This window comes from Thamnophis sirtalis, unplaced genomic scaffold (assembly GCF_051295495.1).
Source record: "Thamnophis sirtalis isolate CommonGarterSnake01/CBP01778 unplaced genomic scaffold, rThaSir2_p1.2 scaffold_4, whole genome shotgun sequence".
Lineage (NCBI taxonomy): Eukaryota > Metazoa > Chordata > Lepidosauria > Squamata > Natricidae > Thamnophis > Thamnophis sirtalis.
Window position 1 is genome coordinate 4,337,887 of NW_028261384.1, and position 128,304 is coordinate 4,466,190.

General features: G+C 43.6%; 4 protein-coding genes across 9 annotated transcripts in view; 2 read left to right on the forward strand and 2 right to left on the reverse strand.

Annotated features, from left to right (window-relative positions):
• Window positions 1–19,499: 19,499 nt before the first annotated feature.
• SEC22C (SEC22 homolog C, vesicle trafficking protein) lies at window positions 19,500–35,672 on the reverse strand. 2 transcript variants are annotated; one of them, XM_087711812.1, is made up of 7 exons: window positions 35,589–35,672; window positions 30,488–30,697; window positions 27,546–27,709; window positions 24,966–25,145; window positions 24,052–24,170; window positions 22,987–23,052; window positions 19,500–19,841 (listed from the first exon to the last, which is right to left on the reverse strand). In XM_087711812.1, exons 2-7 carry the CDS (start codon window positions 30,667–30,669, stop codon window positions 19,641–19,643), a joined length of 912 nt encoding a protein of 303 aa, XP_087567938.1. In that variant the 5' UTR covers window positions 30,670–30,697; window positions 35,589–35,672; the 3' UTR covers window positions 19,500–19,640. The 2 variants fall into 2 exon arrangements, with proteins under 2 accessions (XP_087567938.1, XP_087567939.1); XM_087711813.1 differs by having other exon boundaries at window positions 35,494–35,631.
• Window positions 35,673–44,347: 8,675 nt separating this feature from the next.
• On the forward strand, window positions 44,348–88,539 carry NKTR (natural killer cell triggering receptor). 5 transcript variants are annotated; one of them, XM_087712389.1, is made up of 17 exons: window positions 44,348–44,489; window positions 46,281–46,374; window positions 48,747–48,821; window positions 51,345–51,452; window positions 53,630–53,674; window positions 55,760–55,847; window positions 65,318–65,347; window positions 66,715–66,860; window positions 68,444–68,654; window positions 70,522–70,719; window positions 74,132–74,216; window positions 75,363–75,508; window positions 79,233–82,091; window positions 82,696–82,791; window positions 84,198–84,257; window positions 85,322–85,420; window positions 87,063–88,539. In XM_087712389.1, exons 2-17 carry the CDS (start codon window positions 46,317–46,319, stop codon window positions 87,139–87,141), a joined length of 4,383 nt encoding a protein of 1,460 aa, XP_087568515.1. In that variant the 5' UTR covers window positions 44,348–44,489; window positions 46,281–46,316; the 3' UTR covers window positions 87,142–88,539. The 5 variants fall into 5 exon arrangements, with proteins under 5 accessions (XP_087568515.1, XP_013917336.2, XP_087568516.1 ...); XM_014061861.2 differs by having other exon boundaries at window positions 85,325–85,420; XM_087712390.1 differs by lacking the exons at window positions 44,348–44,489; window positions 46,281–46,374; window positions 48,747–48,821 and having other exon boundaries at window positions 51,352–51,452; window positions 53,630–54,003.
• Window positions 88,540–90,791: 2,252 nt separating this feature from the next.
• Window positions 90,792–119,196, forward strand: ZBTB47 (zinc finger and BTB domain containing 47). Its single transcript, XM_087712393.1, has 6 exons — window positions 90,792–91,016; window positions 100,622–102,082; window positions 106,792–106,939; window positions 114,002–114,117; window positions 115,007–115,151; window positions 116,524–119,196. Exons 1-6 carry the CDS (start codon window positions 91,014–91,016, stop codon window positions 116,928–116,930), a joined length of 2,280 nt encoding a protein of 759 aa, XP_087568519.1. The 5' UTR covers window positions 90,792–91,013; the 3' UTR covers window positions 116,931–119,196.
• A 3,818-nt stretch (window positions 119,197–123,014) lies between these two features.
• KLHL40 (kelch like family member 40) overlaps window positions 123,015–128,304 on the reverse strand; it is a 9,763-nt gene continuing 4,473 nt past the window's right edge. Inside the window, exons 3-6 of the mRNA XM_087712395.1 lie at window positions 127,591–127,698; window positions 125,228–125,413; window positions 124,049–124,195; window positions 123,015–123,286 (exon numbers count right to left, since the gene is read on the reverse strand). Coding sequence (XP_087568521.1) covers window positions 123,175–123,286; window positions 124,049–124,195; window positions 125,228–125,413; window positions 127,591–127,698 — 553 coding nt within the window. The 3' untranslated portion in view covers window positions 123,015–123,174. The remainder of the gene's footprint in view (window positions 123,287–124,048; window positions 124,196–125,227; window positions 125,414–127,590; window positions 127,699–128,304) is intronic.

Genomic DNA, 128,304 nt, shown 5'->3' on the forward strand with positions numbered 1-128,304 from the left:
TAGCTATTAAGAGTGAGTCTGTTTCCTGCCTAAAAAACATGTTTCTCCATTTCTGATCCAGGGAAAATATAATATTCTGCCGTTTTAATATTTCCCAGGCTATTTCGTTCTTCTAGGAGAGGGGTGGGTTTTAACTTCTTAAAGTGTGGATTCCAGGTGGACGAGCTGTATGTATTCGAGAATTGGTCTGGCAAAGGTTTTCTATGCCCCAGTTAGCAGTGCAATGTTACCAGAGAAGCTTAGCAAAATTAGGTCAACAACCCTTAATGTCTTTTTGGCAATGCTGTTGTAGTGAGTTCTGGCGCTTAGATCCTTTGAGATGAGTACTCCAAGGTCTTTGACAGAATGAGGGTCATCTACGAGGTCGTATCCGCCCAGCTTGTATTTGCCGTTGTCATTTCTGTTTTCCAATGTGTAAGACAGAGCATTTGTTAGTTGAGATTTAGAGTTGCCCATTTGTTCGACCATTCTGTCACATAATCAAAGTCGTTTTGGTAGGGAAGCAAAGTTGTTCGTTTGTTTAATTCAAGTTCTCTATCTATAGGGGGGAAAAAATATGTTGGCTAACTCTTGAGTTTTTTCCCCCGTGCCCAGTTCTTAAAATTTCCGTGCAGCTACAGATAGTTCTCGACTTATAACCATTCATTTGGGGGACCGTTCAAAGTTACAACAGCACTGGGGAAAAAAAAAGAACATAATTGATCTATGTTAAGAGTGCTTCAAAGCACTTTTTAGAGTCGGATTTCAAAAGTTTACACAGCTGCAGAAGGGATTTTATTTATTTATTACTTTTTTTAAAAAAAAGGATTTGCAAGCCGTGTTTGAGCCAAAAATCTGGAAACAACTAATAAGACAGCATTAAAACACGGAGCAAACTGAGAGTCTTTTTTTTTCTCCCTATGTTTACTTACCACAATATTTATATAATGCTGACTCTATAAAGATTGCAGGCAGTTGGTGGATCTCTTCCTCTAATTATTCCATGTAGAATTAACATAGTGATAAACCAAATTGGAAAAGCATAGAAAACTACCTGATAACCCAGAGTTGCCCAGGCATTTATTTATCCTAATCCATACATTTGTCCTCAAAAATAATCCCGCGCCAAACGTCATTTCTAATGTTGGATTTTCCCCCTTACCAGAGGGAGCCCCCTTGTGTGTGGGGGGGGTTTAACTGTGAAGCCGTTACCATGGCAACCCCACTGCGCTGTACAGTAGAAGCCATTTTAAAGCAGTACGGTAGAATATGTTTTAAGGCACAACAGGCTGTATCTTACAGTACAATATAATAGCAGAGTTGGAAGGGACCTTGGAGGTCTTCCAGCCCAACCCCCTGACTAGGCAGGAAACCCTACACCACTTCAGACAAATGGTTATCCAACATCTTCTTAAAGACTTCCAGTGTCTTAACGAAAAACAGATCCAGAAGGGTGTTAGGGGTTTCTTATCCCCCACAGTATTTTTCTCCAGAGATTAAGTCATCTGTGTACCAAGTTTGGTTGAAATTGCTCAAGGCGTTCCAGAGTTATGTTGGAACATAGACAGACACAGCCATTTATATATAGCAATAGCAATAGCAGTTAGACTTATATACCGCTTCATAGGGCTTTCAGCCCTCTCTAAGCGGTTTACAGAGTCAGCACATCGCCCCCACAGTCTGGGTCCTCATTTCACCCACCTCAGAAGGATGGAAGGCTGAGTCAACCTTGAGCCGGCGAGATTAGAACCGCTGAACTGCAGATAACAGTCAGCTGAAGTGGCCTGCAGTGCTGCACCCTAACCACTGCACCACCTCGGCTCTATATATATAGATGATCAATCATTCTTCTGACAGGTATCCATCAATCCACCAACATTCTTCCAAATTCAAAGGCTTTGCAAAGAGCTCAATTTCACAGGTTATTCTTGATTTACAACCGTTTAATGACTGTTACTGAACAGGACTGGAAAAAAATAGACTGATGACTGTTTTTCACACTTACGACGGATGTAGCATCCCCATGGTTATGTGAATAAAATTCAGACGCCTGCCACTTTACTCATATTTATGACGGTTCAAGTATCCCTGGGTTGTACGATCCCCTTTTGCGAACCGTCTGACAGTCAGTAGGGAAGTTGGATTCATTTAATGGCCGTGTTACAAATTTAACAACTGGAGGGGTTCACTTAACAGTTGGGCAAGGATGGTCGTAAAATGGGACAAAGCACACGTCACAAATGCCTTGCTTACCAACAGAAATTTTGGGCTCGGTCGTGGTCATTAAGCCGAGGACTAAGTGTAGTTTTTGAACATCTGAATTGGTGGAAATAAGAGGTTTTTGTCTAATGTGATTTTTCCCTCCCACTATCTGTCCGTGGGTTTTTGGGGGACTCGAGACATTAGATATATACACATATTAGTAATTTTGGCATTCAGTGAGGTTTGAGGGACTTTTATAAAAAAACAAAACCATTATTCACTTTAAAAATCTCCAGGGCTTCCTTTCTTTCAGGAAATACAATAAACCTTACATAGTTAAAAAAAAAAAAAGGAACAATTTTCTTCTGGATTTAAGGGAAGAAGCCGGCATCACGATGAATATTAGGAAGAATAAAATGGACAAAGATATGCAAAGATATCCAGGCTGCCCTTGGGAGGAATTTTAATATCAAGTTTTCTTTTTTTTTTAATAAAACTTCCTTTCCAAGAGCCAAGGTGGCGCAGTGGTTAAATGCAGCACTGCAGGCTACTGCTAGATCAGCAGTTCAGCGGTTCAAATCCCACCGGCTCAGGGTTGACTCAGCCTTCCATCCTTCCGAGGTGGGTAAAATGAGGACCCAGATTGTTGGGGGCAATATGCTGACTCTCTGTAAACCGCTTAGAGAGGGCTGAAAGCCCTATGAAGCAGTATATAAGTCTACTGCTATTGCTATTGCTTTCCGACACAAAAGAAAACACAGTGGATGGGGCAACGTGCTTCAAACGGTGGCCGATTTAAGACAAGTGTTTGCATGCTGTCTTCAACAACTCCAGAATTAGCAAAAACAGGCAGTCCTCAACTTACGAACCCAATGGAGCCAAATTTCGGTTGCTAAGCGGGAGTTAAGCTGTTAAGTGAGTTTTGCCCCGTTTTAAGACCTTTATGGCCACAGTTGTTAAGTGAATTCAGCGCAGTTGTTAAAAGACAGTTGTTAAATGAATCTGGTTTCCCCATTGACACTGTCAATCAGAAGGTCACAAAAGTGGATCATGTGACACACACACATACACACACACACACACACACACATACACACACACACACACGGACATTGCAATTGTCGTAAATATGAGTTAGTTGCCACCAGGCATCTGAATTTTTACCACGTGGCCATGGGAATGCTGCAATGGTTGTAAGTGTGAAAAACAGCCATAAATCAACATTTTTAGGGCTGTTGTAACGTCAAATGGCCATTAAATGAACCGTTTGTAATGCCTGCAGAAGGCAATGCGTTTTCACAGCAGAAAAAGATGCATTTAGAATGGAATGAAATAGAATAGAAAACATGGAATGGAATGGAATGGAATGGAATAGAAAACATGGAATGGAATAGAATGAAATAGAATAGAATAGAAAACATGGAATGGAATGGAATAGAAAACATGGAATGGAATAGAATGAAATAGAATAGAATAGAAAACATGGAATGGAATAGAATAGAAAACATGGAATGGAATGGAATGGAATGGAATAGAAAACATGGAATGGAATGGAATAGAATAGAAAACATGGAATGGAATGGAATAGAAAACATCGAATGGAATGGAATAGAATGAAATAGAATAGAATAGAAAACATGGAATGGAATAGAATAGAAAACATGGAATGGAATAGAATAGAATAGAAAACATGGAATGGAATGGAATAGAATAGAAAACATGGAATGGAATGGAATAGAAAACATGAAATGGAATAGAATGAAATAGAATAGAATAGAAAACATGGAATGGAATGGAATAGAATAGAATTAATGGAATGGAATAGAATGGAATAGAATAGAAAACATGGAATGGAATGGAATAGAATAGAATTAATGGAATGGAATAGAATGGAATAGAATAGAATTAATGGAATGGAATCATCTGTGAAAAAAAATTCAGGTGCTCAGGCATGAAAATATGCCGCTCAAACACTATACTTTTCTGCTCACACTGAAAAAAAATTAGAGGGAACATTGATGGAATGGAATAGAATAGAATAGAATAGAATAGAATAGAATAGAATAGAATAGAATAGAATAGAATAGAATAGAACAGAACAGAACAGAACAGAACAGAACAGAACAGAACAGAAAATATGGAATGGAATGGAAGAGAGTAGAATGGAATGGAATGGAATAGAATAGAACAGAATAAAATAGAATAGAATAGAATAACAATTGGAAGGGACCTTGGAGGTCATCTAGTCCAACCCCCTGCACTGACAGGAAAACCTATGCTATTTCAGACAAATAGGTGTACAATGTATTCTTAAAAGCCTCCAGTGTTGGGGCTTTCACAACTTCTGGAGGCAAGTTGTTCTACTGTTCAATTGTCCTCACTGTCAGGAAATTCCTCCTTAATTCTAAGTTGCTTCTCTCCCTGATAAGTTTCCACCCACTGTTTCTTGTTCTACCCTCAGGTGCACATTTTGAAGCTGAACATTCATCCAGAAATTTTAACATTGTGGGTTTGAAGCGTCCTTCCTTCCTTCCTTCCTTCCTTCCTTCCTTCCTTCCTTCCTTCCTTCCTTCCTTCCTTCCTTCCTTCCTTGATTTATGGAAGGCTCATCTGTCTGTTGGGGATATTGAGGGATAGTTATTTTCCCCTGAGATATCTTACAGGCACATTCCCTTTTATTTATTTATTTTTCTTTCTAGCAATGGCCTAGATTTTGCTGACAAAATCCAGGCTCCTGGAATGAAGGAGGAGGGGTGTCCTCAGTCATCGAACAGAAAAGACAAGAGGCATGTTGGCATGTCTTAATCAAATTGCTGAAGCTGCAATAAGGAGAATGCTTTCCAACTTGTTATTGATTGCAGCTTAAGAATACTTGGCCTCCTATCATAAAGTACAAATTGGTTTGCCTGATAGACAACAAGAATTCAGAGAGCGGGGAGGAAAAGAGAGAAAGAGATGGTTTCTGGAAGATTTGCGTGGACTGATAAATTCAAAGGAAGAAAAACTGGAGGGACGGAGGAAGATGAGGAAAGAGGAAGAATAGAGAGAGTTATGAGGAGGAGAGGAGGAAGGAAACAAAGGGAGGAATGTCCAAATCTCACTTTACGTCTGCTTTATCAGTGTTTCCTGTTTGAACAGCAGGTTGGACTAGAAGACCTCCGGGGTCCCTTCCAACCCTTGTTAATCTGCTAATCAGATTGTTGTCTGTGCGTCCACCAACAAAATCAGGTTCATTTCAGGGCGAATGCAAATAAAGGCCCTGCCATTTAAGCTGCCTTTCTGTTCCTTGGTGCGAGAATGTTCTCCCAGGGAGAGGAGCCCGTAGACAAAGCTCTCCGTCCCTCAATTATTCAGAAGTTTCCACCCGATGAACATTGGAACATGGAAAGGCGGGGAGATGTTGTGCAAAATCCCATTACCCTGACATGGATTTCAACCTGGTTTTTGTTTTGCTTTTTTCAGACTCACCCAGTTTCCTTCTCCAAAGGTAGAAAAGTAGCCAGAACACTCTTTTCAAAGTTATACTGCTGGTCCTCGACTTATAACCGGTTGACATTATGGTGGGCCCCTCCTCAAAGTGCTTATGACCCCCTGAAAGACACCTGGCCTTATTTACAACCGTTTGCAGAATCCCGTGGTCAGACGGATGTGTAATACGTCATTTTTTGCAGAAAACCGTCATTTCCTTCTGGTTTGGGGGAAAATCAGCCCATAGTTGGTTTTCTCGGGGGTGCGGGGGAAAAGTGGTAAAGCCAGATCTGCCACATGGCTGTCTCAACATACACCCATAAAGTGACTGATGGGCTAAGAAGATTTCACATCTCCTTCTTGTCCTGTTCTCAGTTGTCTTAGTTCGGTTCTAAGATAGCTCTTAATAATATTTTAACTCTGTGTTCTTTTTAATCTTCTAATTGTTTTACTTGTTGTATAACTTGTAAGTTACACAGAATTGCTTTGTAGGAAGAAGCAAAAAAAAGGAAGGAAGGAAGGAAGGAAGGAAGGAAGGAAGGGAGGGAGGGAGGGAGAAGGAAGGGAGAAGAAAGGAGAGAGGAAAGGAAGGAAATAAAAGAGAGTGGGAGAGAGGAAGGGATGGAGGAAAGTGGAGAGGGAGAGAGAGAAAAAAGAAAAAGGAGAGAGGAAAAGAAAGGAGAGAGGGAAGGAATGGAGAGGGAGGGAAAGAGAAAGAGAGAAAGGAAGTAAAAGAAAGAGGGAGGGAGGGAGGAAGGAAGGGAGAAGGAAGGAAGGGAGAAGGAAGGAAGGAAGGAAGGAAGGAAGGAAGGAAGGAAGGAAGGAAGGAGGAAATAAAAAAGAGTGGGAGAGAGGGAGGGATGGAGGAAAGAGGAGAGGGAGAGAGAGAAAAAAGAAAAAAGGAGGGAGAGAAAGAAAAGAAGGAAGGAAGGAGGGAGGGAAGGAATGGAGACAGAGAAAGAGAAAGACGAAGGAAGAACAAGAAAGAGAGAGGGAGGGAGGAAGGAAGGAAGAAGGAAGGAAGGAGGGAGGAAATAAAAAAGAGTGGGAGAGAGGGAGGGATGGAGGAAAGAGGAGAGGGAGGGAGAGAAAAAAGAAAAAAGGAGGGAGGGAAAGAAAGGAAGGAAGGAGGGAGGGAAGGAATGGAGAGGGAGAGAGAGAAAGAGAAAGAGAAAGGAAGGAAGAAAAAGAAAGAGAGGGATGGATGGATGGATGGAGGGAGGGAGGGAGGGAGGAGGGAAGGAAGGAAGGAAGGAAGGAAGGAAGGAAGGAAGGAAGGAAGGAAGGAAGGAAGGAAGGAAGGAAGGAAGGAAGGAAGGAAGGAAGGAAGGAAGGAAGGAAGGAAGGAAGGGAAGGAGCAGATTCTATGATGGTTATAAGTCAAGGTCTACTTCTGTTAAAAAACTAAGCCAGATCAAGCAATTCATTCCGAAATAAAGCCAGTGTTCAGTAACTCACTCATGCCCCCTAGTGGCTGAAAGGAAAGGGATTTTCGTGTTTCATTCCAAAGCACAAAAAGGGGAATTTTGTTTAAGATGTTCTGGTGAATATGAACATCCGTCTGCTTTTCTTTCATAGGATGGCTTCACACCCTAGAGTGAACTATGAGCTACATGGAGTCCTTGGGTTATGACTGCAATGGAGCCCAAAGTTTATGTTTCTAAGCAAGGCAGTCCATTAAGAGAGTCGTGCCTCATTTTACAACTTTTTGCTGCAGTTGTTATGTGAATCATGCAATTAAGTGAGTCATGTGGTTGTTAAGTGAATCAGGCTTCCCCCATTGAATGTGCTTGTCAGAAGGTTGGAAAAGGGGATCACATGACCCTGGGACACTGCAACCATCATAAGTGTGAATCAGTTGCCAAGCGTCTGAATTTTGATCAGGGGGAATGCTTGTATTAAAAAAAAACACGCTTTTTTCAGTGCTGTTGTGGCTACCAACGGTCACTAAACAAAGCCACATTCACTTAACCACGTTACTAAATTAACAACTATAACAAGACAAGTCATCAAATCTCATTTTGCTTGCTGTTTTTTATTCATTTATTTATATTCATTAATTTTTTATGCTGCTCGCCAGCTCCTCAAGCTTAACTTTCCTCCATCGATTTTAACAAGTATTTAGGAAAATGTGGTCTCTGAATAAAATTCCACCCAGATCCGACACAGCAGATATCAAAGCGAAAAGAGGTATATAAAACATCACTCACAAATACATATCAAAATTTTAATCTTTTACACTTCTTATTGATTCCTCCTTGTAGATAAAAAAGCAATTCACCACCACCACCCCAGGCATTAGAAGCCAAGTCTTTTGCAATGCAAAGTAGAAGTGGGCGAAGAGAATCAGAAACACACCAAAGGCGCTTTGGTTTAAAAAAATAAAAATAAAATCTTTAAAAAGTGTTTTAAAATCCTTTGATCGCTTCAAAGGTGGACCCATTTTGGAATTTTAACATTTGTTGGCTTTCGCGCAGAAAGGAGAAAAATCAGAGCTTGGCACCAACAGAGATACGTTGTTTTTTTTAAAGGCACGGCATGGGATAAAAGCCATCCTCATGGTCACGTGATCGAAATTCGTACCCTTAGCAACGGATTCATATTTATGACGGTGGCAGTGTTTCCCCGTTTGCAACCTTCTGGTCAGCAGCCAATGTGCAGGCCAGGTTCCCTTTAACAACTTTTGAGCTGAATTGTGGTCATTAAGTCGAGGTCACAAAATTAAAAGGGCCCTTTGTCAAGATATTTAGGGCGGGCTCAACTAATTAGCCACGCCCCCTTTCAAAGTGGGCATGCCTGAAAGGTCCACCATGTCCCTGCACTTGGAAAGTTAGCAGATCAGGGGACAACTTGCAAGATTTTGCAAGTAAGATGACCAGAAAATTATAGATGTAAGTCAATGCCTCCCGAACCTTTTCCTTCCATTACCTACAGCCCTCTTGTAAAGGATCGATCATCCCTTCGTTCAGCATGTTGTTCTTTGTTAAAAAAAAAATTATTAACAAACATGTAAAATACACACACACATTTTGATGTGCACCACATTTACACAATACAATACGAACAGGAGCTTTCTGTTCTTTCTAATAGCAATTATCCATCGATACCGCTCACCTTATATTATTTCCCCTTCTATTGTATTTCATTTGGATTTCACCATTCTTAACCCTCTTATCTTACTCATAACTATTTATTTTTCGAGTTTTTTGAGCCAAGGTGGCGCAGTGGTTAAATGCAGCACTGCAGGCTACTGCTAGATCAGCAGTTCAGCGGTTCAAATCTCACCGGCTCAGGGTTGACTCAGCCTTCCATCCTTCCGAGGTGGGTAAAATGAGGACCCAGATTGTTGGGGGCAATATGCTGACTCTCTGTAAACCACTTAGAGAGGGCTGAAAGCCCTATGAAGCGGTATATAAGTCCACTGCTATTTGTTATATTCCTTCATTGATCCTTGTTTCTTTCCTCCATCCACCCATACCATTTATCCCATATCTGGTAGAATTCTGATTCTTCTTTTCCCTGGATTTCTTTAGTTAGTTTGTCCATTTCAGCACAATCCACATAACCTTTCTTATTGTTTCATCTTTGCTTGGAATTAATTGCAGCCCTCTTTTCTTTTGGGTCTAGGGCCTGCCACACTTTCTATTATTCTACTATGCCTTTTTCTATGGTGGGAAAATTGGAGGGGGGATTGTATGGAGTTAGATGATAGGTAGCCATAACAACATCCTTTCTAGAAAGCCAAGGTCATCCTGTGTCTCTGCACCTCTCCACCAGGCCAGAACTGGATGGGTGGAAGCTGCCAGCGTGGCAGTGGGAGATTGGACCATGGGATGGACTTGTGGGTGTGGGGGCAAGAGCATGAATTTTCAATTGAGTGGGTAAACCAGGAAGCTTTCAGATTCGGGTTTTCCCAGATGTGCCAACATGGCTCTCTTCATAAATTGGAGCTTTGAGGAATCCTTTCCCTCGGACTCTGATTTACTTTTGGTTGCTATTTATAACCCTGACATACCGTTGTAACTTTGAACAGTTTGTGAATGAATGGCCATAATTTGATAAAAAAACAGCGAGTCCTTGACGACCAGAGTTCAGCTCAACGTTTCCAAGTTGTTAAGCAACGCCGTGGTTTAGTGAGTTTTGCCTCGCTTTACGACCTTTCCTTCCACGGTTATTAACTGAACCCCTGCAGCTGTTAACCGTGGCTAAGTGAATCTGGCTCCACCACCACACACACTGATTTTGCTCGACAGGTCGCAAGAGTGGGTCATGTGACCTCAGGACGCTGCAACTGTCATAAATACGAGTCAGTTGCCAAGCGTCTGAATTCTGATCACAGGGATGCTCGGAGCGGCCCAAACTGTGAAAAAATGGTCATATTTTTTTCAGCACCATTGTAACTCTAAATGGTCACTAAAAGAATGGTTGTAAGTTGAAGACTCCCTGGATTTCACTGAAGGGTAGATTCTACCTCTGTGATGGGACTATCTGTACCAGGACATCCAAGAAGGTAGCATTGGCCACTGTGGTGACCAGAGACGGTGAGAACTAGTAGTGAACAAGAAACGCATCGAGCCAACATCTGTTAACATTTGACCTGCTCAAGTCTTGTCTGCAAAGGTCCTTGGTGCTCTCGGAGCTTGATTGCTTTCTTATAGACGTTTCATGACCCAACTAGCTAATGTCATCAGTGCTAGAAGAGAGGGGGATTTGAGAGGAGAGGGAAGGAGGAATGTGGGGTCCTTGGTGCTCTCTGAGCTTGGTTGTTTTCTTGCAGACGTTTCTGGACCCAACTAGCTAACATCATCAGTGCTAGACTGATTTGGGAGAAGGGGGAGAGGAGGAGGACTATGAGGTCCTCTGTGATCTTTGACTTGGTCGTTTTCTTGCAGACGTTTCACGACCCAGCTAGGTAACATCATCAATCTTGTGTTCCTTGCCATGACGTCTAGAATTCAACTCAACGGATGGCCAGTTTACGGCACACCCTTATAAATTACCTGTTGCTTGGAATAAAAATCCATCCCGCTCAGTCAAACTGGAAAAAGTAACTATCCGAAGAACATACAAGATTCAACTCTTCTTCTTCTTATTATTATTATTATTATACAATTGTATCACAGCGGCCAGTTGTTTCGCCGGATTTGGCATTGGTTCCTAGTCGGGCCCCACCCAGAGGCCTAGGATGTCGTAACGTATTTTCGCAATATGCGTGCAGATCCAAGCAGTGCGGCTTTTTGCATTTGACTGATGGTGATTTTGTCAATTTTTAACTGTTTTAAATGTAATTCCAGTGCTTTTGGAATAGCACCCAGTGTGCCAATTACCACTGGAATTACCACTGCTGGTTTGTGCCATAGTCGTTGAATTTCGATTTTTAAGTCCTGGTATTTTGCGATTTTTTCATGTTCCTTCTCGGCGACCCTGCTATCACCTGGTATTGCGATGTCTATGATTGTGACCTTATTTTTCTCAACCAGTGTGATGTCTGGTGTATTATGCGCCAGTATTTTGTCGGTTTGTATACGGAAATCCCACAAGATCTTGACCATCTGATTTTTGGTGACTTTTTCAGGCTGATGTTCCCACCAGTTTTTTGCTGTTTTGATATTATAATTTTTGCACAAATTCCAATGGATCATTTGTGCTACTGAATTGTGCCGCAATTTATAATCAGTCTGCGCGATTTTTTTACAGCAGCTGAGTATGTGATCAACAGTTTCGTCAGCTTCTTTGCAAAGTCTGCATTTGGCATCATCAGAGGATTTTTCGATTTTGGCCTTAATGGCATTTGTGCGGATAGCTTGTTCTTGCGCAGCCAGGATTAGTGACTCTGTTTCTTTCTTTAATGTACCTGTTTTTAACCATAACCAAGTTTGTTCACTGTCCACTTTATCTTTTATTTTTTCCAGAAATTGACCATGCAGTGCTTTGTTCTGCCAACTCTCCATTCTTGATTTTATCACATCTTTTCTGTATTCTTGTTTCGTCTGTTGGGCCTTCAGTAGATTTTTGTTCTTTACTTCGATTAATAGATGTTCTTGACTTTCTTTTAAATAATCAGCCAGTGCATGTTTTTCTTCTTCAACTGTTTGCTTCACTTGTAATAATCCTCTGCCACCTGATTTTCGGGGCAGGTACAGTCTATCAGTATCACCACGTGGATGTAAACTGTAGTGCATTGTCATTAGTTTCCTGGTTTTTCGGTCCAAAAGGTCCAAATCAGCTTGTGTCCAGTTAACTATACCAGCTGTGTATCTTATAACTGGTATTGCCCAGGTATTTATGGCCTTGATTGTATTTCCACCATTCAATTTAGATTTCAAAATTTTCCTAACTCTGTTGGTGTACTCTCGCCTGACAATAATTTTTACTTCTCCATGCTTGATGTTATCCAACTGCAGAATGCCTAAGTATTTGTAGGCTTCATTTTCTTTGCATTTAATTAATTGGCCATTGGGCATTTCAATTCCCTCACATGCAGTGATTTTGCCCCTTTTTATGGATACAGTGGCGCATTTTTCCATGCCAAACTGCATTGAAATATCGGTGCTGAATACTCGGACTGTGTTTGTCAATGATTGGATTTCTATTTCTGACTTTCCATAGAGTTTCAAATCATCCATATATAGTAAATGTGAAATTTTTTCAGCTTCTTTGGCTGTTTGGTAGCCTAATTTCATTTTTTTAAAGATTATTGATAGTGGGATCATTGCGATGATGAAGAGAAGAGGTGAAAGTGAATCACCCTGGAAAATTCCTCGCTTGATATTAACTATTCCGTAGATCTCATTCCCTACTGCCAACTCAGTTCTCCATTGTTTCATCGCCTTTTCAGTAAAGGATGTAATATTTTTGCTAATGCCAGTTGTTTCTAAGCATTTTATGATCCAACTATGTGGCAGTGAGTCAAATGCCTTTTTGTAATCAAACCAGACCATATTCAAGTTCGTTTTTCTGTTCTTACAATTTTCTAATATCATTTTATCAATTAGAAGCTGATCTTTGGTGCCCCTGCTCCTTCTTTTGTTGCCTTTTTGCTCTACTGGCAAGATGTTGTTTGTTTCCAAATAATCCATCATGTTATCTGCAATAATGCCTGTGAGTAATTTGAAGGTTGTTGGCAAGCATGTTATTGGTCTGTAGTTTTCAGGTGTTGTTCCTTTAGTTGCATCTTTCTGAATCAAGTATGTTTTTCCAGTTGTCAACCATTCATCAATTTGGCCCTTTTGTAAAATTTCATTCAGTTGCCTGGCCAATATTGCATGTAAACTGGTCAGATATTTGAGCCAGAAACCATGTAATTGGTCCTTTCCAGGTGATGTCCAATTCTTTACCTTTTTAACTCGATTTTTGACCATCTCAGTTGTTATTTCTAATACTTGCATTTGCTTGTTGCCAATGCTTTTCTCAAAGTCATGTATCCACTTTGCTTCCTTGTTGTAGTCCTTTGCATTTTCCCACAATTCTTTCCAGAATTCAACTGTGGCCTGTTTTTCTGGTTTTTCACTTTTGGTGTCACCATTTACATTAAGACTCTGATAAAAACATCGTTGGTCTGATCGAAATTGCTGATTTTGTTTATATTGGATGATTCGTGCCTCATATCTTTCAATTTTTCTAGCTGTTGCTGTTATCTGCTGTTTTACAATCTCTACAGCTTCATTGATGTTTCTTGTATCCAATCTATATCGTCTGATTAGCCGATCTATGATTTTGTTGTTTTTAAGCCGTTGCTCATGCATGTTCTTTAAGTTACTAGCATCTGCCCTTAATTTTTTGATTTTTTGTTCTAGACGGATTTTCCACTTTGGCTTTGATGCTTTTTCTGTTGTGTGACTAGGTACTTTAATTTTAATGCCTAGTTCATTAGTGACTATTACAGCTGCGCTGTACATTAACTGGTTTGTTTCCAAGATGGATCCCGGTTCAATTGTTGAAAACACTGCATTAACCATTTTCATGATAGGGGCCAAAATTTTCTTAGGCACAGTTTTTAGTGATGGTAAACGTTGCCTTTCCTCATTAAGCAGAAAATGCTCCATGATCTTATCCTTCAATTCTTTTTGTTTTTGAGTTAGTTCATCAGTTGGTTCAGTGATAACTGGTTCTAGTGGTGGTGATATTATTTCCTCCCCAAGAGCTTCTTCTGGGAGTTCTACTATAATGTCTTTAGTTGTGTCTTGAGTATCAGTTATTTCCGCTTGTGATATTGTTTTTTGGGTTTTGCAATTTGCCTGAATTTCCTCATGTTCAACTTCACTAAACACTTTATTCCATATAATAAATCGCCTTTGATCTGCTAGTCGTTGTTCACTAACATTTGAATCTGGATATTGTTGTTTCCATAATTCATACATTCGCTTTAAATAGCCTCTTTTTTCTGGCTCTTCAGTGCTTTTGGAATAGCACCCAGTGTGCCAATTACCACTGGAATTACCACTGCTGGTTTGTGCCATAGTCGTTGAATTTCGATTTTTAAGTCCTGGTATCTTGCAATTTTTTCAAGTTCCTTCTCGGCGACCCTGCTATCACCTGGTATTGCGATGTCTATGATTGTGACCTTATTTTTCTCAACCAGTGTGATGTCTGGTGTATTATGCACCAGTATTTTGTCGGTTTGTATACGGAAATCCCACAAGATCTTGACCATCTGATTTTCGGTGACTTTTTCAGGCTGATGTTCCCACCAGTTTGTTGCTGTTTTAATATTATAATTTTTGCACAAATTCCAATGGATCATTTGTGCTACTGAATTGTGCCGCAATTTATAATCAATCTGCGTGATTTTTTTACAGCAGCTGAGTATGTGATCAACAGTTTCATCAGCTTCTTTGCAAAGTCTGCATTTGGCATCATCAGAGGATTTTTCAATTTTGGCCTTAATGGCATTTGTGCGGATAGCTTGTTCTTGCGCAGCCAGGATTAGTGACTGTTTCTTTCTTTAATGTACCTGTTGTTAACCATAACCAAGTTTGTTCACTGTCCACTTTATCTTTTATTTTTTCCAGAAATTGGCCATGCAGTGCTTTGTTCTGCCAACTCTCCATTCTTGATTTTATCACATCTTTTCTGTATTCTTGTTTCGTCTGTTGGGCCTTCAGTAGATTTTTGTTCTTTACTTCGATTAATAGATGTTCTTGACTTTCTTTTAAATAATCAGCCAGTGCATGTTTTTCTTCTTCAACTGTTTGCTTCACTTGTAATAATCCTCTGCCACCTGATTTTCGGGGCAGGTAGAGTCTATCAGTATCACCACGTGGATGTAAACTGTAGTGCATTGTCATTAGTTTCCTGGTTTTTCGGTCCAAAATGTCCAAATCAGCTTGTGTCCAGTTAACTATACCAGCTGTGTATCTTATAACTGGTATTGCCCAGGTATTTATGGCCTTGATTGTATTTCCACCATTCAATTTAGATTTCAAAATTTTCTTAACTCTGTTGGTGTACTCTCGCCTGACAATAGTTTTTACTTCTCCATGCTTGATGTTATCCAACTGCAGAATGCCTAAGTATTTGTAGGCTTCATTTTCTTTGCATTTAATTAATTGGCCATTGGGCATTTCAATTCCCTCACATGCAGTGATTTTGCCCCTTTTTATGGATACAGTGGCGCATTTTTCCATGCCAAACTGCATTGAAATATCGGTGCTGAATACTTGGACTGTGTTTGTCAATGATTGGATTTCTATTTCTGACTTTCCATAGAGTTTCAAATCATCCATATATAGTAAATGCGAAATTTTTTCAGCTTCTTTGGCTGAATTATTATTACACAATTGTATCACAGCGGCCAGTTGTTTCGCCGGATTTGGCATTGGTTACTAGTTGGGCCCCACCCAGGGGCCTAGGATGTCGTAACGTATTTTCGTAATATGCGTGCAGATCCAAGCAGTGCGGCTTTTTGCATTTGACTGATGGTGATTTTGTCAATTTTTAACTGTTTTAAACGTAATTCCAGTGCTTTTGGAATAGCACCCATTGTGCCAATTACCACTGGAATTATCACTGCTGGTTTGTGCCATAGTCGTTGAATTTCGATTTTTAAGTCCTGGTATATTGCGATTTTTTCATGTTCCTTCTCGGCGACCCTGCTATCACCTGCTATTGCGATGTCTATGATTGTGACCTTATTTTTCTCAACCAATGTGATGTCTGGTGTATTATGCGCCAGTATTTTGTCTGGTGCATAATACACTATTATTATATTATTATTATTATTATTGTTGTTGTTGTACAATTGTATCACAGCGGCCAGTTGTTTCGCCGGATTTGGCATTGGTTACTAGTCGGGCCCCACCCAGGGGCCTAGGACGTCATTTATTATTATTATTATTATTATTATTATTATTATTATTATTATTATTATTATTGTACAATTGTATCACAGCGGCCAGTTGTTTCGCCGGATTTGGCATTGGTTACTGGTCGGGCCCCACCCAGGGGCCTAGGACATAACGTATTTTCGTAATATGCGTGCAGATCCAAGCAGTGCGGCTTTTTGCATTTGACTGATGGTGATTTTGTCAATTTTTAACTGTTTTAAATGTAATTCCAGTGCTTTTGGAATACCACCCAGTGTGCCAATTACCACTGGAATTACCACTGCTGGTTTGTGCCATAGTCGTTGAATTTCGATTTTTAAGTCCTGGTATCTTGCGATTTTTTCATGTTCCTTCTCGGCGACCCTGCTATCACCTGGTATTGCGATGTCTATGATTGTGACCTTATTTTTCTCAACCAGTGTGATGTCTGGTGTATTATGCGCCAGTATTTTGTCGGTTTGTATATGGAAATCCCACAAGATCTTGACCATCTGATTTTCGGTGACTTTTTCAGGCTGATGTTCCCACCAGTTTGTTGCTGTTTTAATATTATAATTTTTGCACAAATTCCAATGGATCATTTGTGCTACTGAATTGTGCCGCAATTTATAATCAGTCTGCGCGATTTTTTTACAGCAGCTGAGTATGTGATCAACAGTTTCGTCAGCTTCTTTGCAAAGTCTGCATTTGGCATCATCAGAGGATTTTTCAATTTTGGCCTTAATGGCATTTGTGCGGATAGCTTGTTCTTGCGCAGCCAGGATTAGTGACTCTGTTTCTTTCTTTAATGTACCTGTTTTTAACCATAACCAAGTTTGTTCCCTGTCCACTTTATCTTTTATTTTTTCCAGAAATTGACCATGCAGTGCTTTGTTCTGCCAACTCTCCATTCTTGATTTTATCACATCTTTTCTGTATTCTTGTTTTGTCTGTTGGGCCTTCAGTAGATTTTTGTTCTTTACTTCGATTAATAGATGTTCTTGACTTTCTTTTAAATAATCAGCCAGTGCATGTTTTTCTTCTTCAACTGTTTGCTTCACTTGTAATAATCCTCTGCCACCTGATTTTCGGGGCAGATATAGTCTATCAGTATCACCACGTGGATGTAAACTGTAGTGCATTGTCATTAGTTTCCTGGTTTTTCGGTCCAAAAGGTCCAAATCAGTTTGTGTCCAGTTAACTATGCCAGCTGTGTATCTTATAACTGGTATTGCCCAGGTATTTATGGCCTTGATTGTATTTCCACCATTCAATTTAGATTTCAAAATTTTCCTAACTGTTGGTGTACTCTCGTCTGACAATAGTTTTTACTTCTCCATGCTTGATGTTATCCAACTGCAGAATGCCTAAGTATTTGTAGGCTTCATTTTCTTTGCATTTAATTAGTTGGCCATTGGGCATTTCAATTCCCTCAGATGCAGTGATTTTGCCCCTTTTTATGGATACAGTGGCGCATTTTTCCATGCCAAACTGCATTGAAATATCGGTACTGAATACTCGGACTGTATTTGTCAATGATTGGATTTCTATTTCTGACTTTCCATAGAGTTTCAAATCATCCATATATAGTAAATGCGAAATTTTTTCAGCTTTTTTGGCTGTTTGGTAGCCTAATTTCATTTTTTTTAAGATTACTGATAGTGGGATCATTGCGATGATGAAGAGAAGAGGTGAAAGTGAATCACCCTGGAAAATTCCTCGCTTGATATTAACCATTCCGTAGCTCTCATTTCCTACTGCCAACTCAGTTCTCCATTGTTTCATTGCCTTTTCAGTAAAGGATGTAATATTTTTGCTAATGCCAGTTGTTTCTAAGCATTTTATGATCCAACTATGTGGCAGTGAGTCAAATGCCTTTTTGTAATCAATCCAGACCATATTCAAGTTCGTTTTTCTGTTCTTACAATTTTCTAATATCATTTTATCAATTAGAAGTTGATCTTTTGTGCCCCTGCTCCTTCTTTTGTTGCCTTTTTGCTCTACTGGCAAGATGTTGTTTGTTTCCAAATAATCCATCATGTTATCTGCAATAATGCCTGTGAGTAATTTGAAGGTTGTTGGCAAGCATGTTATTGGTCTATAGTTTTCAGGTGTTGTTCCTTTAGTTGGATCTTTCTGAATCAAGTATGTTTTTCCAGTTGTCAACCATTCATCAATTTGGCCCTTTTGTAAAATTTCATTCAGTTGCCTGGCCAATATTGCATGTAAACTGGTCAGATATTTGAGCCAGAAACCATGTAATTGGTCCTTTCCAGGTGATGTCCAATTCTTTACCTTTTTAACTTGATTTTTGACCATCTCAGTTGTTATTTCTAATACTTGCATTTGTTTGTTGCCAATGCTTTTCTCAAAGTCATGTATCCACTTTGCTTCCTTGTTGTAGTCCTTTGCATTTTCCCACAATTCTTTCCAGAATTCAACTGTGGCCTGTTTTTCTGGTTTTTCACTTTTGGTGTCACCATTTACATTAAGACTTTGATAAAAACGCCGTTGGTCTGATCGAAATTGCTGATTTTGTTTATATTGGATGATTCGTGCCTCATATCTTTCAATTTTTCTAGCTGTTGCTGTTATCTGCTGTTTTACAATCTCTACAGCTTCATTGATGTTTCTTGTATTATTATTATTATTATTATTATTATTATTATTATTATTATTATTATTATTCCGTGTAAACACCTGTATGTAGAAACTCTGCCAAAATCTAGATAGATGAGAAAATTCTACAAAAAAATGCCATAATGAACATGAAACTGTGTAACCAAGTTTTAATCCAAAATGAGGAGCAGGCTATATGTGCAGGAAACATTTACAGGATATTATCTGAAGGCACCTTCGCCCTCATTGTTGTTTCAAGGCTGTGGCCTTCTCTACCCACAGCTCAATATAAATACATTTATCTACAATTTCGTCTAACGCAGACGAGATTCAAGTCAGTTTCCCAAACGATTCCTCCCCCAAATAATATAATAATAAATTATATATGCATTATGACAGCAATGGCCCACTTTGGCTGTATGTCTGTATGTCTATATATATATACATATAAACCCTAAAATGCTTGGTGAATAATCTTGTGCTTTAAACGGGGGAGGTAAATTCCCCCCCCCCCAAAATGGTTGCAACCAAGTTCCAATGCTCAACTTTGGAGGAAGCTTAGGATTTTGGGAGTATTCAGTGCATCTGATTTTTTTTTCCCCAGGTTGATTTTCCCAGATTATCAGTATGTAAGTGGCTTTCTGTTCTCCACTTGAAAGGAACAGCAACAATAACAAAATAAAAAATAAAAAATAAAAATGGATGGAAAATCCAGACGGCAGCCTCAAAAACTCTTGAATTTCTACTTGAATCCAGAGCAGGGAGCGTCTTCTTCAGGGCACACATCCTGCGTCCTTTTCTCGGATTAAACAAATTAATCCACAACGATTGCAAGCTTCCTTTCTTTAGACGGTTATTTCCTTTGCTGCCTGTCACAGGTCTAAAAAAATAATAATAATAGTGCTTTTCTTTCTTTTTCTTTTTTTTTGCATTATTTTGAGCAAGGACGGAAAGAAAAAAACAACCGCCAGATTTACGAGTCAATCTGCTCAGAGCGGATAGGTTTGAAAGCTGAGACTTTTTCCCCCCCAAAATGACCCGTTCTGGGATGTCGTGGGGTGTCCTTTCTCACACCCCCAAATCCAGGGGTTTCTCGGCCACCCGCCGGGTGAGGACCTGGTGAGAAGAAAAGGCCGCAACGGCCACGTGGAAGAGAATCTGCCAGTGGTTCCGTAATCCATATAGGTAGAGGTTGCAGAGGAAGACGGTCACGAATAGGATGGAGACTTTGGTCTTCCGGGCGGAAGTGTAGAACAGGTAGAGGTAACACTGCGAAAAATTAATTGTGAGGGAGGAAAAAAAAAAAGACAACTGTTAAGTAAGCAAGGATACAAATGTAATATAGGTAGTGTCTGGTTTGTGACGGCAATGGGGACCGGAATCGGTAAGCAACGTGGATGTAAAGTGCAACGGTTGTTATCATTGTTAAGTGAATCACTGTTGTTGCCTGTCGGCCAGCAGCCAAATCGGATGAGGAGGACAGGTGGGAGTCAGGTCCAGCATCGAGGCAACCTGAGAGCTCCGAGGGGGAAGAGGGAAGGGAGCTGGCAGAAAAAGAGAGAGAGACAAGGGCGGAGCCTGGGCAGCCCTCAGATGGAGAGTCAACACTCCCAGATCTGGAGGTGGCTGATGAGGAGGAGGAGGAACACCTGGGTCCAGTGTGCAGATGCACAAAAGACAGAGGGGAGAGGAGAGCAGTGGAAATCTATGGGCCGGTCCTTAAGATGGAAGAGCCACCTCTACTAGCAAAGCCCCACTCTAGCTCTGGGGATAAAAGGCAGAGGGCAGAGATGAATAGGTGTGCAGAAGACAGAGGGGAGAGGAGAGCAGTGGAAATCTATGGGCCGGTCCTTGGGATGGAAGAGCCAATGCTGCTAGCAGAGCCCCACCTTAGCTCTGGGGATAAAAGGCAGGGGGCAGAGATGAATAGGTGTGAAGACAGAGGGGAGAGGAGAGCAGAGGATATCTATGGGCCAGTCCTTGGGATGGAAGAGCCAATGCTGCTAGCAGAGCCCCACCCTAGCTCTGGGGATAAAAGGCAGGGAGCAGAGATGAATAGGTGTGCAGAAGACAGAGGGGAGAGGAGAGCAGAGGAAATCTATGGGCCGGTCCTCGGGATGGAAGAGCCGATGCTGCTAGCAGAGCCCCACCCTAGCTCTGGGGATAAAAGGAAGGGAGCAGAGATGAATAGGTGTGCAGAAGACAGAGGGGAGAGGAGAGCAGAGGAAATCTATGGGCCAGTCCTTGGGATGGAAGAGCCAATGCTGCTAGCAGAGCCCCACCCTAGCTCTGGGGATAAAAGGCAGGGGGCAGAGATGAATAGGTGTGCAGAAGACAGAGGGGAGAGGAGAGCAGAGGAAATCTATGGGCCGGTCCTCGGGATGGAAGAGCCGATGCTGCTAGCAGAGCCCCACCCTAGCTCTGGGGATAAAAGGCAGGGGGCGGAGATGAATAGGTGTGCAGAAGGCACAGGGGAGAGGAGAGCAGTGGAAATCTATGGGCCGGTCCTTGGGATGGAAGAGCCAATGCTGCTAGCAGAGCCCCACCGTAGCTCTGGGGATAAAAGGCAGGGGGCGGAGATGAATAGGTGTGGCAGACAACTATTCATCTCCCTGCTGGACAGACTTGATAGCCGTCGTTGAGAGAGAAACTTTTTGCAGGGGCTGCTGGTGCTCCTAATACAGGAATCTTTGAGTTCACTTCAGAGGGTTTGTCGTATTTGGGGAGCTGGGTCAGAACAATCACCCACAGGTCGTTAAGCGATGAGCCCACGTGGTTGCCATTTGCCACTTCCTGATGCTTCCCCAGTGACTTTGCTCATCAGAAATGGACAGAGGAGGTCGCAAATCGTAACTGTGTGCTAAAAGAACCAAGTACCTCTCATTCAGTGCAGACGCAAGTTTGAGGATTACCTGTATTAAAAATGTTATTAACTGGATTACAGCTAGTCCTCAATGTACGACCACGATTGAGACCAACATTTCTGTTGCTAAAATGGTAGTTAAAATGATGGTAGTTAAAAAAAGGGGGGGTTGGCTCATTTTACGACCTTTCTTGCCACCGTTGTTAAGTGAATCACTGCCGTTGATAAATTAGTATGGTTGTTAAGTGAATCTGGCTTCCCACTTGACTTTGCTAGTCAGAAGGTCGCAACCGTCATAAATAGGAGTCAGTTGCCAAGCGGCCAGATTTTGATCATGTGACCACGGGGATGCTAAAAATGGTCATGTGTGAAAAATGGTCATGTCATTTTTTCAGTCCCTTTTAACATTGAATGGTTGTTAAAACCAGCCAGCGATCTAAAACGAAAACGAGGCATTAAACTGAATTTACTCTCCTAAGGTTTTATATGAAGTCATCAAAATTCTTCGGTGGAAAGATCTAACTCTTAACAAGATCGCTAGGTCTTATCTCAACCCTTGCAAACTCTCGACGCAGAACATTAAAAAATCTTGATTTCTCAGAAATTGGATGCCAATTGGTTTACATTGTCAAATCTTAAATCGTTTTTAATTTTATGTTTTTTTCAGTGCCAGCACTGAAAATCTGCCAGTATCTGATTTACAGGCATCCTGAAGATAAAGAGATACGTATAGAAGAAACTGCTTTATAACAAATCCATGATAGGCTTTTGGTTATCAACTGATAAATCAGAGACTAGGTAGATTCTCAGTAATCCAGGCCACATTTCTCTTAAAAGTGTTTTTTTTTCCCTTTTCAAAAGGCAATAGGACTGTTCTTTATTTGAGAAAAAGAGGAAAGTTTTATATATTTGAGGAAGAAGAGGAAAATGTTTTATATATTATTCTCCTCCTCTTCCTCCTCCTCCTCCTCCTCCTCTTCTTCTTCATTTTCCTCCTCTTCCTTTCTGCAAACCCACCTTCCTTCTAGCCCTGCTGATGTTAACTAGTTGGGTCATGAAACATCTGCAAAAAAGCCACCGAGCTCAGAGGCCACCAAGGACCAAGGTGTATGTGTTCTATTAAGATGCAGCCTGTTGTGCCTTCAAATGGCTTCTACTGTACTGCCGTAAAATGTCTTCTGCTGTACAGCGCAGTGGAGTTGCCATGGTAACGGCTTCACAGTACTCCCCCAGGGGGCTCCCTCTGGCAAGGGGGAAAATCCAGCATTAGAAATTACGTTTGGTCCAGACGATTCCCCACTATAAATAAATACCCGGGGCAACACCGGGTTATCGGCTAGTAATGTATAAACAAAACTGATGAAGCTTCTTGAATAGGAAGCAAACCGTGTTTCTCCTCTTCCTTCAATTAAAAAACAGTCTAGTTGCCTTTTGAGAGAGAAAAACAAGGCACCTTTGTGGTCAATGAAGGTATTTCAGCAAGCTGAGGAACCTTTAAGTCATTTAAATCCCCCCCCACCCAAAAAAACAGAAAATATATAAGATACTCACCAAACCGAAGCAGGACAGGAAAGGCAGCAGAAACGCTACGACGTTCCTAATTTCTTGCCCATCTTCCTAGGGGAAGAAGAATTAAAAGGGTCAAATTAAATTTCAAGGTCAAATTGAGTCAGCCAATGCAACGAAAAACAGATCCAGTGAAACGTTAACCATGGTTCCCCCCCCCTCCTTTTTAAAGCAGATACTTTGGCACCCCTGGGGCAGGATCTGAATTAGTTACCCTACAGGCAGTCCTTGCCTTCTGACTGTAATGGAGCCTGCCCATTAGGGTCGCAAGTTGAGGCAGCTGTTAACTGGAGTGACCACCGATCATCTCATTTAACAACCGACACTGCTATGCTCCCTGATGTGGTGGTTAATCAAGCATAAAGGTCATTAAGCAGAGCACAGAGAAATCCAGGGGTGAAGGGGGGCCCTAGGTGGGACTAGAACTCACCGTCTCCTGGTGATTGGCCCAAAGTCACCCAGCTGGCTTTCATACCTAAGGCAGGACTAGAACTCTCCATCTCCTAGTGATTGGCCCAAAGTCACCCAGCTGGCTTTCACACCTAAGGTGGGACTAGAACTCACCATCTCCTGGTGATTGGCCCAAAGTCATCCAGCTGGCTTTCATACCTAAGGCAAGACTAGAACTCTCCATCTCCTAGTGATTGGCCCAAAGTCACCCAGCTGGCTTTCATATCTAAGGCAGGACTAGAACTCACCGTCTCCTGGTGATTGGCCCAAAGTCACCCAGCTGGCTTTCATACCTAAGGCAGGACTAGAACTCTCCATCTCCTAGTGATTGGCCCAAAGTCACCCAGCTGGCTTTCACACCTAAGGTGGGACTAGAACTCACCATCTCCTGGTGATTGGCCCAAAGTCACCCAGCTGGCTTTCATACCTAAGGCAGGACTAGAACTCTCCGTCTCCTGGTGATTGGCCCAAAGTCACCCAGATGGAGTTCATGGCTAAAGTTGGGACTAGAACTCTCCATCTCCTGGATTCTAAGCCAGCACCTTCTTCACCAGTGGTCCAAACTGACTCTCTTGGCCCCCAAATTAGCAGCCCAGTTACCTGCCACGCATATTCCGCCAGATGAACCCCTCGGATGAGGTTGAGCGCACCGCACATGATGTTGAGGATGAGAGAGAGGATCCCCAAAGAAGAGATGGGCTGCATCCGGCAAGCAGGAGCTACAGGGGAATCAGAAAAGGAATTGACAGCTTTGACTCCTTCAAAGTGTCTTCCACTATTTCCCCCCCACACACACACACACTTTTCTTTCAAAGCGCTTTAAATCCACAAAAATTAAAACAAGGACTTCCCTCTGTTGTTACTATTATTATTATTATTTTTCTTCACTGGCCAGTGTAGTATTTCCTGCTCCCCGGTAAACGGCTCTCTCCAAACCGCAAAGCAACCCCCACAGCTAGCTGTCAATAGCCATCAAAAAAAGGCTTTTAATCCACAAAGAATAGAAGAAGGTAAGGAGAATGGAGACTTCCTTTCAGTGGCTGATATTTTTCCCCCCCCCTTCACTTCCAAATTGCAGAACACAGAAACCCTCTGAGGTTTTGGTGCTTTAACCTCCCTCCTCTGCAACCTTTTTTTCAATGACATTCCCTGAAAAAATGAATGTATCTGTGTCGTTTTAACATGTCATATTTTATTTTTATTTCCTTTCTTTTCCCTTCTGTAAGCCGCCCGGAGCCCTCCGGGATTGGGCGGCCTATAAATAAAATTAAACTTACAAACGTAAACTTACAAAGCCAGTTAGCTGCTAATTCCGCTCCGGGACACTTTTTAAGATTTAAGATCGCGTTTTTTTTTCTTTTTTCTGTGGACTGACCAATCACTCACCTGGGTTCAAAGAGGAAAGGACATCCAGCAAAGGTGGAGATTGAACCCTTTTTGGTAGGGAATTTACAACTCTTCTTTAGGCTTCTGCCATTATTTCAGTCGGCTGATAAAAGCTACCCGTAACTCACCTGCCTCGAGGTGGACTTCCGCCCGGCCGTTCACCATCCCGTTGACCAGTTCCATGTCTTCCCAGCTGACGAGGGCCGGAGGCCGCAGGCGAAGCTCCTCCTGCATTTTGGCAACGTCGAACTTCGGCTGAGCGCAGTTGGTGTGGTTGAATTGGTTTTGGGTTTTCTGGATGACGCTGTCTGCGCGGCAAAAAGACAACGAGAACTTTATCTGAAAATAAGAAAATACCGGAGCGCATTTCGCAAAAGCCCACCCACCCACCCCCGCCCCCCGGATGGAGCTTGGCACTTTACAGGGGTCGAACCACACCTGGAGATTAGAGGTAGTCCTCGACTTACGACCCCAACGGAGCCCAAAGTTTCTGTTGCTAAGTGAGACGTTTGTTTTAGAGAGCTTTTGCCCCGTTTCATTCCACTGCAGTCGTTAAGTTTTAGCCACAGTGTTGTAGAGCGAATCTGGGGTTCCCCCATTGCCTCTGCTTATCAGAAGGTCGCAAAAGTGGGTCGTGTGACACCCCCCCCTCCAGGACACAGTGACGGTCATAAATAGGAGTCAGTTACCAAGCGTTCGAATTTTGATCACCTGAGCATGCAACGGTCCTAAGTGTAAAAAACGGCCATCGGTCAATTTTTCAGTGCTGTTTGTTAAGTTCGAACAGTCAGTAAGCGAACCGTTGCAAGTCGAGAACTATTTGTATCTTACTATCAGTTATCTTGATCCATTCCAGTCAGGCTTCAGGCCTGGCTACAGCACAGAAACCGCTTTAGTCGCATTGACCGATGATCTCTGGAGAGCCAGGGATGGAGGCCATGCCTCCATCCTGGTACTCCTTGACCTCTCAGCGGCTTTCGATACCATCAACCATGGTATCCTTCTGCGACGACTGCGGGAGGTGGGGGTGGGAGGCACTGTTTTACGGTGGTTCTCCTCTTACCTCTCGGACAGGTCGCAGTCGGTGTTAGTCGGAGGGCAGAGATCGACCCCCAGGCCCCTAACATATGGGGTGCCGCAGGGTTCGGTCCTGTCCCCCCTTCTTTTTAACATCTACATGAAACCGCTGGGCGAGATCATTCGACGGCACGGGATAAAATACCATCAATACGCGGACGATACACAGTTGTATCTGTCCGCCCCGTGCCAACTCAATGAAGCGATGGACGTGATGAGCCAGGGCCTTGAAGCCGTTAGAGACTGGATGGGGGTTAACAAGCTTGTACTCAATCCAGATAAAACCGAGTGGCTGCTGTGCTTCCCTCCCACTAATTGGCCAAGTGTTCCATCTCTCAGGCTGGGGGGTCAAATACTACGCCCCTCAGATAGGGTCCGCAACTTGGGAGTCCTCCTGGACCCACAGCTGACTTTTGAACACCATTTGTCGGCTGTGACCAGGGGGGCATTTGCCCAGGTTCGCCTGGTGCGCCAGTTGCGACCCTACCTGAACCGGGAGGCTCTCACAACAGTCACTCGTGCCCTTGTGACCTCTGGGCTGGAATACTGCAATGTGCTCTACATGGGGCTGCCCTTGAAGAGCATTCGGCGACTTCAGCTGGTCTAGAATGCGGCCGCGCGAGCGATCGTGGGTGCACCTCGTTTCACCCACGTAACACCTATCCTCCGCGAGCTGCACTGGCTACCTGTCGATCTCCGAGTGCGCTTCAAGGTGCTACTTGTCACCTACAAAGCCCTGCATGGTATTGGATCTGGGTACTTGAGAGACCGCCTACTGCCAATTACCTCCACGCGACCTTTTAGATCTCATCGATTAGGCCTCCTCCGAGTTCCATCTGCCGGTCAATGCCGACTGGCAACTACGCGGAGGAGAGCCTTCTTGGTGGCTGCTCCGACCCTCTGGAACGAACTCCCCGTGGAGATTCGTACCCTCACCACCCTCCAGGCCTTCCGCGTAGCCCTTAAGTCCTGGCTGTCCCGACAGGCCTGGGGCTAAAGATTTCAACCCCACTCGAATTGTATGACTGTTGTGTTTTTAATGATGTATTGTTTTTCATGTTTGTGACTTGTTTGTCCTCCCTTCCCCTTGAGTTGTGAGCCGCCCTGAGTCCCCCCAGGGAAAAGGGCGGCATATAAATAAAGCATCTCAAATCTCTCAAATCTCAAATCTTATTTCCAGAAAACCTGGAAGATTAGCTAAGGGCCATGATGGTGAAACCTGTGGCATGCAGAGTCGTCTCTGAGGGCATGGCCAATTGTCGCCCCAGCTCAGCGGGAGTCAGGTGCGCATGCGCACAGGGGGATGCATGCGCATGGGGCACGGTGCACGCAGAGAGGGTTTCCCCGTTCAGGCCAATTATTCTTTGCTACGAACCTGCGCAAATAAACTATTCCTTCCCTGAAGAGCTGGCTTGCATGTCCTGTTTTTTCTACAACAGGTGCTCTCTGAACCTGGTTGCCTTCTTACAGACATTTCATGACCCAACTACCGAACATCACCAGGGCCAGAAGTGGAATGTCTGCAAGAAAACAACCATGGTAAGAGAGCACCTCACAGCAATGACATGCTAAATTCCCCCGTCCCCTGTCCCCCCAGAAGAGAAAGACACAAAGGCAAACCAACAACATACCGAATTCGAGGAAAGCGTACGGCCTGGAAGCCAGGCTGACACTGGTGGCATTGTAGGACATGGCAAATTTAGACCGGAGCTCTTCCAGGAAACAGAAGGCCATCACCGCGGGGTAACTGCTGATGGCAATGCAGGTACAGGAGATGCCCCCAGCGGTGTGGAAGCTGAGAAAGAAAAGATCTAGGATTAACCTGAGAGTTCAGTGGGGAACCACAAGCAGTGTGTGTGTGTATGTGTGTGTGAAGAGGTGGCTCAGTGGCTAAGACGCTGAGCTTGTCGATCAGAAAGGTCGGCAGTTTGGCAGTTCGAATCCCCAGGGCCGCGTAACAGAGCGAGCTCCTGTGACTTGTCCCAGCTTCTGCCAACCTAGCAGTTCGAAAGCAGGTAAACAATGCAAGTAGAAAAACAGGAACCACCTTTGGTGGGAAGGGAACAGCATTCCGCGCTCCTTCGGCATTGAGTCATGCCGGCCACGTGACCACGGAGACATCTTCGGACAGCACTGGCTCTTCGGCTTTGAAACAGAGATGAGAACCGCCCCCTAGAGTCAGGAACGACTGGCACATACGTGCGAGGGGAACCTTTACCTTTACTATATAAAGGAAGGTATTTCACAGTGGGGGAGATCCTATGGAAAATGCTCACCTGCCTACAGGTAGGAGGCTGACACAGCAACATAAATTAAGGGGTTCCATTATGGTTATAAGTTGGGGGCCCCAAGGCAAAGGAAATCCTCAACTTACGTTTGTTTAGTAACTGTTCAAAGTTACAATGGCACTGAAAACAGTGACTTACGACCATTTCCCCACACTTATGACCGTTGCAGCATCCCCAGGGTCACATGATCAAAATTCGGGCACTTGACAATTGGTTCCTATTTATGAAGAGTGGCTGTGTCCTGGGGTCCTATGATCACCTTTTAGCAACCTCCATAGCAAGCAAGGTCAGCGGTGAAGCCAGATTGACTTTATTAACTGTGTTACTAACCTAACAACTGCAGTGATTCACTTAACAAAAGTGGCAAGGGAAGACGTAAAATGGAACAAACTTAACAAACGTCTCATTTAACAACATAAATTTTGCTATGGGCTCAATTGTGGCTGTCAAGTCAAGACCTCTCTGTGCAAGATGAATTTCTATTTCCCGATGCTAGATGGCGCTATGGTTTTAGGATTATATCTGTAGAATGTGTTTTTATTGCTTGACTAAGGCGTTGCCCCTGGTATTTATTTATAGTGGGGAAATGTGCGGACCAACTGTAATTTCTAATGTTGGATTTTCCCCCTTACCAGAGGGAGCCTCCTTGTAGAGTACCGTGAAGCCGTTACCATGGCAACTCCACTGCGCTGTACAGTAGAATCCATTTTACGGCAGTACAGTGGAAGCCATTTTAAGACACAACAGGATGTATCTTAACAGAACACACACACTGAGGAGTGTTAGGGGTACCTTACTGCCACAGTATTTGTTTCCAGAGATTAAGTCATCTGTGTACCAAGTTTGGTTGAAATTGCTTGAGGCGTTCCAGAGTTCTGATGAACATACACACAGACATACACACACACACACACACACACTTTTATATACCCTGTTTCCCTGAAAATAAGACTTCCCCAGATAATAAGCCCAATTGGGCTTTTGAGCGCTTGGGCTAAAATAAGCCCTCCCCAAAAATATTTGTGAAACACGTTATATAGAAGAAGAAGAAGAAGGAGAAGGAGAAGGAGAAGGAGAAGGAGAAGGAGAAGAGAAGGAGGAGGAGAAGGAGGAGGAGGAGGAGGAGGAGGAGGAGGAGGAAAGAGAAGAAGAGGAGGAGGAGGAGGAAGGAGAAGAAGAGGAGGAGGAAGAAGAAGGAGAAGAGGAGGAGGAGGAGGAGGGGAGGGAGGAGAAGAAGAAGAAGAAGAGGAGGAGGAAGGAGAAGAAGAGGAGGAGGAGGAGGAAGGAGAAGAAGAGGAGGAGGAGGAAGAGGAGGAAGAAGAAGGAGAAGAAGAGGAGGAGGAGGAGGGAGGAGGAGGAGGAGGAGGAGGAGGAGGAGAAGACGACGATGACTGTGGGGTCCTTGCTGCTCTCTGAATTTCGTAGCTTTCTTGCAGATGTTTCATGACCCAACTGATTAACATCAGCAGGTTTGGAAGGGAGTGGGGTTTGCAGAGAGGAGGAGGGGGAATAGGAGGAGAAGAAGACGAAGACAAAGAAGAAGAAAGATTGGTACCAATAGCAATAGCGCTTAGACATATACCGCTTCATAGTGCTTTTACAGCCCCCTCTAAGCAGTTTATAGCCTCTTCCCCCAACAATCTGGGTCCTCATTTTAGTGACCTCAGAAGGATGGAAAGCTGAGTCAACTTTAAGCCGCTTAGGATTGAACTGCTGGCAATGGGCAGTGAGTAAGTCCTTGCAGTGCTTCATTCTAACCACTGCGCCACCACAGCACTGGATTATGTGTACAGGTAGTCCTCAATTTACAACAATTCATTTAGTGACCGTCCAAAGTTGCAACTGAAAAGGTGACGGTGCATTTTTCACACTTACGACCGTTGAGGCATCCCAAGCGGCCGCACACAATCAAAATTCACACACTTGGCAAGCGGTTCGTATTCATGACGGTCGCAATGTCCTAATGGCCACGTAATTACGTGACGAGCAAAGTCAAAAGGGGAAGCCAAGATTCACTTAACAACCGTCTTACTAATTTACTAACAATTGCAGTGGTTCACTTAACAAGCTGTGGCCAAAAAAAAAAAAAAAAAAAGGTCGTATAATGGGGCAAAGCTCACTTATCAAGTGTTTCACTTAGCCACATTAATCTTGGTGTCAAGTTTTGGTCGTAAGCTGAGGACTACCTGTATTTATTCGCTCTTTCGTAAGTCAATCAGAATGACCCAAAACAATACAACGAAGGCATAAAACGGGACTAGGTGGTAGGCAAGAGAATGACTTACTGTATACTGAGGTCACGCTCTTTGGCCGTGCCGCGTTCTGGATACTGTGTCAGGACGGAGGACAGGATGTTGAGTCTCTTCCTGCATTCCAAAAACTGAGGGTCTAGGTGGAAATCGCTGGACGCCGAGAGGGGAAGTCCGTCCTTTATCCGCACCACGCAAGTGAAGAGGATCATGGACATCCTCCGAAGGAGAACTCACAGGGACATCCTGGGAGGGGGGAAAAAAAGGGAATTTGAGACAATCTGGGCTCCACATTGCTCTTCGACCCGTTGATGCAGATGATTAAAAAAACCAATTTTTTTATTCCACTTACGATGATTTGGTTAGAGCAGTGGTGTCAAACTCAAAGCCAGGGTGCTGGGTCTGGCCTCCAGGAGCGCCATGGGAATAGCTAAGGAATGGCCCACAGCCCTCCAGGGCTCCGTTTTTGCTAACAGAGGGTTGCAGGAGGCGGTTGCAGCCGAAAATGGAGCTCAGGAGCCCATTTTCACTGGCAGAGGGTTGCAGGAGGCAGTTGCAGCCAAAAATGGAGCTCAGGAGCCCATTTTCACTGGCAGAGGGTTGCAGGAGGCGGCCGCAGCCAAAAACGGAACTGGGGAACCTGTTTTCACTGGCAGAGGGCTGCAGGAGGCAGTCGCAGCCGAAAATGGAGCTCAGGAGCCCATTTTCACTGGCAGAGGGCTGCAGGAGGCGGTCGCAGCTGAAAATGGAGCTCAGGAGCCCATTTTCACTGGCAGAGGGCTGCAGGAGGCGGTCGCAGCTGAAAATGGAGCTCAGGAGCCCATTTTCACTGGCAGAGGGCTGCAGGAGGCAGTCGCAGCCGAAAATGGAGCTCAGGAGCCCATTTTCACTGGCAGAGGGCTGCAGGAGGCGGTCGCAGCCAAAAATGGAGCTCAGGAGCCCATTTTCACTGGCAGAGGGCTGCAGGAGGCAGTCGCAGCCGAAAATGGAGCTCAGGAGCCCATTTTCACTGGCAGAGGGTTGCAGGAGGCGGCCGCAGCCAAAAACGGAACTGGGGAACCTGTTTTCACTGGCAGAGGGTTGCAGGAGGCGGTCGCAGCCAAAAATGGAGCTCAGGAGCCCATTTTCACTGGCAGAGGGCTGCAGGAGGCAGTCGCAGCCGAAAATGGAGCTCAGGAGCCCATTTTCACTGGCAGAGGGTTGCAGGAGGCGGCCGCAGCCAAAAACGGAACTGGGGAACCTGTTTTCACTGGCAGAGGGTTGCAGGAGGCAGTTGCAGCCAAAAATGGAGCTCAGGAGCCCATTTTCACTGGCAGAGGGTTGCAGGAGGCGGCCGCAGCCAAAAACGGAACTGGGGAACCTGTTTTCACTGGCAGAGGGCTGCAGGAGGCAGTCGCAGCCGAAAATGGAGCTCAGGAGCCCATTTTCACTGGCAGAGGGCTGCAGGAGGCGGTCGCAGCTGAAAATGGAGCTCAGGAGCCCATTTTCACTGGCAGAGGGCTGCAGGAGGCGGTCGCAGCTGAAAATGGAGCTCAGGAGCCCATTTTCACTGGCAGAGGGCTGCAGGAGGCAGTCGCAGCCGAAAATGGAGCTCAGGAGCCCATTTTCACTGGCAGAGGGCTGCAGGAGGCGGTCGCAGCTGAAAATGGAGCTCAGGAGCCCATTTTCACTGGCAGAGGGCTGCAGGAGGCGGTCGCAGCTGAAAATGGAGCTCAGGAGCCCATTTTCACTGGCAGAGGGCTGCAGGAGGCAGTCGCAGCCAAAAATGGAGCTCAGGAGCCCATTTTCACTGGCAGAGGGCTGCAGGAGTCAGTCGCAGCCAAAAATGGAGCTCAGGAGCCCATTTTCACTGGCAGAGGGCTGCAGGAGGCAGTCGCAGCCGAAAATGGAGCTCAGGAGCCCATTTTCACTGGCAGAGGGTTGCAGGAGGCGGCCGCAGCCAAAAACGGAACTGGGGAACCTGTTTTCACTGGCAGAGGGCTGCAGGAGGCGGTCGCAGCCAAAAATGGAGCTCAGGAGCCCATTTTCACTGGCAGAGGGTTGCAGGAGGCAGTCGCAGCCGAAAATGGAGCTCAGGAGCCCATTTTCACTGGCAGAGGGTTGCAGGAGGCGGCCGCAGCCAAAAACGGAACTGGGGAACCTGTTTTTCACTGGCAGAGGGTTGCAGGAGGCAGTTGCAGCCAAAAATGGAGCTCAGGAGCCCATTTTCACTGGCAGAGGGTTGCAGGAGGCGGCCGCAGCCAAAAACGGAACTGGGGAACCTGTTTTCACTGGCAGAGGCTGCAGGAGGCAGTCGCAGCCGAAAATGGAGCTCAGGAGCCCATTTTCACTGGCAGAGGGCTGCAGGAGGCGGTCGCAGCTGAAAATGGAGCTCAGGAGCCCATTTTCACTGGCAAGAGGGTTGCAGGAGGCGGTCGCAGCCGAAAACGAAACTGGGGAACCCGTTTTCGCTGGCAGAGGGTTGCAGGCGGCGGCCGCAGCTGAAAACGGAGCTCGGGAGCCCATTTTTGCTGGCAGAGCACTTGGGCTACCCAACTCAAGTGACCATGCCCCATGGCCATGCCTCCCCACCCCGTGGCCATGCCCCCTGGCCACTCCACCGCCCCCAGGTCAACCACAACCCTGATGTGGCCCTCAATGAAATCAAGTTTGACACCCCTAGTTTAGAGAGTTACAGCTGTTCATTGTGACGCTCGAACCTAAGCATTGAAAAGTTGACATGATCTTTTTTCACACTTATGACCATTGCTACCTCCCTGTGGGTACGTGATTGAAATACTGAGGGTTGGCAACTGACTCGTATTTTTAATGGTCGCAGTGTGTCACGGGATTCTCCTTTGCGACCTTCTGACAAAGCAAAGCCAATTAGGAAGCCAGATTCACTTAACAACCGTGTTGGTAACTTAACAACTGCAGCAATTCAATTAACAACGGTGGCAAAAAAAAAAAGACCGTAAAACAAGCGAAAGCTCGCTTAGCAAGCATCCAATTTTTGATCACGTGACTTGCCACAAAGGTCATTAAGTGTGAAAAATTATCAACACCGTTTTCAGTGCTGTTCTAACTTTGGTCACTAAACGAATGGTTGTTAAGTTGAGGACTACCCGTACGTCTGCAGATAAGCCTATCCACAGATAAGTTGAACCTTATACTGTGGAACTGCAAGTTGTCCTCGGCTAACAACCATAATTGGACCCAAAATTATCTAGCTAAGTGAGAAATTTGTTAAGTGAATTTTGCCCCATTTTACGACCTTTCTTGCCACAGTTAAATTAACCACTGTTGTCAGGTTAGTAACATGGTTGTTAAGTAAATCTGGCTTCCCCGTGGCTGCAGGTGTGAAAAATGGTCGTAAGTTACCTTTTTCCAGTGCCGTTTGTAACTTTGAACAGTCACAAAATGAATTGTTGTAAGTGAGGTCCATTTGTATTTTGGAAGCTAAACTTCCCAGGGTATCCACAGGTCATTCTCAGCCCAGCCCTCCCTCCTGGGTGATTGTTGTTGTAGGGAAAATCAGAGGAGGGAGGAGTATTGGGTAAGTTGGCTAGTTTGAATTTTTTATAAAAATAATAAAGGTGGTGAATATATATTAAACGGCTGAATAAGCATACACAGAAGTAATTATAACCTGGACATAATTTTTTTTAAAGATCCGTAAAGAAAACATTGGTTTCAAATCTCAAAGCATATCGAGCAGAATAGCTGCCTTTTATCTAACCTTAACAGTTGGAAAAATAATGAATGCACCAGGTTGCCCAAAATTCCAGCCCTCTCACTGAAAATGTAGGCTTTTCTCCCTGACCTGCAATGACCTCCATTCCGAAGGTTGCATCAAGTTCTATTCAGCCTCCTAGGATCCTGAAATGTCTCAAAATTATTTAAATTATTCCTTTAATGGGCAAGTCGACTTATGATCCAAGAGAAAACCCCAAAATTTCAGTTTCTAGGCAAGACAGTGGTTGAGATCTGCTCCATTTTACAACCTTTCTCGCCTTACGCTATTGTTAAGTTAGCCACATGGTCATTAAACAAATCCGGCTTTCCCCACTGACTTTTGCTGGCCAGAAGGTCGCCTCAGAAGGTCGCACGTGAGCCCAGGGACACTGCGGTGGTCGTAAATATGAGTCAGTTTACAGTTTACAAACAAGCTGGGAGATCAAACCTGAATTTTGATCAGGTGACGGTTGTTAAGTGGGACAAAACAGTCTTCAGTCATTTTTTTTCCAGCGCCGCTGTAACTTCCAACGGTCAATAAACAATAGTTAAGTCGATGACTGACTAATTTGTTTAACATATAAATAATTTGGGTTGGAATAAATATATAAATGATTCGGTGACTGGAGGGGGGAGGCATTTGACATTTTTAAAAGCCCCACCACATAATAAAGAACTACCGAAGTGGTTCCCAAACTTGGCAACTTTAAGACTTGTGGACTTCAACTCCCAGAATTCTCCAGAGCTGGCTGGAGAATTCTGGGAGTTGAAGTCCACAAGTCTTAAAGTTGCCAAGTTTGGGAACCACTGAACTACCGTATTTAACACACATACACACCCGCGAGGAAGCAACAATACAACCCAATTCCAATGTTTTTTTTTATGAATACCATTAATACATTTATTTTTTATTAAAAATCTTGGAAAGTGCGCATGCGCGGCTTAGCTTGGCCTTGGGCGCAAGTGAGAGCCCCTCCCCACTAGCAAAACTTGGCAGAAAGTGCCCACCACCACCACAAAGGCTGGTCTGCCAATCAGAAAAGGCCTCAAAATGCGATCCCAAAAATAGTTTGTTCTCCCAATTTTTGCTACGGGGGGAAAGGGGCTCCCACTAGCACCCATGGCCAAGCTAAGCCGCGCATGCGCACTTTCTGGCAAGTTCTGGGGTTGGGGTTCACTGGAACCTAGGGACAAGCTCAGCTGCGCATGCGCCCTGGGCTGCAGCCAGGTACGGGGTGGTGGAGGTCCCAAACCGCCCTCCCAACAACCAGGCGAGGTAAGGCTGCAACACGGGCGTTCTGCGAGCCCCCACGACTCCGGCTGCCCACCCGCTTGACGCCGTGGGGCCGAGACTGCCCGTTCCAGCCAGGAGAAGGGGAGGAAAAAAAAAAGGCCTCAGCCGTTCCCGCGACGCCGCTCCCACCTCGCCTCTCTCGCTTCTGGCCTCGCTGCCGCGTCGGAAGAGGCTGCCATCACAACAAATGCCCTCCGCCCCGCCCACTTCCAGTCACGGAGAAGACGTGGGCGGCCAGAGCGGCTGCGGGAACCATCGAGAGGCGACCGCGAGAGAGTCGAGGACCCTGATAAGCCTTAAGGGAGTGAACCATAGACCCTCGCAGAAGTGCCAAAGATTGGGAGGTGTAGCTACTCGAGAGATGAAAATCGCTTTTTTTTTTTTTGGCAGGGAACCCAAAGTTCACAGGCACGTTTTCCTGTTGTGATGTTCTCTATATTTAGATCAGTGTTTCTCAACCTTGGCTGCTTGAAGGGTGGACTTCAACTCCCAGAATCCCTAACTTGTCAGGATAGAAAATAGTGATTTAGATCAGAGGTCTCCAACCTTGGCAACTTTAAAACTTGTGGACTTCTGGGAAAAGGAAGTCCACAAGTCTTAAAGTTGCCAAGATTGGAGACCTGATTTAGATCTCTCTTTCCTCCCTCCCTTCTCCCTCTGTTATATTTTTCCTTTCTTCCTCTCTAGTCCTTTCCCTTTTCTCTTTTCACCCTTCCTTCCTTCCTTTTCTTTCTCATGGTGATACTTACAGAGAGAGTTTTCAATCTCTGAAGGTTCTGAAGAGAATGGATAGCCATATCTGAAAGATTTTGTTCCTGTATATTGAGGACTGGATTAGATCTTCTTAGGAGATGCAGCTTCAGAGTTGTTTATGGTTTTATGAAGCTACTTTCTTTATATCATTATAAATCAGGGATTCGACTTAAATAAATCCTTGCCTTTACACCAAGAACCATTCTAACAGAATTATCCGATCCTTCATTTGAGTCTTCTGATTTGGCTTGAGTGGTCAATTTTTCCCAGATTCCCAAAGCAATAAAAACTTTTGTGAAACCATTGTTCAATAAAGTTTATTCAAGTGAAGACCCAAGCTGGGAGAGATATGTAAACCGAAGCATCTTAAGTTTGAAATTAATACAGGAACTCTCAAATATTACTGACCATTCCAACTTACAACAGTGCTGAAAAAGCGACTTATGACTATTTTTCACATTTGCAACCATTGCAGCATCCCCTTGGTCATGTGATCAATATTCAGATGCTTGGCAATTGACACATATTTATGACTGTCCTGGGGTCACGTTTTGCAACCTTTTGACAAGCAATGTCAATGGGGAAGTCACTTTCACTAACGAACGTGTTACTAACTTAGCAACAGCAGTGATTCCCTTAACTTTGGCAAGAAAGGTCGTAAAACAATAAATAAATAAAATTCACTGAACAACTGTTCAGGACCGGAAATTTGTTCACAATGTGGCCTTTATATTAAAAATAATAATAATACTTGGAGCAGATTTCTGCAATGCTGTGTGGTATTCTGCACAATGGATTAAGAACTTTATTTGGCATTTGGTCTTAAAAGGAGGCCTTTGTTTCAGGTTAGGCAAGTAATAGCAGATCTGATAACACATTTAAACTTAGCATTTCTAATCTCGTCAGACTGTGCTGTTTTTTATGACTGTTGCTAGTTCTCGAGCCGGGCAGTTAAATGACATATATGAAAGCATTCATTGGAAATAAATTGTTTTCTTTCTTAAATAAATCAAACTCTGGACTGCTATCCAGGGCCACTTCAGAAGACAGAAGCTTCTATCTGAATTCAAGGCAGAAATAATGAGCATTTGAGGAACATTTACATAACCAAGGTGTCCTTGGTGCTCTCTGAACTGTGCAATTTTCTAGTAGAGGCTTCTTTGGCCCAATTATATAATTTACTTGGACGTCAATAAGGCATTTGATAAAGTAGAGCTTAACCTACTGCTTTATAAAATAGAAAACTGTGGGTTAGACAGCATCATCACCAGATGGATTCGTAATTGGCTGACCAACCGCACTCAACGTGTAGTCCTCAATGGAGCTGCATCTTCATGGAGGGAAGTATGCAGTGGGGGACCCCAAGGCTCTGTTTTGGGCCCAGGACTCTTCAACATCTTCATCAATGATTTGGAGGAGGGAATAAATGGGGAACTCATCAAATTTGCAGATGACACCAAGCTGGCAGGAATAGCCAACACTCCAGAAGACAGGCTTAAGATACAGAAGGATTGTGACAAACTTGAACATTGGGCACTATCTAATAAAATGAAATTCAATAGTGAAAAAAGTCAGGTTCTACATTTAGGCAAGAAAAACAAAATGCACAGATACAGCGCAGGTCAGCGATGGCGAATCTTGTTTTGGCTCGCGTAACATAAGAGGGGGAGGGCAGGGGGGTTGTGCGCGGGCATGCCGCACCCATAATGCAATGTGCCCCCCCCATTTTTCCATGCTTTTTTCGCCCTCCCCAGGCTCCAGAGGGTTTATAGGAGCCTAGGGAGGGCGAAAAGAACCTCCCCCGCCCCACAGAGGTCCTCCAGAGGCTTCAGGGACCTTCAGGAGGCTTCCCTGAAGCCTCCGAAGAGCAAAAAATGACCCTACGAGCAAACCGGAACTCACTTCCGGTTTGCTCCTAGGATCGGTTTAAGCCCTCCGGAGGCTTCAGGGAAGCCTCCTGAAGGTCCCCGAAGCCTCCAGAGGACTAAACAAGCAAACCTGAAGTCCATTCCTGAACTTCCTGTTTGCCCATAGGGCTGTTTTTTTGCGCTCCAGAGGCTTCAGGGAAGCTCCTGAAGCCTCTGTGGGGGCTCTTTTCACCCTCCCCAGGTTCCTATAAATTTGAATTTGAATTTGAATTTTATTAGTATTTGTAGGCCGCCCTTTTCCCTGAGGGGACTCAGGGCGGCTCACACAAAACTGGGAAGGGGGAATACAGACATTAAGACAGAAACATGTAATAAAATAGCAAGCAACATACATTCATCATTCGGGAGGGGTAACTATCCTTATCCCCAGGCCTGACGGGCGAGCCAGTTCTTCAAGGCTATGCGGAAGGCTTGGACGGTGGAGAGGGTACGAATCTCCACGGGGAGCTCGTTCCAAAGGGTCGGGGCTACTGCTGAGAAGGCCCTCCTCCTTGTAGTTGCCAGCCGACACTGGCTGGCCGATGGGATACGGAGGAGGCCTAATCTATGGGATCTTATCGGTCGCAGGGATGTAATTGGCAGAAGGCGGTCTCTCAAGTATCCAGATCCACCGCCATGTAGGGCTTTATGGGTGATTAATAGCACCTTGAAGCGCATCCGGAGATCAACAGGTAGCCAGTGCAGCTCGCGGAGGATAGGTGTTATGCGGGTGAATCGGGGTGCACCCGCAATCACTCGCGCGGCTGCATTCTGCACTAGCTGAAGTCGCCGGATGCTCCTCAAGGGCAGCCCCATGTAGAGCACATTGCAGTATTCCAGCCTAGAGGTCACAAGGGCCCGAGTGACTGTTGTGAGAGCCTCCCGATTCAGGTAGGGTCGCAACTGGCGCACCAGGCGAACCTGGGCGAATGCCCCCCTGGTCACAGCCGTTAAGTGGTGGTCAAATGATAGCTGTGGATCCAGGAGGACTCCCAAGTTGCGAACCCTCTCTGAGGGGTATAAAATTTGACCCCCCCAGCCTGATTGGTGGAATAGTAGCCAAATCTTTGGGAGGAAAACACAACAGCCACTCGGTCTTTTCTGGGTTGAGCACAAGCTTGTTAACCCTCATCCAGTCCATAACGGCCTCAAGGCCCCGGCTCATCACGTCTACCGCTTCATTGAGTTGGCACGGGGCGGACAGATACAATTGAGTATCGTCCGCATATTGATGGTATCTAATCCCGTGCCTGCGGATGATCTCTCCCAGCGGTTTCATGTAGATGTTGAATAGTAGGGGGGATAAGACCGAGCCCTGAGGCACCCCATAATTTAGGGGCCTAGGGGACGATCTCTGCCCCCCCACTAACACCGACTGTGACCTGTCCGAGAGGTAGGAGGAGAACCACCGTAACACGGTGCCTCCCACTCCCACCTCCCGCAGTCGTCGCAGAAGGATACCATGGTCGATGGTATCGAAAGCCGCTGAGAGGTCAAGGAGGACCAGGATGGAGGAACGTCCTTCATCTCTGGCTCTCCAGAGATCATCCATCAATGCGACCAAAGCGGTTTCTGTGCTGTAACCGGGCCTGAAGCCTGACTGGAAGGGGTCTAGGTAGTTTGCTTCTTCCAAGGACCGTTGGAGCTGGAAGGCCACCACCTTCTCAACAACCTTCCCCAGAAAGGGAAGGTTGGAGACTGGACGATAGCTATTAAGAACAGCTGGATCCAAAGATGGTTTCTTCAGGAGGGGTCTCACCACCGCCGCTTTCAGTGTGGCGGGGAAGTTCCCCTCCCGAAGGGAGGCGGTTACAACCGCCTGGATCCAGCCTCGTGTCACCTCACTGCAGTTAGTAACCAGCCATGAGGGACACGGATCCAGGACGCAGGTGGAGGTACTTAGAGCTCTCATGGCCTTGGGAGGGCGAAAAATGGCTTTAAAAAAGGCTGAATTCAGCTGACATGGCAACGCCTCACCTGCCCTGACAAATGACTCTGGTGGCAAGCATGCGATAGGTTTGCCATCCCAGGTATAGGTGGTACCTAGTAGTAACTGTGAGAGGGATCTTGGAGTCCTAGTGGACAACCATTTAAATAGGAGCCAGCCGTGTGCAGCAGCTGCCAAAAAAGCCAACCCAGTTCTAGGCTGCATAAACAGAGGGAGAGAATCAAGATCACGTGAAGGGTTAATACCACTTTATAAGGCCTTGGAAAGGCCACACTTGGAATCCTGCATCCAGTTTTGGTCACCACAATGTAGAAAAGATGTGGAGACTCTAGAAAGAGTGCAGAGAAGAGCAACAAAGAGGATTAGGGGACTGGAGACTAAAACGGTTGCAGGAACTGGCTATGTCTAGTTTAATGAAAAGAAGGATTAGGGGAGACATGATAGCAGTCTCCCAATATCTCAGGGGTTGCCACAAAGAAGAGGGAGTGTCAAACTAGTCTCCAAAGCACCTGAGGGCAGAACAAGAAGCTGATGAAAGAAATGTCCTTCTGGGTTCAGCTCCAAGTGGGGAAAAAGACACTGGAGACATGGAGGCTGCTTGGAAAGATGGTTTAATGGAGGACAGGACCATGTGGCTTGAGTCCTGAACAGAAAAGGTGATCACATGCTTCAATGTTGGTGGAGAAGAGAAGGGAAGCTGAGATCCTGGTTTTATGCCCTTTCTGGCCTTTGGTCTTGAGCTTGCATTCTGATTGGTTGTCAGACTCCCATGGGCCCATGCAGGGGCAACTCTCTAGGCTGCGTTTTGAATCCAGGTTTGGTTGAGTTCTCAGATGCCATGTGGTGAGTTGGGTAAAGGGCCAATGTTACCATGGCTTAATCCCATCACTCTGGATCTGAAGGGGAGAACTCTTTATTATTTAAAGTGGACTAGCTCAGGCTTTAATGGCTCATTGACAAAGGGGGATGGGCAGGAAGCTACAGGCAGCTATTCTGTCTTTTAAAATATCTTTCTTCCTTTTCAATATTTCCCAGGATATTTCATTTTTCTGGGAGATGGGTGGGTCCTGCAAAGCAATGGGTGGAAACTAATCAAGGAGAGAAGCAACTTAGAACTAGTGAGAAATTTCCTGACAGTTAGAACATTTAATCAGTGGAACAATTTGCCTCCAGAAGTTGTAAATGCTCCAACATTGGAAGGTGGAGAGGGGGGAGGAAGGGGCTGTGAGGGTCTTGGTGGTATCTGAGCCTGGTTGTTTTCTTGCACAAATTATTTTCATAACAATTTATCAGTGGAACAACGTGCCTGCAGAAGTTGCGAATGTTCCAACACTGGAAGTTTTTAAGAAGAGATTGGGCAGCCATTTGTCTGATGGGCCTTCCTGGCTGAGCAGGGGGTTGGAGTAGAAGACCTCTAAGGTCCCTTCCAACTCTAGTATTCTGTTATTCTGTTACCTCATTAAAAATGACATTTAAAAAGCTGTATGTACATATGAACTTCACAGTGGACAGCATTATGACGACTGGATCTGGGCCAATGTAAATCTCTACCATGAATACACTGGTCATCTACCCTTCATTATAAAAGACAATTTGTTATTTCAGAAAGGGGACCTTTCAAATCATAGATTGATTGTTTTGGCTTTGCTTTTGAATCTTCAAGTAAAGTTATCAATATAAACAATGAATGTTTTTTTATCCTTAACAAACCTCTTTCATTTTTGCCCTTTATTTCCCCCCCAAAATACAGTTACTATACGAATAATCCTTGACTTAACAACCATTTGTTTACTGCCCATTAGAAGTTACAACAGCAGTGAAAAAAGGACCTATGACTGGTTTTCACACTTACGACCATTGCAGCATCCCCATGGTCACATGATCAACGTTCAGACACTGTAACCTACTCCTATTTATGACAGTTGCAACTTGCAACGTCCTGCGGTCACGTGATCCCCTTTTGCGACCTTCTGACAACCAAAGTCAATGCGGAAACCAGATTCACTTTACAAATGTGTTACTTACATATTGATGGCAGTGATTCACTTAACAACAGTGGGGGAAAAGGATGTAAAATAGGGCGAGACTCACTTAAGAACTGTCTCGCCCAGCAACAGACATTTGGAGCTCACTTGTGGTCATAAATCGAGGACTACCTGTGCAGGTAATCCTCGGCTTACAAACCACAGAAGGATGCCAGAATTTTATGCATTGTTTTGCTGGAGTCGTTAAGCCATTGATAAAGGAATCATAGCGTTGTTAACTGAATCCAGATTCTCCCTGTTGATTTTGTTTGTGGGAAGCTACCTGCCTCACGATAGGCGGGACATGACTTTGCAACTAAAAATGCCACCTGCCTTTTATGGTCCTATTTAGCAATAGCAATAGCAGTTAGACTTATATACTGCCCTCTCTAAGCGGTTTACAGAGTCAGCATATCACCCCCAACAACAATCCGGGTCCTCATTTCACCCACCTCGGAAGGATGGAAGGATGAGTCAACCCTGAGCCGATGAGATTAGAACCGCTGAACTGCAGAACTGCAGTCAGCTAAAGTAGCCTGCAGTGCTGCATTTAACCACTGCGCCACCTCGGCTCCCATTTCCTAGCGCCGTGATGGCGATTCTATGGCACGCATGCCAGAGGTGGTACACAGAGCCCTCTCTGTGGGCACGTGCCGTCGCCCACTGCTCTTCTGGTTTCTGGTGTGAGCTGGTCTTTGCGGGCACTAGAGCGCTGGAAAATGGCCCTAAAAATGGATGAAAACCAGGCCATTTTAAGGCTGTTTTGGGGACAGAAAAATGGCCTGAAAACAATCCAAAAACGGTCCCAAAAACGGCCATGCGTAGGCCAGCCAACTGGTCTTGATGTTTCCAGTGCGCGCGCGCGCACACACACACACACACGTGCATGCACACCTGTTCTAGTTTGGGCACTTGGTGCTGAAAAGATTCACCATCACCGTCCTTAGAGGTTGTCTTTAGACTAGAGCAGTGTTTCTCAACCTTGTCAACTTGAAGATGTCTGGACTTCAACTCCCAGAATTCCCCAGCCAGCTTGGAGTTGAAGTCCAGACATCTTCAAGTTGACAAGGTTGAGAAACACTGGACTAGAGTAATTATCAGCAAATTCTGGTCAAGACAGGTTTCTAGCATGTCTTCTGTAGTTTCTTTAAAGACGATAGGCTCCGTTTGCCAGTTGCAGTTGGTAAATTAGTTGTTCAGTGAATCCGGCTTCTCCATTGACTTTGCTCGTCACAAGGTCCCCCAAAAGGATCATGTGACCTCAGGACATTACAGCCGTCACATAAGTATGAATCAATTGCCAAGCCTCTTGAATTTTCATCACTTGACTGCTGCAAAAGTCGTGTGGGAAACAATATAAGTCACTTTTTTCAGCGGTGCTGTTACTTTGAATGGACGCTAAATGAACCAGCTGTTATAAGTCGAGGGCTGTCTATTGAAAGAGGAAGTTCGAAAGTAGGTCCAACACCCCCAACCCCCCCCCCCCGGGAAAATGAAAGTAAATTCTGTAAGGCATCAAGCTTCTTCCTATTGTTGGATTGTTTTTGCTCCGATTTTATGACTTTTTGCATAATTCGCATTTCATTCTGGGAGGAAGCAGCTGACTCTAAAGAAATACCCCATTAAGAATACCCTATTTGAAGGCAAAAATGAAGCAGCAGCCAATAATAGCCTGCAACGTAACACGTCTTATTTTATTAAGGTTTTGATCTACGGGAGGGATAGTCTAAAGGTTAAATTAAATATTTTAAACTGTTATTTTAAAGGCGAGCCCGAGCAACGCCGACATCCTTCTCCCTTCACGGACAGAGGCCAACTGCCACATCTTCAAAGCAGGAGGGCTGCCTCGAGGAGGGGCGGGGGGGAAGCAAGGCGATCTCGCGAGACTTCAAATCGGCCAGACCCTTTTTTTTTCTTTCCTTTTCCTTTTCTTTCTGTTGTTGTTGCTGGTTCGGTTTGGACTCCACCCCTCGAAGCTTTGGGCGGGGCTGCGCTCGCTCACGGGAAGGGAAAGAGGGAGCGAGGCGCGCGGGTTGGGCGTCCCGCCCTCTTTCGGCGATTTAAAGTAAAGGGGGGGGGGGAAGCGCGGTGGGCGTGGCCCGGCAAGAAGGGGACGAATGCGAGGAGGCGGCGTTCCTCGCGCGCCGAGGGCGTGGCTGTTCGAAAAAGGCCAATGGGATGGGAGAGGAAATCCCGAGGGCGTAGCCTTAACAGGGAGTGCGCGTGCGTAGTCGCGCGCCGCGCCCCCGCCCTTCGTCGTCCCCTCAGATTTCCGTTAATGGCGCTACAACCTGAGGGGCTCTTATACCTTCTTCGCGCCGAGGGGCTTGGCCGCGAGCCGGACTGGCTGGAAACGGGCGTTGTCGGAGAACGGACCGAGTAGCTCCGGCGCGGCCAGGTAACGACCTTCTCCGGCCGGGTTTCTCCAAGAGCTTCTACCCCCTTGACCGAAAAGGCGCTAGTCCTCTCGAAGGAGCGGGTCCATTGCTTGTGGTAGCCGAGTGTTTTTTTTTTTCCCTTTTCTTCACGTATTCCTCAAAGGAATGTCTCTCTCCCTCTTCCCGAAAAAGAACTCTTTTTCAGGAGACTCAGCTTCCCTCTTCCATCTCCTCACAAGGATAAAAGAGCTCCAATACCCATCATTCCCAGCCCTCCTTGTCTCGGAGAAATGGACGGTTTACACCTCCCTTCGCTTGCCAAAAATCTTTTACTTTTCCCTTTAAATAAAATACAAAGGAATAATTTTCATTCACTTTGAATGAATATTTCAATTATCGTCTTTTTATTTAAAGAAATAAATAAGAAATAGGGCGGAAATGCACAATATTTTAACATGCAACCGAGGCTCTTTCTTGTAACCTATTGGAATGGGGAGGAAATACTTAACTTTAGCTGCAGACATCATAATGAATGGGCAGCTGCTGATTACTATTACAAATGATGCATACAAAACATATGCATTATGATATGTGCAATAAATGTATACTGCATTTATAAAATATGCATGTGATTGTGTATAGACAGACACACAAACACAGACATGCAAACGTTTTATAAATGTATTTGTTCCTATTCAGTTCCTTTGGAGATGATATGAAATGTAATTTTCTATTCAATTTTTAAAATTTTAATAGTTTTCTGGCACTTCTAATGCTTCGTGTTATATTGTAAGTAGCCCAGAGACACTGTACAGGTAACCCATGACTTACAAAAATTCATTTAGTGACCATTCCAAGTTACAAAAGGCACTGAAAAAAGGGACTTGTGACCATTTTTCCACACCTGATGACCATTGCAGCATCCCCAGGGCCACGTGACCCAAATCCATACTCTTGACAACTGACTCCTATTCATGATGGTTGCAGTCTGTCATGGTCATGTTCTGCCGTATGGAAGCCATATTCACTTGACAGCTGTGTTACTAACTTTAAAAACTGCAGCAAGAAAAGTCGTGAAATGGGGCAAAATGGTCTCACTTAGCAGCAGAAATTTTGGACTCAATTGTGCATCTTTCTCCTTCTGTTCTGGCCACTTTTTACAGAGGCACAGTTCAGAGTGTTTTAACAAACTACATCCCTGTTTGGTTTGTGGACGACAAGAGCCTCAACTAGAAGGTCCATATAGAGAGTGGTGAGGACAGCTGAGAAGATTATAGGAAGTTTGCTTCCTGTCATTCGGGAGACTGCTTAACAAGTGCTATATGTTTAGAACTCAGAGCATTGTTAGAGACCCCAGACACTCACTTCACGGTCTGTTTCTGTTGCTCCCCTCTGGGAGGAGGTTTCAAAGTATTTCTTGCAAATTCTGTTAGCAGCTTTGTTCTCTAATTTTTGTTGCATAATTTTGTATTTATTTATTTTGTCATGTTTATGTCGTGTATATTGGAGGTGGAGACCCTTTGAGAGCTGTAAGCAACAAAATTTCATTTTAATGTATGCCGATTAGTGCACATTCAAAGTGAAAATAAAGTTAGTCCAGGTCTGTCATATACGTCCAGGACTACCTGTAGTAAATCCTCAATGTCAATAGCAATTATAGTTCTTTTTGAATCACGTGAATTCTTGGCATTCAATTTTATTGGCTGCTTTATGATCTGGGTGGGACATTTTTTTTTCATATAAATAGTCTTCTGTAGGCCTGTAAGATTCAATGCAATATTGGATTTTGATATACTTCTGTTTCCCTGAAGGTGGTGAAGAAGTGGGCATTAGGACATCTTGCTACCATGGGAGCACAGGATCGTCCCCAGTGCTTCTTTGATATCGAAATTAATCGAGAACCAGGTAAGATCTGAGGCTATATCAGTCTCTCTCTTTTTCTAAAAAGAATATTGGTTTTGTGATACCTTAGAGCTCATGCTTGTCTGCACTTGAATTTTAATGGTTATGTGCCATTTTTATAAAGGTCAAGTAGTATTTCTGAGTAGCAATGCAAAGTGAAAAGAAGGACTAGGGGTGACATGATAGCAGTGTTCAATATTGAAGGGCTGCCATAATAAAGAGAGATCAACCTATTCTCCAAAGCACCAGAAGGCAAAACAAGAAACAATGGATGGAAATCAATTAAGGAGTGCAGAAACCTAGAACTAAGGAGACATTTCCTAACGGAATAATTAACCAATGGAATAGAATGTCCTGCTTGAGAAGAGAATTGGACTAGGAGATCCCCAAATTCCTTTCTAGCTCTATTCTCTCTTTTATCATGATGACATATGTGCTTGTATGGTCTCTTTTTGTTGTATCGACAAATGAACTGGAATTGATTGCATAATACACAGCAATGGCACAACAAAATGTTGATTTAATTTATTATTATTATTATTATTATTATTATTATTATTATTATTATTACTACTATTATTATTATGTACTTTATTCATTAAACATGAAATTCAGCCAACTGAATATTCAAAAATTCATTACAAATACCAGTGACTGGTGCTAATGGTTGATACAGGTTGCTTCTGGCGTCCTAGGTATCAACCAAGTGCCTTCTTAAAGTATAAGATATTCTGAGTAACATAGTTTTTTGCAGTTCCGCTGGTGTTATTGCAGGAAGCTGCAATTTGTTGATGTATTATTATTATTATTATTAATAATAATAATAATTCATTACTGTTATTATTATTATTGTATAAATAAGTGAGATCAGCCAGATGAAGCCTGGAAGTAAATGAGGTGACAGCGGTTGCAGCCAGATCAACCTCATATCCCATAACTAGGAAAAAAGTAACATTAAATACATTTTCTGATAATAAAGCTTTCTTAAAAAATTAGAATTGGATGGAAGGATGAAACCATCTTTCTGTCTTTATTCCAGTTCCAAACACTTTAATACGTAGGACGTGAGATGTGTCCAAGTGTTTCTAACTTTGGAAAGCTCTGCTGTCAAAAAACCCCTTGTCCTACTTTTACTATTTCTATTCTGGAGTCACTGGATAATTTCTTGATGTGTTACTTTCAGGTTTATAGTCAGTTTTTAGGAATAAAAGTGCTTTTAATTTTCATATATCAAACTGCTTTGAATATTTAAGTGGAGGAAAACAGTTTAGAAAGAATTAAAATGAGTCCAGATTATTTTTGTATTCTAAACATTTTGGTTCCTATACTTTCAGCTAAAAGGTGTAAAGTAATTACATTGTTATACAAAGAAGCATATTCTCATGTCAGTTATGCAACACAAATGATACTTTTTCTATTTGGTAAATGTGTTTCACACATTAAACAAATGAATATATAAAACACATTTACAAAACAGAAATGTATCACTTGCATTTAGATAACTGACATGAAAATATGCTTATTTGTATAACAGTGTATACCTTACTCCTTTTAGTTGAAAGGATGGGAATAACTTAAAAAATAGCTTTTCATCCCACACAGTGACTAGAAGGATCTTATACAAAAAAAAAAACAGAAACAAAACAATAGACAATAGAAGCAATATTTGGTCTGGTATAAGGTATATTTACTGCCGAGTTATTTATAAAAATAATAAAGACAGATAGATACTGTATTGTACTGAATGCCTGCTGTTGAAAGACCAAGTTGTCACTTTACAAGTAATGCTCGACTTAACAACCATTCATTTAATTATTCTTCAAATTATAATGGCACTGAGAAAAGTGAATTATGACCAGTTTTTGAACATATTTTGTGTTTGTGCACGTGTATAAGTCACATACATACTTAACCATATGTGTAGGGATTTGAAAATAGGTACTAACCAAGATTCCTATTTTGTTGTTGTTCTAGAAATTCTCACTGCAACTTACTTGCTCCGACGTGTTATAAAATTGTTATTTTTGGACTAGGATTATAATTAAAGCACATAAAAATACTTAACCTGGTCATTTGTGGAAAATGAAAGTGATCACTAAGCATTTCTAAGTACTCTGGCTGTGGCTTTCACTTGTTTTTTCCTCTCTCTACTGTAAAACAGAATGTGAGATGGTTGCAGTTTCTGTAAGACAGATGTGGGTTTGAGGAAGGGCAACCAGATAAAGTTGAAGGTTCATTTAAATGGAAATATGAGAAAACAGTTTAATTTCCACAGCATAGTTTAAATCCATGATAAGTTAATCTTAAAAAGCTGCAAAAGGCTTTAGTTGGCTGTGTAAAAATAGAATTTAATTAAACTTTAATTTATATTCCAGTTGGTCGTATCATATTTCAGCTTTTTTCTGATGTATGTCCAAGGACTTGCAAAAACTTCCTTTGTCTATGCACAGGTACGTCTTGTTAAATGTTGTGAATAATTATAATTTTATTGCAATTATCTTTGGAGCCACTTGGAAAATAAACACAAGGTCAGGCATAAATGACTGCCAGAAATTGTGTTTAGCAGATTAAAAAAAAACCCTGCAACACACAGAATCCTTTTTTCAAATTATTAGTCTGTTCCTATAGAGTAACAAATGTGAATTTCCCTTAGAGCATAAAATGTTTATTGCAGGATCTCTGTTTTGGAAATGTCTGTTAGGAATGGACTGAAGCCTGCTACAAAAGTGGACTGTATACAGATAGTCTTTGACTTACAACGGGGCATTTAGTGACAACTTCATTGAAAAATGTGACATGATCATTTTGCAGCATCCCCATGGTCACATGATCCAAATTGAAATGCATGGCAACTGATTTATATTTGTATTGGGTCACGTAATCCCCTTTGCTGCCTTCCAACAAGCAAAGTCAACAAGGAGGCCAGATTCACTTAATAACTATGTGGCGGATTTAACAACCGCAGTGATTCACTTAACAACAGTTGGTAAAAAAGATGGTAAAAGGGGGCAAAACCCACTTAACAGCTGTCTCACTTAGCAACTGAAATGTTGGGCTCAATTATAGTTGTAAGTTGAGGATTTCCTATACTCCTTCATTGAGCTGGCTAAAACAAAGGGATAAAAATGGAATGTCTAAATGTTACTTAATTATACCTAAATGTTATTATATTTGATATAGGGTATCTCTGAAAATTACAGAGTTGAGCTGCACTGCAGTATTGGGTGTTAGTAGCCTTTTCCCTTCAAGGGAGCCTGGAATTTCATCTGCTCCCAGAAATGTCAACATCCCATCTGCATTATGGCTATCTTTTTTTTCCAGCCCAGTCATAAAGAAAAGCAACCAGCCAGTGAGAAAATATGATTAATAATAACTTAATCTGGTTGACCAACTTCTTATCAGTGACATTAAACTTTAAAGAGGTGGGAGGCTAGTAGGAAAATCTAGGTTGTTTATGTGGTCCTGATTCCATACTGGAAGTCCTTGACTTGCAACCATACATTTAGTGGCTATTCAAAGTTACAACGGCACTGAAAAAACTGCATTTAACAACTAGTTTTTGCACTTAACAATTGGCACAACGTTGCCCCTTGTCACTTGTTCAAAATTTAGGCACTTGGCAACCAGCATATATTTATAATGGTTGCAGTGTCCCGAGGTCACGTGGTCGCCATTTGCAACCTTGCCAGCTGGCTTCTGACAAAGTCCATAGGGAAGCCAGACTCATTTAATGATGTGTGATTTACTTAACAACTGCAGTGATTTGCTTAACAACTTGGCAAAAATTGGGTGCAGCTCACTTAACACTAAGCGTTGCTTAGCAACAGAATTTCAGGTCCAAGTTGTGGTCCCGAGTCAAAGACTACCTGTATCCTTTTTAACCATTGTTGTTGTTGTTCGTCGCACAGTCAGCCAGACGTTCAGACTGGATTGGGCCTTTTTGTCCACCTATCGAGTCCTTCCCAAGGACCCAGGATAGGCAGATGTGGATGTTTGATGGTGTTAAAGGTATTGTCGCAGGATGTCAGCTGTTCCAAGTAAAGCTGCCTTTTGCAATTGACCAATGGTGATTTTGTCAATGCAGGTGATATCAAATATATTTCACTATTCAAGGCAGCTCCAAGCACATTTCTCTGTACTGAATGTTTCTATATTGTAAGATCCCCATGCCAGGAAAAAACGCATTGCCAAAGCATCCAACTATGACTTGATAACGGTGAACACATGTAGTCTTATCTCTGGACAATACTTTATCCTGCTATCCCAAAGGTGCTTTTTCGAAAGGCGACTGGACTTTATTTTTCCTTGAAGATATTTCACTTCTCATCCAAGAAGCTTCTTCAGTTCTGACTGAATGGTAGAGAATGGAAGAATTTGTATTCCTCATAGTCATCTGGTCATTAGAGAGCTGTTGAGGTTATTTGGGGATTTATCTGTGCCCTTGTGGTCACCTGAATAGTGCAAATGGTGTGGAACCTTCTTGGAACTGCTGAAAGCCTCATTTACTCTGTAAGGACCAGATGACTACAGGGAATATAAATCCTCCCATTCTCCGCCATTCAGTCAGAATTGAAGAAGCTTCTTGGATGGGAAGTGAAACGTCTTCAAGGAAAAACTGGAAAGTCCAGTTGCCTCTTGAAAATCATCTTTGGGACAACCATGACTTGGATGACTGAGAATCTCCAAATACTTTCATCCTGCTACTTTAATGAAGTCTTAATCGGCAGTCAAAAATGTCTTCCCTCTGTGTTTAGCTCCTGGTAGTAGTGTCTTCCATTTGGAACAGAAGCTCTGCCGAATGTAGTTGGTTATTTAGAAGTCATGTTTGTCCAGCTATGTGCAGTACATACAACTGGACACACTTGTGGCATTAAATGACATGAGACCAAGTTGCAATATCTGACTCGTTCGCCTCTCTTTGACATCATGTCTTGTAACACCGCTGAGAGCTTACATATATTTCCCCCTCATAGGTGAAAAGGGAATTGGGAAAACAACTGGAAAAAAGCTTTGCTACAAAGGCTCAACTTTCCATCGCGTGGTTAAAAGCTTCATAATTCAAGGCGGAGACTTTAGCGAAGGTAAATGAAACGACCTTACTTTAATCCATCACCCCAAGTTGGAGGAGAGGTTTCCATTGTAATTAAAGGATTGCCCAAAGTTGCGTGGAAAAAATTATGAAACGTTTGTATATATTTAAATATCTACAATAAATGTTCCTTTTTTTCTTTTCAACAAAAAAATAAATATCTTGGATATGCTGTTAGCTCTCATATTATATTATAAGAATGGCAACTTTAAGAATAGATTACATTATATCTGGAATTAAACCATTAGCTTTTCTTAAAAGACATTCTAATTAGAGTTTTGTATAAGGTAAAATCATATCCTTGTCTGACTCTAAAATTTATCCTGAATATTATTATTGTTGTTGCTCTTTACGGTTGCAAGTCTTGATGGCCATTAAGTGGAACACCCCACATGATCACCTCGCTTGCGACTCCCCCATCCTGCTTTCCCCAATCCAGTCATTAAACATGTGGGTCATTAAATGCAGCACAGACCCTGGCCCTGACCTCCCCCAGCCCCTGAAGCACCCCGTGCCCTGCTTCCTGCTCCTTGGGGTCCCTTCCCACCCCAGTGAATCCCATACCCTTGTAAATGCTTAGTTTAGTCACTGCACTACAAAATGTACACATCCCCTGTGCAGGTCTTAATTAAATGTAAAGAGAAGGTCCCTAATGCTAAAACTCGATGTGAGATCAAATCCTCAAAGGAAACAGCTATAAGCTGTGAAGAGGGAGGGGAAAAAAGGTTTTGAGAAGAGAAACTTAAGTGTTGCTTTCCCAGCCTGTTCTAAAAATAACAGCTTATTTTTTTTCTGTCGGACCAAATTAGGCATCTTCACAGAAGTTGTTTTTTAACTCCCTATTAGTGCAATCTCTTAGAGATAAGATGAGGAGTTGGATTTGGCATCTTCACAGAAGCTGTTTTGTGTCAGGGAGACATTTGTTTAATCTCTCAGGAATTGTGGTTTCCCTGTGCTGTTTGCACATGTGCCAAAGTTAGTGTTATTTGTAGGGAGGATCCAATTAGGCCTATCTCAAACTTAATAGGGAACAGTGGAATTTCAATAAACAGCACTGGAGATGCACTTGGGGAAATCCCTTCATAAGTAACAGATGGTCTTGCTTAATGCAGTTAATCAATCCCACAAAATGGTCACATTTTTTGGACTACAGTAGTACTTGAATTACAACCATTCATTTAGTGGCCATTTGAAGTTAACAATGGCGCTGAATAAAGTGATTTATGACCGTTTTTCACAAAACAATTGCGGCATCCCCATGGTCACATGACTAAAATTTTCACCGCTTGGTAGCTGGCTCATATTTATGACGGTTGCAGTGTCATTTAATTTCCTTTTGCAACTGCCTGACAAGCAAAGTCAATGGGGAAGCCAGATCCATTTAACAACTGTGCTGCTAACGTAACAACTGCAGCAATTCACTTAACAACTGTGGCAAGAAAGGTAAAAAAATAAATAAATGTAATTATTCCATCTTGCTGTAGATAGGCAATTGAGTATTTTAAACATAAATTGGTATATGTTTATTTATGAAATAGCGCAGAAGAATAATAGAGTTTTAAGTATACATGTAGTCCTCAGCTGCCAATTCCTCTCTGGTAAACATACTATGTGACTAGTTAAATTATTTAGTGCTACAGGTAGTCCTTGAGTTACAACAGTTTGTTTAGTGATGGTTCAAAGTTACAACAGCACTGTAAAAATGACTTTCGACCATTTTTCACATGACCATTGCAGCATCCTGGTGGTCACGTGATCAGAACTCGGATGCTTGGCAACCGACTCATATTTATGACTGTTGCAGTTTCATAATTGCAACCGTTATGTGATCACCTTTTGCAACCTTCTGAAAAGCAGAGTCACTACAGAAGCCAGATTCAGTTAACAAATGTGATGGTAACTTATCAACTGCAGTGACTCATATAACAACTGTGGAAAGAAACGTAAAAAGGGCAAAACTCACTTAACTGTCTTGCTTAGTGACAGAAACCTTGGGCTCAATTGTGGTCGTAAGTCAAGGACTACCTGTAATTGCAACTTACCTGTATTTTAAAATTAGGAATCTCACAGATATCACTGTCAATTTCATACTGGTAAACCTGCTAGGTGACTAATTAAATTATTTAGTGGCATTTTCCGGGATTTAACATTCTACCTTCTTAATGCTAGGTAATGGAAAAGGGGGCGAATCTATTTATGGAGGATACTTTAAAGGTAAGCTTCAAGCAGTTATTTTAAACCTCGGTGGCTTCAGCTTTGCAAATTCCAATTTCAGCTTTTCATAACCAGGTTTATATAGCTCCTCTTGCATGAAAGTATAATATTGCATGGATATTCTCTGTGTGCATGAGAGTTTTAAAATTCTTAAGACTTTAAATGTTAGCGTTAACAGTCAACGTTTATGGCGGCAATTGTAGTGGTTAAAACTTGACTTCAGCATGGAGGCTAGCCAACTTGATTCATGCCAACTCCTGTCTTCCTGCCTAAAACTGTCAACATATTCTTTTGTTTATAGAGAATGTGATCTTTTGCAAAATGAAAAGGTAAGACACAAAAGCTCAACACAAATTCAAACTGTTCCCCTGCACCCTTCCTAATAAATCTCTGGTCGGTTGTTAATGAATTTGTGGCTGGGTCCGTGTAGCTTTGGAGGTGAACCCAAAATAGTTTGAGAGGCCCAAGATGGCCTTCGGTTTGGAACAAGGCGTCCTTGGGATGTCACCTACTTGTCTTTCAACTCAGGTGCTCCTTCCCTTTCCCTGCCCTTTTGGAGGTTTGTATGTGTCTTCTCAATTATTTGGGGCATGTTTTAAAAGTGTTGGATTATAAATCAGATACCAAACAGATTTTCTGTTAGGTTGGTTCCAAATATGTCCTGAACATACTTAGATAGAAGAGAAAAAACCTTTTCTAAATGAGCTGCTTTGTACAAAATTACATTCTAAATAAAAGTATAATCATAGGATACAACAGCAATTATTCTTCTCTTCTGCCAATCTGTATTGTAAAGGATTTTGGTTCTTTTCTTCTAAGATTTTGGACTGGGTAAGTACAATGGTCCTGGTACTGTACAGTTACGGTGTCAAATAAAATCCGGTTAAAGCTGCCAATCGTTTCTGTAATCATCAGTCAGAACAGCATGTTGTAAAATGAGATTTTTCTGCAATGAAACTGAAAGAGATGTATGTGGCGTTCTCGTTTTGTGGATGGCTGTGGTTTGTAGTTGAGAATTAGCTTAAGAAACAAATCATAATTTAATTATCGATAGAACATTTGTAAATCAGGTTTGAATTGTGGGGTCCCTGGTGCTCTCTGAGCTTAGTGGAGACATTTTGTGACCCAACTAGGTAACATCAGTGCTAGAAAGGAATGGGCTTCTAGCTTCTAGCATTCATGATGTTACTGAGTTGGGTCATGAAACGTCTACCAGAAAACTACCAATCTTAAGAGAGCACCAGAACACGCCACATGATTAGCTTAATTACAAGTGGTTTCGCTGTCCAAATCAAAGAAAAGGGTTTTTTGGCGTAGAGGATTCTGTGTTTTCTGATCAAACCCAACTACTGCATGCTGGTGATTCTTAGCCTATGGATTCCTGGAGAAAATGCTTTGGAATTGTTCTTAATTTATTGCCAGTTGTTTAACATTAATGAAGTATCTACACTAGTTTTCTCAACTTTGGCAAAGCTAAGATATGTGGGCTTCAGCTGCCAGAATTCACCGTGGCTGGCTGAGGAATTCTGGGGTTTGAAGCCCACACATCTTAAAAGGCGCCAGGATTGAGAATCACTGATCTACACAGTTAAAAAACAAAAAAAGCACAAGGCATATTGTCTTTTCACAAAGAAAATTTGAACTTCCTTAGTGCTCTTATTTCATGGAAACATTCACCGAGATGTAAGTTCTCTCTTAACTGTGGTTAGTCGATGCTTGTACCAAAGGAATCCTTAACACCATAGTTTCATAGAACTGCATGTGATCTGTTCCCTCTGCAACTAGAGGAAACGTGTTTCAATAGCAGGGCTCAAAAAAATCTCTGCAATGTTGAAGAGCAGCCAGAGACCCCACAAAAGTGGTTAACGAAATGGTAAAGTGGCTTGTAATACCGAAAACTTCTGAATATTCTCGATTAAAGGCTGCTCAATGATTGCTTGCGTGCAAAATGTCTTTCTAATGGCATAGATTATTTTTGAGTTTTTACTACACAATTGGATAATTCTTCATGATTGATACTTGGAAAGGGTCTAAATGCCAGGGGGAGGCTGACTTGTCTCTGCTTTGTCTCCTCTTTCAACACAGATGAAAACTTTATTTTGAAACACGACCGAGCGTTTCTTTTGTCAATGGCAAACAGAGGGAAACATACGAATGGTTCCCAGTTTTTCATGTAAGTAAACTTCATTTGAGAGTTGCTCTTTTCTTAAAAGTACAAACACTTGTTCATAAGAAAGATAGTATTGTCAAAATATTTATACAAGGACAGGAGCCGAAAGGCAGATTTCTGCTTTTTACCAATGAAAGGCAATTATTTGGTTTTCTAGATACAGTGCTGATTTTAAATTCATTAGCTTCGCATGGTCCGTGCCAGAATATAAAGGCATTATCCTTGAATAATGTATTATTCATGTTCTCTTACAAAAAATTTATCGGGGGGGAATATCATATCTCAGGTTCTAAAAAGCTGATTTCAGGCATTTTCTTTTGTGAAAGCAGTGAATTCATAGCTTTTATCTCCCATCAATTCCCAGAGCCCAAAGGTGCACAGAGATGGTTTGGGTAGAGAGATCATGCATATTTTAACACATGAAAGGGGGCAGATGGTGGCCCTCTTAATTCTGTGATGGGACACAGCCCTCTTTTAGACACGCAGTAGTTCCAGGGAGGAAAACCTCTTAAATATTCTTGAAGTTGGTCTAATGGAAAATATAGGTGGTCCTTGACTTAACAACCATTCGTTTAGTGGCAGTTCAAGGTTACAACGGCACTGAAAAAAGTGACTTATGACCATTTTTCACACTTATGGCCATTAGAATAGCCCCACAGTCATGTGATCAAAATTCAGATGCTTGACAGCTGATTCATATTTATGACAGTAGCAGTGTTCCTGCATGTCGCAGTGTCCCAGGATCATGTGAGCCCCTTTTGCGACCAGCAAAGTCATTGGAGAAACCAGATTCATTTAACATCTGTGTTACTAATTTAACAACTCAGAGATTCACTTAACAGCTGTGGCAATAAAGGTCGTAAAGTTGGCAAAATTTCACTTAGTATCAGAAATTTTGAGCTCAGTTGTGGTCATAAGTTGAGAAGTTACCTGTATAGTCATCTACAGGCAGCCCTCAACTACAGCTGGTCACTTAATGATCGAGCCTCCTAGAGCTACTTAAAATTAATTTTGAGATTTATGGCAGACACACACTATCATACACAACACACACCGTGTCACATGAATGTATTTTGGTTGCTTGGCAACCAGTTTATTTATGGCTCTTTGCAGGAGCCCAATGTCATGTGATTACTTTTCTACACATTTTTGCCAGTTTCTAACATCTGCTTTTGGTTTCTGGCAAAAATACCCCTTGGGTGAAAATGGATTCACTTAACGACTGCAGCATTTGCTTAATGACCGCTGTGGGGGGGGGAAACTGTTGTAACTTCACATCTAGTCATGTGATGCCTCAACTTACAACTCTAAATGATTTATAGCCGTAATCCAGGTTTCGATTACAGGCATAATTCGAGGACTACCTATATAATAAAAATTGATTTTGATCAGTGTTAACTTACCGATAGCCAAGTACAATGTAATTTTAACATTTGTTGTGAAGACTCCATATTAAAATTTGCTCACATTTTCTATCGCTTTGAAAATCTGAAGTGGTAGACTTATATATATGAGGAACTTGGTTACAAAACCCATTCCAGAGTTTTAATTTTGTTAGCAAGGCACCTGTCGAAGTGAATTTAACCTGCTGTACTCCAAGTGATTTTGCTGGATTTTATTAGAATCTGTGGTTCAGCATTTTCTTTTCTCCTATTCCTCTACCTACATTCCGGCATTAGCATTTACAAAAACACAAGCTGCATTCATTTTGTCTTGCATTTGAAACAAGACAACTTGGACTTTTGGTATTTGGTAAATTTTGGTTGTTACTGATTTCAAGCATGTTTAATAGAATTACTGTCCTGGTTGCTATATATGAAGTTTCTCCCTACAGTTTGCCATCTTTCTTGATAAGAATGAATGGTGCTTTGTTACTTTCTTAAAGGGATCACTTCTCTAGAAGGTTAAACTGAAAAGGGGTCTCTGCCATTATTGAATAATGTTCAGATAAGAGGTAATTTAGCTTGCTTCCTCAGGCAAGTCACCAAAAACAATATAAAATTGGAAATAACTTTTACCTCATTAGGAAGGTAATGTAGGTTTATAGAGATTTATGTGGTCTAGTTTAGCAGACAGGTGGCTTCCCTTATGCTTGAGATTAGCATGAATTAGACATACAGTGGAAAATAAAAGTAATTTGTTCGCTCTTCCATACTTTTTTCCAGTTTCAAAGCTTATTTGAACTAGCAAAAGTACAACTACTAACACACATGGGTCATGAAGCTGCTAATGGGCTCTAAAGTTTATTTAACATTACATGACAATGATTACAAGAACATTTGATTAATACAGCTGATTATTTATTTAATAATTTTTATGGCTCCCATCTCCCTTACAAGGTGACTCTATACTGCTTACAATTTAGAAAACCTATTAAAACCTATATCTTACAGACTCATTTTTAGCAATAAAAGGTGGTGCCAGCAACTTATCCTATGGTATAACTTTAAATCCTATGCAAACCTGCTTAAGATAAGTTTAACATTCATTGTACAGTACTCTGAGTTCAGGGGAGGTAGATATGCCCTCTTTAATAATGATTATTATATAATGATAACTCTTAAAATTAACAGTTACTTGGTGTAAGAAAGACTAAATAAGTGAAAATGCAGCTGATATAAGATAATCATGTTCTGCCATGACAAACTTTTAAATTGTACTCAAACTCGAGTGCAACATTACAGGTTCAATAAGTTTACAGGCAGGTGGTTGGTTGGTTGTTTTTTTTTTGTTGCATAAAGGTAAAATACAGCTTTTGTCCCTTGCAAAGTATAAGTAGTACTTGATTTATAACCATTCATTTAGCGACCATTCGAAGTTACAGTAGCACTGTAAAATGTGACCATTTTTAAACTTAACAACTGTTGCAGCATCTCACTGGTCATATGATCAGAATTTGAACTTTTGGCAACTGGGTTGTACTTATGAAGGTTGCAGTGTCCCAGGATCAGGTGATCCCCTTTTACGACCTGACAAGCAAAGCCAATGGGGAAAACCAAGTTCACTTAGCAGCCGTGATTATGACTTAACAATTGTAATGATTCGCTTAGCAATCATTGGCAAGAAAGGTTGTAAAATGGGGCACAGCTCACTTAATGGCTGCCCTGCTTAGCAAAAAATTGGGGGGGGGGATGCCGTCGTGATCATAAGTATTTATTATAAATATTTATTACTGGCTGAAATTTAAAGAGCCAACGAGGTGTTCACCGTACGTAGCAACATCTTGAGGTGCACCAAGACTTTTCATAGAGGAGGGCTTAAACAATATTGCAAGGAAAAATCAGTATTTGCACTTGTGGATTGAATTCTTAGGATGCTCCTGCCAATCTACGCAACAAATTGAGAAGGAATAGAGTTTAAAATAAGGTATAATGTAAGAAATAAGTTATGATACAACACAGGGCTCAGAACAGCTTTTCTGGAGGCAGGAAAGTAGCTCATAGAAAACTGACGGCAGAAAAAAGACCCAGTGATCCATTTGAGAGATTTTTGTGTGTATTTTTGTTGCACTTTCAATTTCATTTATGTTTTTATTTTTTAAAAAAAATATTATTATTTATTTAATTTTTGTTGGGTGATGGACATGTGTTTATTCTAAGCATGTTGAAACTCAGTGACTGGTGATAAAATAGGTGATGATAACAGCTTAGAAGACAGTGATTTTTTTGTGCTGCTAACGTATCTCTTCTGTGCCCCCACTCTCAGAGGCACACCCAAATATTAACATTTGTACTGCAGACTGGGGTTGCTTGAACTGCACCACTGAATATGTGGTTGACATTTTCTTTTTCAGTTGTAAATATTTTGGAACAGTTTTTCATCTTTCTATAATGTGACTGCAAAGGATGGGGTAGGGGGAGAGAGATAAAAACAAGGTTTCTATTCTACCTAGAATATTTAAGGTTTTTCTTCAGCTTTTCCTGTTTTTAAGGGGGAAATTCTAAAAATTGATGGAATTCAAAGGTTATTGAACTGCACATGCTTGGGATTATTTCAATTCTTGAAAAAGTTGCTGCAAAAAAAAATATGTGGCTCTTTTCATAATTTTCTTACACCTTTAACCTGAAAATTTTGTGTGTCATAAATTGTTTCTTAATAAGTATAACCCCTGTGGGAGTCTGCTGATAGGTACAAAAGAAACATGAATCAAACTGTTGAAGCACTCTATATTCAAACCATGCTAGGCTTGTGTAAAATGAGAGTATTTACTTACTAATCCCAGCGATTATCCAGATTTGTGAAAAGAATCGTAACACCCGCATTTATTATAACCATATGATTTCTGATCTCACTAGCATTTATATGTGGGTCGAAAGCATTACGTTACTGATTTTTTTTGGCCTGTTAACAAGCCACAACATCACCGAGATTAATCCTGCCTGCCATGCAACGCTTTTTCCTGACCATGCTGGAAATCCAGATAATTCCTGCCTTTATTTATGTACTGCTTTGATTTGTGGAAGGTCATTTTAAAATGTGTCCCCCCCGCCCCACCTCTTATTGAGGGCAGGCTGCTGTGCTTTAATAGTCTTTATAAATCCTTCAAGTACAGGTAGCCCTCGAGTTAACTATTGATTATTTAGTGACTGTTCAAAGTTACGACCATATTGAAAAAAAGTGACTAATGGCACTTTTTTTCACACTTACAACAGTTGCAGCATCCCCATGGTCTTGAGATCAGAATTCCGACACTTGGCGACTGACTCATTTTTATGACGGTTGCAATGTCCCTGGGGTCATGTGATCTCCTTTTGCAACCTTCAGACAAAGTTAATAAGGAAGCCAAGATTCACTTAACAATCCCGTGACTAATTTAACAGCTTACAGTGATTCGCTTACCAATTGTGGCAAGAAAATTGTAAAACGGAGCAAAATTCACTTAACAAGTCCCTTGCTTGGCAATAGAAATATTGGGCTCAGTTGTGGTCATAGGTCGAAGGCTACCTGTAATCTTTTTGTAACACAAACAAATCGCTCAAGTAACTTTACACATGTAGTCATAACTTGCGTGCAACAAGTGTAGGCAAACAAACAATTTTCTGGACAGAGGCTTTTATTTTTTGTAGTGACTCTTCAGCGCATAAACAAATCCTATTTCTACTTGTATAAATCCTGAACCATAAACAAAGGTGAACATAAAGAAAATTTAGAGCTCTATTTTTTTTTTTTAAGTGACCTTGGTTTTGCATACACCTAGAAAATTGCATTCAGCTGAAACGCAAAAAAAAGTACTTTAAAAGCTGTATTAAACATAGTCTCAAGTTTGTTTGGAATTGTACTACAATTTATTTCTTGCCATTTTTGTGTAAAATTTACAGAAACAGTGTTACATCGTGCGCTCCAAAGGTAATGTCTCATTCCTCTAAGGCTGTGTTCTTTCTTTCTTGCTTTCCTTCTTCTTTCTCCCTCTCCCTTCCCCTCCTTTTTCATTTTCTCCTTTCTTTCCTTCTTTCTGTCTTTCTTCCTTTCTTTCTTTCTTTCTGTCTTTCTTGTCTTTTTTCTGATCATATGTGAATTGAATCTTGTGGTGTTCTCCCTGGGGTTGAGAAAGAGATTGAGACTTCTTTATAGCTACCCTGTTCTTTTAAAGCCCTATTTCAGAATAAACAATGCAAAAATTCTTACTAATTGTAAAAGTAATTTTTTCTACCCCAAATTTTTGAAATACAATTTTTTCATCATATTTCTCTAAGCGGGGAAAAATGGCTTTGAAAAAACAAATAATGCCTAGATCAATAGTTGATGTGTTGTTGCAAACTATTATCAAGGGAAAAAATAGTTACTTAAAATGATCGTAGTTGGTTTATACCCACCGGTTTAAATAATACTCATACTTTGAAATCGGTATTTCAATAATTTTAAATGCAAAGGTTTGAGTAAGTTGTTTTACACCCACCAGTTTAAATAACATCCATATTTTGAAATCAGTATTTCTTTTAATACTAAAATGCAAAGTTTTGAGCTTACAATACACTTCCATTTTGGAGGAAGGCAATAGGTAAGGCATAATTAAGATTAATTCCTATTAATGCTGTTCAAATATATTTTTTCTCCCTCCCTATTTTTCTGAAAATGCTTTGTGTGTTTGAATAAAGGCAACGACCCAAAGTATCTTAATGTTGAAAATTAGTAAAAAAAAAAATATTTCAAAATTGTTGATGGATACTTTCACTTAGAACTGGGGGTGTTACACTGATTATCAATTAACCTCTTGGTAGTTTTTTCTAATTCAGGAGTTCAGTTCAGTTCAGTTGGTTATAGTTTAAATTGCACAATTCTGTTCATGTCCTCACTAGATTCAGGTTGTTTTATAGAAAGGGGAACTGAGGCTGAGTGAACCTGCTGAGATCACCCAACCATACTTGGGTCAGAAATAACATTACAGCGTATGAACCTCAATTACAAATATTTAATATGTATCCATATATTTAATTTCCCCGTTTCGTTCATACATATGAAATATGCAATTAGATCCAGCCATAGCAATAGCACATTTAACAGCCATTTGCCAGCAAGGTAAGGCTTCATACTTCTGCCCCACATTTTTTAAATATTCTTTGTATTTGGAACACATAAATGTGTGCTAATGATCCCTTTCTGTATGCTCGTTTCTCTGCAAACGCAAGGCTATTCGAACAGAATGATGGTGCTTAATCTTTTAGACCAGTTAAGGAAGAAAAAGCACCCTTGCCTCCCAGTCCTCACTTCATTCCTGACAGATTTTGCTGTCCTCCCTTTGCAAAAAGGAACTATAATAATATTTCACGTCTTCTTCCTGAAACACATGCCTTAATGGGCCCCCCTGCTTTTTATTGATTTTAGAGCTAAAGAGCTGGGAAGGTGCATGCTGATCCTTGCCTATTCTTATGACTCTCAAGGCTTGAGAGCAGGTGGGTTAAACAGAATAACAGAAAGGGACCTTAGAGTCCAACCCCCTGCTCAAGTAGGGAACCCTATAACATTTGAGACAAATAGCCGTAGAGACTGCCTTGCCCATGTTGACCTGATTAGCAAATAATTCTGTTAATTTTTCTAGCTTTGCAGAAAGGAATAGTAGGTAAGTTGCCTTATTGACCGCAGGCCCTGAAATATCGTCCCCTGTGTGGGCAGGAGGGTAGTCCTCCAAGCCTGCCCTGCCTTTGAGAGACCAATCAAAAAATGAGATCTGAACAACAATATTTGTAAAAATTTTCAAGCAACAAGATCAGTGTTTGTGGCTGATGAGACTCACATTGTGAATGTATTTGGAGGGTATCTGCCAGTAAGACACATTCTGTGTGGCCTTTAGAGCAAGTGCATATCAATACAGCAACAAGTAGTCCTCGACTTACGCCTGGTTGCTTAGCCACTCTTCAAAGTTCCGATAGATCCAAAAAAAGCACTTATGGCCCAGACTGAAAGTTCTGACAGTTGCCCCTCCCCCCCAATCACATCATATTTTGGGCGCCTGGCAACCAGCTCCCACTTAGCTGACTGAGTCCCACGCTCACATGATTGTGATTTAGGCTTTTTGGCAGAAACTGGTTTTACCGTTCTGGTTTCAGGCAAAAAAACTGGCCATTTCAGACAATAGGATCATTAAACAAGCTTCTTCTTCTTGTGCCATATCCATCCTCGGACATTGGCGATCAGGTTGGTGATCCTATTTTTATTAACAGCCACGTAAAAAATGTTTTGTCCAAACCAATCATTTAGATTTTGAAGTCACAATGTTGTTCTTCTGCCTGGACCTCGTTTGCCTTCAATCTTTCCCTGGAGGATTATGTGAAGGATGCCGTATTTTTCCATGGGGCGCATCACGTATCCAAAATATTCTAACTTTAGCTTTTTTATAATTTTGTTTATGGTTTTTAAGTGCTAAGCAAGCACTTTAAAAAAAAGAATAAAATTGGGTCAGTCGTTGATAACCTGGTTAATGACCATCACAATTGATGACCCTAATTCTAGACACATTTGTGGTGTAACTCAAGGACTACCTGTACAGATAATCCTTGACTTATAACTGTACATTTAGTGACCAACATTGCAACAGTACTGAAAAAAGTGACTTAAGACCATTTTTCACACTTAGGAAAATAGCATCCCCATGGTCATGATCAAAATTCAGTGGCCGTAAAATGAGGCAAAAGTCATTTAACAACTGTCTCACTTAGCAACCTAAATTTTGGGCTCAATTGTGACTGTAAGTTGAGGACTACCTGTGCTTGGGATGTAATGTGCAGCCTTATTCCCATTAGATTGCCCTTTAGTTAAAATGATCCAGGGAATAGCTGCTGAGTTCTTAGACTCAAAAAAGGACTATAAAATGATTGATACCTTGCTTGAAAAAATGAAAATTCAATAATAATGTGTAATTTGGGTTGCTTCTTTATCTATTCCCTCTTCCCAAAAGATTTTTTTAAAAGACTCTTTCAGCAAACATTTGTAAAATTACACCAGGACAGTATATTACTTTATAGCTAATTAATAGAGAGGCATTTTCTATGATAAATTCACCAGACACTTCCTGATAATTTAGTTGATAGCCATAATGTTGTCTTTGAAAAACAATTCATTCCCCTAACAAATAAATTGGCAGATTATTTTCAAGGCCCATTAATTCCTCTCTGCAGATTGTCAATATTGTCTTTGGTTTCAAAGGTTTCTTGTATTTTAGCCTAGAGGGTAAAATCACAGAGATACAAGATTCTTAAAGCCACAACCACCATACATGATATTTCAAGTAAATCTGCAGCCAGTTTGATGGAATTTATTTATCAGCAGATAAGTATACGATTGCAGGCTTTGCCACGCCATAAGCTTAATGTTTTGACCTTCTTGGGATTGCAATTTAACATTATCATCTCCCAGCCACCCACTCACTCAAAGGATGAGCAGTGGCTTTATATTCTTGAAACACAGGCTGCAAAAAAGGCATATAAAACGTCTTTATTCAAAAGTTTGACCGTCATAAGTTGTAACATTAATTTTCCAAAGCTATGAATGATTTCTATGTGGCTTTGCTGACTTAGAAAAACAATTGGACAAGTTGGTTTGAAACTATTGTGTATTTGTGTGCCTAATATATTTTTACTTTAAAGAATGTGGTTTTGTGCACATTTTGTGCATATTAGTAGCCTCTAATTTATTTGTACTGTTGCCAAGATCCAGATTGTATTTGTGAGTATTTCAAATGCGAGTGAATCCATGTTGATTTGTTTAGTTGGTAAAATAGAGATACTACCTACCCTATAAGCATTTAATTTTAATCAAAATGAAATTTAAGTGTAGTGTTATATTGTAGTGTATGATAAAACGTAATAGGTTTCCTGAATTTAGTGGCAATAAGTTTTATCTATTAAATTAACAGCTATGTTTTTTTCTTCCCTTACTTTTTTTAAATTTTACTTGCCATCCTACCTTTTTACTACTTCAACTGAAAATCTGATTTTCCCTCCAACAATAAACATCTTATGTATGCTGATGTTGAACAGAACTACGAAACCTGCTCCTCACCTTGATAGGTAAGGCCCTCCTATTCTTTCCCATTAGAAGTTTCACATCACTCTTAACAAAACTAGGATTGTATTCAACCTGAGCATTTTGCCATCCTATCACAAATCTATGGCAAGTAGATTAGTAGCCTCTAATTTAGCCCCTGGGGGAGACTGGGGCGGGGGCGGGGGGCAGCTGGAGAGAAAAACAAGTTGAGAAAACAGTTGGGTAACTTTAGGCCAATCACAAGGAGACCGTGAGTTCTCATCCCACCTTAGATAAGAAAGCCAGTTGGGTGGCTTTGGGCCAATCACAAGGACGCTGTGAGTTCTAGTCCTGCCTTAGGTGTGAAAGCCAGCTGAGTGACTTTGAGCCAATCACCAGGAGACGGGGAGTTCTAGTCCTGCCTTAGATAAGAAAGACAGACTTTGGGCCAGTCCCTCTCTCAGCCTAACCCACTTTCAGAAATAAATAAATGATAATGAGAAAAGTAAAGGCATAAGATTCATAAACACCTAGCCTTCCTTGGGGGTGATGTGTTCTTTGTAAAAGGGGGAGATTGAAGAAAAAACAAAGTCTTGGTGAATCACTATTGCTAGATTGGGAGAGGGGTCTTTACCACCATTTTTTCTGTCACTCCCCCCCCCCCAGAGTAAGTTGAGTGTGTTGAAAACAACAGAGAAAGCTGTTTTGTTTTGTTTTTTTGCAAATCTTCAAGTGCCACAAATAAGGACAATCAACCTGAGGGAGTTAATTTCATCCACAATAAATAAAATAGGCTATGTTGGGTCTAAATGTAGTTTCCTCTTTTGGACTTTAAGTTGGTCATTTAGACAATTAAATGTAGTTCTCAACTTACAGTCGTTCATTTCAGTTACAACAGCTCTAAAAAAAAGTAACCAGTGGCTATTTTTCATACTTATGATCACTGCAGCATCCCCATGGTCACATGCTCAAAATTCAGATACCTGGGAACTGACTCATATTTATGACTGTTGCAGTGCCCCGGGGTCATGTGATCCCCTTTGGCTACATTCTGACAAGCACAGTTAATGGGTGAAGCCAGATTTACTTGACAACTGTATTACTAACTTAACTTCTTGTGATTCACTTAACAACTATGGCAAGACAGGTTGTAAAATGGGGCAAAACTTACTTAACAACTCTCTGGCGTAGCAATGGAAATTTGGGGCTCAATTGTGTTCTGAAATTTTGAGTCTCTAAAACTGGCTTAAGCCATCTTGCTTAGCCACAGAAGTTATGGGTTCATTTACAGTTATAAGTCATGGACGTTGTAGGAAATCCACAAAACATACCCAGCAAAAAGTGAACACAGCTGGCAAGTTCCCCCATTTTGTACAGTCTCGTATACCTTTGGCATTTTCTGTTTTTGTAGTGTCCATGTCGTCTTTGGACTTGTTATTTCTGGTTTTGAAGTCATAGAACAAATCGAAAACCTGAAAACTGATTCTGCCAGTAGACCATATGCCGATGTGCGCGTCATTGACTGTGGGGTGCTGGTTACCAAACCGGCAAAAGATGGTAAGCCTTTCTTTCATGGTAGACATGCTTCACGGCAAAAAGGATCCTAGAATCTCTGCAACATTGAATTTGAATTAGAATTCTGGAAACCCTTTTCTGAAACTCTTGGAAGATGTGTCCATTGGATAACATTTCATCTTCTTCGCTCTGGCCGGATTCTGCTGTGATCCTAGGGAAGGCTTTGTTGGATGCTGAATTCTGTATCAAAATGTAGAGCAGAATGTTTACTTGCAAAATAAAGGTCCATGTTCAATACCTATTGTATGAAATGATTGATTGGAGAGAATATTTGTAGCGTTAAACTGTAGGGTCCTTGGTGCTTTTTGACCTTGGTGGTTTTCTTGCCGACTTTCCATGACCCAACTAGGGAACATGATCAGTCATCACTCTCATTTAAGACTGATGATGTTACCTAGTTGGTTCATGAAATGTCTGTAAGCAAACAACCAAGGTCAAAAACACCAAGGAGCTCTCAGTCCTCCTCCTCCTCCACAAACCACACTCTCTTCTACCACTGATTGTTTTACCTAGTTTGGTATCTCCAAGGAAATAACCAAGCTCAAAGAGGATCAAGGACTCTATGCTTAAGATTAGGAATAATCTAAACTGCTTAAAGTTAGTGCAACAGGAAGAAGCTGAGTTTAATGTAGAGATGTTATTAACTTCTTTTTTTATTTCCTTTGTCTTAATATATTTTAGACTGTATTTGTTAAAAACCTATACCGTGTACGGGCTCTGGGAAGTCGGGGGGGGGAGGTGGGGTGTTAGGGGGGAGGGGGGATACATAGTATGTGTTAGATTTTAAAGTAACGCGACTGCACTTGTATACTGTTGCTCTTTAATTCCAGTGTAAAAATAGGACAAGCTGAATATATTAATAGATAGTAGAAATACACCGAAGGGAGGAGTAGAGGGAAAGAAGAAAGAGGGGTAGAGAGGGTGGGAGAGAGGACTGGAGGGAGGGTGAGAAGGAAGGGAGGGAGTGTATTGGGAGAGAGGAGTGGTAGAGGGGGAGGGGAAGTAGGGTAGAGGGGAATGATGGAGGGAAGATGGGAAGTTGGAGTGGGGGCGAAAGAAAGAGGTGTATGGAGGGTCGAAGAGGTACATTGGGTTTCTATTTTGGGGGGTATTGTTGACAAGAGGAATGGCTGTGTTTATTGTTTAATGTTATATGGCCCCGGTTATGCACAGTATATATGTGACTGTACGAAATGAAAATGGAAAATAAAAACACATTTACAAAAAAAATAAAATAAAATAAAATAAAAAAATAAAAAAAGAGGACCAAGGACTCTATAATTCACCCCTCCTCCTCCACAAAGCACACTCCTTCCTAGTAACATTGATGTTACCTAATTGGGACATGAAACATCTGCAAGAAAAGCCACCAAGCTCAGATAGCACCAAGGACCCCTCATTTCAACTCTGAGCTATAAATATTCTCCTTTATTGGTAACATGTATTATATGCAATTGTGACCCCAAAATAACGGCATGTAATTGTTAAAACTCCATTCCTGTCGATTGTCAAATCCACGTGATTTCTGGAGGTTATTAAAAGCATGTGACTTTATCCTTCCTCAGTGTTGGAGAAGAAGCGGAAAGCATGGAGTCATTCAGAAGCTTCCGACAGCTCCTCCAGCAGCACATCCACATCATCGGAGTCATCTTCCGACAGCGAATATGAAAACGAGCGAAGCAGGAGAAGGAAGAGGAAGAGGCGGAACAAAGCTAAGCAATCTAGGAAACGAAGACGGGAAGAGAGGAAGAAAGGGGAAACAAAAAACAAGCACAGGTCAGTCTACAGAGATTCCCTGATTGTTTAGGTCACAGTTGTCCCAAAGGTGCTTTCTCAAAAGGCAATTGGGCTTTGTTTTTCTTTGGAAATGTTTCGCTTCTCATCCAGGAAGCTTCTTCAGTTCTGACTGATGGTGGAGGATGGAAGGATTTATATTCCTCGCAATCACCTGGTCAGCATTCTTTCTAAAGAGCCGTTGAGGCCACTTGGAGAATATCCGTGCCCCCGAGGTTACCTGAATAGTGTGGACTCTTATTGGAACTGCTGAAAGGACTCGCTTGTAAATGGGAGATAGGTAGTGTAGTGGCTGGTGAGAGAGGGCTGATCAATTTTTTGGGGCCCTGATGGGTTTATCCTCCTATGTTGTGCCATGTGTTTGTGGTGGTGGTTTTGTTTGCCGAATGTCCAGATCTGCGCATCTCATTGCATTGTAGTGCATATAATACCACACTGCTCAGTTTGTGCCTGGGTGCTTTATCCTTGGGATGGGCAAGCTTCTGCCTTAACTGTATTTATTCCTGGGTGTAATTTTTTTGTGTTTGTGTGTATGGGAGTATAATGGATACATTAAAAGTGTATATGTATACAGGTCAGGCCTAGAAAAGTCTTGAATAATGACATCAAAACCTAAGACCTTTTTTAAAAAGGCTTTAAAAAATAAGCCTTTTAGAGCCCAGCAGTCTCCAACTCTGCATCTGTCATGTTAAAATGAAACACCTCGAATTCCTAGTGAGCATAGAATTGTGGATTCTAAAACTGCATTTAAAGACAATGGATATGTACAGGTAATCCTCAACTTACGACTGTAACTGAGCTGGGAATTATGGTTCGAAGTCATAGTAATTCTTACGTGGCTTATCAAGTGACTGCACCTGGGTGGGTTTACAGCCATTTTTGCAGCAGTTGTTAAGCAAATATATCGGTTGTTCAGCAAAACAATGTGGCCATTAAACAAATACTGCAGTAGTCAATCAACTCAATTAGAGTGTTTTTGGGTGGAAACAAGAAGTATAGGTAGTCCTTGACTTATGACCACAATTGAGCCCCCGAATTTTGTTACTATGCGAAGCAGTTGTTTAGTGAGGTTTACTCCATATTACACCTTTCTTGTCACACTTGTTAAGTGAATCACTGCAGTTAATAAGGAACATGGTTGTTAAATGAATCTGGCTTCCCTATTGACTTTGCTTGTGGTACTGTCACACATGATCCCGGGACACAGCAGCAGTTGTAAATATGAACTAGTTGCCCAGCATCTGAATTTTGATCAAGTGACCATGCAACGGTGTTAAGCGTGGAAAGGGTCATAAGCCACTTTTTCCAGTGCCATTGTAACTTTGAACAGTCACTAAATGAATGGTTGTAAGTTGAGGACTACCTGTAAATGCTAGACATTCAAAAAATAATCCCCAAAGTCATGGCCAGGCAACTGGGACATTGCAAATGGTTGTAAAAGGGAACCAGGTGCCAAGAGCCCCAAATTTGATCACATGACTGTGGGGGAGGGGAGTGCAGCTGTTTTAACTTTGGGACTCCACTGTGAGTACCTTTTGTGGGTGGGGGGGTGTCCATCCTCATTAAGCAACTGGCCATTAAGTGAGAAATGCCTATGTTTTCATGGATGTTTTTAGAATTCGTAAAATTCTACTCAGAGGAATCAGTGAGGAATTTAAACTGACGGCAGAGAGAGCCGCTTTAATTATTGAAAAAGAAGTGAATTAGATGGACTTTTAACAACGCAAGATATGACTTGGTTACTTACATTTATATCAAACCTGGAGAAGGCCATAATAGTTTAATTTAGGCATTTAACCAGGAGATATCCTTATTACCTGCTGATCATTTTGCTTGGCTTTTCAAACAGGTATGAAACAGCCCCAGTGGCTGTAAATCACTCTCTTTCCTCCAGCCACTCGGACCAAAGCGAAACAAACGAAAAATCAGCAGACCCGAATGTGAAACGGGGTAAACCTGTCGTCCGTCCGGAAGAAATTCCTCCTGTGCCGGAAAACAGATTTCTGCTTAGAAGAGATGCGCCCATAATAAATGCAGAGCCAGATTTGTATGCATTGCACTTATTTTTAATTCTTTGTGTCTTGATCTGAACCTAAGCGGATTTGAATGAAATGTACCTATTTATACAGGTAGTCCTCTGAGTTACAAATGTAACAAAGGTTGCCAATTACATTTGTAACCTGAGGATTTGTTGAAGTGAACGTGAATACTTCCGGCTTTTACCCACGCATTTGCTAATCGAATTAAGTGCACATGAGGTGTCTCAGGGTGGGGAAGATTATGGGGGGAGCAGCTAGCGATGGGACAGGCCACCTGCTTCAGACCACCCAAGACCGTTTGCAAAGCCTTTTACCATGGATCTGATACAGGCCTCAGTTCACAGAGAACACAGGCCTGCCTAAAGTACTGTACTGTTAGTGTGAAATCAGTAGCCCAAGATCTCATGCTACTTATCTCGCATGATCTTGCACTACTTTAGGTCTCTGTTCTCTGCGAATGCACCGAAGCAGGCAAAGGAACCGACGGCTCACTAGATTGTCTCAAGTAAGTCATTCTCCCTAGGCCCAGTGCCTGTGGAGACCTGGCCCATGGGGCGGATGGCAGGACAAATGTGTTGTAAATACTTGGGGGAGATATGTCATAACTTTGAAAGTTCACAAAGTGAACTATCATAACCCAAGGATTACCTGTATTTCAGATATTAACCAAAAAGATTATATACCATATTTTTCGGAGTATAAGACACACCTTTTTTCCTCAAAAAAGAGGCTGAAAATCTGGGTGTGTCTTATACACCGAATGCAGCATTTTTGGCCTCCCAAAGCCCAGCCCCTTCACCAAAATGGCCATGCATATACTTATGGAGGCTTTCAGAGAGCTCCTAGGGGCTGGGGAGGGCAGAAATGAGCAAAACACGGGCCATGTTATGCCCCCCCCCAAGCCCCCAGCAGCACTCCATAAGGCTATGCATACAATATTTTTGACAAAAAACCGGGCTGGTTTTCATGAAAAATGGGCCGTTTTTTGCTCGTTTTTGCCCCCCCTCCCCAGGAGCACTCTGCAAGTCTCCCCCAAGGCTATTTATGCCTTTTGGGGGGGGGGGACAGGCCCGTTTTCATGAAAAATGGGCCATTTTGGGAGGTTTGCAGAGTGCAAATTTTTTTTCCCCTTTTGGAAAGCTCTTTAACTGATTGATGAGAATTACATTGATCAAGTGTTGTTCCAGCAGAAACACCTACCTATCTACTGTATTTCCCTCTCTCTCTCTCCCCCCCCCTATTTCTCTATCTTTATCCCTCTACCTACCTACCCACTCACTCACTCTCTCTCCCTACCTACCTATTGTATTTCTCTCTCTTTCTTTCCCTCTATCTACCTACCTACTTTTTAAAAAATTTGCCTCCTTCCCTCCCCCTCTCTCTACCTACTCTCTCTCTCCCTACCTATCTACTGTATTTCTCTCTGTGTTTCTATTTCTCTCTCTCTATCCCTCTACCTACCTATCTACAGTCACTCTCTTCCTACTTACCTACTGTATTTCTCTATCTCTCTGTCTCTCTTTATTTCTCTCTCTGTATCCCTTTATCTACCTACCTATCTACTTACCTAACTACTCTCTCTCTCTCTCCCTATCTACCTATTGTATTTCTCTCTCTTTCTCTCCCTCTCTATACCTCTGTCTACCTACCTACGTTTTTTAAATTTGCCTCTTCAAAACCTTGGTGCGTCTTATACTCTGAAAAATACTGTATTTTAGGAGCTGAAATATTTCTTACTGGGAGGGAAGTTGTATCTACCTATGCCTCTTAGCTTTAGTACAGATACTGCTCAACCTACAATCACATTTGAACCCAAAATTTCTGTTACTAAGCAAAGCAGTTGTTAAGTGAATTTTGCCCTATTTTATGATCTCCTTTTTTTTAATTGAGTCACCACAGCTGTTAAGTTAGTAACACAGTTGTTATGTGAATTAAGCTTCCCCATTAACTTTGCTTGTCATAAAGACCCAAAAGGGATCATATGACCCCAGGATATTGCAACCGCCACAAATACATGACTGTTGCCAAGCATCCAAATTTTGATCACATGACCATGGGAATGCTGCAGTGGTCGTAGGTGTGAAAAATAGACATGTCACTTTTCAATGCCTTTGTAACTTTGAACGGTCACTAAATGAATGGTTGAAAGTGGAGGACTACTGCAGTAGTTTCCACTAAATCAGTGAAGACAAGGCCATCTTTTATTTCCAGCTCTGTTTGAACAATGGCCTGTTTGAAATTTTATAAACTCTAATGCTCTCAAGAACTGACTGTGGTTGAAATATATAAAACAATGAGAAAGAAATGTCATAGTTTCTTCTCAGTTCCTGGAGATTAATTCTCTCATAATATCAGTTGTTGTGGGAACCATGGGGTTCTCTGAACTTGGTGGTCTTTTCGCAGTCGTTTTGTGACCCGACTAGATAACATCATCAGTGCTAGATGGGAGTGGGATTTGAACATCTAGCATTAATGGCATTACCTAGTTGGGTCATGAAATGTCTGCCAAAAAAAGAAACTCTGAGAGATAACCAAGGACCTCATAGTCGTCATGTTACACTGCTGTTGCAAAAGCTATGTTGGTGTAAAGCTGTTTATAGCATTGGGTCCAGGTTATCCCAGAAATTGTCTCACTCTGATGGAATTGGCCCACCTGATTTGTTCTAGCAAGAAGGGATGTGCGGTGTGTGTGTGTGAGAGAAACAGACAGACAGACAGATGAATAGATGATAGAATGGGAAGATAGAATAGATGGATGGATAGGATATATAGATGATAGATAATAGGCAGATAGATGCCCTGTTTCCCTGAAAATAAGACCTCCCTGGATAATAAGCCCAATTGGGCTTTTGAATACATACGCTAAAATAAGCCCTTCCCAAAAATATTGCAACACAGCAGCAGGCATGAGGTGACCACACTCGCCGCCTCCAGCACCTCAAAAATAATAAGACCTCCCCGAAAATAAGGCCAAGCATTTATTTTGGGGTCCAAAAGAAAATAAGACCCTGTCTTATTTTCAGGGAAACACGGATAGATAGATGATAGATAGACAGATAGATGATAGACAGATAGATGATGATAGATAGATAGATTAGATAGATAGATAGATAGATTAGATTGATAGATAGATTGATCGATTGATTTTAACATTTAATGGTTTATCTTGTCTTTATTCAGTTACGTGCCACATGGAATCATCTCCTGGTGAGATGAATAGTGTCCAAAATAAATAAATAAATAAAAAGGTTGCCTGCAGAAGAGTCCCATGTGGGACTGGGCTAACAACAAAGATAAGCAGTTAGTTGCATGACTGTTGACCACACTTGCTTATTTTGGGCCATATTTTGATTACAAGGAACTAGCTCATAACTCCCCAGCTCATTTTTCCTAATACTTATTTTCTTCTGAATACTTAAGGAATATTGACCCAGGAGCCGTTTCCAGTGACCAGAAGCCTTCGGTGTCAAAATCTGGAAGAAAAATCAGAGGGAGAGGCACAATAGTATGTTGTTGTTGTTTAAAAAAAATCAAATTTACATTTTGAGAATTTCATTTTGAAACGCACTAAAAGGTTGCCCTTGCTTGATTGCCTTCTGGTGCTTTGGAGAATAGTTTGACTCCTCCTTGTTTACCGCAGCCCCTCAAATACTGGGCACACCTGCACACACCAATTCAATCCTCTCCACCCACCTGTGAATGTGTGTGCGACCTCGCCCCCTGCGCATCCGCACACGACCCCTCCCCAGGTTCTGGAGGCTTTCCTGAAGCCTGGGAAGGGTGAAAACTGCTTCCCACAGCCCCCTGGAGGCCTTCCGGAAGCTGGAAACGGATTGTTTCTGAATTTATGGTTGCCCTGTTGGGGCCGTTTTTGCCCTTCCCAGGCATCAGAAAAGCCTCCAGAGGCTGGGGAGGGGTGGAAGTTTGGAAACGATCCACTTCCAGAGCGCCTAAGAAGGGGCTTGGGGAGGCCATTTTCACCTTCTCCGGGCTTCAGGAAAGCCTCTGGATGCTGGAGAGGGTTAAAAACAGGCCTAACAGGCCAACCGGAAATTCATTCCCGAACTTTCGGTTGCTTGTTGGGGCCGCTTTTTGTCCTCTCCAGCCTCCAGAGGCTTTCCTGAAGCTTGGGGACGGTGAAAACTCCCTCCCCCAGCCTCCCGGAAGGCTGAAAATCTGGGTGTGCCGGAGCAGATGGCTGGTGTGCCATCAAATATGGCCCCGTGTGGCACCTGTGGCATATATGCCATAGGTTCGCCATGACGGCCCTAATCCTTCTTTTCATTAAACAAGACATGCCCACAATTCCTGCAACCGTTCGTGATAAGTTTTAGCCTCCAGATCTCTAATTATCTTTGCCGCACTCCTTTGTACTCTTTTTTGAGTTGTAGCAATCAAAATGATTCAATATTCCAAGTATGGTCTTGCCTTATAAAACGGTATTAACACTTCATGTGATCTTGATTCTGTTCTGTTAATGCAGCCTAGGATTGCGTTGGATTTTTTTTTTTTTTTTTTTTTGGCTGCACTCTGCTGGCTCATGTTGAAGTGATTGTCCACTAGGCTCCACAGTTAGTGCTATCGAGTTAGGTTTCACCTAGTCTGTAGACTTGATGAGAACTTGTTATCCTATTGCATTTCCCCCCGCTAGAGATACCATACTCCGCCTCACTCTCGCTCGTGCACAGAATCGGATGACAATGGAAGTAGCGAAACACCGCCCCACTGGAAAGAGGAAATGCAGAGATGGAGAGCTTATAGGGCCCCCAGTGGAGAAAAGTGGAGTAAAGGAGATAAGTAAGACAATTTCGTCTTCCTGAAATGTCATGTTTTGGGAGAACAATGTGTTTTAGATGTGAGAGTTTGGAAGGGAAAACATGTTTGCAACTTTTGGCTGGTGCAAGACAATAATCTTAGGACTAATTTGTAAAGCAGAGCTAAAAGTAAAGGGACGTCTGACTCTCCATTTCTTAACTGAGGGAGCCAGTGTATCCTGAAGGTATTTCTGAGTTCATGTGGCCAGCACGATTATAGGCCAAGATGGAAAGAACATTGTTAGCTTCCAACCAAAGCGGTACCTATTTATCTACTCGCATTTCCATGCTTCTGGACTGCTACGTGGGCAGGAGCCTGGGGCAAGCAAAGGTTGGGAGGCCAGCCTGTCATATGGCACTTGGGTCTAGAACCTGGGCTGTCACCTTTCCAGATGACGAGTTTCAGCATCTTTAACTGCTGAGCTGTGACGCTCCATAAAGCAGAGTTACTAATTGTGCAGGCCTAAACCTACTCAAATACAACACTGGTGCCCTGGGACGCCAGCGGAGTCGCTTCTGGATTATTACAGGTGCAGACGCATGCAAAAAAAAATTTCCTCTGAAAGTTCATCCATATATGCCACTTCAAGAATAAATCAGTGATTGAAAAAAGACAACAGGCTTATTTTTGAGCATTGCTCAAATCATTTTGTGTGGGTTTAGCTCATCTGACTGGCACATAGAATTGGGTTTGAGCCCAGTTTAAATTGGTAAGTTGGAGGCTGTGTGAGCAGTGGTGATTATTTCACTAGTGATCTTCCTAAGGGCAGAGAACCCTGGCTGAAAGCATGTGAACAGTCCTTGTTCACTACCCAGATATAAGCCTTGTGGACTCCTTGGTGCCCTCTGAGTTTGGTTGGTTTTTTTTTTGCAGATATTTCGTGATTCGACAAAGTAACATCATCAGTGCTAGAAGGGAGTGGACTTGCAGAGAAGAGGAGAAACACTGGGGTCCTTGGTGCTCTTTGAACTTGGCTATTTTCTTGCAGGTGTTTTGTTACCCAACTAGGTAATATCATCAGCACTGGAAGCTCAAACCTCACTCCCTTCCAGTACTGATAATGTTACCTAGCTAACAAAACACCTGCAAGAAAATAGCCAAGTTCAAAGGGCACCTAGGTGTCCAGTCACCATTGTCCTCCTCCTCTTCCTCCCTGCAAACCCCAGCCCTTTCTAGTATTGATGATGTTACATAGTTCGGTCATGAAGCACCTCAAGAAAAGAAGCAAAGCCCAGAGAGCACCAAGGATCCCACATTAATTTTCCTCTTCCTCACTCCATTCTCCAAACCCCACTCCTTTTGTATCACTGACGATGTTACTTAGTTGGGTCGTGAAATGTCTGCAAGAAAACAACCAAGCTCAGAGAGTCCCAAGGACCCAACAGTTCAACTCTGAACTATAGAGTATAACGTGGTACTCTATGGTATACTGTGACTGCTGGTTCTCCTTCTCTAGGAAGAGGCAACCAACGAACTGTTGGTTTCTGTTTCTTCTGCTTCATCCAAGTTACTCATTCAGGCTTTCTTTCAGGTGCTGCTTAGAGCCCTTGCAGAGTTTAATCCCCAAGGGGAGCTAAGCACCATAGTTAAAAGAGGCCGCTCTTTGGATTGCTTTGCTTGAATCTGCAACGTAGATTGCCAAAATAATATCCTCAGTATCCCTGAATTCTATTGCCAAATGTTACAGCTGCAAGTCCTCTACTACAGGTTGCCTGTACAATTTAACCATAAAGCAGACGGATGGGCTTTTCCTGAACCCATTGGTCCCCCTTCCCATCACCTCTGTCAGGAGGGAGATTTCATGGCATTTGCAGAGACTTTTCTCCTAGCTAATCAAGAGCAATAGAAAATCTTAATCACTTCTCCGGACTCATACTGGGTCTGATAGTCCCAGTCATTTCCAAATGGCCAGGCCATGCTCATCAATTTTATGCTCATTTTTAAAAAAGAATGCTTTTTAAAGCACGGGGCCTTGAGGCTGTTAGGGACTGGATGAGGACTAACAAGCTTGTGCTCAACCCGGACAAAACCGAGTGGCTGTTGTGTTTCCCTCCCACTAACTTGGTTAGTGTTCCATCTCTCAGGCTGGGGGGGTCAAACATTACACCCCTCAGACAGGGTTCGCAACCTGGGAGTCCTCCTGGACCCACAGCTGACCTTCGACCATCATTTATCAGCTGTGACCAGGGGGGCATTTGCACAGGTTCGCCTGGTGCACCAGTTGTGACCCTACCTGAACCGGGAGGCTCTCACAACAGTCACTCATGCCCTTGTGACCTCTAGGCTGGAATACTGCAACGTGCTCTACATGGGGCTGCCCTTGAGGAGCATCCGGCGACTTCAGCTAGTCCAGAATGCGGCCGTGCGAGCGATCGTGGGTGCACCTATCCTCCGCGAGCTGCGCTGGCTACCTGTTGATCTCCGGGTGCGCTTCAAGGTGCTACTTACCACCCATAAAGCCCTTCATGGTAGTGGATCTGGATACTTGAGAGACCGCCTTCTGCCAATTACCTCCTCGCGACCCATTAGATCTCATAGATTAGGCCTCCTCCGAATCCCATCTGCCAGTCAGTGTCGACTGGCAACTACGCGGAGGAGAGCCTTCTCGGTAGTAGCTCCGACCCTTTGGAACGATCTCCCCGTGGAGATTCGTACCCTCACCACCCTCCAGACCTTCCGCACAGCCCTTAAAACCTGGCTATCCCATCAGGCCTGGGGTTAAAGAATGTAACTCACCCCCACCCGAATGGTATGAATGTTGTGTTTTATTTTTACTTATGTATTGCTTTTATGTGCTATTGTTTGTATCCCCCTCCCCATTAGTTGTGAGCCGCCCTGAGTCCCCCCAGGGAAAAGGGCGGCCTATAAATAAATTTCAAATACAAAAAATACAAAAATGCTAAGTTTAAGTTTACTTTATTGTCATTGCAGCTCGTTCAACGAAGTTAAAGTCCATCTTCAGTGTACAATATAACTATAAAAATAAAACACAAACACATACTTCACATTTTATACAATTGAATTGAAAACCCCTGATATTGCATTAGCATTGCACTATACGGTAGAATTCAATATAGTCACTGTTCTGTGATAGAAGCTGTTTTTCAGCCTGTTTGCCCTTGTTTTTATTGTTCCGTACCGTCTGCCAGATGGTAATAGTTGGGGGGGAAGGGTGCCCAGGATGAGATGGATCTTTAAGAATGTTTTGAACTTTCTTAAGGCAGCGGGAGCCATAAAGCTCTCCCAAAGAGGGGAGAGGGCAACCGATGATCCTCTGGGCAATGACATTGACCCTCTGGAGTCCTATCTGCCGTTGTGCAATTGGCAAACCATACAGAGGGGCAGTAAGTTAAAATACTCTTTGTGGTGCAGCAGTAGCTGATCACCAGCAGTTTTTCATTCAGTTGTTGTTTCCTGAGAAGTCTCAGGTAGTATCATCTCTGCTGAGCCCTTTTGACCAGGACTGCAATGGGAGGGCCCCAATACTAAACCCAAACTCGCACATCAGGTGGCTAAAATATCTTCACATGGTTGTACAACTGTGCCAAACTTTTAATTAGATACGTTGGTTTCCTGTTAACTCCCCCACCCCCGGGCCTTCCTCCATGTGTCAAAAACTATTTTAGCGTATCCTTTTTATTTTTCCAAAAGCTGATCAAAGACCAAAACAAAGATACTTTGATTCTTCCCCCCCCCCCCTTTTTAGGCTGAGCGACCCAGGACGGTGGGATGAAAGAAGTCTGTCCCCTCGTTCTCGTTCCTGGTCCCACAATGGCTTTTCAGACCTCAGCACTGCTCCACACGTCAGCCACCGTAAAAAACATCGGAAAGAGAAAAAAGCCAAGCACAAGAAGAAGGCCAAAAAGCAGAAACACTTAAAGAAGCACAAGCAAACGAAAAAGAAACGGTCTCCATCCACCGAGGTAGACTCTTCCCCTTCTTCTACCAGGAGGGCGAAATCATTGTGTGACCGGGAAAGAGCGTCGCGTTCTTCCTCCCTGACCTCTAAAGACGATTCTTCTAGAAGAGGCTGGTCCAAATCCGAGCGAGACAAGCAGAACTCGGCCTCTTTCTCCAGCAGAGATTCTCGCTCGTATCGGTCCCGATCTCGGTCCAGGTCTTATTCCCGAAGTTCTCGATCAAGAAACACTCAGATGTCCTCACATTCAAGGAGCAGGTCAAGATCCAGTTCCGCCTCGAAGCCGGTGAAAACGGTCCCCAGCTCTCCCAAAAACACGGCGGCTTCTTTGAAGGAGTGTAAGCTGGTCTCCATTGAACCAGCACGGACAGCGTTACCCCAAAATGATAAAGTCGCTATTCAGCCTGTGGTTGCCGAAAGCCTCCCGGTTATCCCACTGAGCGATAGTCCTCCGCCTTCCAGGTGGAAACCGGGGCAAAAACCATGGAAACCATCTTACGAGCGTCTTCAGGAAATGAAAGCCAAGACTACTCACCTGCCACCTGCCCAGGCGAATTACGGCTTAATGGGCATGCAAGATCCCGGATCCTCCTCTTCCTATCCTAAGCAGCAGAAGAGCTCGGAGAGCGATCGGAGCCGTTACTCCAAAATCCAGAGCAACCGAAGCTCAGGCAGCTGGTGGAAATCTAGAAGCAGGATTTCCCGAAGTCGGTCCTCCTCCAAGTCCTCCTCCAGGTCAAGAAGCCCGTCCAGTTTGAGATCCCGATCCACCATGAGATCCCGCTCGGGGAATCCGTTCCCCAGCGAACAGTCGTGCTACAGTGGGTCCTCTTCTTACTTTTCCCTCAGCGATGATGACCAACAGAAAACCCGGACAAAGTTGGGATCCCGCGCCAGGAATTCCGAGCTGTCCAAGAAAAGGCAAAGCAGTTCGGAAAGCACTCTCCCCTACGTGAAAGGCGTGAACTCGAAGCCTAGAAGTGCAAGCAGGTCCTCCATCGATTCCTCGACTGAAAGTGAAAAACTGACTCCATCCCAGGCCGTAGAAGAAAAAGGACAATTAAGGTCTGAAAAAGCGACCCGGAAGCAAAACAAAAGGAATTCAGGTTGTAATCAGCGTGAAGAGAAATCTCGGCCTGGGCAGGACAGCAACCGTTCCAAGCCAAAGGTTTCAAAAGACAAATGTGAGACTCTTAGAAGTGGCCACAAAGCCAAAACGAGAAACTACACCAGCGATGAGTGCTTCTCCGAAACAATTTCCTCAACGGAAGCAACACAAAACGACAAAGAAAACTCAAGACTCTTGTCTGCGAAAGAGGAAGGCGAGGCCTCGTCGGACTCGGATACGGATCCCTCCCCTCCCGCCAAGCGCAAGTGCAAATCTGCCCCTGCCCCGGATACGTCAAAAGGGAGCAAACGCCCTTCTTCCTCTTCAGAAACCGAGACCTCCGATTCCGATACAGACTCCCTGGACAAATCCTGGAAGCCGAAGCGAAGCTCCAAAAAATCCTTCCGAAAAGTCCACGCCAAAAAGGCGAAAGAAAAATCCAAAAGTAAAAAGGAGAAGAAACACAAAGCTGAAAAACGAAAGGAGACATTTCATTGGCAGCCTCCTTTAGAATTTGGGGAAGAGGAGGAGGAGGAGGAGGAGGGCGGGGAGGAAGTCAGAAAATCTGGAATAAAAGAGGTGCAAGAGAAACATGCCAAAAAGCAAGCCAAAGACAAAAATAAAGATCCGGATTCCAAAAGCGATAAAACGATGAAAGAACATTCGAAGGATGATCGCATGTCCCACAAAGAGCCCGTCCTCTCAAAGAGAGGAGCAGATCAGGCTGCATCCACCAGCCAACTGAATAAACGCAGTGAGGAAAGAGCTGTTTCTTCAACTCACCTTCCATATCCAGCTAAAAACACCGTCGTTTCCAAGAGTCCCACTGCAGCTCAGAAGGGTAATGGAAACGAGCAGGCTGCCAGAGTGATAGACGATATGGAGATTTGTACCCCGGACCGTGATTCGTCTGTAAAATTGGATCTGCAACTTTCTCCAGTAAGCCTGAAGTTAAATTTCCAAGAGGTTAAAGCCGGCACAAGCTCCCAGGCGTCAATTAGCACCGCAGCCCAGAGTGTAAGTCAAGCCGTTGATCCTAAACGACTGGCCGGCCTCCCAGAAGGCAGACAGGAGCGAGACAGGGAAAGACCGAAAGCTGCCACCAGCGTTGAAACTGTGCTGAGAGGGGACGTTTCCGAAAACGCATCAAGCAGTCTTGGGGACAACAAGTGGAAACCGTTACAGGGCGCTGGGAATCTGCAGCTCGCAGGGCCCTCCAGCAATTCCTTTGAAATGAAAAACGTGGCTTCCGGCTCCTCCGATCCCAAACCGCCAGGTTTAAGGATCGAGATTAAAAGTAAAAACAAGATTAGGCCAGGCTCCCTGTTTGATGAAGTCAGAAAGACGGCGCGCCTGAATCGGAGACCCCGGAACCACGAGAGCTCGAGTGAAGAAGATACTCTGACGCGAGAGGACAGTGAGTCCAGAAGTCGGAGTCGCTCGCGCAGCAAATCGGATGTTAAATCCAGACACCGGACAAGATCGCTCTCTTACAGTCACTCACGAAGCCCGTCGAGGAGCTCCAAATACTCATATAGGTGAGTTCGTTCATTCATTCATTCATTCATGTAATTCCTGCCTTGATTATTTTTATAAATAACTCAAGACAACCAACATAGCTAGCACGGTTTCCTCCTCCAGTTTTCTCCACAACAACATCCCTGTGAGGTGTGTGTTTGCCTGAGAGAATGTGGCAGGCCTAAGGCAACTTAATAGAACTAGAACTCACCATCTCCTGGCGATTGGGCCAAAATCTCCCACATGGCTTTCATGCCTAAGACAAGACTCGAATTCACTGTCTCTTGGTGATTAGCCCATGGCCACCCAGCCAGTTTTGTGTCTTAAAGTGGGACTAGATCTTGGGACTTGGTGATTGGCCCAAAGTTACCCATCTGGCTTTCATAACTAAAGCGAGCTGCAACTCACCATTTCCCAGTGACTGGCTCAAAATCTTCCAGACAGCTTTGGTGCCTAAGTCAGGACTAGAACCCACGCACTCTTGATGCTTGGCTTAAAGTCACCTAGTTGGCTTTCATGGCTAAGGCAGGACTGGAATTCACAGTCTGTTATAATGTATTTGTAAAGGTGGGGTGTCTTTTTTCAGATACATTTCCCCCCCCCCCATTTCTTTTAAATACACAGATCCCGGAGTTATTCGAGAAGCCCAAGCAGAGGGTGGCATAGTGACTGTTGCTCAAGAAGTCGAAGCAGCTCTTACGACAGTTGCAGAAGTTATAGGTAAGTTGCCTTTCAAAGGAAAAGGATGGGAGAAATTTATAGGAGCCGTGATGACCAAAGTGGTTGGATTGCAGTATTGCAGGCAAATTCTGCCCACCGTCAGGAGTTCTGACTCCGACTGGCTCAAGGTTGATTCAGATTTCTGAGGTCGGTAAAATGAGGATCCAGTTTGTTTGGGGGCAAGATGCTGACATTTGTAAACTACTTAGAGAGGGCTTTAAAGAACTATAAAGCAGTATATATGTCAAGGTGATAATTTAAGAGCTGACCAGCTGATGCAATGAGAGGAATGAGTTATCAGGGTCTTTGGCTGTTATCCCTTTAAGATCCTGTGTAATAGTTCGTTGGGTTTCTTCCTTGCTGTAATTGCTGTTTCTTTAGATGCTGCTTGTAGCATGTGTATGTATAGTATTCCTACTATATATTCCTATTGTAGATAAAAGCCATTATTTGATACAAACCACTGTTGACTGTACTTGCTCCTGGACTGAAACACGCTCTGACAATATAAAATCTAAATGCTATTGTTAAGTGCTGTATTGGGAAGTTTAGAAAGGAGCACTGAACGACGCTGTAGTGAAATGCTTGTGTTTTGTGGACGGCGTGTGTGCAGTCATCAGGGGTTGAGGTGAACTGGGAAAGAATCGTTTAAGATTAGAGTGGGAATTTTTTTAAAAAAGAGGAAAATATAGCAGTGGCAAACAACTTCCAAATTACAGGTAGCCCATGACTTATAACTACAGTGGAGCCCGCCCATCACAGTTGTAAGTTACGCATGGTCGTAAGTATTGACAGTCCTAAAATCCATGTGACCGGCCCGATTTTTATGATCATTTTGGTGGTGGTTGTTAAGCAAAAGCCGCAGTCATAAAGTGAACAAAACATAGTTGTTCAATAAACCAATAATTCGTTATGGGCTGCTTTTGTCAAAAACCGGAAGTAAGTGCCACTTTTTGGCAAAAAACACCCAAAAACCTATTGTAAATTGTAGTCACATGACCACTGAGAGTTGCAGGCCAGTTGCCACGTGATCGTGTGGGGTAGTACATTGGAACTTCAGAAAGAGGTCCTAAGCATCCTCAGGGAGGCCCGACATAACTTCGAATGGTCTGTAAGCAACCAGTCATAAGTGGATTGTATTGTAACCTGTATTGGCCCCAAACCTTCACAACTGTGTCCCCTAAAGCTCAGCTCACCTTGAAAGAGATACGTTTTTACCTGCAGCCTAGCTAACCTGCAGAGCCCCTCTCTCTATTTTAGGGACCAGTTTCCTGTCAGCAAGGGAAGAGTTTGAATTCTCGGACTTAAATACCTATATTTAAACGCTAGGAAAGTTGTCCATGCAAATAATTTTTAAATAATTTATGCCAACCTTCCTCCCTCCACACACCCCCTTGTTTTAATAGTCACACTTACAGTCGAAGCCTATCCAGAAGCAATTCTTACCCTCGCCGGAGTCGATCAAGGTATGTAAGACACATGAGGTCATTTTCATAAAACATCTTCGTGAAACAATCTGTAAAATGGGTACCCTGACCATTGCCTTATTAACAATTACAGGTAGTCTTTGACTTAACAACCACAATTGAGTCCAAAATTTCTTATTGCTAAGCGAGACGGTTGTGGAGTGAGTTTTGGCCAATTTTACTACGTTCCTTTCCATTGCAGTTAAACGAATCGCTGCAGTTGTTAAGCAAGGAACACAATTCTTCCCCCTTGACTTTTCTTGTCAGTATTCTGCAAAAGGGACAGTGCAGCTGTAGTATAACCATGCCAGTTGCCAAGCGTCCAAATTTTGATCTCATGACCATGGGAATGCTGCAACAGTCGTGTCACTTTTTTTCCAGTGCTGACATTCAAATGGTTGTAAATCAAGGACTATGTTGAAGGATTTTTTTTTTCTTTCAGGCATGCATGGAAAAATGGAGGAAAAATAAAATTCTGCTTTAACAGATAATGGAGAGAGGGTATATTTATGCAAAGTCTAACATGCTTCCGAATCACATTTGAAGCTTGCACAAGCCCTCCCTTTACATTCCTTCCTAATTTTAATACCCTAGGAATAATACGCAAATATCTAGGAATAATACACTAGGATTCAGGTGTACAAGTAATCCTTGACTTACAACAATTCACCTAGTGACCAAAGTTAAAAATGACTTATGTCTGGTTGTCCCACTGCTGTCTATAGTCTTTATCTTGATCCACCAGATTTGTTCACATAAAGGCTTAAAGAGCCTTTGCTCTTGCTGGATTCTCTATTCCTCTTCCTGCCGGTGAGCTGTGTAGCCTTCCAGCTCAACAGCTGCATCCAGAAGGAGTGAATGAAGCCAAGTTTCTGTAATTAGCAAAACACAGCAGTTCTTGATGCATTTAGTCTTTGCAATATGTAGCCTTAATTCATCCATTTTATTAGTAAGAGATCTTGCACAAAAGCAGTTGGTACTTTCACACAATTCTTGTTTTAATTAGGAATGGTGGAAGTCACTGTAAATCAAATAATCTGTTGCTTCTGGTTCCTTCACAAAAGCAGATCCTACACCTATGACAGTTACTATAGCCGGAGTCGCAGCCGAAGCAGAAGAAGTGACAGTTACCACCGGTCTCGTAGCTACGACCGACGTTCCAGGTAAATTTTTCCTAGTAGCTTGACTGTCATTGGAAAGGCTGGCAGACATTGCACACAAACACCAGTGTTTGTTAAACGCTTTTGCTCGCGGGATCTCTGCTTTCTTTTAATGGAGGTCCCCAAAGGAGCTTTAACTTATCAGGTTAAAAATTAACATTTTTAAATTTTGTACCTCGCCTTTATTATTTTACAAATAACTCAAGGCAGTGAACGTATCCAACATGCCTTCCTCCCTGACACTGAGTCGCACTGTCAGCCAGATGTTTAAACTGGAACTGGCATTTTTGTCAACCGTCACAAGATTGTAAGCTGTGCCCAAGACAAGCTGCCTTTTGCAATTGACTGGTGGTGATTTTATCAATGCCAATGGGGCTCAAGGGATGCTCCGGTAATTATTATGCTAGGTCGCACAGGCATACCACCTCTCGAGTCCTTTTCAAGGACATACAGCAGGTTGTTGTTTGACGGTGTTAAAGATCTCGTCAAAGGATGTCAGCTGTTCCAACTAAAACTATTTTGAAATTGATTGATGGGGGTTGTGTCAATGCCAATGGGGGTTGAAGGGATGCTCCAGTTGCTTTGGGGTTGCAGCCAAGGAGCCTATCCTATTGGGACTATCTTTGCTTTCCTTTGCTACAGTCGTTCTACTTCTATTTGCTGTGTTAAGTGGTAATTGCCTGTCTATTTGAATTTGAAAATCACCAAACACTTTAGCTTTTTTGTTTTCTGTCACTCTGTATATTATGATGAACCACACAATCAGCCAGATGTTCAGGCTGGATTTGGCATTTTTGTCTACCTCTGGAGTCTTTCCCTCGGGACCTGGAATAGGCAGATGTGGCTGTTTGACGGGGTTAAAAGTCTCTTTGTAGGATGTCAGCTCTTCCAAGTCAAGCTGCCTTCTGCAATTGACTGGTGGGGATTTTGTCAATGCCGATGGGGTTCAAGGAACAACTAGCAACAAAATGAAAGCAAAGAAATGGAACATCACTATCTCAGACAGAAGTCTTGGGTACAAATCCTGAAAATTTGCTAGCCGAAGGAGGGATAATTGCACAGCCTTGTTTCATGACGCGATTGTACCAGCCTAACAAACCGTATTTGAGGAGGGGGTTCTGAAGAGACAAATGATAGAAGACACCCTCGAAAAATTTCCTTAGTTTTTATCTTTGGGTTGTAGAAAAGTCTCTACAGATAGTCCTTGATTTACGACCACAATTGAGCCCAACATTTCTATTCTTAAGTGAAACATTTCTTAAGTGAATTTTGCCCCATTTTGCAACCTTGTTTGCCACAGTCGTTAAGTGAATCACTGCAGTTGTTCAGTGAGTAGCACAGTTGTTACGTGATTCCAGCTTCCCCCTTGACTTTGCTTGTCAGAAGGTCGCAAAAGGGGATCACGTGACCCCGGGACACTGCAAGTGTCATAAATATGGGTCAGTTCCAAGCGTCTGAATTTTGATCACATGACCAAGGGGAATGCTGCAGTGGTTGTAGGTGTAAAAAATAGTCATTTTTTTCCCAGTCCTGTTGTAACTTTGGTCACTAAATGACCTGTTGTAAGTCGAGGACTACCTGTACTTAAAGTGGAAGTGAGCACCCGGTGTGCCCTATTGACGTATATTTTGTCTTCCCCTTGTAGATCTTACGGGTCTGACAGCGAAAGTGACCGCAGCTACTCTAATTGCCGAAGTCCCAGCGAAAGCAGCAGATACAGCTGAGCCCACGGTTGACCATAGCAGTTAATGCGTTAACCGAAGGTTTCTATGTCCGTAGCTTGGATCAACGTTTTTTTTCGTTTTTTTTTCCTTTTTTCTTCTCAGTGTCCAGGCGAAAGTAACTGCTGCCAACAGAAGTGGGGCCTTATTTAAACTCAGCACAACCTTAACTTTTTGTACACTCTGCTATGGCAATCATTTTGTGTTGCCCTGAGTTTCGTTTCAAACTAGATGATACGGTTGACGTTCAATCGAATTTTGAGTTAAGCCTCTTAAGTTTTTTCTCCGAAGGAAATTCGCTCGATAACCATGAAACTGTGGAGAATCATCTTATAGGAATCTCACCTGCGGTCTACCTGCTTCAAACATTGGCCTTAAGTGCTGAACTAATGGTTCACTGATACCTTGACACACCAATAACATTGACACTACAGATCCAGGAAGATCTTGGATCTGTAGTGTTCAGGAAGATTCTGGCTAAGAAGCCATTCACCACCAGGGTTATGATTTCTGGGAGTTAGATTCATCGCTTGCCTGGAAAATGCCACCTCTATTTGGATACCATGAGTTAAAAGCGGGTTAACTTCCTGTTTCTTGACCGGTTTTGCCTAATGCTCGCTTGCAGTCGTTACCCAGGTGTGGATAGCTAACTTTGAAGTCTGAACTCCCAGGGATGCTTAGACCACACTGAGTCTCCTTTCTCTGTCGAGTGAAGAAGCAAGAACGATGTTCTCCTTGTCTCTGTTGCCTCCTCTCCCACGGTCTTCTGATTCCAGGTTTTCATCATGTCTGAATGTGCTAGCGTTCTAATTTTCTACTATCTGTCAGATCTGCCAGTCAGCATCGGCAAAGATAGCAAGCTGTAAATTTATTTCAGAAAACTAACTTTTAGGAGCAACGGAATTCTGTTCTTCGGTTTGAATTCATCAGACAAAAATGCCATTTTGAAATAGAAATGTCGGGATATACACAAATTTTCGTATCGGATAGTTAACTGTTCTTTAAAAAAAACACGGCAGAAATAACACTCTTGTTATTTAGTGGTCCAGGCAAACGTCGACGCCTTATCTGTTAGTGCCGGTCCTGAGTTTCTAAAAATTTCTATGATGCGAAGCGCTGCATATTTCATAACGGGGTGGCGCAGAGCATTTTCTTTGGGAACTGCTTCGGGCCCCCAAATTTGTGACTTGAATATGAGGTTGCCACTTTGAATTCAAGAGGGAATTCAAGACCCTCCCCTCGCAGATTTTCAAAGCAGCCCGTTTCTTGTTCAAAAGAATTTGAAGGATTTCCTACACTCCCCGTTTCATCAGTTTAAATAATTTTTTTGTTAGGAAACAAAATGTACTGTTGATTTTTTTTTTCTCCTTCAATGCAATTAAAAATAGGAATATTTAAGTATCAGTTGTTGGTTTTTAGACACACATTGCCTGCTCTTCATTTAAAAAGCAATTGTCTTGCGGGTTAAGAACTTTTAACAGGTAGTCCTCGACTTGCAACCATTCGTTTATAGTGTTCATTCGATGTTATGATGGCATTGGAAAAAAAGTGACTTTTGCCATTGTTTTCATACTTAATGGCTGTTGCGGTATCCACGTGATCAAAATTTGGACACTTGGCAACTGGCTCATACAGTGGTTACAGTGTCCCGAGTCATATGATCCCCTTATTGCAACCTTAAGTGTTACTCACTTAAGAACTATAGCAATTCTCCTAGCATCTGTGGCAAGAAAGATCATAAAGTGGGGCAAAACGCCCTTGACAGCTGTCTCGCTTAGCAGTGGAAATGTTGGCCTCAATTTTTTTCAAATTGTTTTTCAAATCCTGTAGCTGGGGGAAAAAGCAACATTTAAAAAAAAAAAAAAAAGCCTAATCAGGGTTTAATTTCAGTGCTTGAATGGCAAGAGTTCAAGAAATCCAAGGCTTTGGATTTCGTTTTTCAAAAGTCTGAAAAACCACATGGAAAAAGGCCAAAAAAGGGGGGGGGCGTCCCTGAAGCCCATCTTGATTTAAGAGACTGCACATTTGTTTTTAAAAAAAAAATCAAAGTTGTTAACCTCTTACACAGTACAGGAACTCCTCATCCCAGCCCATGGCAGCCACTCTGCAATTAAACTAGCCACTTGATCAACTCCATAGTAATTTGAGGGAGACCCAGGCCTACTGATAAAAACCACCTTATAGGGCCTTTCAGAAAAGCCTCGTGGTGGTGGTGGGGAATCAGAATAACAGAGTTGGAAGGGACCTTGTAGGTCATCTACTCCAATCCTCTGCTCAAGCAGGAGAGCCTACCCATTCCAGACACATGGGCTGCGCAGTCTCTTCTTAAAAGCATCCAATGTTGGAGCATTTACAGCTTCTGGTGGCAGGTTGTTCCACTGGTTAATTGTTCTGTCAGGAAATTTCTCCTGAGTTCTAGGTTGCTTCTCTCCTTGATTAGTTTCCACCCATTATTCCTTGTCCTGCCTCCTGATGCGTCAGAGAATAGACTGACCCATTCTTCCTTGGGGGGAATGATGGTCCACAGAAAAGAGGCTACTGCCAAGAAGGCCTTTTTGTGTGGGATAGGCAACCCTGATGTTTGGGGTCCGCCTTCCCATCCTGCTGGACTGGGTGGATGTAACAAGGGGTAGAGGTAGCTCTTCAAATAACCTGGTTTCCCAGCCTCACCCACGGCAGCAAATTCAGCCTTGGGACCTACTGATGGGTATAAGCTAAGCTGCCCTAGATGTTAAGTTCATCTGAAGGTCTAAAACTGCTGATTTCTGTAAGAACTTCAATTTCAGGTGTGCTCCAAAGATGGCTAGTGTGGTCGTGCTCACAGCAAGTGGTGCAATGCATACCGAGCTCTCCCCCCCCCCCAACTATAGCACTGAAGTGCAAGCCCACCAGGTGCCTGTTCTTTCCAGGAAAACATGAAACCCCCCCCCCCCCCCAATAGAGAGACTCCCCATGTATGTAGTCCTCCTGGATCATGAACAGCTCGGTCCTGCTTGGATTTACTTCCTGCCCAGGGAAGCAGGAGACACTGTTTAGTGTAGTGGTTAAGGTGCTGACCTAGAAATCTAGAGATGGGGAGTTCTAGTTCCACCTTAGGCACAAAAGCAGGCTGGATGACTTTGGCCCAATCACAGGAGACGATGAGTTCTAATCCCGCCTTAGGCATGAAAGCCATATGGGTGACTTTGGGCCAATCACCAGGAGATGGTGAGCTCTAGTACATTAGGCATGAAAGCCGACTGGTTGACGGCCAATCATTGGGAGGCTGTGAGTTCTAGTCCCACCTTAGGTAAGTATGGAGAAATAGGAAGGAAGTGACTCATTGCTTATAAAGCAACTAAGGCAAAATTATAAACAATAAAAACAAAACATTAAAAAAAAAGAAGACCCTCCCAGTTCTGCTTCTTCGACGACAAAGAAATCAAATCTCTGCAACGCTGGCAAAGCGTTGCAAAACCTGGCGCGCAGACGCACTAAAGCCAAGCGAAGCCAAACGTTTCCGTCACCCGCCTGGAACGCTCTGCAGACGCTGCCAGCCTCCCCCCCCCCTCTTCTTGCTGGGGAGGTGGGAGAACAGAAAGGGGCGGGGAGAGAGGAGGGGGAGGCGGAGCATCGGCCGAGGAAACCTTTGCAAAGCGCCCAGCGTCGGCCGCTGCAGAGGAGGAGGAGGAGGAAGCAGGAGAGAAGGGGGGAGGGGGGCTGTCAGCCAGAGAAGCAATATATACACACCTCTTTAGACGGAACAAGCGAGAAGATCCCCCCTCCCCACGAATCCACCTTCCTCGCTCCACCCCTGGATCTTTTGATGGAGAGCGCAACCCCACCGCGAGCAAAGGAGCAGCGGGGCTCCCTGGATCGGGCAGCCCGGCAGCAAAATGGTAGAGCGCCGCCTCCCCCCAAAAAACTAGTTTCCTCTTTTTTTATTATTATTATTATTCCCAGGACGGGGGCGCTGGCAGGCTAAGAGATATGGGGAGGGGGGGTGGGAGAGTGGAGGAAGGGAGGGTCGGAAGTTGCTTTGCAATGCAATGCCATTTATAATGCAATGCAGTTTACAGTGAAATTTGCAAAGGCAATGCCGTGCCTTCTTCGCCCGCTCTCCTTCTGCCTTTTTCCTTCCTTCTTTCCTATTCTCCCTTCCTCCTTCCACCCTTCTATTTCCTTCTCTCGTCTTTCCTTCCTTTCTTTTTCTTCTGGTCCGGGTTTTGTCCTGCACCATGCACACGTTGCAAGCAAAGGCGCGGGTGAAGAGAACAGGGGGGGGGGAATAGAAATTTGCACGCCTGCTGGGACCCTGCTCCTTGCCTTCTTCTTCTTCTTCTTTTTTTTTTTTGCAAGGGAGGGGAGGGGGAACCGCGCGGGAGAGATGCCCACCTCCTTCTTGGCGAGACCGTGGCTTGCAAGGAGTTAAACCTCCCTCCCATTCCCCTAGCCAGACTCGATCCCATTGCGACAAATGAGCTCACCCAGACAACTTGGCTTGCGCTGTAATTTCTTCCCTTCTTGTTCGCCCCCCCCCCTCTTCCTCTCCGCCGCAAACCCTCCAGGCTTTAGGGACTTAATCCGCTTCCTTGCGCGCCTGATTGACAGTTGCATTTCGGTGCATTTAAGGTCCTTGCAAGTAGCTTGGCAACCTGCTCTCGCTTTGTGTGTGTGTGCGTGCGTGCGCTGAACGACACAAACAGGGTTGGAGGGGAAGTGGGGGGTTGGAAAAAAGAACCGGTGGCAGCTTTGCAACAGAAACCTGCTTTGATTTGACACCAAAAACCACCACCGCCCTCAATTCTGTTGCTTCTTTTGGGGGGGGGGGTTGTCGGTCACGTGGTCTGCTTAAGTTTGCATGTATTGGATTTTTTAAAAAATGGGGTTTGGGCAAGCATGATGTCTCCTTCGAAAGAACGCATGATAACTCCTTTTTTTGGGGGGGGGGGGTACAACGGGTACGCAGCAGCACAGCAACTTAGTCAGCTTCTACCTGCAACGAGCCAAGGAGAGTAACACACAGTCCTAGGGGGTGAAATGACGTTTTTTTTTTTTAGAGAGGTGGTGTACTTCAACTCCTATCATCCCTAGCCAGAATGTAGGGTATTGGTATGTGTCCTGTGGGGGGGGGGGGGAGTCACGGCCTGGCGGTTGCAGAAGCCCTCAAGAGAGAAGTTAGGACACTGAATTCTGGGCTTTGTCAGACCCTTATTTACAAAATTCTTCATTGATTCATTATCGTTGTTTGGGGAGCTGATATGCAGGCAGGACCAGGCAGATGGACGATAGATGGATAAGATACATAATAGATGGGATAGATGATAGATGATAGAAAGCTAGATAGATAGATAGACAGACAGACATACACAGGGACACAGAGACACAGACATAGATATGGATGGATGGATGGCATAGATAGATAGATAGATAGATAGATAGATAGATAGATAGATAGATAGATAGATAGATACATTGATTGATATATTAGATATAGACAGACAGACACAGATTGATAGATGAGATACATGATAGATAGCTGATAGAAAGATAGATAGATAGACACAGAGATAGATATGGATGGATGGATGGATGGATGGCATAGATAGATAGATGATAGATAGACAGATAGATAGATGATGGATGGGTTGGTAGATAGAGATAGATAGAAGATAGAGAGAGAGAGAGAGAGAGAAAGAAAGAAAGAAAGAAAGAATAGGATAGATGGATAGATAGATAGATAGATAGATAGATAGATAGATAGATAGTTGGATGGATGGATGGATGGATGGATAGATGGATGACAGGCAGACAGATAGATGATGGATGGGTAGGTAGATAGAGATAGATAGAAGATGGATGGGTAGGTAGGTGGGTGTGTAGGTAGGTGGGTGGATGGATGGATGATGGATGGATAGATAGATGATAGATAGATAGACAGACAGACAGATAGATGATGGATGGGTAGGTAGATAGAGATAGATAAATGGATGGATAGATAAGCGAATATAGATAATAAAGGTAGATGACAGATCAATAAGACAATATAGTTAACAAACATTCATGACTGATAATAGATCATTAAGAATCTAGATAATAATGGATGGCTGATATAAATCGATGGATGGATGTAGATAGATGATAGAAGGATAGATAAAACAATATAGATAATTAAGATAGACGACAGATCAATAAAGCAATATAATTAACAAAGATAGATGAGTGATAATAGATTAATAAAATGGATGGACGGACAAACAGACAGACATAGACTTAAAACAACCATTGATTTAGCGACATTACATTTAGTGACCGCTGCATCCTCCTGGTCACATGATCAAAATTTGGATGCTTGGCAACCAACACATATTTATGACAGTTGCAGTGTCACCTTTTGTGACCTTCTAACAAGCAAAGTCAGTGGGGAAGCCAGGTTCACTTAACAACGGTGTTACTAACAACTGCAGTGATTCACTTAACAACTGTGTAAATGTGGGGGGTTATTTTTGGAGAATAATCTGTCCAAACTTTGGAGTTCTGGAAGGTGGAGTTGTTCTTCCACTGGACAACTCAGCTTCTCATTGATGGCTGGTGTCTCCCAGTGTCACCCCAAACACAATAGAGTTTTGTTCTAGCCGTGAGGAATAGACTCTGTGTGTGTGTGTGTGTGTGTGAGAGTGAGTGGTTTGTGTTTGTGCAAATATACAATAGATCAGCAAAGGAGCAAATTTGCTTGCAGACGTTACAGCCGGAGGTGAGATTCAGCCAGTTTGAAATGGTTTGGACGAACCGGATATTAATTTTAATCTGGTTCACCGAACAGATAGTTACAAGTACTGGCTGGCCTCGCCCCTCCCAGGAGTCTCCACGCGACCCATTCGTCATGCCAGGTTAGTGCAGGGCCCGCACGGAGGCTGTGGGAGGGCGAGAAGCAGGCCTACCGGAAGTCTGGAAATGGGCCCATTTCCAGCCTCCAGAGCCCAGCGAAGGCCATTTTCACTCTCCCGGAGGCTCAAAAAAAGCCTCCGGAGGCCTGGGAGGGCGAGAATGGCCGCCCCTTGCTCTGATGCAGGAAGCTGACTAGGCCACACCCCCATGGCCCCACCCATCCAGCATCCTGGCTGTTGCTAAAAAAAATTAATCCCCCCGGCTGGAACCTCCATGTTGACAATTACAAGTAGTCCATGATTTACAGCCACAATTGAACCTAACATTTTAATTGAAAAAGTTGAGTTTTGGCCCATTTTAGGACCTTTTCTTGCCACAGTTGCTAAATGAAATGCTGCAGCTGTTAAAGTTAACAACATGGTTGTTAAGTGAATCTGGCTTCCCCACTGACGTTGCTTGGCTGACGGTCACAGAAGATGATCACATGATCCCCCCCGGGGACATTGCGACTGTCATAAATATGAACATATGTGGCGAAGTGGCTGGATTCTGATCATGTAATTATGGGGATGCTGCAAACGGTCGTAAGTGTGAAAAACGGTTGTGAGTCACTATTTTCAGTACCGTTCTTACTGCGAATGGTCACTAAGTGAAGCCTTGTAAGTCGAGGACTGCCTGTAGTCGACCTTGGGACCAATGGCGAAACGAGGGTTTTAGAGGCACCAGCAGAAACGAAGGTTCTGTGGTATTCTGTGTGGTGCACTTTCCCTCGCAAATGCAGCTGCTTCCACCCTATTTATTCTACTCCATCCCTGGGCACCATGAAGAACCTGCCTACCATTATGATAGACACTGGCCCCTCCCCTGGCTTCTCGAAAGTTAGGACTACAACGCCCATCTTCCTTGATCAGCTCGGGTGGACTTAGAAGCCGAAACCTCCCAAACAGCAAAAAAAAAAAAAAACCAAAAACCAAATAATTATAATGAACAGAAAAAATCTTTCATAATCCCACGTTCTGTTGAATCGATGTGAAAGTCAAACGGTTTTTGCTTTCACATCGATTCAACGGAACGTGGGACTGCGAGAGATTTTTTGCATGTGCAAAGTTCAGTGGAATTTTTTCTGCGCCTCCCCAGGACACCAAATAAAAAGGCGACGTTGACAACCGGGGGAATCGGTTCAGGGGCGTGGCCAGCCTGGGTTCGCTGCCGGTTCTGCCACCCAGGCCAGCATACCACTTTTTGGCAGAACTGGTAGGAACCCACCTCTTCTTAAAATGTGTGGACTTCAATTCCCAGAAATTCCCCCCCCAATCCACCATGACTAGACTTCAATTCTCACAATTCTCACAAGAGCCAAGGTGGCGCAGTGGTTAAATGCAGCACTGCAGGCTACTGCTAGATCAGCAGGTCAGCGGTTCAAATCTCACCGGCTCAGGGTTGACTCAGCCTTCCATCCTTCCGAGGTGGGTAAAATGAGGACCCAGATTGTTGGGGGCAATATGCTGACTCTCTGTAAACCGCTTAGAGAGGCCTGAAAGGCCTATGAAGCGGTATATAAGTCTACTGCTATTGCTAAAAATTCACAAGCATCCAAAAAATGAGGGGGGGGGGTTTCGTGCCTGTCATGAGCACATGCGCGCTGGGGGAGGTCACACATTACATTATGGGTGCGACACGCCCACGCACGACACCCACCCCCCCTGCGCTCCCCCCCGTTATGGCACGCGAGCCAAAAAAGTTTCGCCATCGCTTTACTAGAGTATAATTGAACCCTTTGCAGACTCAAGGGTTGGATAGATGATCTCCAAGGTTCCTCGTCACCCCATAATGCTGGTGTTTCTTCTCGCATTTGGGGTGAGGAGCTGTGTCGTTTTTTTATGGACTGCATAAGTTGATATTTCGGATATGGCTCCTTAAATCAGAATTATGATTGAGATAGTAACTTTGGATAAGGGATAATGAGCACAGGTAGTCCTGAACTCACAACATTTCATTTAGTGACAGTTCAAAGTTACAGCGGCACTGAAAAGGGCGATTTATGACTGTTCTTCCACACTTATGACCATTGCTACGTCCCCGTGGTCACGTGATCAAAATTCAGACGCTGAGCAACTGTCTCGTATTTATGACGCTTGCAGTGTCCCGGGGTTGAGTGATCCCTTTTTGCAAACTTCCGACATGCAAAGTTAAGCAGGAAGCCCGATTCATTTAACAACTGTATGACCAACCTAACAACTGCATGGGTTCACTTAACAACTGTGTCCAGAAAGGTCATAAAATGAGGCAAAACTCAACGGTCTCACTTAACACTGAAGATTTTCAGCTCAGCTGTGGTTGTAAGTTGAGGACTATACATGACTTTCATCTTTTTCTGGAAACTGGCAACGTACATCGCAGATCCTGGTTATGACCATAGAACATCAGGTCTGGTCATAAAGCGGACCTGCCTGATACTTGGCCACATGACCGGTGGGGGTGGGAGATGATGGGTCTATTGTTCAGATGGTTATAAAAGAACTGGCCGTAAATCAGAAACTGCCTGTATTTTGGCTCTTTCACAACCCCAGCCCAATGAATGGGCCTTTTCAGCCATCTCCTGCCTTGATCAGCGGGTTGGACTAGATGACCTCCAAGATCCTTTCCAGCCCTAGGATTCAATGGGGCTTTTATCGATTTGGGAGAGCATCCTAAAAGTGAGCCTCCACCTTTGTTTTCGGAAGGAAGGAAGGAAGGAAGGAAGGAAGGAAGGAAGGAAGGAGAGGGAAGGAAGAAAAAGGACAGGAAGGAGAAGGAAGAAAGGGAAAAAGGAGGGAAGGAAGAATAGGAGAAGGAAAGAAAGAGGGGAAGGAAGGAAGAGGGAAGAAAGGAAAGGCAAAGGAAAGAAAGGGGATGGAAGGAAGGGAAAGTGGGTGGGAAGGAAGAAAAGGCGAAGGAAAGAAAGAGGGGAAGGAAGGAAGGGAAAGTGGGTGGGAAGGAAGGAAAGAGGGAAGGAAAGAAAGAGGGGAGGGAAGGAAGGAAAGGGGAAGAAAGAGGGGAAGGAGGGAGGAGAGCCCATGGTCTACCTAATATGAAGAAATGAGAGATTCTGCCTTTTTCCACAACCACAGTGTTTTTTTGGTAGCTTTCTATCCAGACTTTTAAAAAACACACATAAAAAGTTTTGTAGAAACTTTGCATTTCAGATCTTCCTCTGGCATCTCCTTACAAGCCTCGACCAAGCTGACATTCCTAGCATAGCTGCGCAACAAGCCAGTGGGAGTTTTGGTATTTGTCTAAAGTTGAAAACCTGCTCCAAGATGGAGACCCATTCTTTGCTAGACCTGCCGTGAGATCTTCCTTCCTTCCCTCCCTTCCTTTCTATCTCTCTCTCTGCCAATCTTTCTTTCTCCTTTCCTCCCTCCTCCCTTCCTTCATCTCTCCCTGCCTCCCATCTTCCTCCCCTCTCCCTTTCTCTGTCTCTGTTAATCTTTCTCCTTCCCTCCCTCCTTCCTCCCTCTACTTTTTCCTTCCTTCCCTCCCTCCCTGCCTCCCATCTTCCTCCCCTCTCTCTCCCTTTCTCTGTCTCTGTTAATCTTTCTCCTTCCCTCCCTCCTTCCTCCCTCTACTTTTTCCTTCCTTCCCTCCCTCCCTGCCTCCCATCTTCCTCCCCTCTCTCTCCCTTTCTCTGTCTCTGTTAATCTTTCTCCTTCCCTCCCTCCTTCCTCCCTCTACTTTTTCCTTCCTTCCCTCCCTCCCTGCCTCCCATCTTCCTCCCCTCTCTCTCCCTTTCTCTGTCTCTGTTAATCTTTCTCCTTCCCTCCCTCCTTCCTCCCTCTACTTTTTCCTTCCTTCCCTCCCTCCCTGCCTCCCATCTTCCTCCCCTCTCTCTCCCTTTCTCTGTCTCTGTTAATCTTTCTCCTTCCCTCCCTCCTTCCTCCCTCTACTTTTTCCTTCCTTCCCTCCCTCCCTGCCTCCCATCTTCCTCCCCTCTCTCTCCCTTTCTCTGTCTCTGTTAATCTTTCTCCTTCCCTCCCTCCTTCCTCCCTCTACTTTTTCCTTCCTTCCCTCCCTCCCTGCCTCCCATCTTCCTCCCCTCTCTCTCCCTTTCTCTGTCTCTGTTAATCTTTCTCCTTCCCTCCCTCCTTCCTCCCTCTACTTTTTCCTTCCTTCCCTCCCTCCCTGCCTCCCATCTTCCTCCCCTCTCTCTCCCTTTCTCTGTCTCTGTTAATCTTTCTCCTTCCCTCCCTCCTTCCTCCCTCTACTTTTTCCTTCCTTCCCTCCCTCCCTGCCTCCCATCTTCCTCCCCTCTCTCTCCCTTTCTCTGTCTCTCTGTCAGTCTTTCTCTTTCCTTCCTTCCCTCCATCCTCCCTCTCATTATTTTTCTTTTCCTTTCCTTCCCCACTTACTTTATTCTTTTCGCCTTCCTTCCTCCCCAAATTTCTGTTGCTAAGCAAGGCGGTTGTTAAGTAAGTTTGGCTCTGCTTTATGACCTTTCTTGGCATAGTTCTTAAGTGGATCCCTGCAGCTTTTAAGCTAATCACATGTCAGTGAATCCAGCTTCCCCATTGACTTTGCTCGTCAGAAGGGTCGCTGAAGTGGATCACGTGTGACCCAGGGGAAACCGTCATAAGTATGAACCGTTTGCGAAAAGTGCCCGAATTTTTATCATGTGATTGTTGCGATGGCTGTAAGTGAGAAAACGACCGCAAGTCACTTTTGCCACTGCTGTCGTAACTTCCAACGGTCACTAAATGAACTGTTGTAAGTTGAGGACTATCTGTCATTAGCTTTATATCTTTAACATTTTTTTTTTACCCGCATTTTATGCTATCTGCTGTCATCCCTTGTGCAATTAATGGGCCTGCTTGCATAATGCGTTTTGGCAGCGTTTTATGTTTTCAGCAGATGTCTTCCACAGCTCCCCACCAAAATCTCCAAAAAGATTTAACAATTCTGTTTGTTCAATCCAAGGCTCTGACGCTTCCCTGTTTTTTTTTTTCAACCAACCCACAAACCTCAGCTTCAAAAACAAATCAGAAAATTGGAAGAGGTTGGGAATAGAGAGGGAAACAATCTTTGCACAAAAAAAAAAAAAACAGAAATGAAACTAGGAATAATGCGTCTCTGCAAAAACAGAAATGAAATCAGAAATAAATATCTGCCCCCCCCCCCCAAAAAAGGAGAGAGAGATCAGAAGTAAATTTTGCAGGTTTTTGAGAAACTGGAAATAAATGTTTGCAAAAAGAAAAAACAAAATCAGAAGTAAATATCTGGGGAAAGATAAATTGGAAACAGATCAGAAATAATTTTTTTTTGCAAAAAGAAAAATGAAATCAGAGGTAAATATACGCAAAAAGCATCCCCCTTTTGTGCTGTATTTATGACGGTAAATACATCTGATCAGCAAAATCAGTGGGGAAGACGGATTCACTTGACGACTGTGGCAAGAAATGTCATAAAATGGGGCAAAACCCGCTTAACCACAGGGGCCGTTAGTCGAGAACTACCTGAAATAAGATTAGAAATGGCTCAGCTGGGGGTTTCCCAATCTTGCAAGGTGGGTGCCCAAATTATGATCACTTGAGAGTGGGGATTCCTGCGACGGTCGTAAGTGAAGTCAACTTTTTTTTGTAACTTTGAATGGGTTGTAAGTCGAGGACTACCTGCAGATGGAGATGGCTATGTTACCAAGAGGGGCCAAGGGGATTGGTTACTAAGCAGCATCTGACGTTGCGTGGCTTCAGACTGTTTCCATGGAGGGTTGAGATGAACTGCAGTGTTGCTTTAACTTGCTCTTTCTTTCTTTCTTTCTTTCTTTCTTTCTTTCTTTCTTTCTTTCTCTCTTTCTCTCTTTCTTTCCTTTCTTCCCCCCTCCCTCCAACCATCTTTTTCCCTGTTTTTTTCCTTCCTTCCCATTCTCCCTCCCTCTTGTCTTTCTCCTCCCCTCTCCTTCCTTCCTTCCACCTTCCATCCCTTCCTTATTTCCTTCTTCCTTTCCATCATCCCTTCCTTCCCTTTCTCCTTCCTTCCCTCCCATCTTCCTTCCCTCTCTCCTTCCTTCCTTCCATCTTCCCTTCCTCCCTTATTTCCTTCTTCCTTTCCCTCACCACTTTCTTCCCTTTCTCCTTCCTTCCGCTTTCCCATCCACTCTTCATTCTTCCCATCCTCTTTCTTTTTCTCCTCTCTTTTCCTTTCCTTCCTCACATCCTTTATACCCCCTCCCTTTTTCTTTCCTTCCTTCCCTCCTTACTTCCTTCCCTCTCTCCCTCCTTCTATCTTTCCTCCCTCCTGCCCCTCTTACCCTCCCTCCCTTATTTCCTTCTTTTCCATCACCCCTTCCTTCCCTTTCTCCTTCCTTCCTTCCATCCATACATCTTACTTCTCTCTTCCATCCCTCCTTCCCGCCCTCCTGTCTTCCCTTCCATCATCCCTGCCTCCTTATTTCTTCTTCCATCATCTCTTCCTTCCCTCTCCTTCCTTCCTTCCATCCATCTTCCTTCTCTCTCTCCCATCCCTCTTCCCCTCCCTCCCTTCTTCCATCATCCCTCCCTCCTTATTTCCTTCTTCCTTTCCACCATCCCTTCCATCCATCCATCCATCCATCCATCTTCCTTCCCTCCCTCTTTCCCTGCAGCTGATAGTTGAAAAGACATCTGACCATCCTGTTCCCGAGTTCTCCCTGGTAGAAGATGCTGCCCTCCACTTCACGTGTTTGATGGACAGGCTGAACGAGCAGCGCCTTCTCCAGCCCGACCTGTGTGACGTGGACATCGTCCTGGTGCAGCAGCAGGCGTCCGTCTTCCCGGCCCACAAGGGGGTCTTGGCAGCCTACAGCCGCTTCTTCCACTCCCTCTTCACCCAGAACAAGCAGCTCGGGCGGGTGGAGCTCTCTCTGGAGGCCTTGACCTCCCGTGGCCTTCAACAGATTTTGAGCTTCATCTACACCTCCAAGCTCTTGGTCAACGCCGACAACGTTCGGGATGTCCTGAATGCGGCCTCGGTCTTGCAGATGACCGACATTGCTTCCTCCTGTCAGGAGCTCCTCGCCACCCGAGCGCTCAGCTTGGCCATGACCAACAACGTGGCCTTGACTTCGGACAACAAAGCCACCGCACCGCCTCCGTTCTTCGGTGACATCAAGCAAGAAATGGACCCTCCACCTCCTAAGATCTTCGCCCGAGAAGGGAACGTCCCGTATTCCGTACGGGTGGAAGATGGCAACCAGAGCCAGCCTACGGTGGCCGACAAGACGTTCTACAAGGAAGAGAAACATGGGATCTGCAAGATGGAAGGGGACGCGTCTGAAGCTCCCCTGGGCAACCGAGGTTCCTACAGCTGTGGCGAGCAGATCATTGTGGAGGTCAACCTAAACAACCAGACCCTCAACGTCTCTAAAGGTGCGGAAGGACAGCCTACCGCTGCCGAACAAGTGGCTTCGGAAGCTGGATGCCCGGAAGGAGAACGGCGTTCCTCGGGGGTGGATCGGAAACAAGAAAACGGCGGTAGGCGGGATGAAGATGACGATGCAGATATGGGTGATGAAGACGAGCGCTCGGAAGAGGAGGACCTGGAAGAGGAGGAGGACACGTCGGAAGAGGAAGAAGATGAGGATGAGGAAGAAGAAGAAGAGGAGGACGAGGAAGAGGAGGACAGAGGGGACAATGACAGCAATGTGGCCGAGATGAGAGGGAAGAAGACCGGCGCACCTCAGAGGACTAGGCCACTTGCCAAGGCCACCAACTCACCTGCATCCCGCAAAATGGGTGAAGTTGCTGCACCCATGACGGAAGCAGGAGAGGAAGAGGAGGAGGTGGGAGAAGATGAAGACGAAGTGGCTGAGGATGGCGATGGGGATCAGAAAGCCAAGAAGCAGAAGAAGGAACAGGATCCTCCCGGCCAGAAGGTCAAGCTGGAGGAGAAGCAACATTATCCGTGCAAGAAGTGCCCACGTGTGTTCAACAACCGCTGGTACCTGGAGAAGCACATGAACGTCACGCACACACGCATGCAGATTTGCGAGAAGTGTGGCAAGAGGTTCCTGCTGGAGAGCGAGTTGCTTCTGCACCATCAGACAGACTGCGAGAAAAACATTCAGGTGAGGAGTACCGTAGCCCTTCCTTTCTCCTTCAAGCTGGCGCCCTCAAGATCTTCTGGTGGGAACTCTAATGAGGATGGTTGAACTGGCAGTCTCTGAGTTGCAACAGTTCATTTAGTGACCGTTCAAAGTTACAACGGCAGTGAAAGTAGTGATTTACGACCGTTTTTCACGCTTATGACCATTGCAGCCTCCCAGTGGTTACGTGATCAAAACTCAGATGCTTGGCAAGTGACTCATATTTATGACGGTCACAGGGTCCTGGAGTCAGTTGATTCCGTTTTGCGACCTTCTGACCAGCAAACTCAAGGGGGAAGCACTGAAGAAAGGGATCTATGACCATGTTTCACAACACTTGGCCATGGGTTCATATTTATGACGGTCACAGCACCCCGGGGTTGTGTGATTCCCCTTTTGCGACCTACTGATAAGCAGAGTCAATGGGGAGAGCGAGATTCACTTAACGACCAGGTGAGTAACAATTGCAGAGATTCGCTTACGTAACAACGGTGGCAAGAAAGATCGTAAAATGAGGCAAAACCTATTTAACGAATGCCTCACTTAACAACAATGGTTGTAATGGGGAGAGCGAGATTCACTTAATGACCAGGTGAGTAACAATTGCAGAGATTCACTTAACAACTGTGGCAAGAAATACCGTAAAATGAGACAAAATCTATTTAACAAATGTCTCACTTAACAACAATGGTCGTAAGTCGAGGACTACCGGCACAGTTGCAAACGCAAGATGGAGGCCAACCTCAAGGCAGACCCAGCACAGAACCTGAGTCACGCTGGTGTCTCTGACTTTCAACCACCCCTGAGCCCAAATTTCCATCGCTAAGTGAGACAGTGGGGGTGAGTTTTTCCCATTTGACGATCTTTGTTGCCAGAGTTGTTAAGTGAGTCTAACGTCCCTGTTGTCAGAAAGTTGCAAAGGGGGGGGGGTGTCTCACATGACCTCAGGACACTACAACCATCATAAATATAAGTCAGCTGCCAATCATCTGAATTGTGATCACATGACCATGGGGAATGCTACCGTGTTTCCCCGAAAATAAGACAGGGGGATGTCTTATTTCCAGGGAAACAGGGCATAATGGTCGTAAATGTGAAAACTGGTCATAAGTCCGTTGTAACTTCGAGCATTCACTAAACAAATAGTTGTAAGTCAAGGAGTATCTCTATAAGAGGAAAAATACAGGTAGTCCTTGACTTACAACTGCAATTGTGCCCAAAATTTATGAGACATTGTTTAAGTGACTTCTGTCCCATTTTACAACCTTTCTTGTCACTGCTGTTGAGCGAATCGCTGCAGTTGTTAAATTAGTAACACTGTTGTTAAGTGAGTCTGGCTTCCCCGTCGACTTTGTTTGCTGGAAAGTTGCAAAAGGGGATCACATGACCCCCCCCTTCTCATCACTGCGACCGTCATAAATATGAGTCATCGGTGAAGCATCTGAGTTTTGATCACGTGACCACTGCAATGGTCGTAAGTCACTCTTTTTCAGTGCTGTTGTAACTTCGAACAGTCACCGAATGAACCGTTGTAAGTCGGGGACTAAACTGTATTTTGTCGTTCAAAACAATTCTTTCTTGTAACTACTTTAATTTTTCCCTGAATAAACAACCAGGTGATGTGATTATCTAGCAAAATGTCACTTCTGGTTTGGGCCACGAATGATCCGTTTGAAGGATCTGGGATCCAGATGATCCGTGGCTTCTCAGTCCCTGAATCAATTCCCAGTTGAGGACAAGTAAATCTGTGTGCGTTGTGAGTGTGTTGTAAATCCCAGTTGGGAACAAATAAAATCTCTGTGCGTTGTGAGTCAGAATGTGTGCAATTCAGAGTTGTGATCCACACAATGTAATCTTCCATTTCACACTGAATTCCTTGGAAAGGGATGCTTTTGTATTGTTTGTGTGTCCATCCTTGCTTGTGTGGTGTTTTTGTTTGTGTGTGTGTGTGTGTCTCTGTGTCTGTCTCTATGTGTGTTTGCAAGCCTACAGCGCCAGCAAGTGGTCGAAAGCAAAAAATTGCAAGGAGAAAAGGGAAGAATTTTTTATAAAATCAACCCTGGATCCGTAGTAAGAAAAGGCATGTTTTCTTCTATAGTCTTTAAGCAAATCCCTATTGTGTGAATCTGGCAGTCACTAAGTGAATCTGGATTCTCCCACTGACTTTGCTTGTCTGAAGGTCGCAAATGGTGGATCACATGACCCCTGGACCAGATGTGGTATTCAGCCAGTTCATACCGGTTTGGGCGAACCGATAGGGAAAAATTGACCCGGTTCACCGAACCAGTAGCAACCTCTGGCTGGCCCCGCCCGTTCATTGCTCACAGGCAGCATGCAGAAGGAGAAAATAGGTGAATGGGGAGAAATTCAATTTTTTATCCTACCAGGTTCTGTGGCCATGGCTGGGGAGGGGGGGGTGTCATGTGACTGAGTGGGCATGGCAGTGAGTAACGTTGAGTTGGCCACGGCCATTTATCCACATGTCCCTCCACCAACCCCGCCTACAGAACTGGCAGTAAAAATATTAGAATCCTACCACTGGACGCTGTAACCCTTATAAATGTCCGTCTGTTGCCAAGCTTCTGAATTTTGATCACATGACCCAGGGGACGCTGCAACCGTTGTTAAGTGTGAGGACAGGTTGCAAGTCACTTTTTTCAGTGCTGTTCTAGGGTCACTAAAGGAATGACGTAGGTCAGGGACTACCTATAGAAGGAGAAGCTCGAACAGTAATTCTCAACCTTGAGAACTTTTAAGAGAGATGGACTTCAATTCCTAGAATTCCCCAGCCAGCTTGCTGGCTGCTGAATTCTGGGAGTTGAAGTCCACCTCTTCTTAAAGTGACCAAAGTTGAAAAAGCTAAAATAATCAGGGTGATTGATCTAATATTGGCAACCAATTGATAGTCCAACATGGATAAGAATGATTGGACAAGAAAGTTTAATCCTGTACGAGCAATCCTCGACTTATAACAATTTGTTTAGTGGCCCCTCAAAATTACGACAACATTGAAAAAATTGATTGATGGATGGATTGATTATATTTCTATGCCGCCCTTTTCCCCGGAGGGGACTCAGGGCGGCTTACAATCCAAATCAAGGGGGGGGGGTACAAATAAGGGAAAGAAAAAAGCACAAAACAAAACAGTACCACAATTTAAAAGCACACAACAATCATACCATTCGAGAGGGGACAAAAGGGTTCCACCACAAATGCGCGAACGACAAAAGCGCGCCTGACTAAACCGCGGTGACAAAACCGTGGCGACAAAACCGCGCGACAAATGAGCCCTGAAGCGCGCCGACAACAGCGCGCTGACAGAAGCACGCTGTAACCTAAACCTAACCCTAAACCTTACCTTCTTAAATCGCGCTTCTGTCGGCGCGCTGTTGTCGACGCGCTTTTGACATTGCGGTTTTAGCGCCGCGGTTTTTTTCGGCACGCTTATGACGTTTGCGCTTTTGTCGGGTCACGGACAAAAGCTCATTAGCCCCAGGCCTGTCGGAACAGCCAGATTTTAAGGGCTTTGCGGAAGGCCTGGAGGGTGGTGAGGGTTCGAATCTCCACGGGGAGCTCGTTCCAGAGGGCCGGAGCAGCCACAGAGAAGGCCCTCCTCCGGGTGGTCGCCAATCAGCATTGGCCAGTGGATGGACTTCGGAGGAGGCCTAATCTGTGGGATCTAATCGGTCTATTGGAGGTAATTGGCAGCAGGCGGTCTCTCAAGTACTCTCAAGTTTTTTTCTGCTGGGAATAACCAAGGGGAAACATAGAAAGAAAATTAAATACATATGAATACATTCGTTGACTACAGCCAGAGTAACATTTGCCAGTGTTGGAAACAGAGTAATGTTCCCCCGGACGAATTAGTGATTCAGAAAATACTAGATTGCGCAGAAATGGACAAATTAAAATTAAGATTAACGGACACAGAAGAGTCTGAATACTATGAAATTTGCGATAATTGGTATTAATGGTTGTATAACAAAAATAAAGTTAATTTAGCCAAGAAGCAATAGAGAAATATATAGAACTGTAAATGAATGTATATCAATATAGAAGCGATACAAGATGGATTATATATATATTTGTGTGTGTGTGTTTTTTTTATTTGTGCTGATAAATAAATAAAGGGAGACTAGTATAGATCTATTTCAAGCTATTTAGCTCTCATCAGCTAGCCATATATATATATATCAAGAGAGAGAGAGATAGGTATGATGACACAACAATGTTAATGTGATGATTGAAAGTTGTTATAGATGGAACAAAATAATAAAAATCTATTTTAAAAAGTTTTTTCATACTTAAAACCATTGCAGCCTCTCCATGGTCACATGATCAAAATTCAGATGCTTGGCAACTGGCTTGTACTTATAACGGTTTCAGAGTCTTGTTATTCCCCTTTGGCAATCTTCTGACATGCAAAATCAAGGGGCAAGCCAGATTCACTTAACGACCACGTTCCTCACTCAATGAGTCACTTAGCAACTGGGTCAAGAAAGGTCGTAAAATGGGGCAAAACTCACTTAGTATCCGTCCTGCTCAGCCACAGAAATTTTGGGGTCAGTTTTCATCGTAAGTCGAGGACTAACTGCTTGGAAGAGATTTAATGTTATTCTTATATTAAAGCTGGAAGTCAGTCGGTAGATTTACAGCCTCAGGGGTGACTTCCCCGGTCTTGTTCCTTGCAGTGCATGACCTGTGGGAAGGTTTTTAAGAAACTCTGGTCGCTCCATGAGCACAACAAAATTGTCCACAGTTACGCCGAGAAGAAATTCTCCTGCGAGATCTGCGAGAAGAGGTTCTACACAATGGCACACGTGCGGAAACACATGGTTGGTGAGTAGACCGGGGAACGCATGGAGAAGGGAAGGAAGGAAGACCTAAGGGCCTATCTAGAATGGGTGGGGCACCAGGGCATTTTTCACTTGTGGGCTTCCAGAATTCCTGAGCCAGCCATGTTGGACTTCAACTCCCAGAATTCCTGAGCCAGCCATGTTGGATTTCCAACTTCTGGAATTCCTGAGTCAGTCATCTTGGATTTCCAACTCCGAGAATTCCTGAGCCAGTCATGTTGGACTTCAACTCCCAGAATTCTTGAGTCAGCCATCTTGGATTTCCAACTCCCAGAATCCCTGAGTCAGCCATCTTGGATTTCCAACTCTCAGAATTCCTGAACCAGCCATGTTGGAGTCCAACTCCCAGAATCCCTGAGCCAGCCATTTTGGATTTCCAACTCTCAGAATTCCTGAGTCAGCCATCTTGGATTTCCAACTCCCAGAATTCCTGAGCCAGCCATCTTTGATTTCCAACTCTCAGAATTCCTGAGTCAGCCATGTTGGATTCCAACTCCCAGAATTCCTGAGTCAGCCATGTTGGAGTCCAACTCCCAGAATCCCTGAGCCAGCCATTTTGGATTTCCAACTCTCAGAATTCCTGAGTCAGCCATCTTGGATTTCCAACTCCCAGAATTCCTGAGTCAGCCATGTTGGAGTCCAACTCCCAGAATCCCTGAGCCAGCCATTTTGGATTTCCAACTCTCAGAATTCCTGAGTCAGCCATTTTGGATTTCCAACTCCCAGAATTCCTGAGCCAGCCATGTTGGATTCCAACTCCCAGAATTCCTGAGCCAGCCATGTTGGAGTCCAACTCCCAGAATCCCTGACCCAGCCATTTTGGATTTCCAACTCTCAGAATTCCTGAGTCAGCCATCTTGGATTTCCAACTCTCAGAATTCCTGAGTCAGCCATGTTGGATTCCAACTCCCAGAATTCCTGAGTCATCCATGTTGGAGTTCAACTCCCAGAATTCCTTTATTTTTGGAATTTTTATTTTATTTTAATTGAACAAAAACACAAAAAAAGAATCATCCTTCATTACATCTTGTAGAAAGCGTGTCGATTGGTTACAGATAACTTTCGTGCATTTCTTCCACAGTCATTACTTTGTATATCTTATTATCAATGTACCCCAATTCTCATTTGACTACAATTATTTGAACATGCTTTTACCTCAAATCATTCATACTTAAAGACACAACCACATAATGGCATTCAACAGCTATTTCAAAAAATCCTCCAATAACATTATACTTTTATGGCATCTTTTAAGTAAAAGTCAATTAATAAAATTTCTAAACCTCCCCCCCTTTGTTTCCAACTCATTGACTAAAATTTATATCCAAATTACTTTAACCAATACCATAGCATGTATATATTGTTAAACAATGTCCATTAACATTTCCTTGTTGTTATTATAGTTGGCTAAAAATCTACTATTTATGCCCCATCTCCTCTCGTCAGGGCCTCACCCCCCCCCCAAAAAAAAACCCTTACACCTTTATAACAAGATCTAAATAAAAATTTGTTAATAAAATTTATAGGTCTTTTTCCCATGTCTCAATTCACAATTTATATCCAAATTTCTTTTACTAAATTGTCAATATATGTATATATCATTACGCTGTATCCATTATCATTTCATTATTATTATTATTTATGGTTAATTAATTGTTAGTAAACATTTAATAACAATCTAAAACAATCTAGGAGTTACAAAATTCCTACTTATTAATAATTGACAACTTTCATTGTCAACCTGTATCTTTCCCGTAACAAAACAGTCTTATCTCTCTTGCCAATTGTGGTGTCAGTCTTCTTTTTATCTCCTTTATAAGGTTTTTATAGACTTCTATCCGCACTTTGTTGCTTGAAGGATTTCTCAGATAATCTTGTTGCCCACCAGTTGCTACTAAAGTTAACTTGTCTTTATTTGTCAATCTTGCTTCTGAAAAAAATTCTCTTCTTATGTCTATCATCATGTTGGATTTCCAACTCCCAGAATTCCTGTGCAGCCATGTTGGATTTCCAACTCCCAGAATTCCTGAGCAGCCATGTTGGATTTCCAACTCCCAGAATTCCTGAGCCAGCCATCTTGGATTTCCAACTCTCAAAATTCCTGAGCCAGCCATGTTGGATTTCCAACTCCCAGGATTCCTGAGTCAGCCATATTGGACTTCAACTCCCAGAATTCCTTTATTTTTGGAATTTTTATTTTATTTTAATTGAACAAAAACACAAAAAAAGAATCATCCTTCATTACATCTTGTAGAAAGGGTGTTGATTGGTTACAGATAACTTTCGTGCATTTCTTCCACAGTCATTACTTATAGTTCTTATTAGATTATACACTTTAAGTCAAAAATCTTTGTATATCTTACTATGTACCACAATTCTCATTTGACTACAATTATTTGAACATGCTTTTACCTCAAATAATTCATACTTAAAGACACAACCATATAATGGATTCATTACATATTTCAAAAAAATCCTGCAATAACATTATACCTTTATGACATCTTTTAAGTAAAAGTCAATTAATAAAGTTTCTAAACCTCCCCCCCCTTTTTTCCAACTCACTGACTAAAATTTATATCCAAATTACTTTAACCAATACCATAGCATGTATACATTGTTAAACAATGTCTATTAACGTTTACTTGTTGTTATTATAGTTGGCTAAAAATCTACTATTTATGCCCCATCTCCTCTCGTCAGGGCCTCACCCCCCCCCCAAAAAAAAATACTTTACACCTTTATAACAAGATCTAAATAAAAATTTGTTAATAAAATTTATAGGTCTTTTTCCCATGTCACAATTCACAATTTATATCCAAATTTCTTTTACTAACTTGTCAATACATGTATATATCATTACGCTGTATCCATTATCATTTCATTATTATTATTATTTAGGGTTAATTAACTGTTAGTAAACATTTAATAACAATCTAAAACAATCTAAGAGTTAAAAAATTCCTACTTATTAATAATAAAAAACTAGTTTTTTATTACCAACTTTCACTGTCAACCTGTATCTTTCCAGTAACAAAAGAGTCTTATCTCTCTTGCCAATTGTGGTGTCAGTCTTCTTTTTATCTCCTTTACAAGGTTTTTATCGGGTTCTCTCCGCACTTTGTTGCTTGAAGGGTCTCTCAGATGATCCCCTTGCCCACCAGTTGCTACTAAAGTTAACTTGTCTTTATTTGTCAATCTTGCTTCTGAAAAAAATTCTCTTCTTATGTCTATCATCATGTTGGATTTCCAACTCCCAGAATTCCTGAGCCAGCCATGTTGGATTTCCAACTCCCAGATTTCCTGAGCAACCATGTTGGATTTCCAACTCCCAGAATTCCTGAGCAGCCATGTTGGATTTCCAACTCCCAGAATTCCTGAGCCAGCCATGTTGGATTTCCAACTCCCAGAATCCCTGAGCCAGCCATGTTGGATTTCCAACTCACAGAATTCCTGAGCAGCCATGTTGGATTTCCAACTCCCAGAATTCCTGAGCCAGCCATGTTGGATTTCCAACTCCCAGAATTCCTGAGCAGCCATGTTGGATTTCCAACTCCCAGAATTCCTGAGCAGCCATCTTGGATTTTAACTCCCAGAATTCCTGAGTCAGCCATGTTGGATTCCAACTCTCAGAATTCCTGAGCCAGCCATGTTGGATTTCCAACTCCCAGAATCCCTGAGCCAGCCATGTTGGATTTCCAACTCCCAGATTTCCTGAGCAGCCATGTTGGATTTCCAACTCCCAGAATTCCTGAGCAGCCATGTTGGATTTCCAACTCCCAGAATTCCTGAGCCAGCCATGTTGGATTTCCAACTCCCAGAATTCCTGAGCCAGCCATGTTGGATTTCCAACTCCCAGAATTCCTGAGCAGCCATGTTGGATTTCCAACTCCCAGAATTCCTGAGCAGCCATCTTGGATTTCCAACTCCCAGAATTCCTGAGCAGCCATGTTGGATTTCCAACTCCCAGAATTCTTGAGCCATCCATGGCTGGCTCAGGAATTCTGGGAGTTGAAGTCCACAAGTCATAAAAGGACCATCGTTCCCCACTTCTGAACTGGAAGATGTCCGATTTCACATTTTATCAATTTCAACCCACACAGATAATCGTCGACCTAACAACCAGTCGCGTTGAAGTTACAATCAACCCCAAAAAGGGGATTTATCACTCTGATTTGGACTTACGACGGTCAGACCTTCTGTACCATCCTATCAACAAACTTGCGTTGCTCAGCAACAGGGTGATTTGCAGTGTCCTTTATGACATTTTTGCCCAAACTCACAACTTTCTGTTTTCAGCAAAACTATGCCCATAGCAGAGTGTCGTTCCGCTTAATGACTGCAGTATTCACTTAGTGACCTGTGTTCACTTAATGACAGTGTTCATTTAATGACTGCGGTGTTCACTTTGCAACCGCAATGTTCACTTAACAGCTGCCTTATTTTACAAAATATACAACCGTAATGTGCAGGTCCCGTTATGGTCATAGATCAAGGACTACCTATATTTCCACCCATCATGGATGGTGGAAATTATGTTTTTTAACAACTTCTGGAATAATAAAAATCCCCCCCGTCTTCTCTAAAGAAATAACCAGCTAAGTCTCAGGAAGTGGCCCTTGGTTATGACAAATTGTGACAATTAAATATTATCCCAATTGTGCCCTCCTGGTGTGATTGTGTCAGATCTCTTAATTGGCACTTCAGTTCCAGATTAAGGTTGACCAAAGGTGTCATAAGATCTTCTGGACTGAGGGAGCAGTGATGCGTCTAGATGGTTGTCCTTCCAGATGTCAGTTTGAAGACATCTGCATCCCTTAAAAGGTATCCAGTCACTGTAATTGAATTAAAATATAATTTGGGGAGCCCTTGGTGGTTTCTAAAATTGGTTGCCTTTTTGCAGAAGTTTCATTAGCAAATGTGTACCAGTCAGTGCCCAGATGATGTCACCTACTTGGGTAATGAAACGTCTATAACTAAACAACCAATCTCGCAGAGCACAAATGACCTCACAGTCCTCCTCTTCCTCCCCTTCCTCTCCACAAATTCCAGTCCTTCTAGCACTGATGATGTTCCCTAGTTGGGTCATGAAACATCTATAAGAAAACAATCAATCTTAGAAAGCATCAGTAACTGCACAGTCTTCCTCCTCCTCTTCCTCCTCCTCCTCCTCTCTGCAAACGCCAGTCCTTCTAGCACTGATGATCTTCCCTAGTTGGGTCATGAAACGTCTATAAGAAAACAACCAAACTCAGAAAGCACCAAGGACGGTTCCACCACAAAACCGCGGTCGACTAAAGCGCGCTCGACGAAACCGCGTACCTGACGTCATCACAGCGCGACGAAAAAAGCACGCTGTGAGCGGTAAAGCTAAAATTAACGAGTAAACCTAAACCTAACCCCCCCCCAAACCTAACCCTAAACCTAACCCTAAACCTAACCCTAAACCTAACCTTAACACTTAACATAACCCTAAACCTAACCCTAAACCTAACCCTTAACCTAACCCTAAACCTAACCTTAACACTTAACGTAACCCTAAACCTAACCCTAAACCTAACCCTAAACCTAACCCTTAACCTAACCCTAAACCTAACCTTAACACAACGTAACCCTAAACCTAACCCTAAACCTAACCCTTAACCTAACCCTAAACCTAACCTTAACACTTAACGTAACCCTAAACCTAACCCTAACCCTAAACCTAAACCTAACCCTTACCTTTACGTGAATTGGCTTGCTTTAAAAGCGCTTTTTAAAGCGCCCTTTTTTCTCCGCGGTCGTATTTGTCGCGCTGCTGCTGACGACAGGTACGCGCTTTAATCGGGCGCGCTTTAGTGGACCGCGGTTTTGTCGTGCCACGCCAAGGACCGCACTCGTCATCCTCCTCCTCCTCCTTCCTGCTCCTCATTTCAACCCCGAGTTACAAAATAGTCTTATCAGGAAGACATGAATCCCAATTTCCACTCTGCATTTTGTTGAGCTGGGACGCCTGGTCAGAAAGCGTAAATTTCCCCCCCCTAAAACGTAGTTGTGCTATTTTGCTAGGTTCTTTCCCTTTCAGACTCCAGAATAAGGACTCCATTATCCACGTGGAAATGAAGGCTTCATTTTTTTAAAATCAGAAAGTCAAGATGGCTTCCCTTCAAAAATCGTGGTCGGTCCATCACTGGAGGGTTTGAGGAAGAGATGGGACAGCCATTTGCCTGAAGTGGCATCAGGTCTCCCGCTCGAGCAGGGGGTTGGACTAGAAGACCTCCAAGGCCCCTCCCGAATCTGTTATTCTGTCTTGTTCTGGCCTAGGCTTCCCAAGGGCATAAAGTGAACTCCTGGTCCCGACAAAACCCCTTTTTATTAATTGACTGTGAATTCTGCTCATTCACCTCCAGCAAAGTCTTTCAAGGGAGGATTTGCGGTCACAGACCTTATCTGGCTTGGAGAGCTGCCAGGCCGATCTCTGCAGAACTTGGCAGGGAGTCTCGGAAAGCCTCGAACCAATGAAGCGAACTAATTGTCTCCTGCAAACTCCACTCCCCTGTCGCTCCTCTTTTATTTCCTCTGGGAGGGGCCATTCATCGTCCCACCCGGGCCTTTACTCCCGAGTCGACCCCTGTTCTTTAGCTATTCCCTTCTGCTGGCAGCTCTGCGCATGCACACACTGGGAACAGGCTCCAGCTGTTCTTCTGCCTCACTGATGTCTGACTCTGAAGGCAGCTGATAGCTTCCAGATGGCCTTGGCTCCCTCTCTGCCTCCGATACAGAGCCCTCCTCAGAGCCTTCCCCAGACTCCAGGACTGGCCCGGGTTCCCCCTCAACCTCCCCACTGTCTGAATCTTCTGCCAGCTCCACTGGCGGGTCGTAACGTGTGTATTTTCCCAAACCGAGTTGGCTGTTGGTCTTATCCTTGGGGGTCCATCCTTTTTCTACCTCTCCCAGCAGAGACCATCTCTGGTCAGGTGCCTTAAGCCAAGCCGACCAGGTAGCTGGGCTCAGCCCTACCTGGGAGGCTTTGAAAGACGACTCCGTTTTCCCCTCCGCTTTGTAGCTCACACCAAGGACATGCCTTTCACCTGCGAGACGTGTGGGAAGTCCTTCAAGAGGAGCATGTCCCTGAAAGTCCACTCTCTCCAGCACTCGGGCGAGAAGCCGTTCAAATGCGAGGTGAGAATCCATTTTTGGGGTGTCATCCCATTGGCCGTTGGTGGAGTGGTGCGGTGGCCTAGAGGCGGAGCTCTCGCCTCGCCATCAGGAGGCTGTGAGTTTTGATCCTAGGTAGAGGCAGATATTTCTCTCTCTCTCGGCACAATGAGAATATATCTGCTGGGGGGGGGAAATTCCGCATCGGCAACACGGAAGGCATCCGGCCATTAAAACACGCAGTTCCATTCAGTTGCCCAGGCTCCACCCCACAAGGGATTGTGGGGTCGTTAAAAGGGGATGATCCCATTGGCCATTTGTGACATTTGCCCTTTGAACCCTTTCTGAGATCTGGGAGAACATCCTTGATATGATTAGTAAACCCAACTTTACAGGTAATCCTCGACCGTTCGTTTAGCGACGGCAGAGAAAAGCGGGACTTAGTTTGTGACACTTATGATCATGGCAGCATTCCCAGAGACATGTGATCAAAATTCAGATGCTTGGCAACTGACTCATATTTATGATGGTCGCAGTGTTCCCAGGGATTATCAAGGGTTATCTGAATGTGGGAAGGAGACCCATGTTTCCTACATGTTTCATCCACTTACATGTTTCTTTTCTTTCCGTTTCTTTCTTCCTTTCCTCTTTCGTTTCTTGCTTTTTTCCCTTCCTCCCTTCTTTCCTTTCTCTCCTTCTCTCTCATTCCTTCTTCCTTTCTTTTTATTTTTCTCTTTTTTCTTTCTCTCTCCTCCCTCCCTCTTTCTTTCTTATTTGCTTGTTTTCCACCCTCACTTCCCTCTTTCCTCTCTCTCTCTCTCTCTCTCTCTCTCTCTCTCTCTCTCTCTCTCTCTCTCTCATTCTTTCTTTTCTTTCTTTTTCCCTAATCTTTCTCTTTTGTGAATCCTCCCAGAATTGCAATGAACGATTCCAGTACAAATACCAGCTGCGTTCGCACATGAGTATCCACATCGGTCACAAACAGTTCATGTGCCAGTGGTGCGGGAAAGACTTCAACATGAAGCAGTATTTTGACGAGCACATGAAAACACACACAGGTGAGACCTGGTCTTTCCCGCATCCTTTTCGGCCTCTGCGTGCCCCATTTTCCATCCGTTTCGAGCGGCAGGGATCGGAATGAGTGGGAAATGGGGCGTGCGGAGGCGCGAATGGGAATGGCAATCCCTGCAGCCTGAAACAGCTGGTGGTCGGGAGGCAGATCCAACCGACCATCAGCTGCTTGTGCTAATCAGGCTGTGCTGAAACTGAAATTGAAACAGGCTGTTTGCTGTTTTCTGCAAGGAGGCAAATTGCTGGGAGGCAGAGGCCAAAGTGGTGGAGGTGGGGACTACATTCAGTGTATGACGCACCCAAATTTTAGGGAGAGAAAAAGTGTCTTATACTCTGAAAAAATACAGTACTTGACTTACAATCACAACTGAGTCCCAAATTTCTGTTGCTAAGCAAGACAGCTGTTGAGTGAATTTTACCACAGCTGTTAAATGAACCACTGCAGTTGTTCACGTTAGTGACGTGATTTGTTAAGTGAATCCGGCTTCCCCATTGACTTTGCTTGTCAGAAGCTGAGAGCCGAGGTGGCGCAGTGGGTAGAGTGCAGCACTGCAGGCCACTTCAGCTGACTGCAGTTCGGCAGTTCAAAACTCACCAGCTCAAGGTTGACTCAGCCTTCCATCCTTCCGAGGTGGGTAAAATGAGGACCCAGACTGTGGGGGTGATACGCTGACTCTGTAAACCACTTATAAAGGGCTGAAAGCCCTATGAAGAGGTATATAAGTCTAACTGCTATTGCTGTTGCTATTACTAAGCTCCCAAAAGGGGATCACACTTAACAATTGTGGCAAAAAAGAGCATAAAATGGATCAAAATTCACTTAACAACTATCTCACTAAATTGTGGCCTCAATTGTCGTAAGTCGAGGACTATCTGTACATCCCATTGATTCACTCAGAATAACATTTGAAAGGGGCTTTGGAGGTCTTCTAGTCCAACCCCCTGCTTAGGCAGGAAACCCTACACCACTTCAGACAAATGTTTATCCAACATCTTCTTAAAAACTTCCGATGTTGGAGCATTCGCAACTTCTGGAGGCAACTTCTGTTCCTCTGATTAATTGTTCTTACTGTCCAAACATTTCTCCGTAGTTCTAGATTGCTTCTCTCCTTGATTAGTTTCCACCCATTGCTTCTTGTCCTGCCCTCTGGTGCCTTGGAGAATAGCTTGACTCCCTAATCTTCTTTGTGGCAACCCCTGAGATATTGGAAGACTTCTCCTTCCAACTCCATCCTATTCTCAATCATCATCTAACTCAGTTTCCCACCTTGAAAATCATTTCTGGGCCAAAGGCGACCTCTGCTGGCCATTTTCAGAAAAACGGCCTCTGACTCTTTCTTCTGTGTCCTGCTTTTCCAGGTGAAAAACCGTACATTTGTGAGATCTGTGGGAAGAGCTTCACCAGCCGCCCCAACATGAAACGCCACCGACGGACTCACACGGGTGAGAAGCCCTATCCTTGCGACATCTGCGGCCAACGCTTCCGGTTCTCCAACATGCTCAAGGCTCACAAGGAGAAATGTTTCCGCGTCAGCAACCCACCAGGTGCCGATCTCAACCGGGATACGAACTCTCTTGGTCTCCTCGTTTCTCCAAATGCCAACTCGACTCTTTTGACCACCGGCGTGGCTCTCCATTCGTCCTCGCCTTCCCAAGCACTTCCTTTCCCTCTCAGACACCCTCACACACACCCCATGCCTCCTCCTCCTCTCCTACCCCCGCCACCAGCTCTCTTCCCTGGTAGCAGAGTGAATATGGACAACTAGACTCTACTCAACCTCTGGTGTCCAACTTGGCCCGTAATTCTGAAGACTTCTCCGCTGCCATTGACTGTTGTGGGTTTGTGGTCAACGGGCATCACATTTGGGTTTTAGTTTTGAGTGACCTGAAGTTCGTGGTTCTTCATAAAGCTCAAGGAACATCTAGAACTTTGAGATCATGGTTGCTATTTAAGCCACAGAGATAATAACATTGTTGATCTCCTTGCTCATGGAAGGAGGCAGACCAATTTCGCTTGACCTTCTCTTCTTAGATGTGTTGGACTTCAGCTCCTACATCTGTGTGGATGGCGTAGAAGAAACGAAGGTGTTGTTAAATATTGACTCTGAAGATCTTGAGAAGGAAGGACGCAGGCAAGGATTTTCTGAGCCTATCTGGTCAAGTATGGGTTTGGAGGAGTCAGAAGCAGATGGGAGGTTGAAATGAAAGATGCCTTCACTCAAGGCGAGAAGTTTGGAAGGGAGAGCACTCCAGTTTTTCATGGTCCTCTGAATGGGAGTGGAGAAATATGGAAATCTTGCTCCATGGAAGTCCCAAAGGTGCTCTTTCAGGAGGCAAACTGGACTTTCCTTGTTTTTCCTTTGAAAACCATTTGCTCCACATCCAAGAAGCTTCTTCAACTCTGGATGGTGGGGAACGGAAGGATTTATATCCCCTTTGCTCCGTGGAACTGAAAGGCGAACGGCAAGACGTGGGCGGTAAAACTGTCCTTGGTGTCAGAAAGTGGATCCTTGAGTGTGTGATCTTGTGGCGCCTTCTTCCAAGGTCAGCTTCTCATGCATTCACGATCCGTCGTTCTTGCCTATCCTTCGGTAGAACTGTCCGTTTCTCAACTTCTGTAGCTTGAAGCTCAGGTGGCCTCCTCTGGAGGTGAGAACGCTAGAGATGAAGCCCTTCCCCCACTAATAGTCCCTTGAAAACAGTGGGACCGTAGGACCCTGTTCCTTGACCCCCCCCCCCCATTAAGGCTTAAATCCAGCATCTTTACATATTATGGAATCCTCATGCAGCCTAGACACCATAACTTGGTCTACAATTTCTTGATTTCTACTCTACGCCTACTTTTCCTGAGGAGATTGCTCTTTCCTGAGGAACTTCTTCTTGAAACCAACATTATCTTCCTTGCAAGCTCTTTGGAGGAAGATGCCGAGCCTCTTAAGGACGTTTTTAACATGAAGTGTTGGTTCTTTTAACTTTTTTTTGCACTTTATTATCTAATCCTAAGAGCTCTTTTGCAATAGGACTTTTGTGAATTCTTCCAGAGGAGCAGAACTTGGGGTATCGTTGCCTGAGTCATCTTTCGTTTCCAAGGCAAAGACACCCACACACACCCAAGTGAGGATGGGCCATTTTTCAAAAGATTGAGCCTTCCTGTTGTCAAGACGCACAACATAAGTGTTTCACAGTAGAAAAGGGTTCCTTGGGCCGACGTTTGCAAAGCTTTGGCAAAGCTTGATTGTGGATGCTTGATTGTGGGTGTGTACGTTCGTATGAGCAGGGCTGGCCCCTGGGACAACCACCACAAGGCACAAACCGTCGAGGAAAAGGCTGTGGCGTCAGCAGATGTGCAATAACAATGTATACCGGTGGACAAAAGACACACATTGATTGTGGTTGATTGTCTCATCTAATCCTTCCTGGCCAAACTCTTAAAAGTGGTTTTTAAGCTTGGAAAGAGTCAGGCTCTTAACATCCTTTGGAACTTTGCTACAGGTAGTCCTCAACTTACGGCCACAATTGGGACAGGGACCTCCATCGCTGAGCGATGCAGTCATTGAGTGGCATCCAAACTGACATTTATTTTGTCACAAGTCAGCCGGTCCTTAAATGAATTGCAAGGTCGTTAAGCGAGACTGACTTGCTCCATTGACCTTGTTGTCAGTATCCGGTGGGGGGAGGTTGCATGTTGCCGATCACATGATCCCGGAATCCTACGACCATCATGCCTGTTGCCAAGTGCACAAATTTTGATCACCTGACTTGGGCGCAGCAACAGTCATAAGTGTGAGGACCGATTATGACTTTTGTTTAGAACTGTCATATTATCAAATGGTAATGAATGGTCATAAGTTGAGGAATATCTATAGTATATTTTGGAAGGAAGGAAGGAGGAAAGGAGCTCAAAACTAATTTTATGAATGCCTGCCGTTTGATCACCTAATAATATTTTTATGGCATTTGGTATATACTGCCCAATTATCCAGAAAAGGAAAAAAAAAATAGCGTTCACCAATAACTCTTAGTATTGGAAACTTTATAACAAAGCACTTTATTCTGTATAGATCTATGGAAGGGAAATTCTGCAACCCTTTTTTTAATGTATCTTAAGAATTCCTGTTTTAAAAAACTTTGCAGTGTTCCTTTTAAGCATCTTCTATAAAATCTCCATACACTGTATGTATGTATATGTATATATGTATGTGTATATGTATGTATGTATGTACGTATGTATGTATGTATATATGTATATATATAATATATACATACATACATACACACATACACATACATCATATATATATACATACATACATACATACATACATACATACACATACATATGTGTTCTGACCCCCCTCGTCCCACACCAACACACTCTGAGTCAAAGATACTTTATGGAATTTATTAACAGACAGACAGGTCCTTGGCAGCAAACCGGCACAGATAAGCCTTGGCAGAAATCCAGCCTGCCAGGCTCACAGTACTGTTCTCCAACATTAGCTCCTGCGTTGACTTCTGCAAAAGAGGCGTGTGCACAAGCAGTCCTTTTATAGTCTGGAGAGGAGCCTAATTACCACCAGCTGAGTGCAATTACTTCCTGTACTTGCGCAACAGTTCCTTACGCCTATTAGCTCTCCGTGAGGAACATCTCACTGCTAACGTCAGGATCACACTCCCTTGTCTCCTCCCCACTGGTCCAAGGCTCAGGCGCCTCCTGGTGGCCAACCAGCCTCTCTGCGCCCTGCTTGGAGTTGGAACCCTGTCCAGGGTCCTCCACATCCTCCAGAGCCGACTCATAGGGCCCCTCGCTGTCAGGAGTCTGGTGGCAGCTCCAACGGCTCCTGCTGGGCCACAACGTGTGTCTGTGTGTGTGTGCACATACACACACAAACGCACGTTGTCGAGTGTCCGAAGTCCAGTCGTGTGACCTTAAGAGGGGTCTCAACTGTTGGAACTTAGAAACTGGTTCCTAATCTCCTTTTGCGGGGTCTGTCATAACTCTAGATGGTCACTAAGTGATCAGTTGTAACCCAAGGACTACCTGTACTTTCAAGGGCTTTCAGAAGCAAGCAGCACCAGGAGAAAGGTTTAGGACTAAATCTGAATCAATATGCTTATAGTGAGATAATTAAACTTTTCTTCCGCAGAAATCCTTCTCCCTAAATGTGCTAGATTTACACACAATCCTTTTCCGCGCACCAAAATACCCCTTCAGTGGCAGGGGGGGGAGGAGGGGGAAAGTTGCCAATCTAAGCATATTTCAGGCCGTTTCTCGTTCCCGTGGCCCATGGATCCCAATGCCCTTCTCTCCGAATGAATGAAATTAAGCGTGAAGTTCCTGCCAAGCTGCTAGTCCTCTTGAGGACTCTCGTGCTAGCCGAGCTTTAAAGGGGATCTGATCCGTGTCACCAACTCGATATGACTTGAGTTATCTGTTTGCGGCATCTGCCCTCTCCATGGGGAGGCATTTTTTTTTTTGCACTAGTGATAAGATTTCGTGAAAGTTGCACTCAAAAGGTTCCCATCCTGAAAATGGCTTCCGTATCTGCCCTCCCACCCTGATTTCTGATTGGGAATGGGATTAAGGGGCCCCAAGTCATTGGAAAGCTAATTGCAAGTATCCCAAAGCTTACACTAAACCAGCTTTTAAATCTAGAATAAAACAATGGTTTTTGCAAAGACCGTGAGTTCATCGGGAAAAGGCAGATAGCACTCATCAAACAACCGTAATGGGACCTTCCCATTGCAGTCTTTATTTCGTGATGGCTTTAAATCAGCCCAGCCTTGCACAGATTTATTTGCAGTGGTCGTTAAGTGAGCGCAGCTAATAAATGCAGCCATGTTGCTACGCAATTCAGAGCATGATCACCCGGCCAGAAAGGGCGAACAGTCACAACTTTGGAACTGGGTCGTAACTCCCTTTTTTCCCCCCTGTTAAGTTGTAACTTCAAACAGTCATTAAGTGACCAGTCATAAGTCTGAACTGCAGTGTTTCTCAACCATGGCAACATTATGGACATGTGGACTTCAACCCCCAGAATTCCTCAGTCAGCCACGCTGGCTAAAGAATTCTGGGAGTTGAAGTCTACACCTCTTAAAAATTATTGTGTGAAACCCAACTCCAGATATGTTCACATTGCAGTAAGCATTTTTTTTTTTAAAAGGAATTCAGGAATTCTTTCAGCATGCCTGGCGGGTATCAGGTTGGGAAAAATCCCTTTGGCCAGAATTAAACCTGAGATTGCTTTCAATAAAAAAAAAAAAAAAGTTTTCATATTTTAAAAAGGGTGAGGTTTTTTTTCCTTGCTTCTATTAACTCATTCGTGCCGTGTTTTACAGTCAGCCGGAAATGTCTTCTGTTCCCACGAAGGTTTATCATTAAAAAGGTGAAGGATTTTTGTTTTAAAAAAATAATAAGTACTTTCTCCTCCTAGCAATACAAAGATTCCTCAACTTACAAGTGCAGAGAACAGCAACGAAGATGATTAGGGGACTGGAGGCTAAAACATATGAAGAAGGGTTGCAGGAACTGGGGATGTCTAGTTTAATGAAAAGAAGGACCAGGGGAGACATGATAGCAGTCTTCCAATATTTGAGGGGGAGGAGAGGGGTCAGGCTATTCTCCAAGGCACCTGAGGGTAGAACAAGAAGCAATGGGTGGAAACTAATCAAGGAGAGAAGCAACTTAGAACTGAGGAGAAATTTCCTAACAGTGAGAACAATTAACCAGTTGAACAGAAGTTGTAGGCGCTCCAACACTGGAGGTTTTCAAGAAGAGACTGGACAGTCACTTGTCTGAAGTGGTAGAAGGTCTCCTGCTTGAGGAGTGGGGGTTGGACTACAAGACCTTCATGGTCCCTTCCAGCTCTTATTCTAATTGATTGAATCTGGCTTCCCCATTTACTTTAAGTTCAGGCAGTCCCCAACTTAGAACAGATTGTTTAGTGACCGCCAGCAGCCCTGAAAACCGTCACACGACCGTTGCAGCATCCCCGTGTTCAACGTGATCAAAATTCAGACGTTTGGCAGCTGATTTATATTTATGACGGTCGCAGTGTCCCCGCAAGTCACGGAATCCCCTTTCGCGACCTTCCGACAAGCAAAATCCATGGGGAAGCCTGACTCGTTTAACAACTGTGTTACTGAGGTAACAACTGCAGTGATTCACTGAACAACAATGGCAGGAAAAGTCATACGAATGGGACAAAATTCACCTAACCACTGTCTCGCTTAGCAGCAGAAATATTGAGGTCAGTTGGGGGTCGTAAGTCGAGGACTACCATTAGTGCAAAATCAGAGAGACCCGGCCCATAGAATCGCCATGAATCGGACACGACTGAACAGATAAACCCCATCATCATCATCATCAGACTAGCCGATAATCCGGCATTGGCGAGGTATTTATAGGGGGAAAATGTCCGGACCAAATTTCTAATGTTGGATTTTCTCCCTTACCAGAGGGAGCCACCTGGTGGAGTACTGTGAAGCTGTTACCATGGCAATTCCACTGCGCTTGTACAGTAGAAGCCATTTTACGGCGGTATGGTAGAAGCCATTTTATGGCACAACAGGCTGTATCTTAACAGAACACACACGCTGAGGGGTTTTAGGGGTGTCTTAATCCCACAGTATTTGTTTCAAGAGAGTAAGTCATCTGTGTACCAAGTTTGGTTGAAATTCCTGAAGGCGTTCCAGAGTTATGCTGGAACACACACACACACACACAGCCATTTTTATATAGACAGATTCGAGTTGACTGTTAAAATCTAGTTGCACATATTGTCACACCGCACCCCAAAACGCAACGTGGACACAAACCCTCCTGCCCACCTCCTGGTTTCCCGAGAGAGGCAACAGACAAGGTTTTGCAAAACAAGCATCTTGTTATTTCGACCTAACGAAACCAAATCGAGGTGCCGTGATGGAGACTTTTCAAAGTAGATACGGAAAAAGGCAAGGAGGAGCGTGTGCGAAAGGCGGCCCAGATCGGAGAGGGATTCCGTCGCACGGTCATATCTTCGTCAGCCGCAGGACGTTGAGGCGCACCGGGATAAACGTGGCTCCTGAGGCGTATTGGATCTCCCGGAGGACCCCTTCCCACTTCTTCCCTTCTTCGTCATACCTGGAAAAGACACACACAAATCTTTATGAATGAATCTCGGTTGGCTCAATGTGGATATAAGAACCCTCCATCCATCTTCCTTCCTTCCCTTCCTTCTTCCTTTATTCCTTTTTCTTCGTTTCTTTTTTCTTTCCTCCTTTTCTTTCCTTCTTCCTTTCTTCCTCCCTCTCTCACACTCCATTCATCTTCTTTCCTTTCCTTTCCTTCATTTCCTTCTTTCATTCCTTTTTCTTTGTTTTTTCTTTCCTTCCTTCTTTCCTTCTTCCTTTCTTCCTCACTCCCTCTCCCCCTCCATCCATCTTTTTTCCTTCCTTAATTCCTTTTTCATTCCTTCTTTCCTTCTTCCTTTTTTCCTCCCTCTCTCTCACCCTCCATTCATCTTCCTTCCATTCCTTTTCTTAATTTCCTTCCTTCTTTCCTTCCTTTTTCTTCGTTTCATTTTTCTTTCCTTCCTTCTTTTCTTTCCTTCTTCCTTTCTTCATCCATACTTTCTTTCTTTCTTTCTTTCTTTCTTTCTTTCTTTCTTTCTTTCTTTCTTTCTTTCTTACTTACTTACTTACTTACTTACTTACTTACTTACTTACTTACTTACTTACTTAGAATTTATATGGCCCTCCATTCCCTTTCAGTGACACTAGGCACCTTTCAATTTTTCTTTGCTTGCCTTCTAAATTTATCTTTGCATTTGTAAGCTGAAATAAAATGATTAATTTTTTTTAAAGGAAGGAAGGAAAGGGATACTAATATTCAAAGGTTTCTCACCTCCAGACATCATTCATCTCGGTGGGAACGAGTTCTCCAGATTCGGTCTCGATGGTGGCAAAACCGCCAATTAAATACAGCGTGTCCCCAAGGCTCACCAGGCTGACCGAACTGCGTTCTTGGGGGAAGTCAGCAAAAGATTCCCACCTATCGAATTGCAGAAGAGGAAACAAAAACTCCCTTTTTTAAAAAAAAAAAGAAGAAGAAAAAGAAATGGAACTTCCAACTCAAATCATTTTGAAAAGCTTGATGAGGACTAGTCCCTTGGCCTGCGGGCAACAGCATTTACGCCATTTCATCCTACTGACATTTGAGTCAAAAAATGTTATTGCTTTAGGAAAGACAGAATAGCAATAGTTAGACTTATATACCGCTTCATAGGGCTTTCAGCCCTCTCTAAGCGGTTTACAGAGTCAGCATATATTGCCCCCACAGTCTGGGTCCTCATTTCACCCACCTCGGAAGGATGGAAGGCTGAGTCAACCTTGAGCCTAGTGGGATTTGAACAGCCGAACTGCTGAACTGCAGTCAGCTGAAGTAGCCTGCAGTGCTGCATTTAACCACTGCGCCACCTCGGCTCCTGCCCTGTAAAGATTAACTAGGAATCGTGTGCCACAAGAAAATGAATACAAGAAAATGAACTAATTCTACTTTATTCTAAGTCAAGGCTCTCCAAACTTGGCAACTTTAAGACTAGCGGACTTCAGCTCCCAGAATTCTGGGAGTTGAAGTCCGCAAGTCTTAAAGTTGCCAAGTTTGAAGACCTCTGTTCTAAAACAACATTAACAGAATCTTGTAATTCTGCAAGGACAAACTTCCCGCTGCTCCTTTTAATTGCTTGATGCGTTCGGGCACCTCCATCTTGAATTTATTTTTCCAACTGACCATTAGGCGATTTAGGGCTCCTGACTCTCTTATCTAACATTTATTTTCCACGGGGGGTGTTACTTTCTTGGCAGCTAGAAAGTGGGGGACGGTGAGTTCTAGTTCTCTCTTAGCCATGAAAGCCAGCTGGGTGACTTTGAGCCAATCACCAGGAGACGGTGAGTTCTAATCCCGTCTTAGCAACGAAACACAGTTGGGTGATTTTTGGGCCAGCCTCTTTCTCTCAGCCCAACCCAGCTCACAGAGTTGTTGTGGGGAAAATAAAAGGAGTTTGGGTGTGTTGGATCCACTTACTTATCCGCCACAATATCGTAAGTTTCCACCGAGTTGGTCAAACCAGAATCGGTCACTCCTGCGGCCACATAGATTTTACCCTTGTGGACTGTGGCCCCGAAAAGAGAACGAGCAACTTTCATGGGTGACAATTCCTTCCATTCAAACTTCTTGGGGTTGTACATGGTCAATGAATTCAGGCATTTCCTGCAGCCGAGAAGAGGAATGGAAAATAGTTTTCCAAACTAATTTTATTATTACATATACTTTACTCATAAAACATGACACTCAGCCAACTGAACATCCAACAATGCATTACAAATACCATTGAGTGGTGCTAATGGTTGATACAGTTTGCTACCAGCGTCCTAGGTATCAACCATTTATTATTATTATTGCAACAACAGAATTGTATCACAGCGGCCAGTTGTTTCGCCAGATTTAGCATTGATTATTAGTCGGGCCCCACCCAGGGGCCTAGGACGTCGTAACATATTTTCATAATATGCGTGCAGATCCAAGCAGTGCAGCCTTTTGCATTTGACTGATGGTGATTTTGTCAATTTTTAACTGTTTTAAATGTAATTCCAGTGCTTTTGGAATAGCACCCAGTGTGCCAATTACCACTGGAATTATCACTGCTGGTTTGTGCCATAGTCGTTGAATTTCGATATTTAAGTCCTGGTATCTTGCGATTTTTTCATGTTCCTTCTCGGCGACCCTGCTATCACCTGGTATTGCGATGTCTATGACTGTGACCTTATTTTTCTCAACCAGTGTGATGTCTGGTGTATTATGCGCCAGTATTTTGTCTGTTTGTATACGGAAATCCCACAAGATCTTGACCATCTGATTTTTGGTGACTTTTTCAGGCTGATGTTCCCACCAGTTTGTTGCTGTTTTAATTATTATTATTACTATTATCATCATCATCATCATCATCATCATCATCATCATCATCATCATCATCTTTATTATACACCCAGTTCTCGACTTATGACCGCAATTGATCCCAAAAGTTCTGTTGGTGGGCAAAACATTTATTAGGTGAATTTTGCCCCATTTCACGACCTTTCTGGCCACAGTTGTTAAGTGAATCACTGCAGTTGTTAAGTTAGTAACATGGTTGTTAAGTGAATCTGGCTTCTCCATTGACAGCATGTCAGAAGGTCAGGTGACTCCGGCACACAGCAACGGTAATAACTCTTCTTCCATCCTTCCTTCCTTCCTTCCTTCCTTCCTTCCTTCCTTCCTTCCTTCTTTCTTTCTTTCTTTCTTTCTTTCTTTCCCTCTCTCTTTTTCTTTTTTGCTTTCTTTCCCTCTCTTACTCCCTCCCTTCTTTTTTTCTTTCTTTCTTTTCCTCCCTCTCACCATTGCCCCCTTTCTCTTTCTCTTTCCCTTCCCTACCTCCCTCCCTTCCTTCCTTCCTCCCTCTTTCCTACATTGTTTCCCTCCCTCTTTTTCTTTTTTACTCCTTCCTTCCCCCTCTCCCTCCCTCCTTCCTTCCTTTCTTTTCCTCCCTCTCTACATTTCCTCCCTCTGTTTCTCCTTCTCTTTCCCTTCCCCACTCCCCCTTTTTTCCTTCATTCTTCCCCTCCCTCTTTTTCTTTTTTGCTCCTTCTATCTCTTCCTCCCTCCCTCTCTTCTTTCTTTCTTTCCCTCCCTTTCTCCATTTCCACCCTCTCTCTTTCTCTTTCCCTTTCCTCCCTTCCTACCCCTTCTTTCCTTCATTCTTTCCCTCCCTCTTTTCTTTTTTGCTCCTTCCTTCCCTCTCCTCCTCCCTCCCTCCCTTCTTTCTTTCTTTCTTCTTCCTTTGTTTTCCTCCCTCTCTCCATTTCCCCCCTCTCTTTCCCCTTCTCTTTCCCTTCCCTCCCTCCCTTCCCCTTCTTTCCTTCATTCTTTCCCTTTTTCTTTTTTACTCCTTCCTTCCCTCTCTTCCTCCCTCCCTCCCTCCTCCCTTCTTCCTTTCCTCCCTCTCTCCATTTCCCCCCTCTCTTTCTCTTTCCCTCCCTCCCTCCCTTCTTTATAAACTAATTGAATCATAGGGCTGGAAGGGACCTTGGAGGTCTTCCAAACTAACCCACCCCTGTCCGTAGCAGGGGTTCTTATACCATCCTGGACAAATGGTTATCTAATCTTTGCTGAAAAACCTCCCTCATTGGAGCACCTACAACTCTGGGTGGGAAGCTGTTCCATTGACTTAACACAGTGGTTCCCAAAGTTGGCAACTTTAAGACTTGTGGACTTCAACTCCCAGAATTCTCCAGCCAGCTCTGCTGAGCTGGCTGGAGAATTCTGGGAGTTGAAGTCCACAAGTCTTAAAGTTGCCAACTTTGGGAACCACTGACTTAACAAATGCCACTTATCAACAAGCCCAAATTCACCTGTCTGTTCCTTTGCCTCCGATGGAGTAGACCAGGTCGTTATGGGACACCACTCCGTGACCGTAGACTGCATACGGGAGGGGGTCTGCGTCCCCCCATTTAAAAGACCTGAAAGAGAAAGGAGAGGTTGGATTTGGGGACCTTTGGGGGTGACACAGCAAACGTACAGTTTCTGCAGTTTCTCGGTGCGTTACGCCCCCCCCCCCATGTATTTTATAAATAAACTAGCTGGATATCCGTGCTTCGCAATGAAACTGTGTGATCGGGCAATGCAGGAGAAATCCAGTTCACAATCCGTTGGCTCAGTGGTGGTCGGTGATTGAGACACATAAGGGAATGTCGCTCCCACCGCCTTGAGCTCCGATTCATTCTCCCTGGGGAAACCCATCATTTATGCCTCCTCTAATAAAGAGACGGTTCTGACCGAGGCTTCCCGAGAGTCTGAAGCAGCTCCTGGTCCTGACAAAAACCCCTCTTATTAATTGACTGTGAATTCTGCTCATTCACATCCAGCAAAGTCTTTCAAGGGAGGATTTACAGTCACCGACCTTATCTGGCTTGGAGAGCTGCCAGGCCGATCTCTGCAGAACTTGGCAAGGCGTCCCGGAGAGTCACGAACCAATTAAAGCGAACTAATTGTCCCCTGCAAACTCCACTCCCCTTTCGCTCCTCTTATTTCCTCTGGGAGGGGCCATTCACTGTCCACCTGTGGCC

Coding starts and splice junctions, on each gene's coding strand:
- NKTR (XM_087712389.1), top strand. CDS start 46,317: ATGGGAGCACAGGATCGTCCCCAGTGCTTCTTTGATATCGAAATTAAT. Junction 65,348..66,714: donor CCTGCTCCTCACCTTGATAG/GTAAGGCCCTCC, acceptor CTGTTTTTGTAG/TGTCCATGTCGTCTTTGGAC. Junction 68,655..70,521: donor GAAACAAAAAACAAGCACAG/GTCAGTCTACAG, acceptor CTTTTCAAACAG/GTATGAAACAGCCCCAGTGG.
- SEC22C (XM_087711812.1), bottom strand. CDS start 30,669: ATGTCCATGATCCTCTTCACTTGCGTGGTGCGGATAAAGGACGGACTT. Junction 24,171..24,965: donor GGAAGTCCACCTCGAGGCAG/GTGAGTTACGGG, acceptor ATTCCCCTGTAG/CTCCTGCTTGCCGGATGCAG. Junction 19,842..22,986: donor TCCTGTCCTGCTTCGGTTTG/GTGAGTATCTTA, acceptor AATTTTTCGCAG/TGTTACCTCTACCTGTTCTA.
- ZBTB47 (XM_087712393.1), top strand. Junction 102,083..106,791: donor ACTGCGAGAAAAACATTCAG/GTGAGGAGTACC, acceptor TGTTCCTTGCAG/TGCATGACCTGTGGGAAGGT. Junction 106,940..114,001: donor CGTGCGGAAACACATGGTTG/GTGAGTAGACCG, acceptor TCCGCTTTGTAG/CTCACACCAAGGACATGCCT.